The sequence below is a fragment of the Pinus tabuliformis genome, chromosome 8 (genome assembly GCF_031772625.1).
Source record: "Pinus tabuliformis cultivar Carrire ecotype Pingquan chromosome 8, CPIR1, whole genome shotgun sequence".
Taxonomy (NCBI): Eukaryota; Viridiplantae; Streptophyta; class Pinopsida; order Pinales; family Pinaceae; genus Pinus; species Pinus tabuliformis.
The window spans coordinates 1,182,120,408-1,182,264,586 of record NC_142294.1 but is presented as its reverse complement, the minus strand read 5'-3'; the positions used below and the strand labels follow the sequence as shown (position 1 = coordinate 1,182,264,586).

The 144,179-nt window shown below is 35.6% G+C and overlaps 2 protein-coding genes and 1 pseudogene across 2 annotated transcripts; all 3 read left to right on the top strand.

Moving 5' to 3' along the window:
• The first annotated feature begins 54,696 nt into the window (after window positions 1–54,696).
• LOC149239565 (putative carboxylesterase 2) lies at window positions 54,697–105,907 on the top strand (annotated as a pseudogene).
• A 4,595-nt stretch (window positions 105,908–110,502) lies between these two features.
• On the top strand, window positions 110,503–142,589 carry LOC149239564 (putative carboxylesterase 3). The gene is made up of 3 exons (XM_089369901.1): window positions 110,503–110,507; window positions 110,657–110,714; window positions 142,254–142,589. Exons 1-3 carry the CDS (start codon window positions 110,503–110,505, stop codon window positions 142,587–142,589), a joined length of 399 nt encoding a protein of 132 aa, XP_089226027.1.
• On the top strand, window positions 142,590–143,099 carry LOC149239563 (tuliposide A-converting enzyme 1, chloroplastic-like). Its single transcript, XM_089369900.1, has one exon. It carries the CDS (start codon window positions 142,590–142,592, stop codon window positions 143,097–143,099), a length of 510 nt encoding a protein of 169 aa, XP_089226026.1.
• The last annotated feature ends 1,080 nt before the right edge of the window (window positions 143,100–144,179 follow it).

Here is a 144,179-nt window from a genome sequence, read left to right as displayed (position 1 = left end):
GGAAGAAAGAGACGGATTGCAGCAGGTGGTTTTCACCCGCATTGGGTTTCCACCTTAAATCATGGTGTTCATATGTGCTTCTTATGTGTGATGATCTGTTATGTTTTACTGCATCTGTTTACTGTTAATATGGTTAATAATGTCCTAATGTAATTACTGAATATAAGTTAACTGAATCATAAGATTACTGCATGTACGCAAGTTGCATTTATCACAGTCACGTATATACGCGAATATACTGAACTGAAGCTGCGTATATAAATCTGAGTATGAAAAATGAAAGGTATCTGATTTGATAATACTGGTTCACCCCCCCTCTTAGTATTATTTCCAACAATTTTCCTATATCCACCCAACTATTGAGGGATTCCTAGATAAAATTAACCATCAACACCCCCAACCCTTAGGATTTTCATGAGACCACCTCACTCAAATCCTAAATATTTCAGAAATGCAAATATGAACCAGAAATGAATCCCATCAGACCATGGCTATCCAGAAATGGAAAGGAAATGCTAAAACGACTATCGAAACCTGGAAAGACCCATTCCAATGATAGCAACTAAACCAAATACACACATGCATATACCATGCATGTCAAAACCAGCTAGGAAATCATACATGCAACCTATTACCTGCAAGTATTCCAACTAAAGCCGCTTGATCCAACCTTTCCTTGCTTACTTTCCATCTCCTCTTGGTGCTCTTCTCCTCTCTGGAACCAATTCCAAAACTCAAATAACGAAAGGCTAACAAAAAAGCTGTGAACTGATCCTATTATGCCTTTTTATTATTGGTGCTTCTAATTTCTTAATTTTTCCTCTATTTTCCTTCAATTTCCTCCTCACAGAAAACCTATGACCTTTAACCTTCCTTTTCTCCTATTTTCCTTTATTTTCATAACTAAAATACCAATAATGTGTTTTTTTCATTTTCAATGCCTTTGTCAATTTCTTTGCCAGTTTCCCCTTAACCATAATAACAACAAGTGATGCCCACTATGATAATTTTCCCAAAATTCAACTTGGAATACGTGTCCCATGACCTTGGTCCTATTTTTCCTTTATTAACTTTATTACATGAACTTTTAACCCGAGGCTATCACAAACCCTTTGCCCTTTGGGAACATTACCCTCGATGTTCAATGACACCTACAACTAGAAAAACCAATGAAGAACCAAAACATACTACCCATGGAGCTTTATAACCCATCTTGTTGTAGTATTTACAATGAACAACTTGCTCAAAAGCAAAAACCATCATGAAAAACATGAAAGCATGAAAACCATACCACTTATTGGATCTTTATAACACAACTCATTGTGGTAATATCAACCATACATAAATATGTACATATACCAAAACTCCTTAGCCTCAACCAACAAAAAATGAAGGATATATAGATCTCATTTGATTAGCCATCTCCCATAGCTTCATCGGGCCCAAAGTGATTCCACTACACCTTAACTTGCTCAATTTCTCTATTCCCGAGAATGAGTTGTTTTTTATCCAATATACATTGAGTTTGCAGTTGGAATTCTCCTTCTAGCTCCACTTGCAATACAGACCAATTGATCACATTATCAACATCCTATATATATATATATAGTAAGCAATGAAACATGGTAAACACAATGGACTTTCAAATAAGAGGAAGTGCTAGTCTGTAGGCCACTAGTACAATCCTCTCAAGGATCTCGAAAGGATCGGAATAGTGACATACCAACCTAGCACATGATCGAGTCCTCAAGGAGCTCTTATTTGGCTTGATGCAGAAGTACACATGCTCTCCAACCTGGAACTCCTTAAATTACCTTTGCTGGTTTGCATAACTCTTGTGTTTTTCCTATGTTTCCTTTAGGTTCTGGTCGATAACCTACATCTCCTATTCCATTTATCACGACATGTCTAGTCCAATAAGTACCCTATTCACTGGATCACTCTAGCTGATGGGAGTATTACAACTTTGGCTATAAAGTGCCTCAAACAGAGTCATCCTTAGTGACTCTTAATAACTAATGTTGTAAGAAAAATCAACCAGTGGAAGATACTCCTCCCACTTCCAGTGCTAATGCATCACATACATCCTCAGAACATCCTCCAGGATCCTGTTGACCCACTCTATCTATCCATTTGTTTGTGGATGATAGGTTATGTTTAAGGCCAATTATGTACCAAAACCTACAAATAACTCCTTTGAAAACTTGGAAGTGAACTTAGCACCTCTGTCCTACAGAATCTTCTTTGAAACACCATGCACCCTCATTATCTCCCTAATGAAGACATCTGCTACATCACTAGCTACAAAAGTAGGTTTCACTCAAATGAAGTGAGCGACCTTTCACAATCTGTCAACAACAACCATAATATAATCATGTTGGCTAGATGTCCTCAACAAGCCTGTAATGAAATCCATTGAAATGACCTCCCATTTTCACTCTAGAATTGGAATCGGTTGTAGCAATCCACCTGGATTCTTAAACTTTTCTTTCACCTATTTAAAATATAAGCATATAGCCACAAATTGTTCCACTTCATTCTTTAAATTTGCACAATAGTAGAATTTTTTCACCGTTGTCAATTTCTTTTGATATCTTGGGTGACCTTAATATGGATTGACATGAAACTCCTTAAAGATAAGCCTCTTGCGGTCATTGTTGTTCGACACATAGATCATGTCCCTAAATCTAATCAAACCATCCAATATGAGATGATAATCCACATCTTGTCCACCTATACCCTGCTGTTGTAACCTGTGCCTAAGCTCCCTCTATTTGTCATCCTATTATCATGCCCATAAGATCTGATCCTATAAATTTGTCCCATAAGAACTCATAGCTATTATATGATTCATAGGCACATTTCACTAAGAGCATCACAACACTGTTTTCGTTCCCTTTAATGTACCTAATCTCGAAGTCAAACTCACTGATCGTGGCCAATTATTTAACTTTCATGGAATTCGAAATCAATTGATCAAATGTGTATCTCAATCCACTGTGATCACTCATAAAGATGAACTTCTTTCCAAGAACATTTTGTCTCTCCATCTTCATTGCATGGATGCTTGTTTCCAATTCAAGATCATGTGTCACATAGTTATGCTCATGCTCATTCAGTTTCCTTGTTCACAACATATCATCAATCCCTCCTACATAAGGACTCCACCAAGTCCTCTCTTCCAAGAATCTGTTCACACAAAAAATTATTTATATGGATCTACAATCTTTAACAATAGAGCATTTGTCAACAACTGCTTCAACTTCTCAAAACATGCTACACATTCTTTTGTCCATTCAAATTTATCTCCTTTCCTCTATAAGGATGTAATAGGATATGCAATCCTTGAGAAGTTCCTGATGAACCTCCTATAATAACCCGCTAATCCCATGAATGATCTAAACTCATCCACACTTCTAGGAGTTTCCCATTCCATGATAGATTTTATCTTTTTTGGATCTACTACTATGCCTTACTTGGAAACCACATGCCCCAAGTAATGTACCTTTGTCTGAAAGAAACTTCATTTGCTAATCTTGGCATACAACTAATTCTCTCTTAGCAATCTTAATACTGCTTCTAAATAATCAACATGCTCTTCCTCATTCTTAGAATATATCAATATATCATCAATGAATACAATAACAAAATTGTGGAGATAAGGAGGCAACACACTATTCATCAAGCACAGAAAAGTAGATAGAGCATTAGTAAAACCAAAAGGAACTAAAATAAATTCATAATACCCATACCTAGTCAAGAAAGCAGTTTTGTAGATGTCCTCTTCTTTAATGCATCTTGATGGTATCGTGATCTCAAATCAATCTTTGATAACGATGCTTCTCCCATTAACCGGTCAAACAAATCATCAATCCTTGGTAATGGATACTTGTTCTTGATGGTTACCTTATTCAACTTCATGTAGTTAATACGCAACCTGAGAGAACCATCCTTCTTCTTCACAAACAACACAGGTTCCCCCCAAGGAAATACACTTGGCCTAATGTACCCCTTGTCAAGAATTTCCTTCAATTGCAACTTTAATTCCACTAATTCTAGAGTAGTCATCCTGTAAGGTGCCTTTGATGCTTGTGTTTCCCCCGGTACAAACTCAATTGAAAAGTCCACTTCCCTATGAGGAGGAAACCTTGGAATCTCTGCTAGAAACACATTCTGAAACTGCTATAATACTAGGTACTTCTTGAATATTTCTGCATCCTCAACATCCTTACCCTTGTCATTGGAAATATGGACTGCAAATAGTGCACATCCCTTTCTATGACTGCACTTGGCTTGCATAACTATAATCATCCTCATTGATGTAGGCTTCTTCTTTCCCTACAAGACTCTCTTTTTCTCTTTATCATGAAACCCTCAATAGCCTTTTCATAGCAATATACTTTGGTTCTATGGAGGTTACAACCAATCCATACCCAAAATCATACTATATGATACCAATAGAAGCACATTTTAGATGGGTTGATGTAGGCATACCATCCAGCTCAAATTGACAAGCTCTTACCTAGAGATGAACTCTCTTCTTAGTATTTATAACCAATTGCACCAACCAAGACTCTACATGCACTTATTTTCTCAAGCCGCACTTATTCACCAAGTTAGGATTAACATAACTATAATTAGATATAGGGTCAATCAAAATAGAAACAACTTGACAATAGAGCTTACCTTCCATCTCAATAATGGATTCCTGGTGATTTGCCTAATTTTTGACCACAACTGCATAAATACAAGGAATGTTATGGCCCACATCCCCAACCATCTGTGGCACCCTAGGTCTATAGATCTGAGGAATTCCACCCTAATACAATGGATAATAATTCTTGCAATGATCTTTTCCACATATCCAACACTACAATGGTCCTCTAGCATCACCTTTATTTCGTTACTCTCCAAGCTATGACCCATGTCCCTTTTAAACTACATTATACTTCTTGTAAGGAAAAAAATTGATTTATCACATGCATCATGAGGTATTCTTTGCCTCAGTGGCCACTTCCCTTCAACTTTCTCATTCCCCTTCAAATCATGCTTAGGCTTGGTTTTATGCTTTGACTGCTCATAGCAATGCTTCAGTTTTCTCACGGGTTCCTCCAATGACCATTGTCCATTAGACTCAATTTGATCTATATACGATACTGGAAACCCACTATATGAATGAATCAAAATCCTTTAAATTTAAAAAGAGGTACATGTAAATATTTTGGAGGGAAAAGTAAAAAAAAACAACTTTTTTTAATTGTATTTTTGGCTTATCTCCGTATAGGTTTACTCAAATTTAAAGTGTAGACACTCATTGGATACATAATTAAATTATGCATCCAATGAGTACCCATTATTTATATTTTTTGAAAGATACACATAGATAAAAATTGCAGATACATTAAAAAACGTGTTAAACATGTTTTTTTTAATGTATTTGCAATTTTTACCAATGTGGGTCTTCTAAAAAGTATGCATAATGGTTACTCGTTGGATGAAGAATTTAATTCTGCATTCAACAAGTCTCTACACTTTAAATCTAAGTAAAACACAAGGATATAATAAAAAATACAGTAAAAAAGTAGTTTTCCTTTTTCCCCTCCAAATTCATAACTATTTTTTTATTATTCTTCCCCACGAGGCCACTTTTAGGCTAAAAGTTTCTCTAATGTGAATTCCCATTTCCACTCTGGAATGGGTAGTGGATGGAGTAGGCCAGCAAGGTGTTGGTGTTCAGATTTAACTTGCTGACATTCTAAACATTTAGATAAATACTTGCAATATATTTTCTCGTTCTTCGCCATAAGTAATCATTTTTATTGCAGATAACAAATTTTGATATCCCGGGTGGGAAACATAAAGGCTTATGTGAAATTCATCCAGAATCAATTCTCTAACTAAAATATGGTTGGGGACATATACTCTCCCCTTAAAATTTAGCAGATGATCCTCATTAATACTATATTCAAATTGTTTGTGAGAATTGTTAATATGATGGGATTGCAGACATAAAAACTTATATTCTAGATCTTTTTGGGAAGCCTCGTTAATATGTTCCAAGGATTTAAATTCTATTTGGTGGTAGTGAAGTTCATACACACAATATACCATTTGACTTAATGCATCTACTACACAGTTTTCCTTCCCCTTTAGATTCTTACTATTGACTTTGAATTCACTAAGAAATGCATTCCATCTTGCTTGATGGGCATTCAAGTTAGGTTGCTTAAAATAACTTGTTACCCTATTATGGTCTGTCACGAGTAAAAACCTTTTTCCCAATAGATAGTGTCTCCATACTTTCACTGCATGGATTACAATAGTTAAGTCCATTTCATAAGCACAAGATCTCTGCTTATGTTCCTTTAGCTTCCAAGACTCGTATGCTATCACTTTTCCAGCATGCATTAGCTCTCATGCTAACCCTTCTTGACAGGATTCTGTGCATAAAACAAATTCCTTGTTTGGGTCAGCAATTTTTAACATGGTAGGAGTGGTTAATAATTGCTTAAGCTGCTCAAAACTTCGTTGGTAGTTAGTTTTCCACTTGAAATCCCTTCCTTTATTTTGTAGAGAAGTAATCAGGTAAGAAATTCGAGGAAACCCCTCAATAAAACGACCACAATACCCTTCCAATCCCATGACGGATCATCTATCTACTAAATTTTATGGTACATGACATTCCATAATGGTTCTGATCTTTTGAAAGTTAACAATTATATCTTCAGTTGAAATGACATGTCCCAAGTATTAGATTTGGTCCTTGTAAAAATCATACTTGCTAAATTTAACATACAGCTGATGTTCCCATAAAGCTTGCATCACTATACCCATATGTTCTTTATATTCCTCTATATTTCTAGAATAAACCAAGATATCATCTATGAATATCAAGACAAATTCATCTAGGAACGGGTGAAAAATAACATGCATTAAAATCATTAATGTTGCTAGCGTGTTGGTCAATCCAAATGGCAAGACCACAAACTTGTAATGTCCTCCTCTTTTACTCTAATTTGATGATAACCTGATCACAAATCGATCTTAGAGAAGCCCGTAACACCTTTGACACGATTAAATAAACTGTCAATTCAAGGCAATGGGTACTTGTTCTTGACAATTAATTTTTTAAGTTGCCTATAATCAATGCAAAATCTCAAAGTTCCATCCTTTTTCCTTACAAACAATATTGGATCTCCCCAGGGTGACACACTTATGCAGATGTACCATTTGTCGAGAAGTTATTGTAACTACATCTTGAGCTATGTTAGCTCAAGTATATTCATACATTATGGGTATTTTGACATTGGGACTATTCGAGGGACCAACCGCATTGTAAATTCAATGTCCTACTTTGGGGTTAGTCCAGGTATGTTCTCAGGAAACACATCAACAAAGTCTTAGATTATTGGTATGTTTTCAATGGAAGTTGTCTTATACTTAGTATCAGAACACCCAACTTCAAAAACATATGTTTCATAGAACTTCCTAACACATTTACCTAACTGAGAGGAAATAATGGAACATAATTTTATTGGCTTCTTGACCCCATGTATTTCTTTCCTATAGCCATCTTAAACAAGGTAGCTAATATACTTTTCTTTCCATTTCACTAAGTACCAATGCCCTTCTAACCAGCCCATTCCAATCAACATTTCATAATATGCTAGTGGCAATATATTCAAATTAAGTTTAATCTAGATTGTTTTAAATTTATAAATTTGTAAATGACATTTTTCCACTACCTTAGGGTTGACATAACTTAAACTTATTCCCTGTTGAACTAAAATAGATATACTTTGGTTGAATAACTTACCTTCCAACTCTACCATTGTAAGTTGGTAATCCACTTGATGATCTTCCAAGGCAATATTGATTATGAGTATGCTCATCGCTACCTCACCGACCATAGAAGCTTGCTGAACATTAGTAGTCTACTCTATTCTTGCATGATGGGGGGAATTTTTATAGTAATGAGGTTCCCAACAACCACAACACTGTAAAGGTGGCTTTTGCGATGGACCAGAATCTAGCTTGCTTGATAACTCTATTTGTTTGGGTTCATTTTTCCATTTAATTTTCTGTTGGGTTTTCCCAAACTGTCTATTCGGTTGAATTTTTTGTGCATTATTTAAACTTGTAGTATTTATGTTTCTAGCATTTTGAAAGCTTTTTCTACCCTTTCTTATGTGACAATCCTTTACCACTATCCCCCTTTTGTCTGATTAGCTGATACCAAATTCGAGACTTACAAATTACCTCATCCATTGTCTTGGGGTTATCAAATTCTAAGCTTTCCTTCATATATATAGATAGACTACTAAGAAAGCATTGAACTTTAGCTTTTACCTCATGAATGTACAAGAAATATCTTAACAAGGATGTAAACTTGTTCACAAATTCGTCCATTATAAGATGACCCAACTTTAAATTGTGAAACTCCTTTACTTTTTTGTCATAAAACCATTCTGTCAAATTTTTTTTTTAAATGCTTCATGATTTTCCTTGTACCAAATTTTCCAAGGTCATTGAGGTATGTCTATACATTATTTGAGTGTTATAATGAAATATGATTAATGAATAGGGTTCGAGGTTCCATACTCGTTAAAACCATATATATATATATATATATATATATATATATATATATATATATATATATATATATATATATATATATATATATATATATATATATATATATATATATATATATATATATATATATATATATATATATATATATATATATATCTATATATATATATATATATATATATATATATATATATATATATATATATATATATATAGATATATATCTATATATATATCTATATCTATATATATATATATATATATATATATATATATATATATATATATATATATATATATATTATCTACAATATGGTTGTTATTAATTTTTGGACACCTAATCCTTTATGGGTTGGTGTGGAATGTGAACAACCACTCGAGTTTAAGAGACCTTGGAATATGGAATCCAATGGTCACTCCAGTATACTATAAATGTATATCATGTCAATAATATATGCAACTTAATGTTTATCATTCATATGCTGCCTTTGCCATGTATGCGTCTAACATTGTATCAAAGGGCAATGGAATTTTCAAATTCTATTAGCTATGCATCCTTTCCATAATTTATCTGCCATTTCTCTATTTATAGAAATATTCTAATGTTTCTTGGCTGCACTTAGGCACTCTAGTAGAAAATTTCATTACTCTTTTTGAATGTGTATACATTGAGTGTTAGTTGGAATGTTGAAAATTATGCATTGAGACTATTAGTGCTGACTGTTGAGATAAATAATATGGGTTGCAATTATGCGTTATTTCTATCCATGCACTGGAGCTGGACCTGTTAAGGAGTTGGTAGAGAGACCTGTGTTTGTGGAGGAGATTCAAAATAGAGCCACATCTGAGGAGCCAGATTTTCTATACCATTTGCGTTTCCAGATGGTTATGATTTGAATATACTTATCCAGTCTGTCATTGCTGATTTCACAGTCAACTCCCCTCATACGCACCAAAATTTTTAACCCATACCACATTGCCATGCCTCTTGCATCAGGTGATATTTTGTCTTCTACGTGTTTTATCCTTTGAATGATACACTTGCATAATGCTCTTCCTTCTAGAGGACAATGCACAATTGGGAGAGGGACCTATGTAGATGAGAATTGTTATCATGTAGAGGGCAGAGAGCATAGAATAGCACACTTCGAATACCAAGCTTGCGTATGGTAAGGTGTCGGAATAAGTCCAATGATTAATTTCTTTTCTTTAAAGTTCTTTTAACCCTCAGCAAAACCTTGCATGCTGGGATTTTGAGACATAGAACACATGACATACTCTCATGCGTCATATTTTTGGTTTTTATATTTGTAAATGGAATTTGTAGAGCTCTGTCACTGAGATTAAATTTTGATTATGTCAAGAAATTTGCAGGTATTGTTATATTATTAGGTATATGATGCACGAATATTATCTTACCTATTTTAGCAAAGTTTGAGCTAATTTTAGTTAATATTCTGTTTAAATTTTGTTCCATTTCAACATTCAACTAATTTCCAAAATTTTCCAAAAATACATTTACCAAGATATCCTGTATCATTATCGACAACATTGGCATCGATGAAGGTTCTAAACCAATTGCATACATAAAAATTGTGTATTGATCTGAGCATCTTACTCCCCGACTGAGCAAAAATATTTCAACTTGCTTACTTTTTGTGATCTTGGAAGTGTGGTAACACATAGCATGGAGTTACGAATAGTTAGACAGTCTTCACCTCAATTGAAATTTTATTCCAAAGCACGATAAAGCAACATTGATAGATATGAAGGAAGAAACATAGGAGGAATGTGGTTGAACATAGAGTGTCACTTAAACTGTAGAGAAGTGTTATTTTACTCGAATTGGGATTTGGTGCACCTTCCCTTCACTACAAGCCATCATCTTCCCGGCATGGAGAAACTCTAAATAATTGATTGTTGATGTCATTTTTCATTGTCCATATTTAATCTCTAGTGGTCTCTGTTCACTATCCATGGTACATGCAGGTTCGTTGATATTGACTATACATATACATATATATATCTATATATATATATATATATATATATATATATATATATATATATATATATATATATATATATATATATATATATATATATATATATATATATATATATCTTCAAAAGTTTTGGTTGATGCTGGTTATTATAGCTCCTTGATGAGTGACACATATTCTTATGGGTTGATGATCTATACTTTTGGAGCATTTATTTTTTATGTAAGATTTCATTTTGAGAGAAGCTTCCTAATGTTCATATTCCAATAGCCATTACAGCAGTATTTTGCCCACACATTGCTAGATTTGATGAATTTTTAGAGTTATCAAACACTCTAATGTTATCTACTGCTCATAACATGGTCCAAATCAATAAGGAAACTCTCTCCAATATTCGAACGTGTTTACAAAATGCAAAAGAAAACATTTATTTTTTGCAGCTTGAATCTCAACTGTAGCAGGAAGAATTACAATAGTGGAGTCATCATTTTGAACATATTTCTATTCATAACATTGAAGCAAACTTACATAAATAACAAGTCAATAATGTTATAATCAATTCAGATCCAGTTCCTAATGAAGCAACAAAGTTACATGCAGATGCAGAAATTGAGTCTGCACTTCCCAAGTTGATCATTAGACCTTGGGAAACTCTTGTCCATAACAAGTACAAAACTGGTCTTGGATATGATAAGGATGTGTCCTTTCATATTCCATATTACTCAAATCCCATCAAATTTTAGAGTGTTGGGTTTCTTCATGGAAGTTCACCTTCAGTTGTTATATATTCTTCTCCTTTCCACAACAACAACAACAAAATGTTAAATGCCAACATTGTTACCGAGTTGGCCATATGAAAGATCACTATTTTTATCTTCATCCATGTGATCACTGTCATAAATCCACTCTTCAAACAGATGCTTAAAAAACAAGCCTCTTGCAAGGACAAAGATTCATTCTGGATGGATCACTTCTTCGCAATGGGTTTCAACAGTCAAGAAGGTATTTCACTCATACAACAAGATTTGTTTTTGAATATTGAAAAGTCTTGTAGTTGAGATCTCTTCATCTTCTCACCTTGTGTCTGACATGGGGGGAGGTGATGGTCATCCACAAGCTTCAAAGCCACATCAAGCAACCTAAGATACCATATTCAGAGTTGTAGCTAGAGACAAATATGCCCCTAAGCATGCCTTCAGTTAATGATCGACCTTAAATCATCACAGCTTCAGACATCCTTTTTTAGGTTTAGGTTCCCCCTTTTTATGTGGGGTGAGACCTCCCTTTCAAGGTTGAAGGTTTCCCTCTTCAAAAAATGACGAGCACTTCCTCTAGCAAAAGACCTTAGTTGCATGCCAAATTTGGAAGAGTTCCAGGAACTGCACTAAGCATTCCAATGTTGGTGGTGATCCTTAAACCACCCCCTTTGTACCAACATTTCAAAGAGAACATTCACCTTAGAGCTTCCATGCATTTTTGCACATTTTGTATTACAGCTCTCTTCTTGAACTCATACATAACTCTTCGGATTAAGGAGGGGAATGTTGGACACCTAATCTGCTATGGGTCGGTGTGGAATGTGAGCAACCACTGAAGTCCAAGAGAACTTAAAATATGGAATCCAATGGTCACTCCAATGTACTATAGATGTATATTATGTCAATAATATATGAAACTCAATGTTTACCATTCATATTCTGCCTCTACCATGTATGTGTTTAACATTAATATTATACATTAATGTTGTATCTAGAGCTAATGTATTTATCCCATTCCATGGTGCAACGAGGCGACACCAATTTCCCAACAATTTAGATAACTCAGCTTACACCTATGAAGCGAGAGTGGTTTGTTGGGTGAGCTCTGTTGCAACCTTTGTAGGTTGGCTACCCTTAGACTCTAATTTGGTAATCAATTATGTTTGAGAGTTTTTCCATTTATTCTATTAGCCTCTTGTCCCTAGCGGAATCCTGACATTCAACAATAAAATTTGCAGGGTTTATATCCAACAAATCAACATGGCTCCTAAATTTTCCACTCAGAATTGCTAGGGTTTGTAGGTAAAGGGTAATACACTGGAGTTTGGAGTATGAATATGTTAATTGAAACTTCGCACAATCTGATTCTATGGTTCACCATTATTTTGTTCTCAGGGTAACAAAAAATGGTCGAGCGACACATTTTCTTCAAGTAAGATGGAACGATTCCATTCCTTTTAAATGTTCTGTTATCATAGTCCTTATTCAATAACTTCTTACAGTAATAGTGTTGCATGTAGTTCTCCTGCACAAGTAATGTTTCCAACATGCTAGCAGACTCATGGTGTTTATTTTCTGGGCTCTTCACATGGTGTTTTCTTAGCATAGCATTCTAATGCAATATTTCTCATACAAGTGTAACAATTCAACTTCTCCTCCTTACATAAAGTCTCTGCTGGAGTTATAATGTAATTGTTCTAAAACCCCAAATCTTGAAACAACGGCCGAGTTTTAGGCTAAGGAAAAAGAAAGACACATATTATTATTTGAAGCGATGAACATCTCTCTTCTTAATACTATGTTCTAGATTGTAACTTTGTGAGGCTCAAAATGCGTGAGAAGGATTTATATTTATTTTCTTCAGCATGTATAGTGATTGTAGTATTATTTCTACTTAAGTTTTTTCTGATATACATACTTATATGCCACATAAATGTAGTTATTTTCCTTGTGTTGGTCCCTTGTAAATGGACAGAACTGTGTTCCTTAGGGTTTATTGCCAGATTTAAAACTTGTTATGGTTTACATTAGGTTCTTTGCATGGTTTACAGTGTTTATGAAATTACTCATTGATCTAGAAATTAGATGATGTATTGTAAAATTCTTTCATGACTTTTGAATATATAGGAGTTTACAATAATTTAACCTATAATTAGTTTAGGCAGTTAGTAGTGCTTTCCTAGTTTGGTTCTAGTTCAAGATTATCCTCAAGTGGTTGTCTCAGTTTGGCCTTGCCCATGGAATAACCTTACAGGGAACCCCCGACCAATGTTCCTTGTTCTTTGATACTACAGTTGTGGACTCTCTCTAAGTGTGATAGTCACTAATTAACTTTATTTACTACAAAATCTATTACCCCACATTCATTCTGATAGTTATATGGTTTTTAGCTACTGGTTCATCATTACATAGGTACTAAATCATGTAATATTTTATTTTCCCATTACATTCCTATTATTGTTCTTTGAAAGAATTTCTATGTATATATTATCATAAGCAGCAATATGATAGTTTCCACACTTGTACTTGACTCTGTTATCAGAGAGGCATAGTCATGCCTTAACTCATAGAGTCACAATGTTTATGCACAGTTTGTAACTTCTAATCATAAAATGCATTTACATTTATATTTTCTTTTTGTTTCACACAACATATTAACCTTTCAATCATAAGCACATTTATATTATTGTAGCCATACCGATTCTATTTTTATAAAGGGAAAAAAATTCAATAATATAAGTATACACAGAATTGTTGATACTTCAACTAACATTCTAGTACAAATACTTATCTGCTAAATTAGGCAGACTAGTAATTCACATGGTAACCACATCACCAAACTTTGAGAAATATATTTACATCATTTTCTTTCCCTTGAGCATCTTTGTACCATAACATTTCTTTATTAGTAACCTTATAGGGTTAGTTCTCAGGAAACAAAACCCCACTAGGTCCAACCTAGAACTTGCGTTAGTCTTGAGGCTTCCATTGGCTCTTTTTCCAACTGTAACACATCCATCTATCAACATTAATTATATATGTAAAAAAATCTAACTTAAACCACCCCAAAATTACATTTATATGTTAAACGACGCATAATCAATTATTAACTATCATGTATGACTTATATAGAACCTTGCTAAATGCCATTAGCAAATTTATTAAAATACAAGGGTTTGGACTTTAGATGATATGTATTAATTGTATGATGATTCTTATGGCGGGATTTGGTTGTACGTGGCATTGATTTTACAATCTTTACATCCTTGTGTATGAAACAAACGGGTACACTATTGGCCTATGCACTAATTGTTTACAGGCCATAGCATCGAATCCTGCTCAAGAAACACATGTGTATTTAGTGCTTTGGCTCTCTCGCTCCTGGTGGCTACCTGAAGGTGATCCATCTGTCCTTATCCAACCAAACTCTCGGGATCAGGCTCCTCCATCAATGTTTCACCATGGTCTGTTGCATCGAACCATACTCAGGTTATCGATCCTTCATCTCTCAGCAATGTGGTTTCAATCTGCCTTTGTTTCACTCTAGAATTCTCGAGGGGTTATGGCTCTGCTCTGCCTTATGGTGTTTGTCTTTGCCTACAATCTAGGTTCACTAGTCTATTCAAACTACGTTCTGGCATCTTGGAATACCCCGATGAACCCGAAACCCCATCAACACTTTAGAACTCGTTCTACAGAGGAAGGGTCTGCAATATTCTCTCTGAAGGTAAGCTTCCATGACCCATTTTCCACATAGTTTACTTTTTTCATGGTTTAGTGTGTTTATTACATTTTATATTCTCTTTTACATGTTCTAACACAAATTCTCTACATGGTGTAAGGTCTGGTTCCTGATATGGAAGATTCAGCATGGCACTATGGTAAACCCTCCTTTTGACTTCATTGTCCACAACTAGTTCTGGGTATTACGATTCCCTGCAATTCCTTCTAGGGTAGGGTTTTTATGGTCAAGCCAACAAGTCTAAAATACAATGATGAAAGTTTTAGATGGGTCTTTCGAGACAGTTGGAGTCATGGCTCCTCTGACAGTTTGTTTTGTGTTTCTCTCTAGAAGTTTTGCTTGAGGCCCCTTTAAAAAAATGAGGCTTATGGTTTCAGCTGAATGTTGAAGGTTTTTAGCAAGAAGTTTCAGGCCGCCATTCCTGACATTATATTGACAGTTGGAACATTTAAAATGTATGACTAGAGTTTTAATGAGATGAGGGTTTCATAGTTTAATTGCCAATTTTCACTTGTTTTCCTAGTTTTATTGAAGCACGGAGTTTGGAATGTGAGCGTTACCCTTCCTCGATTTATTCAGAATGTTTGGTTTACACTTTGTTCAATACAGAGTTATAATGCGGCTCAAAAATGTACAATTTGTGTTGCATTGAATTAGTCCTAGCTCTGCAAAATCTTAGTTTATTTTGACTTAAAAGAAAATGCTTTAGAGGTTTCTTTAGAACCTTGATATGCTACGATATTTGTTATCTCGCTAAGACTGTAATCTTCTTTTTTATTGAAAAATTCCAAAAGTCGATTCTTCGATCTTGCATAATTTAATTCGTGAGCTCTGTTATACTCTTGATTTTTGTCATGGCTATTCAAAATTAAATTTTATATTCATGCATCAACTAGGGTTTTAACGCATGTAAAGGTTTATGGTATAGAATCGTGAACAATTTAGTATCTGCTGATCTTTAAGTATACCTGTTTATTTTATCTATCATTTTTTGAAGTTATTTCGGTTAATAGATGACTTTAAATTCTTTTCCTGAATTAGATAAGATACAATATAGGGAATTTTACCCTATTTAATATTGTAATAGTCATGTTTATAGGAAATTATTATCTTTTCCAAAATTTCTTATCCTTCTAATTTCTTTGCTAAATCTCCTAATATTCTTAATATAGTTTCTTTCTGTGAATGTAATCAGTCTTTTTCCCTCAATTTCCTATTATTATCTTGAAGGATTATTTCAAAATAAAATACAAAAAACTCTAATGACATACTTCAAGAAATAGGAAACATTTCCTATAATTCTTACATAGTAATTTATAAATATATCTCTAAAAATTTAGCCAATCCCTAGCTAATGTTCTTATAGATTCATTGAATAACTTACACAAGCAATTCTTTACTTATCTATTTACGTTGTCTAGGACTGAGTTTGGTAAAAGTTTTGCACTTTAATTTTCCTCCCTGCCATGAGATTACTACTCTGGTAAATCTCCCCCCTATGCTACTCCTAATTTTAGGAGTTCTCTCTCCTCGAAGACTTTGATGTTTACCAGCTATTTGGGCTTAACCAGACATAACCATTATAGACTACTTGACCTTTCAACATAGTCCCCCTTTTCTTCTTCTAATCTCAGATCCCCATACTCTTGATCATTTTTGTAAAAATACTCTAGGCTTTAGTTTTGGAACAGATAACTATCTCCATAACTAATTACCTAGTAAAACAGTGTTTGCCCATAATTGCAAAATTTGTTCTTCCATAACTAAATTCTAAAATAGTTTATAATTCAAACAAATAATAACACTCTACTTGGTTATGGTAAATAAAATAAATATTTACATTAATGTGAGACATTACATCTCCCCCCCCCAAAAAAATGGAACATCATCTCGATGTTCTCTTCCTACAAATAGACCCAAGAAGTTTTCTCTCATGACCTATTCATCTTCCCAGGTGGCCTCTTCTAGCCCATAGCACTTCCACTACACTTTAACCTGGGTGATAACTCATTTCCAGAGCATTACTTCTCTCTGATCTAGTATAACGAGAGGTTTGACCAATAACTCGCCTTCAAGTTCGACCCGAACATAGCAACAAAAATTGTTAAGTCATTAACTAGTCATTTAACACATTTGTAAAGAATATCTATATATATACCTTACCTATATATCTTGCCATTCCATTATGTGTTTAATGTCATACACATACTTCTTGAGTAGAGAAACATGAAGGACATTGTGTACATGAATATGACTAGGTAAGGCAAGTTGATAAGCCACCGGTCAAATTTGAGCCAGGATTTGAAACGGTTCGAAATATCAGGGTGCTAGTTTAGCACACCTGACCCATTGTAAGGTGCTTTTCTTGGCTCATACTCGAATGTAAACATGATCTCCTACTTGGAATTCTCGTAAAATCCTCTTCTGATTGGCAAAGTTCTTTTGCCGGTCTTGAGAAACCTTTAAATTAATCTGTACCTTTTTCACCATTTCCTCCATTTCTTCCAACATGTTCGGCCCTAATAACAGCTTGTCCTCTAGTCCAATCCAACTTAAAGGTGTCCTGCACTTGCGTCCATGTAAAATCTCAAAGGGACACATCTGAAGGGACGCATGGTACCCATTGTTATATGGAAAATCCACTAGGTGTAAATAATCTTCCCATTTTTTGGGTTGTTGCATTACATACATTCGCAGCATGTCTTCAACAACTTGATTCACTCTTTTAGTATGCTTGTCCATTTTTGGATGGTAAGATATACTGAAGTGTAGTTGTGTGCCCAATCCTTCAAAGAGGGCTTTCCAAAATGCTAATGTAAATTTTATATCTCGGTCTGAAATAATCATCTTACGGATTCCGTGCAATTTAAAAATGGTCTGCATAAAAATATTAGAAATTTGGACTACTCTATAAGTTGATTGAATAGGTATGAAATGAGCAGATTTTCTCAATTTTTCCACCACCACCATGATGGAGTCATTTTTCTTCCTCAATTTAGGCATCATGGTAATAAAGTCAATAGATATGGTTTCCCATTTCCATTTTGGCATAGGTAGAGGGTGAAGTAACCCTGCTCGATGTTGGTGCTCAGCTTTCACTTGTTGGCATTCCAAGCATTTGGCTAATCATTTTGCCACTTCCTTCTTCATACAATGCCAGAAAAATTCCTTCTACGGGGTAGAAATCATTTTCTGATACCCGGGATGGCCTGCATAAGGGATCTTATGGTAATAATCAAGAATGAGATTTTTAAGATGTTGATGGTTAGGCACATATATCGTTTTCTTAAAAATCAACAATTTTTTTGCGTTTGTTTCATAACCCAATTGTTGTTCATTGCTGTTAGGAATTTTTTCTTGCTACCATAAATGTTTATATGCTGAATCTTGCATGGATGATTCTTGAATCTACTTAAAAAAGGTAGTTTGCAATTCACCTAAAGAAATTTCATATAAACAATTTACCTTCTAGCTTAAAGCATCTGCCACCCAGTTTTATTTTCTTTTTAAATGTTTAATTTCAAAATCGAATTCACTTAGGAAATCTACCCAATGAGCTTGCCTGGCATTTAAAGTTGGTTATTTGAAATAATTAATCAGACTATGGTGGTCAGTCATCAACAAAAATTTCTTACCTAATAGGTAGTGCTGCCACATTTTTAAGGCATGAATGACCATAGTTAGCTCCAAGTCACATGCTAAGTACTTTTTTTCATACTCCTTAAGCTTCCTAGATTTGTAGGCAACCACTCTACCCTCTTGCATTAATATGCCACCGATTTGTTCCTTAGTGGCATCTGTACAAACCACGTATTCTTTGTTGGGATCAACAATACTCAGAATAGGTCCTGTGGTAAGAAGTTGCTTGAGCTGATCAATGCTCCTTTGACAATCGGGGGTCCATTTGAAAACTTTTCTTTTCTTTTGTAGAGAGGTGATAAGATATGCTACACGGGAGAAACCCTCCAAAAATATTCAATAGTATCCTGCTAAGCCCATAAATGATCTTATGTCGACAATATCCTTTTGTATTGGTCATTCCATAATGGCTCTTATCTTTTTCGGATCTATGACAATTCTGTCCTTGGTGATGACATGTCCTAAGTATTGGATTTGCTCCTTAAAGAAATCACATATATTGTACTTGGCGTACAATTGGTGTTCTCGTAGGACTTGCAGAACAATACGGAGATGTTCCTTAAGTTATTCCACATTCCGAGAATATATTAGTATGTCATCAATAAAGATTAATACAAATTTATCTAAGAACTGATCAAATATGTTGTTCATGAGACACACGAAAGTTGGTGGGGTGTTAGTTAGTCCAAATGATAATACCACGAAGTCATAATGTCCATAACATGTCCTGAAAGTAGTTTCTGCAATATTTACCTCTTTTATTTTGATCTAATGATACCTAGAGCGCAGATCAATCTTTGAGAATATGGTTGCACCTTTCATTTGGTCAAATAGATCATCTATCTAGGGAATGGGTTATTTTCTTTTAATGGTTAGCTTGTTTAACTGGCGGTAATCCATGCACATTCGCAAGGTTCTGTCCTTCTTTTTAACAAATAAGGCCGGAGCTCCCCAAGGAGACACATTGGGATGTATATACTTGTTATGAATAAACTCTTTGAGTTGCATCTTTAATTCTTTTTTTTCCAAGGAAAAAATCGAACTTTTTATTAAAAATAAAAAGTTACAAGCATATGCAAAAAGCATTCATTTTAGCTGTGTGGGTAAAAATCACACAGCCTGCAATATACAGCACTGCCTAAAGGCATGTAAAAGAGAGCTGCTCCATTTTCCGGAATGCAGCCTAGATAAAAACCCTGCTGACCTAAGTCTTCCTGCCCTTCTTCTTCTCCACTTTTCGCCAACCATCCGTGTTGGGAGGGGAGTCAAGAACGGCTAGCTGGTTTTCCATCGTACACATTGGTTGTTCCTTATCTGAATCTGATCCTTCAGGGCTGTGACTTCGTTTATTACCACCTGCTTCCTTCTGGGTCTCTTGTTCCTTTCCCTCATCTGTCTCCTTATCCTTATTATCCTGATCCTTTTCGTTTGCTGAATTTTGTTCTTCTTTTTTTGTTGTTGCTGTCTTCTTATATACGGCATCTATGTTCTGCCATCCTTTCTGCTTCCTTTGCTGTTGTTTACTCTTATTTTGATTTGGACATGCATTGTACAGATGTCCAGTTTGTTGACATCCCCGGCATCTAAAGGCAGTATTCTCATAGTCGAGGGATTGTTTCCACTGTGTATTATTGAAATTCAGAATGATGCTCTCAGGTAGTCCTCGGCTGAGATCTACCTCAACGCATATTCTGGCAAAAGTAAATATTCCTTTCAGATATCGATCTCTATCTAACTTTAATGTTCTCCCCAGGGTATTTCCAATTGCTATTAGCACCTTTGCATGCCAAAAATGCAAAGGGAGATTGTGCAGCCTAACCCATACTGGCATCCTTGATACCACCATGGTGTTGGCATCGAAATCAGAAAACCAAGGTACAATGAAAAGTCCAGCACTGCCCCAGAACCATGGCCCTTGGTTGAGAACTATTTCCCGTTCTTCTTCTGTCTCAAAGCATACTATAAAAAACCCTTTTGGGTATAGGTAGATTTGGCAATTTTTTGTCCAAGTCGAATAGATCCATTGATACAGTGCATCAGTTTTAGGCCAAAAACCATTAAATCTACAAATAACTGCTTTTTTCTGTAAATCTGAATGTATTTCTTTTACCTCTGGTATTTCGATGGAGATAGATGGGATCTCTGGTAGCTGATCTACAATATACTGCCCCAGAGGTTCGTTGACAGCTATGGGACTTTTTCCTTTGCCTTTCACTGCTTCCTTAAAAGACCCTTTGTTTTGTGAGCTAGTTCCAGCGTTTTCGGCTCCACCTCTTATTCTCATATTGAGAATGATTGTGGAGCCTGGCTTGATGTTGTATTCTTGCATGGTTCTGCGTTCCTGTAGCGATCTGCCCTCATTTAACAGGTGTTGTTCCTTACCCGGGTAGCCAGTCTGATCAGCGATCTTGTTCTTCAGATCTGAGACCCTGTCGCCGTCATAAATCCAGATCATGCTTGTGGTTCCTTTTGGCGTTTTAACAAAGATTTGGTATCCAGATCTGGCAGTCTGGGATGACTCTGTTCTGGGCATATTTGGCCCCTGAATATAGGCTTGATCGAGGTCGATCTGGTGCCTCAGATCATTCTGTGGTCGGATATGGCCTAGATCGTATGGATCTGAACCAAACCTATTCTGATTGAGCCTCCCTTCAGAAGCTGATTGCCAGATCGGCCGTTGGATGCCGTCCCTCGTTGGGGCCAAGGGAGGCATATGATCTGAACTCGCGCTGAGGCTCATCTTTTGATTATTTGCCAGATCCGCTAGATAAGGACCAGATCTGTTGACATGGAGAGCGAGGGAGAGCGGATCCGTTTCATGCCACCTCGAAGAACCAAAAAAGGACAGAGAAATTGCCATTCGGCTCTGTTTCCCATTTCCGCCATCAAAACAAAACAACCAGGGTAGATCACCCTTTAAAGAGGGCGAAACAATCTGTTGCTGTGTGTGATTCGAAAGATTTAAAGCATAAAACCCCTGACAACGAAGAGGGGTGTCCAGATTCGCCCTGAGGAAAACGATACATGTCGAAAAGGGGAAGAAACAATCAAAAACCTGATTGCTATGGTTCAAAACCTGTTTCATCCTTCCGTCAAGGGCCCCAAGCCACGTCTTGAATTTATCTTGCAGCGTAATGTGGCTCGCAGGCAGTCCCCAATCCGTCCCTGCATCATCCGTAACTGCGACGGCGGCAATAAACCCTGCAGAAACCCTATACGCACGAAGTCCTGCCATCCTCTCCCTCCGTTGCATCTTTAATTCTGTTAGCTCGGGTATACTCATTCAATATGGTGCCTAGGAAACTGGAGTAGCTTCCAAAATTAGTTGAATAGTAAAATCTATATCTATTTTAGGGGGTAGGCCCGTTATTTCTTCAGGAAACACATATGGAAATATTTTGTATCACATGTATGTTCTCTAGTGATATAGGCTTATCTTCAGAGTCAACATACCCTACTTGTATGGCATAAACTTGACAACCTTTTCTGATGCATTTGGCTAATTGAGAGGCTATTATTGGCCTTAGTTGTAGAGGTTTATGAACACCTTGCATTTCCTGTCTCTCTCCTACTTCATCTCGATATCTAATAGATTTTTTTTACAATTTATTAAGGGCCAGTGATTTTATAACCAGTCCATACCTATCAGAATATTGTATGACCCTAGGGGTAACATATTTAAATTAGTTATGATAGGTTGACCATCTAATTTCAAGGGGCAGTTGTTTACTTTAGACAAAACTCTTATTTTTTCCTCTATCGCTAGCTATACTAATCATGGGTTTTTAAATTTAACAACTTCTAATTTACATCATTCCACTACTCTGGGACTAATGTAGCTTAATGTAGCCCTGGGATCTATTAAAATAGAGCAACTCTGGTAAAATATAGTACCTTCAAATTCAACCATAGCTGGCTGAAACTCTTCCTGATGATCTTCAAGAGCTGCATTGATCTTAGTGATGCTTCTTGCTACTTCTCTCACAGTGGATGCCTCCTGAATTTGTGAGATCTGGTCTGCTCCCCTACGTTGAGGGTAGTTTTTGACATAATGCGAGCCTCTGCGTCCCCAACAATGTACAAGTGGTCTATTGATTAATTATGTTTCATTTATGTCGATTTTTTCATTTGTCCTAGCTTCACCTGATACCTTAAATCTGGGCTTATTCACATTCTGATTACCTTGACCTTTATATACTCCCTTGTTTTCAGTGCTCTTATTTCCCTTATGGCTAGAAATTAATTTATTTCCATTCTTTTCTGCCTACATTTTACTCATATCTCCCTTTGGTTTTTTTTTTTCTGATAACAAATTTGTGCTTTCCAAATGACTCCATCCATGCTTTTTGGATTGTCAAATTCTAGCCATTCTTTCAGGAACAATGGAATACTGCTGACAAAGCATTGTACCTTAGCTTTTTCTTCATGGATATAAGGAACATATCACAATAATGATGTAAATTTTGTTATAAATTCATCCTTGGTCATTTGGCCTAGGTGGAGGTCATGGAACTCTTATTCTTTTTCATCATAAAACCTCTCGGTCAAATATTTCTCTTCAAAGAATTTCTGGAATTTCTCCCAAGTTATGTTTTGTTCATTGATCCCACGGACTATATTTACTTCCTCCCACCACAACGTAGCTTTCCCTTGAAGCAGGAAAATGGATAAACGGGCCTTCAAATTGTAGTCATACTCGTATAGCTGGAAATACTTGTTCATATTAATTAACCATCAATGAGAGGAGCCTTGATTTCATGAAACTCCCCTTGGAGTTCAATATTTTGTTTCTTCTGCATCTTGTGATTAAACACGTTTCTTGATTCTTCCTCTTGGTTTTCTTCTCCTCCTTCTATTTCCATATTTTCGGTTCGGAACTCCTGTCCCCCAATCATGTGGTCATGCTTCTTGAGCTCCAAAACTACCTTTACCTTAGCAACTTTTCTCATCCTTCCTTCTTTGTTTTCCATGAAAAATGCATCCTTATCATCAAAAACCATTATACATTGCCTCAAGGAGTATATTTTAGTGATTTACATGTTATATTGTTATGTTTGCTGCTTGAATAAGTTTTTATCTTTTAGCTACGGAACACAGCTACATTCTACAGCTAATCAGCTATTCCGCAGTTACTTTCATGCTTTTGCAGATTCCAGGTGTCAAGAGGGGAAAATGACTATATCGGTAGCTTGGAAAACATCATGGCATGGATTGCATCCTATTCATCTTGCCTAGATCGACAAGGAAGACTCCATTCAAAGGGAAATCAAACATAGAAACCGAAGGCAAACAGGACTTTGTTCTATAGACGTTTCTCAGTGATGGGATCCGAAGCAGTTTCTTGAGGCCACAGACTTCATCTGCCACGTGTGCAAACTAAATCCAATAGCCATTACCATAGATTTATGTTTCCAAGCAACCAAGGAGCAGAATTTCGCATACTTGCTTGCCTACGTGTTTTGTTGTAACTTATTTTTCTCCTTAAAATAGTTGTATAATTTCTCTATAAATACCTGTGTGAAGAACACAGAGCAAGTTCGATTTTTCTCATGTGTTAGTTTTGGATTTTCGCTCTGTAGTTTCAAGACCTCATTCTCTATTTTTAATATAGAGATTGTGTTTCATGGATACCTGAAAGCGTTGTTGGAGTGTTGATTAAGTGCATATAACCCGAGACCTTTACAGAGGGCCCTTGCACTGGTTAAGGTTACATTTTATTTTTGTCTTGTCTTTCATAGTTAAACTGTAAATTAACTATGTTTTTCCATGATGTTTATAACCATTTTCTAACTCGGTTTGTAATGCAGTTTTTGTCATCTTCTTACTAACTCAGAATAGTTTTATTTCAACGCAGAATAGTTCTTTTGTTTCACTACTTTCTAGTTTTTTTATCAGTATCTTGAAGTTAATTTCAGTAGTGTAGAGTAATTTATTTCATTTTCTATTCATTATTCTTTAGATTTTGAATTAAACTGATCAATGCCATTTTATTGTTAGTTTAGTAACTCATGTTGTAAGTGAATGTTTCTAAAAGCCCTTTCAGTTGACGGTTTGTCTTAAAACTAAGTCATGAAACATTTCATTTATGAATGAGTCTTTCTCTGCATTTTTATGTTTACTTTCTCTTAGAACAATAAAATATGGAATCCCTCAAAATGTTATCACAAGGAGGTTGTTCTCCCAAAATTGTGTAGTAGAGTGACAAAGCACTTCATTTAGATTTTATAGTACACTAGTTGCAATTTCATTTCCAGTCTTAGTTTTTTTTCCATTTAGAACAATGAAGTAGGGAATTTCTCAAAATGTTATCTCAAGGAGGTTGTTCTCCCAAAATTTTGTAGCAGAGTGACAAAACACTTCATTTAGCTTTTATAGTAGACTAATTACAATTTCATTTCCAGTCTTAGTATTTTTTTCCATTTAGAACAATTAAGTATGGAATTTATCAAAATGTTATCACAAGGAGGTTGTTCTTCCAAAATTGTGTAGCAAAGTGACAAAGCACTTCATTTAGTTTTTTTATAGTAGAATAGTTGCAATTTAATTTTCAGTTTTTCGTTAAGTTTTGATTCTGCAATAGATTACATAGTAGTTGTAATCTCATTTTCATTATTTCATTTTAGTTTTGTTTTCATCATAGATAGCTGCAATCTCATTTTCAGTTTTAATATCTCATTTAAGATTTGGTTTTGTAACTGGTAGTTGCAATTTCACTCTTGAGTCCTTTTAGTTCATGATTGGGAATCAATAATAAATAGAAAGAATAGAAACTCTGTTTTTCTTTTCTTGATTAAAAGCTTTACTTCCAAATCTGACTTTAAGCACTCTTAGTCTTCATTTCATTTCTTTAGCAAAAGTAAAAACATTTTACATAATTAGGGATTAAAGTATTAAAAACCCCAAAACAACTTAAAACTAAAAAGCACTAAAGTAGGAAGGACCATCTAGCACATATAGTGCACTAAACTTCATCAGTTTATGATGCCTGCATTGATAATTTATGTAGAGCTATTTAGGACAGTAAATTGACGAAACATTTTGGTGTTGTTACCAGGGAAGTGTAACTAGGTAGCCTTATCTCTTACATTCATAAAAAAAACAACAAACAAAACAATGACATGCATAGAGAAAGAGATTCTAGGGGTAGATTTATAGCTAGGCGCATAAGTTCAATTCCCACAACTCCACCTACTCCACCAAGAGTTAGAAAGGACACACCTCAATCCCAGACTCATACTCCCAGCCATACGATTCCTAGAATTCAAGGGGTAGAAACTCAATCAGAATATTCTCCTACAACATCCACCAAAACAGTCCTAGGAGAGAAGACCTTTTTCACCTCCACAAGGGAGCCTATTGTAGTTGAAGAAATACGAATACCAAGTGAGGAAGAAAAAGTAGGAACTCCCTCTCATAGTCCATTGGTAGAAGAACCAGAGAAAGAGGGAATAACCTTACAGGTTGAGCCCTATACTGACTTTGAAGAAACAATAATGGAAAAAGAAGAAAAAGATGGAGAATTGGAGGAGGGGATAGAGGGAGAGGTAGAGGAAACAATGGAGGAGGTAGAGGTAATAATGGAGGAGACAGAGGAAATAGGCAAGTAGACAACTCATTTGGATTCCCTATAGTGGATGAGGAAACACATACCATAATAAAAACATCTCACCATCTATCCACCCAAACTTTTATGGGTTGAGAAGTGAGGATCCTGAAACATTTTTCTTTGAGTTTGAAGTCTTGTGCATAACATATGACTATCTATAATACTCTCAAAACTCAAATTGTTCCTTTCAACACTAAAAGGGGCTGCTTTGAAATGGTTTATGGGGTTAGTCACTCAACCCATTAGAACTTGGAATGACATGAAATAGGCATTTTTTGATAGATACTTGGATTATTGTATGCCTACCAATCATAAAGATGAGGTTTTCAAAATGATGCAAAAAGAAGATGAAAACTTAGAGGATTTTCTTGAGAGATTCAACTATAATTTGAAAAGAGAAAAAATGAACAATCTAGATGAAGAAACATTGAAAGCACTTTTATTAAACGCCATTAGAGATGAATGAATAGATATCCTTAACATGATGGGGAAGGGAGATATCTCTCAACTTCCATTCATCTCTATGTATTCATCTCTCAAGAGGGAAATCTAAAACCAAGAAAGGGTCGAGAGATCCTTCTCTTGTTAGAGCAAACAAATCTGTAACTAGATCTATAAGTAGGGCAGAAATTGGCAATATGCTTGATGAGTTTAAAACTGACATTTTAGGGAGCCTTAATGAGCAACTAGACACCCTTAAAATTCAAAACAAGCAGAAAACAGAGGCTGATGCTTTAGCCATCTTTTGTCCAAAATGAAGAAAGAAACATGCTCTAAGGGAATACCCTTTAGATGCAAAAATTGTAGAAACTTGTATGATTTGTTTAGAAAGTCTTGAAACTAAGGGTTGTCCCTAAATCCTAGGTCTTAAGGTTGTCTTCCAAGAGGAAACAGTCCCAAATCGTGCAGAACCTCTTTGTTTTGTTGCAAGAATACCTTGGCAGGGGCCACAAAATCAAGGATTTAACAATCCAATGTATCTTCAGCCCCCACCAAACTCGAATTCTTGGCAGCAACCTTGGCCTCAACCTCAATCTCAGTATCAATCTCAACTATGAGCACAATGGGTACAAAATCCTTATGGGAGATTTTCTCAATATTATCAATATCTCCATATTATCATAGTTATCCTACCCCACAATCAACAGCAAAATCAGCAACCACAACTTCAAAATCAGAACCCTTAACTTTCATTACCATTTCCACAACAACCTGCACAAAAAAGTCAAAATCCTCAACTCTTACTTCCATTTCAACACAAACCAAATCAGCTACCTGCTCAACCATTGCCAAACCCCAATAATAAAAAAACTCAGAATGCTTACATGGTAGAAGGACAACAATTTCCAACTTACATGATTACTCCTCGGGATCTTAATGATGTTCAACTTAGATCTGGTAGGATAATAGAAAAGGAAAAAACTTCTATAATCATTCAAGAACAAGATAACTCTAAGGAAGACTCTCTAAAAGTCAATAAAAGTTTTGAGGGAACATCCCTCCAAAACCAAAACATTGAAAAAGAAAAACAAAAAGAATCAATAAACACAACTCCTGTCATTGAGCAACCGGTATTTGCTTCTACACCTCCTTTTCTTGGGAGATTACAAATTGATAAAGGGGTAGAAAAACAGATCTTGTTCCCTAATTATGACTTTCTAGATGAATTGAAGAATGTTTGTATCAAAATTCCTTTGTTACAAGCCATTAGAGAAATTTCTATTCTAGTTAAGACAATAAAGGAGTTGAACATTAAAGGACCAGAAAGGAAACCAACAGAAACAAAAAGAATTCACCTAGTAGGAAAGATAGCAGACATCATGATGGGAAAGATTGCCATGTAGAAATATGTGGATCCAGGAAGTCCAATTGTCAAGAAACATATAAATGGAATTGAAATTCCAAACACATTGATTGGCTTAGGGGCAACAATAAACATTATGAGTAGGCAAACTATGGAGCAGCTTAAACTTCCTAATCTTCTTTACACACCTACCTTTCTACAACTTGCAGATAGATTAGTAATCAAACCAGATGGTGTGCTAGAAAAAATATTAGTATCCTTATATTCTTCGGAATATCCTATTGATTTCATGATTTTAACTCCCAAGAATAATTTAGGAGGACATCCAACCATATTAGGAAGACCTTGACTGGCCACAATTGATGCTTTTATTATTTGTAGATCTGGTGACACGTATATTTCTGATGGAAATTCAACAAAGAAATTTACTTTTTATCCTCCAGCAAAAGCAATCATAGAAATAGATGACAAGGAATGGATTGATGAAGAAGATGATATTCAAACTCTCTTTACTATGTCAAAAATTAGTGAAGATAGTCAAATTTTGAACACATTGGAAAATTTTGAAACATCTTCAGAATATGATCATGCACAATTCTAGGAAAAATCTAATGTTGAATACTTTTCATCTAGGCAGATGTCTCTGTATTCTATTGAAGAGTTTGGTAGCTCTACAATTGAAATTTTTCCAGGTAGGAAATTGAACATAAACAAAATCTTGGAAAAACTACAACAAGAAGAGCTAACCAAAATATTACAAAAACATTCTACTGCATTTGCATGGGAATACATCGACATGAAAGGTATTGATCCTAAGACTTGTATCCATCATATCTATATTGAGGAAAACAGTAGACCAATCAAACAACCTCAAAGAAGAATGAATCCAAATCTTAGGGAAATTGTGAAAGAAGAGCTCCAAAAATTACTCAATATAAACTTCATTTACCCAATTTCAGATAGCCAATGGGTTTTCCTTTGGTAATTGTGCCTAAAAATAATGGTAAATGAAGGGTGTGCATTGATTACTGAGAATTAACTAAAGCAATCTTGAAATATGACTTTCCTTTGCCCTTTATAGATCAGGTATTAGATATATTAGTAAGTAAGAAGTATTTCTCATTGTTGGATGGTTTTAGTGATTATAATCAAATTCAGGTAGCACCTAAGGATTAGGATAAAACCACATTTACTTGTCCATGGGGAACTTTTGCCTACCGAGTACTTCCTTTTGGGTTATGTAATGTAGCAGCAACATTCCAAAGAGTAGTACTAGGAATTTTTTCTGATCTAATACATGATTGTGTAGAGGTATATATGGATGATTTTACCGTCTATGGTAATAGATTTGAAGAAGCTTTGGAAAATTTGGAGAAAGTCCTTAAAATATGTAAAGAAACAAGCCTTTCACTAAGCCATGAAAAATGCTTTATGATGTTTACAGAATGTATTGTTTTAGGACATCACATTTTAGGAGATGGGATTAAAGTTGACAAATCTAAAGTTGAAGTCATCTCTAAGTTATCAATTCCAAATTGTGAAAGGCATGTTAGAATTTTTCTATGATTTATAGGATACTATAGAAGATTTATAGAAAACTTCACTAAAATAGCATCTCCACTATTAAAATTTCTTACAAAAGATTATGAATTCAAATGGAATAATGATTTCAAACTAGCATTTGAACCCTTGAAAGAAAAAATATCTGGAGCACCTATCTTGAGAGGACCAAATTGGAAACTTCCTTTCCATATTTCTACAGATGCTTTAGATACAGCTCTAGGAGCTGTATTGGGAAAAAAAGATTTGATTCCTTATGCCATTTACTATACAAGTAAAAATTTGACTCCCACTAAGTTGAATTATGTTATGACTGAAAAAGAATTCTTAGTTGTTGTTCATGCAATTAACAAGTTTAGACACTATATAATAGGCTATGAAACCTTTGTTCATACAAATCACTCTGTAATTAGATATTTGATGAATAAACCAATTACTGATGGAAGAGTTACAAGATAGATTTTACTTTTGCAAGTATTCAACATTACTGTGCTAGATAGACCTCGAAAACAAAACACAGTTGTCGATTTCTTGTCTAGGATTTAGAATATCAAAGAAGACTCTCCAATTGAAGATAAGTTTCCTGATGAATATCTCTTTGCAGTAACTACTCAAACTCCCTGGTTTGCAGATGTTGCTAATTTCTTGGTTACAAGGAAGTTACCTTCACATTTGTTTCCTAGAGAAAAAATAAAGATTATTCAAGAAAGTGCAAAATATTCATGGATCACTAACAAATTGTACAAAACAGGGCCAAATCTTATGATCAGAAGGTGTGTCAGGGAAGATGAAATGCCTGATATTCTCCAAGAATGCCATGATGAGCTGTGTGGTGGACACTTGGCTGACAAGAAGATAGGCTATAAAATCCTTTCTTTAGGATATTATTGTTCATCCATCTTCAAAGATGCTAAAGAATATGTTAGAAGGTACCACAGTTTCCAAAGGGTGGGGAAGCCTGCTCCCTCAAATGAAATGGCATTACAACCTCAGGTACTTATCAAACGCTTTGAAAAATGGGCTTTAGACTTTATTGGACTAATTAATCCTCTATCCAAGTGTTAGGTAAACTTGACTCGGGATAGAGTCAAAGTTGGCCATGTTAAACAATGATGGTATTGGGGCACATGGTATTGTGCACCCATAGTATTATGCCCGTGGTATTATACGTAATGGAGATTATAAAAGGCTAAAAGGACTTCATTGTAATGTAGGCCTAGAAGTGAGCAGTGAAGGCTCACTTGGTCGGATTGGCCAGGGATTTGGCCAATGCTAATGAGATATCATTAGGTTAGGTTTTTCCCGGATTTTGGGTTTTCCCATATAAACATGTGTGTTTATAGTTGTTGCTGGTTACTTTTTATATTTGTTCCTCTTAGTAATTCTCCGTAATTAATTTGTGTTCTCGAGTAAATTTCTTAACAATTGGTATCGAAGCCAAATATTGGCTTCAAAGGGACGCTTTTATTGCCAAGGGTTTTATTAGCCTAGTCAATGAAAAAAATTTGATTCGCTACACTCATGGAGGTATGAATCTGGAGATTTGAGGTAGCATGGTTATGAGACTGCTATGATACTAGTGGTCGAATTGCAATGCAGTTCTCACATAGCATTAGAGAAATCAATGTTGATCTGGGCACAGATCAAATCTAGGTGCAAGTGGTTGGAGAGCGGATCCATAATGTGGCAGGCACAAGTTGCATAGATTTAAGATCCCATAAAGGGTTTCAAGGCCATGGTTATATGAAATCGATGATGCATGCGGTAAATATGAAGGACGAGTGCAGCGGAACGGTGTCGATATGGACGTGAACGTGTAAAATTGAGGGTTATGTCATTGTTTTCAGATTTGTGACATGTTTGAAGTGATGGCAATGACAGCTACAAGGCATTAGCATTTCAGATTGCAGTGCAAGTTATTCCCTAATCAGCGTCATTACTGATGTTGAAGAACGTTGACGAGATTTAAAGCCTGTGGTGTAATGTTGTTGGCCTGTTGTTAGAAGTCGTTGCCAGGTGGGCAATGATTGAAGAAAGAACCATGGCTGAGGTGTCGACAAAAGAGGACCTCGAGGGGCAGAAAGCTGAAGGAAGGAGGGATGAAGCAGTGCCGGTCGATGTGGTCGCCTAAGATGATAATTCAATGAGGGGAGAAACGGAGAGCGTGATGACTGCGGATTTGGGATTCTCTACTTTTGATGGAGATCCAGGGCATCTGGGAATAGGCAGTCATTGGAAACTTATGGTAGTAGTTTGGTATCGCCGGAGCAGAATCAAAGATTTCTTTCGAGCAGTGCTTCTCCTGAGGGTTTAAATGCTGAAATAGAAATGGTGGTGACTGAGAATCATGACGAAAGAACCCCCTCTAAGATTTTTGATTCGAAGAAAAACATGGGCATGTCGAGCAATGGGATCGTGGCCAAAACTAGATCTGTGGACTTCAGGAGCACCAATTTTTCCAGGGATGATGATGATAAAATGAGCATTGATAGCAGGAGGAAAAAGACTCCAACAAAGGCCATGGTGGTAGGCCATGGCTGGGCAATGCTAATCATTTATTATTCATGGCAACCCAGGAGTTGATTACATAGCTTCCACTGAAAGTTTGCAGTGGTGGTGATTACAAAGTGCAGCGGGAGTCCATGGATGCCCAGCAGAAGGTGAATGCGTGGTAAATCACATGAATGATGACACCAAAAATGTTGACATGTTTCAAAGGATGAAGGCCTGAAATTGATGCGATGGAGCTATGATATCACAAAGCTTATGGTAATAAGGCACAAATAAGGGCTGATCTATTGTGTGCTTGGAATTTGTTAATAAATTTGATTTCAGGAGACTGCAGGAGACAACAAGTGAAGATACCACTACGGATGGCATAATATGGTCACATGATTGATGAGTTCCGCTTGTGGTGAGCTGTAGAGCGAGAACTTAAAAGCTGACTAGGGTATCGTTGGAGAATATGTGAGAGAAGATGGGTCAGAATAGCAATAACAATAAACAAAAATAAAATAAAGTTTAATGAAGTCAAAATTATTTCATGTAAATGGGCATACTACTATAAGACCTGGTAAGGCATGTGTACCCCGGGGTAATCACCAGTAAAGTTTGGGCTAGAACTAGGTGATAGGGGGATGTCAGGTTAATAATACCCCAGGTAAAAACTTTAGCAGGGGTAAGGACTAGAGTGAGAGGGGTTGTCTCACTTAGCAATTTTTCTTGGAGTTAGTCAGGGAACCCCAAGTCAAGTTTAAGGGGGGAATTGTTAGGTAAACTTGACTCGAGATAGAGTCAAATTTGACCGTGTTAAACAGTGATGGTTTTGAGGATATGGTATTATGCATCCATAGTATTATGCCCGTGGTATTATATGTAATGGAGCTTATAAAAGGCTGGAAGGACTTCATTGTAATGTAGGCCTAGAGGTGAGCAGTGAAGGCTCACTTGGTCGAATTGGCCAAGGTTTTGGTTAATGCTAATGAGATATCATTAGGTTGGGTTTTTCCCTGGATTTTGGGCTTTCCCAGATAAACATGTGTGTTTATGATTGTTGCTAGTTATTTTTTATATTTGTTCCTCTTAGTAATTCTCCGTAATTAAATTGTGTTCTCGGGTAAATTTCTTAACACCAAGATGAAAAGGTATATATTTGTATGCACTGATTATGTCACCAAATGGGTAGAGGCCAAAGCATTACTTTTTGCTAATGAAAAATCTGTAATTATTTTTCCTTTTAAGAATATTTTTACTTGCTTTGTTGTTGCAAGAAAAATTTTGACAGATCAGGGATCTCAATTCACATCCAACATGATGGAGAGGATTATGGAGGAGCACACGATCAAGCATAGGAAATCCACTCCCTATCATCCACAAGCAAATGGTCATGTGGATGTACAAATAAACTGATTGAAGGAATCCTCACCAACACTGTGCATCTACATAAAAGAGATTGGGCAGAAAGGCTTCCTAAAGCCTTATGGCCCTATAGAACTACATGGAGGAACACAACTGGACATACACCCTATGAACTTGCTTATGGGAAGCAAGTCCTATTCCCTATAGAGTTCCAAGTCAAAAATTTCAAGATGGCAGTTCAATTGGGGATGGATTTATCAAAAGCTCAAAGAAATATACTGGAACAATTAAATGAACTTGATGAAATCAAACAAGAAGTTGTTCAAAGGACTGGTCTAATCCAACAATAGAGGGCTAAATGGCATGACAAATACATCAAGGATAAGGAGTTTCAAGAGGGAGATTGGGCATTGTTATTTGATTCAAAGTTTAAATATTTTCAAGGGAAGTTTCAAACTCATTGGCTTGGGCCATATGAGATTGAAAAAGTTTTCAGTAATAGAGCAGTAAGGATTAGAACAATATATGAAAGTCAAACTCCTTTCTTTGTGAATGGTTATAGATTGAAAATTTATCAAAAACTAATCTCAAAGGAGGAGTTCATCAAGATCTTTCAGAACAATTTTGAAATGAAGTTGGTGAAGAAGAATCCTTCTTCTCCACCAACTTAGTCTTTGTTTTTCCTATCTAAAATAATAATAATAATAATAATTGTATAAGGTTGAAAACCAATCACTAATTGGCATGCTTATACAGAAAATACAGGGTGAAAATCAGAAGACCCTAACACCCTATATTTTCCATTTCTTTTCTAAAAAAAATGGTGACTCATTATGCATTCTGCAAAATTCATTTTTTTATCTCATTTCACTCTGTTTTACTTTTGCAAGTTTCACTTCACTCCATTACCATATTCCACCAATAAATTTTTTCCTCTCCAGGATTTCTTCCATCTCCATTATTAATTTATCATCTTGTCATATTTTGACACATACAACCATTTCCATTCCATTCATTCACAAGCCATATTTTGTTCTCTAATTTAGATTCTACAACTGTTTCCACATTCTGTAGCTATTCCCATTCCGTAGCTAATCCTGTTCTACTGCCAATCTAATTCTGCAGCAACAGTTTGGTTATCAGTCCAAGCACAAAGAGGCGAGTGCATAATAAAATCTCATATGCAGGCAATTGAGGAGAGAACAACTTTGAAGACCAATCACATCTAAGCACCTGTGGAAGCAAACAACAAGATATTAGCAAGCAGAAGGTAAGGTTCCAAAGGTAAAAACAAAAACTGATTCGAAAGGCAATACAAAAACATAAGTTTTTATAACTCATATAATCACATGACTCCTTGATTTATCATTATGTGATTTGACTGCAATGATGATTCCACCACACCTTTCGTCTTCAATGCCAAACGGTCTAATGATGTAATCTTCGTTTTAAACTCAAATGACTTGTACTTAACTAGACTTCTACAACACACCTATTAAATGGTTAGAATAACAACATGACCTATTTGAATACGAATCTTCAAAACATTGAATGTTCATTTATTGCACCAATTGTTTCTCTTATACTTCCGCAACCTTTTTGTGCATACAATCACTCTGTTTTCATATATTTTGTGCATACAAACACTATGTTACCTTGTGCACATAGTCACTCTGTTTCCACACATTTTATGCATGCAACTACTCTGTTCTCGTATATCCTGTATGTACAGTCGTTTTATCTCATACTCATAGCCATTTTGCTTCAATATATTCTATCATTTTGTCTCCATATCCATAGTTATTTTTGTTTCTATATACCAGATGCTTCATTGTCGTATACACAGTCCTCTTTACATAGTCACTGCATTTCTCAAACAGTGAAGGGAATTTTGAAGAATAGCCAAGAACAGAGGTGATGGGGCTCATCGTTAGAACTAAACCCATAGGGTTGAAGTACATGGAGGGCTATCTGCGGCTGAAAGGAATGTTACAGAAGGCTGGTTGGTTGAATTTCATCGAAAAATTCAACAGTTACAATAAAGAAATCACCAAATCCTTTGCCCGGTCATTTGATGGAATGGATGTAGAAATATGTGACATTAAACTTGCAATTACCGAGTCCTTTATAGCTGAAGCAACTGAACTACCAAGGTTAGGAGAGAGGTGGTTTAAGAACAAAGAGTTTCATGATGAATCCTAGAAGGTCATTCTCAAAAATCTAGGTATGGACACTTCAGTTTTTAGAAAAGTGATTCCAATCTTTGCACTTAAAAACAAATGGAGTAGCATGTTATTAATTTTGTAAAAGTTTATTACATGCGAAGGGAGGTTTGGTTCCATGTATGTAGATCATATACAACTGTTAATGAATTTTCTAGAAGATGGAACCCTCAATCTACCCTTTTTCATGTTGAATAGTTTTAGAAGAATGGAAACTAATGTTCAGAAGAATGTTGGGTCCATAGAAACCACTCTATATCACCATGGACTAGTTTAGTTGAATTTAATTTGAGAAGTGTAGGGGACACACGGGAGGACTTTTTGGTAAGAAACTTCTTCCAAGATGCTTCAGAATTGCCTGAAGGAAGTCCTATAAAAATAAGTAGGACAAGGAAGACCAGTATCACCATTCAAAACACCCCTGAAACTTCAGCACAGAAAAATAATGAAGAAGAGCCAATCTCTGAAACATTAACAGATACCAGAAAGCAGACAAAGCAGAGGAGAAAAATGAAAGAAAAGATTGAGGAAATCCACAAGGATATTCTTGAACCTCCATCACCTAAGGAGGATGAACAACTACTTTCTGAGAGACTTATCAAAATCAGAGAACAAATCAAGAAAGGTAAGGAGAAAGGAAAGAGGAAACAAGTTATAGAAGAAGAGATCATAGGCTCCCAAAACTTGAGGAGGAGTTCTAGGCTCAGGGGCAAAGTGAAGAAAATGAAATCAAAAGAAACTCAATTTATAGATTTAGAGGGAGGAACTCCAACTCAGTCCCTTGACAATATTCCATATGAGCAAAGCTCACAGAACTCTCCACAAAACTTTGAGAGTAGACCAAGAAGAGCCTCTCTAGGAATTGCTCCAATCCAACATAAAATTTATGACTACATAGAGTCATTGGAGAAAAAGAGTACATCAGTAGACCCAGGGACTTCAGCTAATCTCGAGAAGCGTGCCACATCACAAGAAACATTAACTAGCTCACTTAAACATGAGATCTATGAGCTAGAAGTTCTAAATAGGCACATCCAAAGAGAAAATGAAGCCTTAAAAGAACAAAAAAAAGTTGGATAAGATTATCCATGATAACACTATGCTTCACTTGGGTTTATGGCACAAGAAGAATCGAAAACTAAAATGGAAGAAGAAGAAGCTAAACAGGGCACTCATTAACCTCAAGTACAGATTTCTCATGAGGAAGCCAAGAATGGTAGTTGGTGCAAAGAAAAGAAAGAAGAGATTGGATTTTTTGGCTGAAGTCTTAGAACAAATGCAGTAGGAGGAGGGAGTTCACAATTTTTATTGCATGGGACATGCAATAGTCTTGCAGTGGGGGTACGTTGACCTCCAAATATGCCTCTCCCTTATCAACTTTTCTCATCCATCCTTCTTTGTTTTTCCAAGAAAAATGCATCCTTATCATTAAAAACCATTATAAATTTCCTCCAGGAGTATATTTCAGTGATTTACATGTTATACTGTTATGTTTTCTATTTGAATAAGTTTTCGTCTTTTAGCTATGGAACACAGCCACATTCTGCAGCTAATCGGCTGTTCTGCAGCTACTTTCACAGTTTTGTAGGTTCCAGGTATCAAGAGGGGAAAATGACTACATGGGTAGCTTGGAAAACATCAGGGCATGGATCGTATCCTATTCATATGGCCTAGATCAACAAGGAAGACTCTGGTCAAAGGGAAGTCAAACATAGAAACCTAAGGCAAACAACACTCTGTTCTGTACACGTTTCTCAGTGATGGGATTCGAAGCAGTTTTCTGAGGCCATGAAATTCATCTGCCACATGTGCAAACTAAATACAAAAGCCATTACCATAGCTTTATGTTTCCAAGCAAACAAGGACAAGAATTTCGCATACTTGCCTGCCTATGTGTTTCCTTGTAGCTTATTTTTCTCCTTAAAACAATTGTATAATTTCTCTACAAATACCTGTGTGAAGAACACAAAACAAGTTAGATTTCACTCATGTGTTAAGTTCAGATTTCTTCTTTGTAGTTTGAAGAACCCATTCTCTATTTCTAATATAAAGATTGTGTTTCATGGATACCTAAAAGCGTTGTTAGAGTGTTGATTAAGTGCATATAACCCGAGACCTTTGCAAAGGGCCCCTGCGTTAGTTAAGGTTACATTTTATTTTTGTCTTGTCTTTCATAGTTAAACTGTAAATTCACTGTGTTTTTCCATGATGTTTATAACCATTTTCTAACTTGGTTTGTAATGCATTTTTTGTCATCTTCTTACTAACTCAGAATAGTTTTATTTCAGCACAGAATAGTTCTTTTGTTTCACTACTTTCTAGTTTTTTTATCAGTAGCTTTAATTTAAGTTCAGTAACGTAGAGTACTTTATTTCATTTTCTATTCATTAGTCTTTAGATTTTGAATTAAACTGATCAATGCCATTTTATTGTTAGTTTAATAACTCATGTTGTAAGTGAATGTTTCTAAAAGCCCTTTCAGTTGATGGTTCATCTTAAAACTAAGTGGTGAAACATTTCATTTATGAATGAGTCTTTCTCTGCATTTTTATGTTTACTTTCTCTTAGAACAGTGAATTTTGGAATCCCTCAAAATGTTATCACAAGGAGGTTGTTCTTCCAAAATTGTGTAGCAGACTAACAAAGCACTTCATTTAGTTTTTATAGTAGACTAGTTGCAATTTCACTTCCAGTCTTAGTTTTTTTTCCATTTAGAACAATAAATTATGGAATTTCTCAGAATGTTATCACTAGAAGCTTCTTCTCCCAAAATTGTGTAGCAGAGTGACAAAGAACTTTATTTAACTTTTATAGTAGACTAGTTGCAATTTCATATCCAGTCTTAGTTTTTTTTTTCCATTTAGAACAATGTGTTATCACTCAGGTTGTCCCTTGGCTCCTTAAGGGATACGGCCGAGGTAACCACAAACCAATCTTTGGGCTGCTGGTCCTAGCCTACCAGCAGTCAGAGATGGATCTCTCTTTAGGATTTAGATTTGTTGATAATGATTTTAGGATAGCTATAGGGTTGAAAGGGTTTTGTTTGTGTTTTGGTGGGAAGGTGGAAAGGGGAAGCTTTCAAGTAGAGAGGCAATGCATAGTGAGTTAAGTTTCAAACCATTGGGCATGGAGAAATGGAGTATGACTGCTGGTGTGTTTTCTTGGTCACAAGAGGAATAAGGAGCAAGGTAGCTACATCAGAAAACAACATTCAAGCTAAATGGAGATGGATTGAATGCTAAGGAATGAGAGGCAACATAGAATCTCTCAATCAGGTTAGTAGAGGGAAAATGAACAAGCCCTATCTAGGAGCAACTAAGAATTCCTAGATAACAGTCACTCATAGGTGATTTAGGGCCAATATGAGCCATAAGGAATCCATATTTATTCCTAAATCAAAGAAGAAAACATTAAGAAACCATAGAAACTAAGCATAGAGTGCAATTATGCAAATTCTAAACTAGACTTTCGTTTTGTCACTAGAGCATATATGAAATTGAAATAACAGAGGGAAGAAACACTTATTGATTCATGTTGCAGCACAAGAATTCCATCATTCACTCATTACAACCATTAACAGTACATCAACAGTCCATTCTCCAAGCTTTCAGCAGTCTTTGATTAAAGAAAACATATCAAGTTTACAGAGCGAGTCTCTCTTGGAACGCGTTACCCAACTGACGAACAACCAACCCTTAAACAATGAACTCGGGTGGTTTATATAGAACAAGACATCAAGAATATTTATTACATCTGACCTAAAACAGGTCTGCAGAAAAAGTTTCTTTTAACCTGAACTTTTACTGGAATTAAATGCAAGAAAATATCTACTGAGCCGCACCGGAAGCAGCCGCAAAATGAGTTAATATGTCTTCCTTTTCCGGCTCGGTGCAATGCTTCTGCAGTAATTGTGCTTTGGCTTTGATCCACTGATCTTATGTGACTTTGATGTGCATTTGCTGAGATTTGAAAGCCTTTAAATGGCTTTTAATGTTTTATTGACTTTGCTGGGGGGCTCTTTAATGCTGAATCTGTTTCGAGCCGCTGAAAAATCCTTACTGATTGTTATAGATATTTTTGGTCCCTACAACCCCAAGCATAAATATCCATAAACTGAGGTCTCCTAAGTCCCTAAAAGTGTTGTTCCAACCCCTAAAGGAACAAGGTCAACTGATTACAGCTTCTCCCAGAAGTTCTCCATGAAAAACTGCTCAGAATGGGTCAAATTAGGATTAGTGCACCTACTCCATGGTTAAGGTGCGTTGCAGCCCACCTAAATACACTGTGCGGGTGCGTTGCAATGCAAAAATTCCTTCCAGGGGGTGCGCTGATCGAGAAGAGACAAATGGCAGTGACATTTTGCAAGGTGGAAAAGGATGGAATCTTCCATAACTTTCTCCTGTGACACTTGCCTCTCTGAATTCGACAAAGGATGAGTAAGAGATGCTCAATCTCCAAGTGGAAGCAAGGACTATTAGTGGGGGGACACTAATCAAAAACACAAAGCTGACTCATACCCCTTCCAAGATATCTATATATGGATCCCTCATCCCAGAGATCTAGAGGTTGGAATTTTGCATCTTGCAAGGAATTGTTGTTAGTTTCTTGAGGTGATATCAGTATATGTTGGGTGATCTAAGCTTTGTATGAGGTGAAAAGAGGGCTTTTCTAGTCAAGAGGATGATGCTGGGTCAGAACAGCTGGTTGTAACTCCCTTGACTCTTCTTTAATTATCAATAAAGCAATTCTTGTTTTCTTCCATATTCTTGTGTAATACATGATTTATGCATTTGTATGGTTAATCTGTATCTGACCCTAGATTATTTATGATAGTAGATCCATGTTCTTGCATAGTTTGGTGTTGCTGTGATCTTGCAAGTACTCTGGGAAGCTGAGTGTACAAGAGAGAAACCAACGAAATACTGAAAGAAGGGAGAAGAATCGAGCAAGGAGTCAAGCGAAAGACAAAGGTTGGCCTCCTCATTCTTCTTTCATCTACTTATTATAAAAGAAACCAAAGTAGACTTTCTTCTGTTGTTTCTAAGGCAGCTACCACACCTTAGTGGGATAGAGTAGTTATGAATAGACACTTTTCCCTGTAACAAAATGGCGACTCCACTGGGGAGCGAATAGATTGTTTGTTCATTTGCATTTGTTTGCTTTATAAACACACAGATGGAGCCTAAAGCTTAGCCAGCTAGCCTTCGAACTGCATTCGTTTTACGAATGCAAAGTAGATCAACGCTGCTTCAGTCAATCTCCAGGTTTGTTTATAACTTGAACATTTGATCTACAAGCTCTCTACTTGTCCTTTGTGGTAGCCTTAGTAACCTCATTTAGATCTACCCCTGATTATCAAGTTACTGATCATCATTTTCATGGCCAAAAACCCTGAACTGAACTGCAAATTGTGACCTGGAGCCTGTTCAAAGTCTCGTCTCTGGACCAGCGCACTCTCTGTACTGAGAATCTGCATTTCAGCGCACTTCCCGAGTGAGGAACCTGCACTGCAATCCAGATTCCTTGTGTTACAGGTGCGTTGATCAGGTTGGGCTTTGCCACTGAATGTTGATTTCTGGATTCATTCTTTTCAGTTCTATTCTTGAATTTTGCTACCTATGATCAGTAGTCCTCTGTTTGAAACCCTTTTCCTTGCTGATATTCCACCTCTAATGTGCAAAGAACTGTCAGTGTTTTAAGTGTATTTTTAGTCACTTTCAGTTCTCTTTTTGCAAAAAAGTAACATAATCGAGCTGTCGTCATTTGATTTGAAAGTGTCGTAACTGTCGTTTTCAGCCATAGACAGTAATCCTCCTGTTTGGTAGTCGATTATATGATTTACTGTTGCATATGATTTGAATTGGTGTAATTTTTAAAGTTTTGAAAAGCAATATTTCCTTTCAAAATCGTTGAGTGTCTCTTTACCCTCGCTTCTTTTTGAAAAGAAAGTTGTTAAATTACAGTCGCTTTAAAAGTAATTCAAATTTGCACATTAAACTTTCTTTTTATCATCTACATATTAAGAAAGTCGAAAAACAAATACATGCATGTGCATTTGCATTTAGACAGTCTGATTGGTTTGATTTAGGAAAAGTGCATCTAGTGTGTGCTCTTTACTCTTTGTTGAAAGAAATCTGTTTATCTTTCCTTAGTAGCTAGGATTTTCATGGCATAAAAGAAGATAAAAAGTTTGTTTATCATCTTATACTGCATTTTAGGAATTACATCTATACATCATGCGATGAACCCAAAAGGCAAATTTCATAAACAAGATCAACTCTAAAATAAATTGAATGAATCTAACAACGCTTTGGAACCTAACGCAACATCTAGAGGTCTAGGATAGAGACGTGTTCCAGCGTCATAAAATGTGGTAAATATCGCTTTCACTGTTGGTTGGGTGATTCCTCCACTTTGAGATGACAAGTGCCAATACGGACTTGTGCTCCCATGTACCGTCGAGTATATTTTGGGAGACCACTATAGGCTTTATCCTTTATCCATAGGAAGCCATGTCTGCCGCCTTATTGATCGCAATGCACCGAACACAGCATTCGGGAAGATTGACTGCCGTACCGTAAAACGTATTCTGCAGTTTTGCGATTGGTTTGGTAAACCCTCTACCTAGATCTCCAGAGCAATCCCTTTCATTCCTTTTCAGACTCTTCAACAAAAAAGGTCCATCTAAGCACTTGTCACTTCAGGCTCATTAAAAATTGAAGGAGACTAGAGTCATCTTTTGTTTTTTCTCGACTCTTTAAAATTGAAAAAACAAGCTGTGTCAAAGCGTCCTAAAATTTATTTTAAACGGAATAATCATCACATTTCCAACATTGATCTTAGGTTGAGAAAATGGAGTCCACCAACCAAGGATTCCCCCTTGGAGGGAATCCTAGTCCGTTCTCCTCTTGGAGAGATATTGGTGCACCTCACATGGCCACATTGTCACTTCCAGGGTTGACAATAGGCTTGCTGGTATGGCTCTTCTCAACCTCTGTTGTTATGAACACTGCAATTCCTGAACAGTCAAGTCAGCATCTAAACGATCCAAGAGTTGCCCCCCAAACCTCCACTTCATCCGATTCTTCCTCTCTTCCTTCCTCTTCACTTGATAAGGCTGACAGAGCCAAAAATCAGGTACCTGAGAAGAAAAAGAAAAAGAAGAAGAAGGAGCCAAAAATGAGAGGGGGCAACAAATCGTTATCTAGCAAAAATCCACACACTGCACCGACCAGGCCTAAATCACCATGTGTCATTTGCAAAGGGGACCATTATCATAGACATTGTCCCTCCATCCCTCAGATCCTAAGGGACTGGTCCCCTCGTTTGCACAATCCGGTGTCGTCAACCTCTGGAACTCATGTTGAAAGCACATTGTCAACTAGTGAAAGTGAAGTCCACGGACAACAAGGAAAGTATAGATTTCCTTGTAAACTGTGTGAAGGCAATCATGCCGTCCACCATTGTCCCTTCTTAGATGAGGCAAAAAGAGTTCTGGAAGATCGTTCGGTTTCACCTATACGACTTCCACCTGGATATAAAAAACTCTCGCCAAGTCCACCACTAGTCGAGAATCCGGTTGGCCCTCTTAAGTGGTCGGCCGAAGCATCTATCATCGAAGATGAACCATCTGAATCCACACCAGACGAAAGTCAAAAGGTCGAGACGGCAGTTGACCCGGTCTTGCCTTCAGAGGTTCCATCTTCGGATGATACCGTCACCGAAGAGAACGAGGATAGCACCGTCCAAATTCTTTTCGTGAACACAGACTCTGATGATCAAGGGAACAACTTACCCATTCCTTTACCGCAGGAAGGAAGTTCATCAGAGTCATATCCGGCCATCTATTCGGTCCCACCTCCAAGCAACCTGGTTGTTTCCTTCGACTGGAATCAACTAGGCAGACCCCGTTTACCGGCTAGTATACCATTTCGAATTATTGTTCAAATATATAAAATGGTTATGGCCGGTACCATCATTGATGAAGGGGCTTCTGTGAGTATCCTTTCCTCGACTGCTTGGAAAGCGCTTGGTTCAGCAACACTTTTTCCTGAAATGAGAAATTTGACAGGCTTTGATAAAGGAACCAGTCGACCTTTAGGAATTCTTCCCAATGTGCCCATAACATTGAAAAGGAAGACCGTTCAAATGAACGTGATGGTAGTCCAAGGTCCCTTAGATTATAATCTACTCCTTGGGCGAGACTATATTTATTGCATGGGAGCAATTGTCTCCTCACTCTTTAGAGTAATGTGTTTTCCGCATGAAGGAAGAGTGGTCAAGCTCGTAGACCAGCTTTCATTCCCCGGCTCACACATAGCAAATAGTCATACACCATTCCTAAATGGTCTTTTCACGCAAGGAATGTCTCAGCACCCAGTCCGTCAACCCGATGAGCATGAGTAATTCGGGGGCGTGACTGAAACCCAGGGGGCATGCACCCTGGTCTGCTTCGGCAGGAAAACTTCGGAGATAGGATAAGTTTCCACGGGAGATATATGACTAGTCTGACACTCCCCTCTGTGATTGGAAACGGGGGTCGGACTGGAACAAGATTCTCTTGTCAAAGTTATGTGAGTGAGTGAGCACCACCACCCACCTTTGTTTACTTCGGTAGGCATTGCTGAAGAAATGTTTCATTTACAACGTGAATAAAGCAATCTTTGGTAACCTGTAAGAGGTAGGCCTCTCTCGTTAAAACAAATGTTTTGACGGACTTAAGAAGGGGTAATCTTGAAACTCTATTTTATACCTGGGGAAATGCAAACCTTTTGGCATGCAAGCGAAGAGCGACCATTTATTTTTTAAATTTTTAGGTCCTCCCTTTAAACCCGTAGGATTGGCCATTTCTTAACTTGCATAAAGAAAGAATGCAGGTCAAAAATCAAGAAAATTGCCATTTTTATATGAGACATTCCTATTATACGACTGGATTTATCGAGCAGTTTTAACGCGGACTTCATGCTCATTAAAAAATAAACATAAGCAATGAGCACATGTTCCTCCAGAGTTTAAGCTCAATAAAAAATGAACCAATTTCCGGTAAATAACCATTGTGAATTTAAGATTTCAGCCTTTTAAAGCCTTGGGCGTGTTTGCACCATAACCTCCACTTTTCAATTGGCCGATCATTCACCTCCATTTGATTGTTTACCCATTTTGAGGAACAACTACGAAGAGTGATCATTTTAGCCATCCTTGTAACACTGCCGTGATTGGAAAATTCCAAGCCTTACCTGGAATCAGCTGCTACCCATTTCATCACTCGTTCCTCAAAAGACGAGTCTTCTTTAAGCTCTTTCCAACTGACTCGGAAAATATGAAAAGATTGCCAAGCTATTGGCCTCTCCAGTTCGTTAAAGCGACCAGAAGTGCTATCCCTCCTTTAGATTTTAATATTTTTGGATTTGAGGGATCATTACGCAAAAAGATCGAGCGCTTGTTTTGTTCAGCTCGTTAAAAGGATCGAAAATCCATCCCTTCTGTATTGTTTTATACTTTTTCGGACTTAAGGGATTAGATGATGAAAGAGGAATATTGGATTTTCCTTTACGTACCCTTTCAGACTTTCTAAAATTGAAAAGGACTGAGTTATCTTTGTCGTTAAACTCGTTAAAAAACATAATAGCGACAAACTTGTTTGTGGCAGGCAAGAATGAGTTTCACTATCGCTAAGCTCGGTAAAACAAAGCGATGGGTTTGCCCGAAGGGTAAACTATAGAACAAGCATATGTTATCCTCCTCAAGCTTGATAAAAATAAAGAGGTACTGGTCAGGAATGACTGGGGAAAAATGGGGAAGAAAACTTGAAGAAACTTTGTTGGTAGTGAGTCGCTCTTGAACATGACACTTTCACTCCGTATCCATGTCGGGTTGGGTTGTTCCATTCATCGGTCACATCACCATGGTCACATCACACCATCCACATTTTGGGGTTAATGCTACCAATCCATCATGTCAGTGTCGCCGATATGTTCAAGAGAAGTCATTCAGAGAATTCGCCCAGATCCACCCACCACAATACATCTATACTCCATTCTTTCATGACCGCCATCCTGAACCTTATATCATCAGACAGATTTCACCTCCATAAAAATCATTTGCTCTGTTCTGTGTCATTGATGTGGGACTCATTAAGGCCCTCCTATGACAGATCACTTCTTGTCGACATCAGCTCATTATCCAAGAAGTCGATCTAGGAATACCCCCTTCAGTACTTTGAAGCTTGCATGCCTTAATGGCAAGTTTCTCACTTCCGGCGAAAGGTTTACATCAATGACCTTCAACCGAAAGATTTTGCGTGGTGTTCGACACCAAGTCCTTTATTCACACCACGTAGATTGTACTGCAGTACCTTGAGGGTCATCATCATTATCGGTGATTCCTCTCGCGCCTGTTAACAGCTTACATTATTGGCTGGTAATCAGGCGATGTCTTTCCGTGTTCGACTCCAAAACATTTTTCACATGGATCGACTTGTACTTTGAGTGAAGATCGGACGAGATTGAAGACCCGGATCTAGTTTCATCCATCCGGGCTGCGATATATATTCAAGAAAATAAAAACCATCAAATGTACAGCATTACGGCATAGATAATCATCCAATCAAAAGGATGATGGCTCTACCAGAATCATCAGTCTATTTTCAGACAATTGTCTGTCCTATGTACATGAGAATGAATTTATAAAGCTGAGCATGGGAATGCCCGTGTCAGCTAGATCATGAAAATATTATGAAGATAATGTATTGTGTTGTATCTTATTACAGGTCTCCTCTTGGCTCGAAAGAACTCCGGATCCTCATTATAAAGCATTTCACCCGACATTTTAAGAAAAATTAATGACCTCATGCTTTAGGGGGCAACTGTTATAGATATTTTTGGGCCCTCCCACCCCAAGCATAAATATCCATAAACTGAGGGCTCCTAAGTCCCTAAAAGTGTTGTTCCAACCCCTAAAGGAACAAGGTCAACTGATTACAGCTTATCCCAGAAGTTCTCCATGAAAAACTGCTCAGAATGGGTCAAATTAGGATCAGCGCACCTACTCCATGGTCAAGGTGCGTTGCAGCCCACCTAAATACACTGTTGGGGTGCATTTCAATACAAAAGTCCCTTCTAGGGGGTGTGCTGATCGGGAAGAGACAAATGGCAGTGACATTTTGCAAGGGGGAAAAGGATGGAATCTTCCATAACTTTCTCCTGTGACACTTGCCTCTCTGAATTTGACCAAGGATGAGTAAGAGATGCTCAATCTCCAAGTGGAAGCAAGGACTATCAGTGAGGGGACACTAATCAAAAACACAAAGCTGACTCATACCCCTTCCAAGATATCTATATATGGATCCCTCATCCCAGAGATCCAGAGGTTGGGATTTTGCATCTTGCAAGGAATTGTTGTTAGTTTCTTGAGGTGATATCAGTATATGTTGGGTGATCTAAGCTTTGTATGAGGTCAAAAGAGGGCTTTTCTAGTCAAGAGGATGATGCTGGGTCGGAACAGCTGGTTGTAACTCCCTTGACTCTTCTTTAATTATCAATAAAGCTATTCTTGTTTTCTTCCATATTCTTGTGTAATACATGATTTATGCATTTGTATGGTTAATCTGTATTTGACCCTAGATTATTTATGATAGTAGATCCATGTTCTTGCATAGTTTGGTGTTGTTGTGATCTTGCAGGTACTCTGGGAAGCTGAGTGTACAAGAGAGCAAGCAGTGAAAGACTGTAAGAAGGGAGAAGAATCGAGCAAGGAGTCAAGCGAAAGACAAAGGTTGGCCTCCTCATTCTTCTTTCATCTACATATTATAAAAGAAACCAAAGTAGACTTTCTTCTGTTGTTTCTAAGGCAGCTACCACACCTTAGTGGGATAGAGCAGTTCTGAATAAAGACTTTTCCCTGTAACACTGATACTCTTTTCTGCATCCTGATACTCTTTGACACTGGTTTTGGCTTTATCTGCTTCTCCTGGTACTCAAAACTGTTAAATGGCTGCCTTCTGGCTTATCTTGGGCGAAACGACTGCTGCAAACATGCACTGGGCAGGGGATTTCCATTTTGGCCCCTTTTCCTTAGCGATGCGCTAATCGCGCATCAAAAACTGCCTCAGAAACTGATTCCGGGCTTCCTAAGTCACGATTTCGCCTTTCACGCCATTTTTACGGTGACGTCAGCAGGTGGGACCCAGTACGGCGGGTGACGTGGCAGGGTGACGTCACGTTGACTTGAGGGTACGGAGGGTGGTTTCTAGTTTATGTCACACCACCTTTGTGCAGAAGGCGGTTTAGGAGGAGGGACTCCACCACAGTCGAGAGGGTGACGGGTGGCGGGAGTACGACGGGAAAACTGCCCATCTCTCGGACACTAACCATCGGCAGGTACGGAGGGGGAAAAGACCCACGCATTGTTGATCTCGAGCGCGGAGGATCGGACAGCTGGCAGAACAGGTAAGGCAGTGGAGGGATAAGGGACAGGGCCCGCGCGTTTTTTGAATTATTTATTCATATGGCGGGGAAAAACTTTGGAAAAGTGGGTTTTGGTTAATATGCGAGCGGAGTAAAATATATTTACATGCGAGACCTTAGGATAGGGGTGGAACATGGGTACTAAAGGGTTAGGGTTAGGGGAAAAGGTTGTTAGTTTGATCAGATGCCAGACTAACTCCAGTTAGGGCACGGATGGGCTAATAACAGCCCCATATGGAATGTTATTCCCCGGACATAGGAAAATATAGCTATAGTGCTAGGGAGGGGTTATTATTTATTTTTGGGATTTTATATATTTTTTGCATAATAGGGGATAGGGAAATGATATTAGGGAGCTAATAAATAGAGTTAGGACTTAATATGAAAATGACCAGAAAGCGCTAAGCTTAAATATCTTAGGCTATAGGGAAGAAATGAGACCAGTAGAGGAAGTATGAACATTTCTTGAGTAAAGCAGATCTTTACCAAGGCAATTTGATGTGAAGATGATGAGACTGAGAGGTATCAAGTAGATCTTGACCTCTTTAGGGGAAGTTAGTGAGTGATTTGGGAAATGAGAGGAAGGGGGAATTAGACATGCCTCGCTTGATCTGAACCAGCTGAAAAAGTGCCTCAAAACTGTGATCTGAATAAATATAACACTTGAAAACATGAACTGGATCACACAACTTAATTCTGCAACCACAAAAGTACCTACCCAGCCTACTTACCTAGCATTTTTTCTTCTTTTTGGTTTGGGTACACTTGAACTAGAAAACCCAGCTTTTCAACTTTTCTTCTTTTTTCTGTTCTCCTATCTATATCTACACTTATTTCACCCAGGGGCTCAGATTAAGCTGTTGAGCACCCTTGCTTCTCTACCTATCTACAAATTTTCCAAGATTAAGCTGTTTGGACAGATAATGATTCTCTATATTCTACAACAGGAAATTGAAACCTAGGGAGGCCAAGATTAAGCTGTTTGGCCTTCCCTTTAATTGAAACTCTTCAAAAATGGATAACTGATCAAAATTGGTATACAGCAGTGGCACTTAGTCTAGCACACTCTCATGAATATTCCTTTGGTCATCTTGTAGCAAATATGGAGCATTGCAGCATGCAAAGAATGACATATTTGGCATGTAAAACTGTCAATCATGAAAAATGAACACCTGTTGCAACAGGAGGCTAATAGTGGCTCCACTTGGGGATGGCCTCTCCTTGTGAAAAGCCAAGAATAGCAGGTCAGACTGCCTTGATCTTTTATTGTTGCTGTAGACTGGAACTTCTTCTACAAAAATGATTTGAAACCTCTGAAACCTGAAACAACATTCTCAAAATTGAATTTTTACACAACAGCAGCACCGCCTGCTTTCTTCTGCGTGCTCTATCATCAAATTTACTTCTACATGAGAGCCTGTTTTTTGAAATAAACACAAAAGCGGGGAACAAAACTGGATACAAAACTGGAGCAATCGGATTGCTTATTTAGTCATAAAAACAAAACTGGTGATATATACAATCATTTATATACAAGTATACACAGGTATGTTACTTCTCAAAAAACTGGATCAAGGTAATGCTTTAACATTCGGCCATTTACAGGGCCTTCTTCAGCTGCGCTGCCATCTGTAGACTTGAGAAAATATGTGTTATTGCCTTGCACAACGCTGATAACAAATGGACCTTTTCACAGAAAGTCAAATTTTGCATGTTTTCCCTTGTCCTCTCTTCGTGAATCCCACCTTAGAACTTTGTTGCCAAGGCAAAAATCTTTAGCTTTGGCTCTCTTCTCAAACATCCTTTAGAGCTTCTCCTGCAAGATTTGGGCTCTGTCATACACTTGCTCTTTGGCCTGCTGAAGATGGATGGTCTGGTTGATTCTTCGTTGAATGTCATTTGGTTCAGCCTGAATTTCCTATAACAGCTTGATAGTAGGAATCCCCAAGGGTGAAGGAAATATGGCCTCCATGCCATATACTAGCTCATAAGGGCTCATACCAATGGATCTCTTGGTGGAAAGTCTGTCTGCCCACAAGGCATTTGTGAGCCTTTTATGCCAGTTCTTTTTGTTTTCTTCCAACATTTTCTTTATGATGTTGATGAGACTTTTGTTGGATGATTCGGCCAAGCCATTGCCTTGAGGGTAATAGGCTGTAGAGTGGCCCAAGGTGATGTGAAATTTATGACAGAGATTGATCATCTTCTTTGATTTGAAAGCAGCGGCGTTGTCAGTGATGATTTTCTCAGGGCAGCCAAATCTAGAAAGGATATCGGACTCAAGGAATTGGATGATGGTGGAGTCATTGGCTTGCCTACATGGGATGGCTTCAATCCACTTGGTGAAATAGTCTATGGCTGTTAGAATCCACTTATGCTGGCCTGACGAAGAGGGGTGGATTTCTCCAATGAAGTCAAGACCCCATTGTTGAAAAGGATTTTCAGTTGAGATGGGATTAAGGGGCAAAGGCAAAAGCTTTCTTTTTCCTTCAAAGATTTGGCAATTGTGGCATGAGGTGGAAAACTTCTTGACATCTGTAAATGTTACAGGGATTAGTGTCTATATAGAACTGCTCTATCCCACTAAGGTATGGTAGCTGCCTTAGAAACAACAGAAGAAAGTCTACTTTGATTCCTTTTATAATAGGTAGATAGAAGAAGAATAAGGAGGCCAACCTTTGTCTTTCGCTTGACTCCTTGTTTGATTCTTCCTCCTTCTCACAGCCTTTCGATGCTTGTCCTTTCATATGCCCAGCTTCAAGGAATACCTGCGGGATCACAACAACACAAGACTATGTAAGAACATGGATCTACTAATATAAATAATCTAGGGTCAGTATAGATTAACCATACAAATGCATAAACATGGATTACACAAAGATATGGAAGGAAACAAGAATAGCTTTATTGATAATCAAAGTGAAGTCAAGAGAGTTACAACCAGCTGTTCCGACCCAGCATCATCCTCTTGACAAGAAAAGTTCTCTTTTCACCTCATACAAAAGCTTAGATCACCCAACATGCACTGATATCACCTCAAGAAACTAACATAAATTCCTTACAATATGCCCAATTCCAACCTCTGGATCTCTTGGATGAGGGATCCATATATAGCCATCTTGTCAGGCGTATGAGTCAGCTCTGTGTTTTTTATTAGTGTCCTCCCACTAATAGTCCTTGCTTCCACTTAGAGATTGAGCATCTCTTACTCATCCTTGGTCGAATTCAGAGAGGCAAGTGTCACAGGAGAGAGTTATGGAAGATTCCATGCCTTTCCACCTTGCAAGATGACACTGCCATTTGTCTCTTTCCCACTAAGCGCACCCCATAGAAGGGTTCCCTACACTTAAGCGCACCCCCACAGTGTATTTAGGTGGGCTTAAGCGCACCTTGACCATGGAGCAAGTGCTCTGATCTTAAATTGACCCATTCTAAGCAGTTTTTTATGGAGAACTTCTTGGAGGAGCTGTAATCATTTGACCTTGTTCCTTTAGGGGTTGAAACAACACTTTTAGGGACTTAGGAGCCCTCAGTTTATGGATATTTATTGTTTGGGGTTGTAGGGCCCAAAAATATCTATAACAGTTTCCCCGTAAAGCATGAGGTCGTTATTTTTTCTTTTTTTAAAAGTCGGGTGAAATGCTTTATAATGAGGATCCGGAGTTCTTTCGAGCCAAGAGGAGACCTGTAATAAGATACAACACAATACATTATCTTCATAACATTTTCATGATCTAGCTGAGGTGGGCATTCCCATGCTCAGCTTTATAAATTCATTCTCATGTACATAGGATAGATAATTGTCTGAAAATAGACTGATGATTCTGGTAGAGCCATCATCCTTTTGTTTGGATGATTATCTGTGCTGTAATGCTGTACATTTGATGTTTTTATTTTCCTGAATATATATCGCAACCCGGATGGATGAAACTAGATCCGGGGTCTTCAATCTCTTCCGATCTTCACTCAAAGTACAAGTCGATCCATGTGAAAAATGTTTTGGAGTTGAACATGGAAAGACATCGCCTGATTACCAGCCAATAATGTAAGCTGTTAACAGGCGCGAGAGGAATCACTGATAATGATGATGACCCTCAAGGTACTGCAGTACAATCTACGTGGTGTGAATAAATGACTTGGCGTCGAACACCACGCAAAATATTTTGGTTGAAGGCCAATGGTGTAAACCTTTCGCCGGAAGTGAGAAACTTGCCATTAAGGCATGCAAGTCCCAAAGTACTGAAGGGGTTATTCCTAGATCGACTTCTTGGATAATGAGCTGATGTCGACAAGAAGTGATCCATCATAGGAGGGCCTTAATGAATCCCACATCAATGACATGGAAAGGAGCAAATGATTTTCATGGAGGTGAAAACTGTCTGATGATATAAGGTTCAGGATGGTGGTCATGAAAGGATGGAGTATAGATGTATTGTGGTGGGTGGACTCGGTGAATTCTCTTAATGACTTCTCTTGAACATATCGGCGACACTTGACACAATGGATTGGTAGCATTAACCCCAAATGTGGATGGTGTGAATGACCATGGTGATGTGACCGGTGAATGGAACAAACCAACCCGACATGGACGCGGAGTGAAAGTGTCATGTTCAAGAGCGACTTGCTACCAACAAAGTTTCTTCAAGTTTTCTTCCCAATTTTTCCCCAGTCATTGTTGACTAGTACCTCTTTATTTTTATCAAGCTTGAGGAGGATAACATATGCTTGTTCTATAATTTGCCCTTCGGGCAAACCCATCGCTTTGTTTTACCGAGCTTAGCGATAGTGAAACTTGTTCTTGCCTGCCACAGACAAGTTTGTCGCTATTATGTTTTTTAACGAGTTTAACGACAAAGATAACTCAGTCCTTTTCAATTTTAGAGAGTCTGAAAAGGTACGTAAAGGAAACTCCAATATTCCTTTTTCGTCATCTAATCACTTAAGTCCGAAAAAGTATAAAACAATATAGAAAGGATGGATTTTCAATCCTTTTAACGAGCCGAACAAAAAAAGCGCTCGATCTTTTTGTGTAATGATCCCTCAAGTCCAAAAAGATTAAAATCTAAAGGAGGGATAGCACTTCCGGTCACTTTAATGAGTTGGAGAGGCCAATAGCTCGGCAATCTTTTCATATTTTCCGAGTCAGCTGAAAAGAGCTTAAAGAAGACTCGTCTTTTGAGGAACGAGTGATGAAATGGGTAGCAGCTGATTCCAGGTAAGGCTTGGAATTTTCCAATCACGACAGTGTTACAAGGATGGCTAAAATGATCACTCTTCGCAGCTGTTCCTCAAAATGGGTAAACAATCAAATGGAGGTGAATGATCGGCCAATTTGAAAAGTGGAGGTGGTGGTGCAAACATGCCCAAGGCTTTAAAAGGCTGAAATCTTACATTCACAAGGTTATTTACCGGAAATTGGTTCATTTTTTATCGATGAGCTTGAACTCTGGGGGAACATGTGCTCATTGCTTATATTTATTTTTTAACGAGCATGAAGTCCACATCAAAACTGCTCGATACAATGGTCGTTTTTTATTTTACCATAAAGTAGCTTTGTTCTTTCAAAGGATCATACTGCATGCTTAACCGCTTCACCAGATTAGTTAGAAATGAAAAATATATGAAAATGAACTAGGACACTAATATCTTACTCGAAATATGTACAAGCAATTTAAAAGTGTTCTCTTACCTCTCATTTTACCATTTTCATTTGAACTTTGGTCTGTTGGAGCTTTGGAGGTGCTTTCCCTCTCAATTTTCATCAGCTGATTCCGGGAGATCCTGTGGACGATTTTCGGCGTCGTTTGGACCAGGTAGGAGCTATCCCTTAGCTCTTTCATTTCATCCTTCCTATTTTCCATTTTGTGCTTGATTTCCTGCTTTTCTGAGCCCCTGGGGTTTGAGAAAAGCGTTCTGGCTCCAGCGCACCCTTCCTGTATCGAAAGGTGAGCTGGAAGTTGGCCAGTATACTATCAAATTGACCTTAAACGCACCCAGAACACTGTCAGAGGTGTGCTGGGTGCACAGAAGAATCTTTTTTGCACAGCTTTTCATGGGAAATTTTTGCCTGTTTCTCTCCAAATTGAAACCTAACTCCTCTCTTGTTTGTTTTCAGAGATTCATCGGAGCAAGATGACTATCACATGGCAAGAATGTGAGCATGAAGAGGAAGATCTAATTGCTTTACATGATCCGGTCACTGTGAATGCATTGCGGAACTGTGGCCTACTGAAGTTCTTCCGTATCTCTAGCATGAGACAACAGATCAACTTGCTGCAGTATCTTCTTGACGCTTGAGATCCTACCAACCAGGTGTTCCAGATTAGGGGAAAATCTATCGCCTTAACTGTGGAGGACATCTACTTTTTGACCGGTTTATTGAGGCGGGGTGCCCCCATCTCCTTATCCGGTTCAGCCCATGGGGGTGATTCCGTGAGAGACTATGTTCGCCGGTACTGTAGGGACAGATCTCAGCCGGGTAAAGACGACAAGATCATCATCCAATGTCACTGACAGGCCCCTGAGGACCATTCTGTTTACCATTGGTAGGATGGCTGGTAGTGCGTCAGTTCATGCGGCCAACCGATCCTATATGCAGTACGCCCTGGAGTGTCTTGAACCGAAAGTGTTCAACTGGTGCGATGCAGTACTTTCTGTGATTAAAGAACAGCTGACCAAGGTGAAAAGTGGTCGGTTGAAGAACTTTGGATGTGGTTCTATTTTGGTCGCTTTTTCCTTGGAGAGGATACCCATGATGCAGCCGCAGTACATTGCTCTCAGTTTACCTCCACCGACCGAACCACAGATGCAGAGATGGGTTGACCACATGTCTCGACATGCCGGTCAATATCTGATTTCTTTTTCTGATACATTCTTCGGGTGGTTTGATCGTCAGGAGATGTTTTATTCTGAGTATCCATACGCTGGTATGGATTTTCGGGGTGATCTAGATTTAGTACTGCCTACTGGTGAACAGTGGGGTGCCATTGGTAACTTCTTTGACCATTTCCTATTTATTGTTCTGCTTTTATAATGTTCTTGTGCTTTATTCTATCAATACTTGATTAAAACTCGTGTGCTCTTGCAGATTTTGGTCCCGTTCGGCCAGTAGTGTGCCCGAGAGTACCAGCTGCCGCACCAGGAGGAGAGGCAGCCGGAAGAGCTATTCTTCGCGACCTTAATGTGGCCGAGACTCTTTCAGCATTGCAGGATCAAATCGAGGGTCTCACTCTTGGAATTCCCGACGTGAGGACCGACGAACTCCCTTTGATGTTGTAGCGACATACTACCAGTGTGCCGCGTCGATGGACTCGGCTTCTATGCATGATTGCGTAGGCAGTGACTTGTTATCATGAGCATCATTAGACTAGGGTGCCCCCTAGCATTTTGAGTTTTGGGTCATTTGACCAATTTTGTCTTGGTTACAGAACATTATATGTGAACCATAAACAGATGTATATATATATTTTTGATTTTCGGAGTTTTATTTTGGTTAAGTGTTATTGTTCCATATGCAAATATTGATGAAATGCTTCTTTTACAAATGTTGTAGATGTCTATCTAATACATAATTTGCCAATGAGTCAGTTAATGTATTTAAGTTTCTGGAAATATGTTGATATTGAATAAAATCAAATTGCCTTTCCAAAATCTTAACTCTTAGGAACATGCAATAGATAGCTGGGTTCCGGACAGAGTATATACCAGTAAGTTGTAGTATGACGAGTTGTGAGTCTAGCCTGACAGTCAGTCGGCGTATGCCATGCATGATGGCATTAGAGAGAAGTTCTATCAACGCGCTATACTCAGCGATGTTATTTGTTGATCGACCAATACATACCCCTCTGAAACTCACCAACTCGCCGCTTGGATCAAAAATGGCCCAGGCCGCAGAAGATAGGTTCCGCGAACTACGACTTGCTTCGTCAGTGTACCCAACCCATGATTCCAATGGATTTGACATCTGTAACAAATGTAAAAGTGGATTACTTGACCAAAACCAAAACTTTAGTAAAAACAAAAATAAACAAAAGCAGGTAGGTTACTATACTGAATCATGCATAGTAACGCTTAAGATACAACCCGTTGCGAGGTTGTGCCAGCGGAATCCCATCATAATCCATTAACTTGTAGGCGCCTTTTGCTAACACTCGTTTAACAATATATGGGCCTATCTATAAAGACTCGAATTTTCCTGCTCCCAATTTATCGGACGCTTGGTCATACAGCAAGACCAGATCTCCTTCTGAGAAGACACGGGGTTTGACATTTTTGTCGAACTGTGCTTTGACTTGTTTCTTATGAGCTTCGTTAACCAATGCAGCGTCACGACGGGTTTCATTCAATCGGATTAATTCCAAGAAACGAGCCTCTTCATCTGAAGTTCCGGGAGAAGATCGATTGCGAGTTTGAGGGACGAGATTTCACATTGAATTGGTAAGATTGCTTTCAGGCCATACACCAATTTGAAAGGTGTGAACCTGGTTGCGTTTCTTACTGATGTTCGGTATGCCCACAAAGCTGAGTACAGGATTAGGTGCCAACTTCTTTTGTGAGTTCCAATCATCCTTTGCAGCATGCACTTCAGGACTTTGTTGATCGCTTCAACTTGTCCATTGGCTTGCGGATAATATGGAGAAGAGCTGTCGTGTGACAACCCCAATTTGGCAGCTAATTCGATCATCATGTGATTGCGAAAATGCGATCCATGATCTGTGACTATGGCCTGTGGTACGCCCAATTGGGCGACTACATGATTGAAAAAGAAAAGGGCAGTTGTTTCACCAGTGTTATTTAATGTAGGCATCGCCTCAGGCCATTTGGTAAAATAGTCGACTGCGACTATTATATACCCATGCCCCCCAGTCGAGGTGGGGTTACATGTCATGAAATCGATGCCCCATTTGGCGAAAGGCCCAAAAACAACTATCGGCTGTAGTAATGAAGGTGGTTTTCTTGTTTTGCTATCGAAAATTTAACAGTTATGGCAACTTCTGACCGCTGTTATGCAATCTTTAAACATTGTTGGCCAGAAGTATCCTGTTTGCAAATTTTTCTGTGTTGTTGCGTAACCTGATTGATGTCCACCGCATGCGCCTAAATGGCACTCATTCAGGACTTTTTTGCCTCCTCATGGGTGAGGCATCTCCTTAGAACTATATCGATACCGCGACGGTAAAGCGTATTACTGACGATCATGTAGCCTTTGGATTGGTATCTGATACGTTTTTTTTTTCAGATCTGGAGGTATTAGGCCTATATTTTTAGGTTTGGAGATAGATTAATATATCTCCATACCACGGATTGCTTGAAGATATCAGAAACAAAGATTCATCCACGATTTTATCTTCTGATGTGTCATCGTTGGATAATGATGGGAGATCGCATAATAACTCTACGAAGACAAGGGATTTCTTTGATTTGGATTTTACAAATTCTAGATCAAACTCTTGTAGAATTGCTATCCATTTTGAATATTTTCCCCCCAGCAACTGTCGCGACAATATGTAAGTCATGGGGTTGCAATCTGACAGAATGGTAGTTTTTCGAAAGAGGACGTAATGTCGAAACCTCTGTATCGCTTGAACTGCTGCTAATGCAAGCTTTTCAACATAAGAGTATTTTCTTTCTGTATCATTTAAGTTTCTACTTAAATAATATATAGGATGTTCAATTCCGTTGTCCTCTTGAACTGAAACCATGGCTATGGTTGTATCCGCTGCAGCTAGATACAGGTTATAGTCTTTTTGATAGTCTGGTGCATACATTAATGATGCGTTTATCAGAGCTTCTTTCAAAACATCAAAGGAAGCTTGCGCAACCTGATCCCATTCAAAGGGCACCTCCTTTTTCAATAAGCATAATTTGGTATGAACCTCCTCAGAAAGTTTGCTTTCCCTTGTAGTTTCTGTATCTGAAGCACGTTTGAAGGTGGAGGAAAATTTATTATTGCCTGAACCTTACAAGGGTCGAGACGAATCCCGTCCTTCGAGACTACAAAGCCGAGAAAACGACCAGAACTAACACAAAACACGCATTTGTGTGGATTGAGTCGTATTTTGTAGTGTCGGCAACGCAGAAATATTGCTCTTAAATGTTGCGGATGACCGGTCCGCTTTCGCGAATGAGCCGAAAGGTCGTCAAGATATGGTTGAATGATGTTTTTGATGTCATGGAAGGCATAATTCATTGCCCTTTGAAATGTTGCCCCCGCGTTCTTTAAACCAAAGGGTAATTTTCGATATGCGAATGTGCCCCACGGACAGATGAATGCAGTCTTTGACTGGTCCTATGGGCGGATATTGATTTGATTATACCCGGAGAATCCATCCATAAATGAAAAGATTTCACATCCGGCGCATTCATCAATTATCTGGTCGATAAAAGGTGTAGGATAGTTGTCTTTTGGACAAGCTTGATTTACATCTCTGTAATCGATGCACACTCTTATTGTTCCTTGTTTCTTCATAACAGGAACAATGTTCGATACCCAATCGGTTAGGGGAACTGGATAAATGAAACCAACGTGTAGAAGTTTTTCAACTTCAGATTTAATGGCAGCGGCTTTCTTGGGGTGCACCTGCCAGGGCTGTTGTCGTACTGGTTTGACATCCAGATACATCTTTATCTCATGTTCAACGATACTTGAGTCAATGCCTGGCATTTCATCATATGACCAAGCAAAGACATCTCTAAATTTGCGAAAAAGAGCGTTATATATTTCCAGCTCTGAAGGAGAACAACCTTTGCCAACATAAATATTCTCTACAACATTTGTTTTGGCTGAGATATTGATGGCAGTTGTCTCTTCAATACTGGACAAGTTTCGCTCGGAATCCACCGTGTTTACAGTATTTGATAGAAAATCAAAAACTGAAGGATGATATAGGTCATTTGGAGTATCTTCTTCATAATCAAGAAGAAGGGAACGATGGTGGTAATCTTTCCATGGACCCCCTTCAATTTCCATCGATTGAAGGATTCCTTCATCGGTGTTATACACTTTTGACCAAGGATCTAAAGGGGTTCCATATCGTCCAGACCTATCTACCCAAACGCTCGACGAGCGTTGATTTGTGTTTGCCTTCCATGCTAGAAACATTGATTGCTATAATACTTCTATTGGGCTTGGAGGCAACACCATTGTATGACCCATGTTTATATCGATTTCTGAAAACTTCGGAATGGAAGAAATCATATTGCAAGTTCCTACGGACGCGACTTCTGCCAGATTGATTGGAGGCGGGAGGGTGAAAGTACCCATTAACACAGGGTCTTTTAGCAGGCCTACTCCGATATTTTGAAGCGAATTATTGCTTCCATGGATCATTGGAATGCTTCCCGTAACTTGGGAACCGTTCAGAAGGAAAGTTTGTTGATCGATGATTGTCACAGTTCCTTGATAAGGAAATGCAATCTTCCTAAAGTAGGTCGATACAACGGCAGCCATAGCATATATCCATGGCCTCCCTAGTAGGATGTTGTAATCGAGGTTTCCGTCGATCACTTCAACATCTATTTCTACTGTTTTTCCTCCTAGTTCAACTTGCAAGTTACTTAGAATACCATACGGGGTATATGTTCGTCCATCAAATGCTTTTAGTGTCGTCGATGATCTCGACAAGGTTGGAGATCCTAAAGTTTTCCAGCAACTCATCGACATGATACATGTAGATGCCCCCTCATCAATAATTGTTCGATGAACAGTCTTGTTGAGGGCTTTCACTTGTATAAGGAAAGCTAGTTGAGCTGGTAACTGTGGATTGTATCCTTCATGGTTAAAAGATACAATATTGGAATCCTTTGGGTCTACCCCACCTATGGCTAATAATAAAGCTTGCTTTTGGGATGGGCAATTTTGTAGTACCTCAAGAGTCGACATTGCGGATGGCGATTGGGCCAAATCTTCCACTATATTATAATGTTGTGCAACTCTTGCACGAGGATTAAATGTCGATTTGTGTACTACTCCCTTAGGCAGTCTTATTGTCAGCTCTGGAATTATGGGTGGCACAACTTCTGTCGAAGTTGTTGTCGAACTACTCGGTTGATCTCTATCCTTGTTGTTCGACATCTGTGGATTTCCATAATCTTTGTTCCTTGTCGATATTAAAGCATCATTTTGATGTTTCGAAATCAACAACATCAGTACTTGGGACGGGGAAGAATTTTCATTAGCAACCAGATTTGTTCCTGGATTTGGGAACAAATCAGTTAGCACTGCAGAAGTCTTTTGAATCCTTAAATAATTTTTTAACTTCAGCTCTGAGCAGACAATTTTGTGTCCAATGATCCTCATCGCATATAAAACATGGATTTTTTGGTTTCCCCCTTCCAGGTTGGTTTGCAGAAGATTTTTCAGGTGATGATGATCCCTGTTTTTTCTTCTTCCCTTTGTAGTTCTTCTTGCCCCCTGGTTGCTTGGTTTCTTTGCCTTTGTCTGATGAGACGACATTAACTTCCAAGGCAAGAAGTTCATCTGCATTTTGACTTGAATTCTTACGAGCCTTTTTTGATGTGGCCTTTGTCGATTTCGCGTCTGTTATGCCAATCACACCGTTGCCAGCATGAGAGTCATTGTTTGATTTAGGTGGCGGAGGAAAAGAGAATTCTGGTCTAGGTGCATCAGGTATTTTATCATAGAGCATGCCAGACTGAGTATAAATCAAGTCCAGATACTGTGCACGAGAAATAACTTGCTCTTCTATGATGACCCCCCCTTTTGCTACATCTTCTGTAATAGAAGGTAACAAAGACTTAATAAACCATTCAGCTAAAAGCTGATTAGGAACATATGTTTTTACCATTCTGCGACGACGTCGCCACTCATGAATATGATCAGATATGTGAGTAGCGGTCGTTTGCTTGAAGTTGGTAAGGAGTTCTGTTCCTGTCTCGTACCTGATTGGTAACTGAAAATGGGTTAAAAAGGTCGTTGCTAGGGTACTGAAGTTGTCAAACGAAGCTTTGGGCAATTCGATATACCATTTTGCTGCTAGACCAGTTAGAGTCCTCTGGAAAAGGCGAAGCCTAATTGAATCATCGTTTAAAGTGTTCGATGAACACCATAGATGAAAAGTCATCACGTGATTCGATGGATCTTCACCCAGATTTCCATTAAATTTAGGAATATCTGATGGAAGCTTATGTGGAATCGTGGGCCACCAAGGGGCATAAGCGATTGGATCGTTTGCTAACCGGTTTAGATCTGGTAACTCTAAAGTTGCCACGAATGGTAACTGTTGATTTAGGTTAGGCGAAGCATACCCAGGATAAGATGGAATCGCCTGAGCCGTTGGTCTTTGCATACTGACATAATGCATTTGATGCTGATAACTCTGGTAAGTTTGGTGGCATAATCCTTATAAAATGATTGGTTTTGACCGTTTTGAATATACGGTTGCCCACTATTTGCAAAGATTTGTTTCTCAGATCCTTGGTATACTTGTTGGAATTGCGGTTGTTGGTATTGCACCAGCCATGGTTGTGATACCATGTGCTGTTGCCCGATGCTGACCGTTTGACCAAGATGAGGGGTAACTGTACCCAATTGGGCCTGTGTCATTCCACTAGTTGGCGATTGTGGTTGAGTTGCAGGGTTAAACGGTTGTTGCAACATAACCTAAGATACTTGAGGTTGGCATACAACAGGCAGCATTTGTACTTGCGATACTGTCACAATAGCTAGTGTAGTTGGAATGTTTGACATAAGTAAACATTGTTGCATCGAATATACAATGCTTGGTCGTTGAGGTAGTGTCGGTACCCAACCACTAGACATAATTCCGTTATAACCTAGATCTTGTTGCGAACTCCCGTATGGTTGTCCTCCCGCAGAAGACAATGTAAAGGCATACTGCCCCCCTTACGGTGGTAGCCCAGTACTCAAAGGAATAATTTTCCCTTGAGGCGCGGACTGCCCAAATTGATCCCTTGAAAAATCAATCTGTTGAGATCCAACATAAGAGTTTCCTGATACTATCCCAGATGAACAAACAGGAACAGACCATACTGCCGACACGGCCCTTGGTTGGGCTTCCTCTAGTGACTGAGAGCTAGTCGGAACAGATGGTATGTCGGCGAACATCGTTGGAGTGACAGCGGGAAGTTCGGTCGTCGCTATATTGGATGATACAGTCCTAGATGTTGACGATTGTTCAGACATTTCTAGTCTATCCAAAAGATTACCTAGAGATTCTACAGGAGCTTCCGATAGTGGTGGTCTAATTTCTGACGAAGAATGATACAGAGTGATCCTGACCCCAAATTGCGATGGAGTACTGGATGGAAGATCCTCTACTATCTCTTCTATAGCAATCAAACCAGGCGGAAGAGGTAGACCGTCAGGTCCATAAAATATTTCTGGTGCCGAAGAAGGTATGGAATCTGCAACGACAGATGTTCGGGGAACAACACTCTCCGAAACTGGTTCAGTGACACAAGTGTTTACCCTCAAACTAGGATCAGGGGTACTATCCTTCTATGGTTGCTGAACTTCTTTTGTAAAGGCAGGGATAACAGAAATGTTTGGAGTAACCGGAATCTCTGATGTGGTCAGAACACTTGTTCTAACTTTACCAGGAGATTTGGAACCTGCTAAACGAGTTCGTTTTGTCCGCAATAGTTTCAATTCTAGGGACAAAGACGGTTGAATCGTCAGCCTCCGTGAACGACGGGGTTTCAATTAACTTTCTTCCACGATTGCGGATTACTCGATCAACTAACAATAAAAGGGGAAGTATATTTCCGAATTAAATAAATTTTAGACGCTTTGACACAACTTATTTTTTCAATTTTAAAGAGTTGAGAAAAAACAAAAGATGACACTAGTCTCCTTCGATTTTTAATGAGCCTGAAGTGACAAGTGCTCAGATGGACCTTTTCTGTTAAGGAGTCTGAAAAGGAACGAAAGGGACTGCTCTGGAGATCTAGGTAGAGGGTGTACTAGACCAATCGCAAAATTGCAGAATACGTTTTACGGTACGACAGTCAATTTTCCCAAATGATGTGTTCGGTGCATTGCGATCGATAAGGTGGCAGACACGGCTTCCTATGGATAAAGGATAAAGCCTATAGGGGTCTCCCAAAATATACTCGACGGTACATGGGAGCACAAGTCCGTATTGGCACTTGTCGTCTCAAAGTGGAGGAATCACCCAACCAACAGTGAAAGTGATAGTTACCACGTTTAACGACGCCGGAACACGTCTCTATCCTAGACCTCTAGATGTTGCATTAGGTTCCAAAGCGTTGTTAGATTCATTCAATTTATTTTAGAGTTGATCTTGTTTATGAAATTTGCCTTTTGGGGTTCACCTTGTGATGTATAGATGTAATTCCTAAAATGCAGTTTAAGATGATAAACAAACTTTTTATCTTCTTTTATGCCATGAAAATCCTAGCTACTAAGGAAAGATAAACAAATTTCTTTCAACAAAGAGCAAAGAGCACACACTAAATGCACTTTTCCTAAATCAAGCCAATCAGACTGTCTAAATGCAAATGCACATGCATGTATTTGTTTTTTGACTTTCTTAATATATGGATGATAAAAAGAAAGCTTAATGTGCAAATTCGAATTACTTTTTAAAGCGATAGCGATTTAACAACTTCCTTTTCAAAGACAAGTGAGGGTAGAAAGACACTCAACGATTTTCGAAAGGAAAAATAGCTTTTCGACACTTTAAAAATTACACCAATTCAAATCACATGCAACAGTAAATCATATAATCGACTACCAAACAGGAGGCTTGTTGTCTATGGCTGAAAACGACAGTTACGACACTTTCCAATCAAATGACGACAGCTCGATTATGTTACTTTTTGCAAAAGAGAAACTGAAAATGATAAAAATACACTTAAAACATTAGCAGTTCTTCGCACATGAGAGGTTGGAATATCAACAAGGAAAAGGGTTTCAAAATAGAGGGTTACTAATCTCAGGCTGCAAAATTCAAGAATAGAACTGAAAGAAGTGAATCTGGAGACCAATATTCAGTGGCAAAGGCTCAATCTGATCAGCGCACCTGTAACACAGGGAATCTGCATTCCAGCGCAGGTTCACCACTCGGGAAGTGCGCTTAAGTGCAGGTTCACGGTACAGAGGGTGCGCTGGTCCAGAGATGAGACTTTGAACAGGCTCCGGGTCACAATTTGCAATTCAGTTCAGGGTTTTTGGCCATAAACAAGATGATCAGTAAACTTGATAATCAGGGGTAGATCTAAATGAGGCTACTAAGGCTACCACAAAGAACAAGTAGAGAGTTTGTAGATTGAATGTTCAAATTATAAACAACCCGGAGATTGACTGAAGCAGCTTTGATCTACTTTGCATTTGTAAAATGAATGCAGTTCGAAGGCTAGATGGCTGATCTTCAGGCTCCGTCTATGTGTTTATAAAGTAAACAATTACAAATGAACAAACAACCTATTCGCTCCCCAGCGGAGTCGCCATTTTGTTACAGGGATTAGTGTCTATATAGAACTGCTCTATCCCACTAAGGTATGGTAGCTGCCTTAGAAACAACAGAAGAAAGTCTACTTTGATTCCTTTTATAATAGGTAGATAGAAGAAGAATAAGGAGGCCAACCTTTGTCTTTCGCTTGACTCCTTGTTTGATTCTTCCTCCTTCTCATAGCCTTTCGATGCTTGTCCTTTCGTATGCCCAGCTTCAAGGAATACCTGCGGGATCACAACAACACAAGACTATGCAAGAACATGGATCTACTAATATAAATAATCTAGGGTCAGTATAGATTAACCATACAAATGCATAAACATGGATTACACAAAGAGATGGAAGGAAACAAGAATAGCTTTATTGATAATCAAAGTGAAGTCAAGAGAGTTACAGCCAGCTGTTCTGACCCAACATCATCCTCTTGACAAGAAAAGTTCTCTTTTCACCTCACACAAAAGCTTAGATCACCCAACATGCACTGATATCACCTCAAGAAACTAACAGCAATTCCTTACAATATGCCCAATTCCAACCTCTGGATCTCTTGGATGAGGGATCCATATATAGCCATCTTGTCAGGGATATGAGTCATCTCTTTGTTTTCGATTAGTGTCCTCCCACTGATAGTCCTTGCTTCCACTTGGAGATTGAGCATCTCTTACTCATCCTTGGTCGAATTCAGAGAGGCAAGTGTCACAGGAGAGAGTTATGGAAGATTCCATGCCTTTCCACCTTGCAAGATGACACTGCCATTTGCAAAAAGGTTTCACTGATCTATGGAGTCGCCAGCTCCTATTCATTGTCCAGTTGGTTAATGTCTAAGGCCTGAAAATTTGTTTCAGACATGAGTTTGGCTAAACCCTGTCCCTTTATCAGCTTGGTGGGTTTTATTTCTATGTCGTATTCAAGAATGCTGGCAGTCCACTTGCCTCTCTTGCCTTCAAGTCCCTCTTGAGTTAATATGTCTTTCACAACAGAGTTTGGGACATAGGCAATCACATGGGAGTATAGAATATAAACTCTGAAGTCTTTAATGGCCTTAACCAGGGCATAGGCCTGTTTTTCCATGATTTGGTATTTCAAGGGTGCATCTCTTAGGGCTCAGCTGAAAAAAGCAATTACTTTTTCGTTTCCTTGATCATCTTTTTGCAAAAGAATAACAGCTATGGTGTGCTCAGATGCAAACAAAAAAATGATAGAATCTTTGTCAAATTGTGGACTAGTGAGGACAGGCGTTTGAGTCAAGGCAGTCTTGATACTCTCAAAAGCTTGCTTGGTTTCAAGAGACCATTTTACCTTGGCATCCTTTTTTAACATGTTGCTTGACATTCTTATTAGTTCAGCAAGATTTGGGATAAATCTCCTTAGGAAATTGATCTTTCCAAAGAATGCTTACAACTCTTTAATGTTTCTTGGATAGGGTATTGGAGAATGGCTTGGATCCTTTCAGGATCAATTCTGATCCCATCTTTTGAGATAATATGGCCAAGTAATTTGGCTTCTTCAAGGCCAAAGAGAGACTTCTTGGGATTCAAGGAAATGCCATATTTCCTACATGTCATGAATATTTTCCTAAGGTGCTTGAGGTGATCTTGATCAGATTTGAAGAAAGGGGTGAGGTCATCAAGGTAAACAACTAGAAAATCATGGATTTCCTTGGCAAATGCAATGTCCATGGCCCTTTGAAAGGTTGCGCCAGCGTTTTTCAGGCCGAATGGAATTTTAACATACTTAAATGTTCCCCAGGGTGTAGTAAAGGTTGTCTTGTCTTGGTCATCTGGGTGAACAAGTATTTGATTGAAACCTGAAAAACCATCTAGCAAAGAAATTCTAGATGACCCCACTACTCTTTGCAGAATGTGGTCCATTTTTGGCAATGGGTAGTGGTCTTTATGGAGACTTGGTTTAAATTTCTTAGGTCCACACATAGTCTAATTTCACCTGTCTTCTTTCTTGCGGGGACAAGATTGGATACCCATTCAGAAAATCTAATGGGAGCTATGATACCCGCTTCAAACATATTCTTTACCTCCTTCTCAATCAGGGGAAGAAGCATTGGGTTAATTCTTCTAAGTTTCTGCTTGAAGGGCTTTTGATTTGGTTTTAAGGGAATGGTATGTTGAATTACTAAGATGTCATAGGACTTCGAGTCCTCATAACTCCAAGAAAACACATCTTGGAATTCTTTGAACAGATCGACATATTTGGGCTTTTGATCAGGTGGTAGATTTTTGGACAATTTGATCATTTTGGGCTTCTCTGTTGTCCCTATGTTGTGTTCTTCTATGGCAGCATTTAAAGGTTCCATTTTAGGCTTTTTAGGGACGTCATTAGCATCAAACATATCCTCTAAGGGAGTTAAGCCAGCAAGGAGAAAGTTATCCTTTAGATTAATGATCTCGTCTTTTGTTTTGGTTATTTCTTCCAAATGTTCTTGTTTCAACTGTTCTATGCTTGCATTGTCAAAAATGGTTGGGTGAAGGATTTGTTTTGCTGTTGTAGCTGTTACAGCATGCTGATTTTCATTTGTTTGCTGTAGGGGATCATCCATGGCATCCATGTCAATGTTTATATTTGAAAACTCACCCTCAAGAGTGAGAAAATTGTTAATCTGGGCATCATTTTCGAACACCTGCCAATCTTTAACATTGTTTGGGACAGTAGGCCTGTGTTTTATCTCAGCAGTGAAATGGTGATTTGGCTCGAAGGGAAGCTTGCATGTACTAGCAAAAGTGGCTAGGCTGTGTGCATGAATGTTATGATCTCTCGAAATCTTGGCAAGATTGGATTCAGTGAATGCATTAAGTATATTAGTGGCAGCAGTCCTATAGGCCCTCATTCTATTGTCATTAGTGACAAAGTTACCTTTCATTTGTTGTATGACTAAATCAGAGTCACCTAGGATGGACACTTTTGTAGCCCCTAGAACTTTGAGCAGTTTGAGGCCTAGAAGGAGAGCCTCGTACTCTGCCATGTTGTTGGTGCATCTGAAATTTAGTCTGTAGGCATGGCCTTCTGCATGATTGTTATGAGAATTATGAATCCATACACCTGCCCCTGCTCCTAATTTATTAACAGAACCATCAAACTCTAAATACCATGTGATTTCTTGCTTGGGATTTGTATTAAGAGTTTCAGTCATTTTAGGATTGGGCAGATTTGAATATTCTATTTGGGGAAGTTTTTCTTGCATGTTGGTTTCATTGGCTATTGTGACAGTTTCTAGGGTTTCGGAAACCGATTCCTCATTTATGCATGTTTCTTGTGTTAAAGCCAAAGGCTTGTCATCAGTTGGAGGACTTGTTTCATCATTAAACAAAATAAAAGAATCCATATCAGTATGGATTGAGTAGATGGGGAAGTTTTGGGGCTTTTCCTCACTACTTACCACATACTTCATAAGTGTTTCTCTATACAGTCTCTTTGGTTTCCTAAAGACTGAAATAGTGGCATAAGAGAGGTCTAGTTGGAGAGATCCTTGGAGTTTTGCTCCCCATGATCTTGACAGGAGCATGCCATACTTTGTTGGAATGTCAGCAACTACTACATCCATTAGGATTGTCTTGTTAGGAAATTGGACTAAAGACACACAAGGGTCTTTGATTGAGCCTAAACACTTGACCTGACTTGAATCAAAGGAGAATAGATCTTTGTAGGGTCTTGTTATGTCAAGGTTTATATTTTCCATTACAGCTTTGGGCATAAGGTTGTGTGAGGCACCAGAATCAAACATAGCATTATGCAAAATTTTGTCGTGTATGTGCAAACTGACATAAAAAGGTAGAACAGATCCATATGTTGATTTTCCATTAACCTCTGGCCCGAACCACAGCTCAGGGGTATCATCTAAAACATTTACACTGTCTTTGACCTTTGGCATTTGAAGTGATCTTTGAATTTGCTGCCTATAAACGTCATGCTTGGCCAGTTCTAAGAGGGGGATGGATATCTTAAGTTTGCCAATCTCTGCTTCTAAGTTAAATGGTTTCTCTAGTGAAATCTTTGTGTTAGCAGTAGTAGATTTCTCTTTTTCAAGTGTATTTTCTGTGTTTTCCTTTTGATTATCAGCATTTTGGTGAATAACAGTTTGTGGTATTTCTGTTTTGGGAAGGTCTTTAGGAGTACTGTTCAGATTTTCTTCTAAGGATAAAGGAGGTAGAGGCTGATCAATAGAAGGCTGCATGACTGTTATGTCCTCTACAGTCACTTGATGCGGATTTGGGACGGTTATATCAGCTGGTTCTGTTACAATAGCCTTGCCTTTAATCTTGTTGGGCTGTTTATTCTCTTTTGGTTTGCTAGATGCAGGGATATCAATGGTTCTAGTTCTCAAATTATATTGTTTGTGGACCTCATATACAGCGGAATCATATCCTTGCTTAAAATCAAAAGACTCTCCGGACTTAGTCTGAAATTGACTTATCTCATGGTCATCTTGGTCTTCTTGAGTTAGGAAAATTTGTTGCTCACCCTTCAAATCTATTGAGTTCATGTGAGTGTCCTCTGTTGGCTCACTACATGTGGATGCTTCTGTGTAGTTCTCTTAAAAAGGAGGCCTAATATCATGGTCGGGACTAGCCCTTCCAATGTTTGGGTTTTGATTCTTCCTGAAATTTGGGCTTCTTGTGGTATTTGGCTTCTGTCCTTCCCAGGATGATTTCCTCTCAACACTCTATACTCTGTCTCCCAGCCTGTGCATGCCATTGATAATAGCGTCCAACTTTTGTTCTAAGGTTGAGGGTTCTTCCTTGAAGGTGGTTCTTCTCTCATTTCTAGCTCTGTTTCTTTTGGCAATTAAATTTGCCTCCACAGTGACAGCCAAATTTTGCATCTCAGCAAGGCTGTTAGGGGCCCTTTCCTTTAACTGGTAGGCCATGTTTGGGTCAAATCCATTAGGGAATTTATACAAGGCAAGGTCAGGTGGAGATCTTAAGTTCTATGGTATTGCATTATAGACATTATTGAATCTTGCACAATAACCCAAAACAGTCTCTTGAGGGCCTCTTTTAATTGTATCATATTCAGCTAGTATATGCAAGGGGTCTTTCTTTTTCTCCCATCTATTGATAAACGACTAGTACAAGGCTTCTGGGCCTGCTATGGAATTAGCTTAGAGTGCTCTAAACCAAGTTCTGACATCACCTGTCAAACTTTGGACAAAAATTTTCATTCTGACACTATGATCATCAATCTCATAGCTTTCAAAGTAATCCTTCATTTTCTTTGTATGCTGAAGGGTTGTGCAGGCACTGGTGCCATCAAAATAGGTTATTTTAGTCTAGTAATCCTGAGGCATAGCCCCAGGATTAGCAGGCAATTGCAAAGGTGCATATCTGTTAGCCATATTTGTAGGGATAAGTGGAAAAATAGGGATAACTGGAACAGTAGTGGTAGCTTGTGGAGTGAATGAAGGTGTGGAAACGATGCTTGGAGAAGTGGATGATGAACTAGGGGAAGTAGGGTTTGAATGAAACAAAACTTTGACAGGGGTTGGAACACAACTAGGCTGAATTGTTTCAGGACTAGAAGCAATACAGTTTTATTGTTTTTGTTTGCTAAGGCTTCTAGAGATTAAGTTGGGATTTTCAAAAACAACTGGAGGATGTGGGTCTGGATTTGACCTTGTATAACGTGGATTCTTCTTGGGAGCTAGCTTCTAGCTTGCTTTTTAGGGAATAGAAAGAAACTTTTGAAAGGTCAGATTCTTCCTCAGTTGAGTTTTATACCTGATTTGTGAGATTAACTGAGGATGTCCCCAGCTGAGTCGCCATTATGTTATCACTCAGGTTGTCCCTTGGCTCCTTAAGGGATACAGCCGAGGTAACCACAGACCAATCTTTGGGCTGCTGGTCCTAGCCTACCGGCAGCCAGAGAGGGCTCTCTCTTTAGGATTTAGCTTTGTTTATGATGATTTTAGGCTAGCTATAGGTTTGAAAGGGCTTTTTTGTGTTTTGGTGGGAAGGTGGAAAGGGAAAGCTTTCAAGTAGAGAGGCAATGCATAGTGAGGTAAGTTTCAAACCATTGGGCATGGAGTCATGGAGTAGGACTGCTGGTGCATTTTCTTGGTCACAAGAGGAATAAGGAGCAAGGTAGCTGCATCAGAAAACAACATTCAAGCTAAATGGAGATGGATTGAATGCTAAGGAATGAGAGGCAACAGAGAATCTCTCAATCAGGTTAGCAGAGGGAAAATGAACGAGCCCTATCTAGGAGCAGCTAAGAATTCCTAGATAACAGTCACTCATAGGTGAATTAGGGCAAATATGAGCCATAAGGAATCCATATTTATGCCTAAATCAAAGAAGAAAACATTAAGAAACCACAGAAACTGAGCATAGAGTGCAATTATGCAAATTCTAAACCAGACTTTCGTTCTGTGACTTGAGCATATATGAAATTGAAATAACAGAGGGAAGAAACACTTATTGATTCATGTGGCAGCACAAGAATTCCATCATTCACTCATTACAACCATTAACAATACATCAACAGTCCATTCTCCAAGCTTTCAACAATCTTTGATTAAAGAAAACATATCAGATACAGAGCGAGTCTCTCTTGGAGTGCGTTACCCAACTGACCAACAACCAACCCTTAAACAATGAACTCGGGTGGTTTATATAGAACAAGACATCAAAAATATTTATTACATCTGACCTAAAACAGGTCCACGGAAAAAGTTTCTTTTAACCTAAACTTGTACTGGAATTAAATGCAAGAAAATATCTACTGAGCTGCGCCGGAAGCAGCCGCAAAATGAGTTAATATGTCTTCCTTTGGTGGCTTGGTGCAATGCTTCTGCAATAACTGTGCTTTGGGCTTTGATCCACTGATCTCATGTGACTTTGATGTGCATTAACTGAGATTTGAAAGCCTTTAAATGGATTTTAATGTTTTATTGACTTTGTTGGGGGGCTCTTTAATGCTGAATCTGCTTCGAGCCGCTGAAAAAATCCTTACTGATACTCTTTGCCGCATCCTGATACTCTTTGACACTGGTTTTGGCTTTATCTGCTTCTCCTGGTACTCAAAACTGCTAAATGGTCGCCTTTTGGCTTATCATGGGCGAAACGACTGCTGCAAACCTGCACTGGATAGGGGATTTCCATTTTGGCCCTTTTTCCTTAGCGATGCGCTAATCGCGCATCAAAAACTGCCTCAGAAACTGATTCCGGGCTTCCTAAGTCGCGATTTCGCCTTTCGCGCCATTTTTGCGGTGACATCAGCATGACGTCAGTAGGTGGGACCCAGTACGGCGGGTGATGTGGCAGGGTGACGTCACGCTAACTTGAGGGTACGAAGGGTGGTTTCCGGTTTATGTCGCACCACCTTTTTGCAGAAGGCAGTTTAGGAGGAGGGGACTCGGCCACAGCCAAGAGGGTGACACGTGGTGGGAGTACGACGGGAAAACCGCCCATCTCCTAGACGTTAACCATTGACAGGTACGGAGGGGGAAAAGACCCGCCCACCATTGATCTTGGGCGCGGAGGATCGGACAACTGGCGGAACAGGTAAGGCGGTGGAGGGATAAGGGACGGGGCCCGCTTGTTTTTTGAATTAATTTATTCATACAGCGGGGAAAAACTTTGGAAAAGTTGGTTTTGGTTAATATGCGAGCGGAGTAAAATATATTTACATGCGAGACCTTAGGATAGGGGTGGAACATGGGTACTGAAGGGTTAGGGTTAGGGGAAAAGGTTGTTAGTTTGACTAGATGTCAGACTAACTCTAGTTAGGACACGGATGAGCTAATAACAGCCCCAGAGGGAATGTTATTCCCCGGACTTAGGAAAATATGGCTATAGTGCCAGGGAGGGGTTATTATTTATTTTTCGGATTTTATATATTTTTTGCATAATAGGGGATAGGGAAATGATCTTAGGGAGCTAATAAATAGAGTTAGGAGTTAATATGAAAATTACCAAAAAGCGCTAACTTAAATATCTTAGGCTATAGAGAAGAAATGAGACCAGTAGAGGAAGTATGAACATTTCTTGAGTAAAGCAGATCTTTACCAAGGCAGTTTGATGTGAAGATGATGAGACTGAGAGGTATCAAGCAAATCTTGACCTCTTTAGGGGAAGTTAGTGAGTGACTTGGGGAACGAGAGGAAGGGGGAATTAGACATGCCTCGCTTGATCTGAACTAGCTAAAAAAGTGCCTCAAGACTATGATATGAACAAATATAACACTTGAAAACATGAACTGGATCACACAACTTAATTCTGCAACCACAAAAGTACATACCCAGCCTACTTACCTGGCATTTTTTCTTCTTTTTGGTTTGGGTGCACTTGAACTAGCAAACCCAGCTTTCCAACTTTTTTTCTTTTTTCTGTTCTCCTATCTATATCTACACTTATTTCACCCAGGGGCTCAGATTAAGCTGTTGAGCACCCTCGCTTCTCTACCTATCTACAAATCTGCCAAGATTAAGCTGTTTGGATAGATAATGATTCTCTATATTCTACAACAGGAAATTGAAACCTGGGGAGGCCAAGATTAAGCTGTTTGGCCTTCCCTTTAACTGAAACTCTTCAAAAATGGATAACTGATCAAAATTGGTATATAGCAGTGGCACTTAGACTAGCACACTCTCATGAATATGCCTCTGGTCATCTTGTAGCAAATATGGAGCATTGTAGCATGCAAAGAATGACATATTTGGCATGTAAAACTATCAATCATGAAAAATGAACACCTATTGCAATAGGAGGCTAACACAATGAAGTATGGAATTTCTCAAAATGTTATCACAAGGAGGTTGTTCTCCCAAAATTGTGTAGCAAAGGAACAAAGCACTTCATTTATTTCTTTTATAGTAGAATAGTTGCAATTTCATTTTTACTTTTTCGTTAAGTTTTGATTCTACAATATATTAGACAATAGTTGTAATCTCATTTTCAATATTTCATTTTAGTTTTGTTTTCATCATAGATATATGTAATCTCATTTTTAGTTTTAATATCTCATTTAAGCTTTGGTTGTGTAATTGGTAGTTGCAATTTCACTCTTGAGTCCTTTTAGTTCATGATTCAGAATCAATAATAAATATCTAGAATAGAAACTCTATTTTTCTTTTCTTCATTAAAATCTTTACTTCCAAATCTAACTTTAAGCACTCTTAGTCTTCATTTCATTTCTTTATAAGAAGTAAATACATTGTACATCATTAGGGATTAAAGGATTAAAAACCCCAAAACAACTTAAAACTCAAAAACACTAAAGTAGGAAGGGCCATCTAGCACACATAGTGCACTACACTACATTAATTTACGATACCTGGATTGATAATTTATGTAGAAAATTTTAGGACACTAAATTGACCAAAAAGTCCTCCAGAATGGGGGCTAGTCGCAGATGGTTCTATCTATCCAACAATCTTTTTAGGATCTTTTATTATTCCTGCATCAATCTTTCATTGTCTGCCCGGAGTCGGGCCATCTCACCTTTTATTTCTTGGACAGTTGCGCAGAGGTCTGCATTAGGATTTTGTGTATCATCGCCAGCTGCACCCAAACCTCGAGATTGCCTCCCTGAAACGATGTTGGCCATGTTCCCAATATGGAACCGTGTGGTAGATTTCTAGGTCGCCTCATGCTAACTATTTGTTGTCTCCTACGTGCACAACACAATTTTGTTATTCCTTATTCTAAAGGCCTCAGTTTTGGAACCTGAATGCTCTGATACCATATGTAACACATCCATCTATCAAAATTATATATATATATATATATATATATATATATATATATATATATATATATATATATATATATATATATATATACTTAAACCACCCAAAAATTACATTTATAAGTTAGACGAGGCATAATCAATTATTAACTATCATGTATGACTTATATACAACCTTGCTAAATGCCATTACCAAATTTATTAAAATACAATGGTTTGGACTTTAGATACTATGTATTATTTGTATGATGATGATTGCGGTGGGATTTGGTTGTACACGGCATTTACTTTAAAATATTTACATCCCTATGTATTAAACAAATGGGTACACTGTTGTCCTATGTGCTAATTGTTTATAGGCCATAGCCTCGAATCCCACTTAGGAAATGCATGTGTATTTAGTGTTCTCGATGTCCCAGTCCTGGTGGCTGCCTGAAGGTGATCCATCTGTCCTTATCCAACCTAACCCTTGGGATTAGGCTCCTCCATCGACAATTCACCATGGCCCACTGGATCAAACGGTCCATAGGTTATCGATCCTTCATTTATCAGCACTATGGTTTCAATGTGCCATTGTTTCACTCTAGAATTCTCGAGGGTTTATGGCTTTGCTCTGTCCTGCAACATTTGTCTTCGCCTGCAATCTGAGTTCACTGGTCTATTCGCACTGTGTTCTGGCATCTTGGCATACTTTAGTGAACCCGAGATTGCTTCAACACACTGGAACTCGTTTTGTGGAGGCAACTTCTACAATATTCCCTCTAAAGGTAAGCTTTCAAGTCCTCTTTTCCACATATTCGACCTTATTTATCAGGGTTTAGCACATTTACTATAGCTTCTATTCTCTTTTGCATGTTCTAATAAAAATTCTTTGCAAGGTGTAAGGTCTGGTTCTTGGGATGAAAGATTCATCTCGGCACTGTGGAAAACCCTCCTTTTCACTTCATCATCCGCAACCAGTTCAAGGTATTACGATTCTCTGCAATTCTTTCTAGGGTAGGATTTTGATGGTTAGGCCACCAAGTCTAAAATAAAGTGATGAAAGTTTTAGATGGGTCTTTTGAGACCACTAGAGTTATGGCTCCTTTGATAGTTTGTTTTGTGTTTCTTTCCAGAAGTCTTGCTTTAGTCCCATTTAAGAAAAAGAGGCCTACATCGTCAGCTGAATGTTGAAGGTTTTTAGCAAGGAGTTTCAGGCCGCCATTCCTGGTATTACATCGACACTTTGAACATTTAAAATGTTTTACTGGAGTTTTACTGAGATGAGGGTTTCATAGTTTAATTGTTGAGTTTCGGTTATTTTCCCAGTTTTATTCAAATGCAGAGTTTGGAATCTGAGGGTTATCCATCCTCAATTTCTTTAGAATGTTTGGTTTACACTTTGTTCGATACAAAGTTATAATGTGGCATAGAAATGTATAATTTGTTTTGCACTGAATTAGTCCTAGCTTGGTAAAATCTCAATTTATTTTGACTTAAAATAAAAATCTTTAGTGGTTTCTTTAGAAGCTCAATATGCTACGATATTTGTTATCTGTCTAAGACTGTAATCTTCTTTTTTATTGAAAATTTCCAGAATTCGATGCTTGCATATTGCATAATTGAATTCGTGAGTTCTTTTATACTCTTGATTATCGAAGTGGCTATTCAAAATTAAATTGTATATTTGTGCATCAACTAGGGTTTTAATGCATGTAAAGATTTATGGTATAGAATCGTGAGCAGTTTAGTTTCTGTTGATCTTTAAGTATACCTATTTATTTTATCTATCATTGTTTGAAGCTCTTTCGGTTGATATATGACTTTAAATGCTTTTCTTGAATTAGATAAGGTAAAATAGAGGGAAATTTACCCTATCTGATATTGTAATAGTCCTGTTTACAGGAAATGCTTATCTTTTCCTAATTTGCTTATCCTTCTAATTGATTTGCTAAATATCCTAATATTCTTAATATAGTTTTTTCTATGAATGTAATAATGGTTTCTCCCTCAATTTCCTATTATTCTCTTGAAGAATTTCAAAATAAAATATGAACAACCCTAATGACATACTTCAAGAAATAGGAAACATTGTGTATAATTCTTACACAGTAATTTACAAATATATCTCTAAGAATTTTGCCAATCCCTAGCTAATGTTCTTAGATTTAGTGAATAACTTATACAAGCAATTCTTTAGTTATCTTGTTATGCTATCCATGACTGAGTCTGTATAATATTTTCACTTTAATATTCCTCCCTATTGTGAGATTACCTACTCTAGTAAATCTCCCCCCGTGCTACTCCTAATTTCAGGAGTTCTCTCTCTCCTTGGAGAATTTAATGTTTACCATCTATCTAGTCTTAACGAGACATAGCCATTATGGACTTCCTGACCTTTTAGCATAGTCCTCCTTTTCTCCTTCTGATCTCATATCCCTATCCTCTTGATCATTTTAGTAAAAATGCTCTAGTATTTGGTTTTGGAATAGATAACTGTCTCCATAACTAATTACCTAGTAAAACAGTATTTACCCATAACTACAAAAATTATTCTACAATAACTAAATTCCAAAATAGTTTATAATTCAAACAAATAGTAACAGTCTATTTGGTTGCAGTAAATAAAATAAATATTTACATTAATGAGGGATATTACACCAACTCAAGAATACCTCAGGGAAATGACCTGCCTCACACTCACAACATCCCATGTTAGCTTTTGAATCCAATTCATTTCTCGTGATGCCTCTAACTTCCTCTCTCGGTTGCCTTCCTTGGCTCTCATCTTTTGAGATCATCTTTTATATCAAAGGATAGAAGGGTAAGTGATTTGTAACTATATGGTAAAATATTTTCCATTTAAAGTTCCTCTCTCAGTTGCCTTGGCTCTCATCTTTTGAGATCATGTTTTATCTCAAAGGATAGAAAGGTAATTGATTTGTAACTATCTGGTAAAAGAGTTTCTATTTAAATTCCCCCCAGCGAATTCCAAAATTTTCCCTAATTATTTATCTGTCTTTAGGATAACACAACAATACACTTTAATTAATCAAACCATGACACTTTAATTCATCTAAATTCCTGTTAGGATTCCACTAGGCCATGCCCATTAGTTCTTAAGTCTTAAGTAATAAAAGTAAATGCAAGTAATTCACAATATTTATAATCTTTGGGTAACTGCAATTAATTCAAAATATTTACAATCATTGGAAGAGCATTACATCAGGAATGTTACATAATCTAACTCCAAACTTAAGTAAATTATATCTAACTTCCATTATACCATAATAATTTAAATAATAAAGAATAGTTTTCCTCTTGCATGGCCCTCAATCAAACTATTTCTAATCAAAATATGTCTTCTTGTTTCATGGTCAATTAAACTATGTATACATGCATTCCATGTTCATAGCCAAGTGTTTTGTGTTATCACTTTAGGTTCAAATAAATTATTATAATCTTGTTAAATTAAGTTGTGATTTAATTATCTTAATGAAGGCTTTTGTACTAGTACATTCTCCAACATGAAACAAAATTACATGTCTTCTATATGCCTCTATAAAATATGGTGCTATATCATAAATACCAAAAAAATAGTATGTCGGATCTATGTTATCAAAATGTACATCTCAAAATACTACCACAACATATATGCATCTAATAGAAAATCAACAAATACAAAAAAAAATAACTTTAAGAGATATTTAACTATAAGTGATTTGAAACTATATGGTAAAAGCGTTTTCCTAACTATATGGTGACTTTAATATTGATTGACATGAAACTCCCTAAATATAAGCTTCTTGCACTCACTGTTGTTCGACACATAGATCGTGTCCCTAAATATGATCAAACCATCTATTTGAGATGACAGTCTACATATTGTTCACCTCTACCCTACTACTGTAACATGTGCCTAAGCTCCCTCTACCTGTCATCCTATTGTCCTACCTATAAGATCTGGTCCTATAAATTTGTCCCATAATAACTCATATATATTATATGATTCACCTGAACTTTTCTGCTAAGAGCATTTGCAACCTTGTTTTCCTTCCCTTTAATGTACCTAATGTCGAAGTCAAAGTCACTGATTGTAGCCAACCATCTAACTTTCATGGAATTTAGACTCAATTGATCAAATGAGTATCTCAATTCAATGTGATCACTCATCAAGATGAACATATTTCCAAGAAGATATTGTCTCCACATCTTCAAGGCATGGATGCTTGTTTCCAACTCAAGATCATGCGTCACATAGTTTTTCTCATGCTCATTTAGTTTCCCTGATTCATAACATATCACATGTCCCTCCTACATAAGGACTCCACCAAGTGCTCTCTTGCAAGAATTTGTAAACACAACAAATTATTTATATGCATCTACACTCTTTAACAATAGAGCATTTGTCAACAACTGTTTCAACTTCTCAAAACTTACTACAAATTCTTTTTTCCATTCAAATTTATTTCCTTTCCTCTGCAAAGATGTAATAGGATATGCAATCCATGAGAAGTTCGTAATGAACCTCCTATAATAACCCACTAATACCATGAATTATCTAACCTCATCCACACTTCTAGGAGTTTCCCATTCCACGATAGCTCTTATCTTTTTTCGGATTTACTACTATGCCTTCCTTGGAAACCACATGCCCCAAGTCATGTACCTTTTTCTGAAAGAAACCTCACTTACTAATATTGGCATACAGCTGGTTCTCTCTTAGAAACCTTAATATTGCTTCTAAATGTTCAACATGCTCTTCCTCATTCTTAGAATATATCAATATATCATCAATGAATACAATAACAAAATTGTCCAGATAAGGATGCAACAAACTATTCATCAAGCACATAAAAGTGGCTAAAGCATTAATCAAACAAAAAGGAACTAAAATAAATTCATAATGCCCATACCTAGTCCAGAAAGCAGTCTTGTAGATGTCCTCTTCTTTAATGCATACTTGATGGTATCATGATCTCAAATCAATCTTTGATAACACTTCTTCTTCCTTCAACCGGTCAATCAAATCATCAATCCTTGGTAATGGATACTTGTTCTTGATGGTTACCTTGTTCAACTACATGTATTTAATACATAACCTGAGAGAACCATCTTTCTTCTTCACAAACGAAACTAGCTCCCCCCAAAGGAAATACACTCGGCCTAGTGTACCCCTTTTCAAGCATTTCCTTCAACTAAAACTTTAATTCCACTAACTCTAGAGTACTCATCCTGTAAGGTGTCTTCAATGCTTCTGTTGCCCCTTGTACCAATCAGTAGAAAAATCCACTTCCCTATGAGGAGGAAACTCTGAAATCTCTGCTGGAAACACATCCTAAAACTGCTATAATATTGGGTACCTCTTGAATATTTCTGCATCCTCAACATACATGCCCTTGTCACTGGAAATATGGACTGCAAATAGTACACATCCCTTTCTACAATTGTACTTGGCTCGCATAACTGTAGTCATCGTCACTGATGTACGCTTATTCTTTCCCTATAAGATTCTCTTTTTCCCATTATCATCCAAGCACTCAATAGCCTTGTCATAACAATCTACTTTGTTTTTGCGGAGGTACAACCAATCCATACCCAAAATCATACTATATGAAACCAATGGAGGCACATTTAGATGGGTTGACGTAGGCATACCATCCAACTAAAATTCACAAGTTCTTACCTAGTGATGAACTCTCTTCTTAGTATTTATAGCCAACTGCACCAACCGAGAGTCTACATGCACTTATTTTCTCAAGGCACACTTATCCACCAGGTCAAGATTAACATAACTATAATTAGATCTAGGGTCAATCAAAATAGAATCAACTTGACAATAGAGCTTACCTTCCATCTCAATAATGTATTCCTGGTAATTTTCCTACTTGTTATCCACAACTGCATAAACATGAGGAATGTTATGGCCCACATCCCCAACCGTCTGCACCACCATAGAACTATAGATTTGGGGACTTCCACCCTATCACAATGGACAATCCTTCTTGCAATGATATTTGCAACATATCCAACACTGCAATGGTCCTCTACCATCACCTCTATTCTACTGTTGTCCAAGCTATGACCCATGTCCCTTTTCAACTACATCAAACTTTTTGTAAGGAACACCATTTATTTCTCACCTGCATCATGAGGTATTCTTCACTTTAGTGGCCACTTCCCTTCAAATTTCTCATTCCCCTTCAATTAATGCACAGGCTTAGTTCTAGCTTTGACTACTCATAACAATGCTTCAGTTTCCTGATGAGTTCCTCCAGTGACCGTGGTCCATCAGACTCAATCCAGTCCCTATATGATACTTGAAACCAACTAACGAACCTTTGAATCAATCAAAATATATACCAATCAAAATCTTTTAGATTTAAAAAGAGGTACATGTAAATATTTTGGAGGGAAAAGAAAAAAACAACTTTTTTTTAATTCTATTTTTGGATTATCTCCTTATATGTTTACTCAAATTTAAAGTGTATACACTCATTGGAAGCAAAATTAAATTTTGCATCCAACGAGTGCCCATGATGTATATTTTTTAGAATATCCATATTGATAAAAATTGCACATACATTAAAAAACGTGTTGAACATGTTTTTTTTAATGTATTTACAATTCCTATCAATGTGGGTCTTCTCAAAAGTATGCATAATGGGTACTCATTGCATGCAGAATTTAATTCTGCATTCAATAAGTCTCTACACTTTAAATTTGAGTAAAAACATAAGGAGATAATAAAAAAATACAATAAAAAATTAGTTTTCTTTTTTCCCATCCAAATTCATAACTATTATTTTATTATTTTAACTATTATTTTGTTATTTTTCCTCAGGAGGCCACTTTTAGGCTAAAATTTCCTCTAATGTGACTTCCCATTTCCACTCTAGAATGGGTAGTGGATGCAATAGGCCAGCAAGGTGTTGGTGTTCAAATTTAACTTGCTGACATTCTAAACATTTTGCTAAATACTATGCAATATATTTTCTCATTCCTTGCCACAAGTAATTATTTTTATTGCAGATAGAAAATTTTGATAACTGAGATGGGAAACATAAGGACTTATGTGAAATTCATCCAGAATTAGTTGTCTAATTAAAATCTGGTTGGGCACATATACTCTCCCCTTAAAATTTAGTAGATGATCCTCATTAATACTATATTCAAATTGTTTTCGAGAGTTGTTAATCTGATGGGAATGTTGCCACAAAAACTTATATTCTAGGTTCTTTTGGGCAGCCTCTTTAATATGCTCAAAGAATTTAAACTCTATTTGGTGGTAGTGAAGTTTATATACACAATGCACCCTCTGACTTAATGTGTCTGCTACATGATTTTTCTTCCCATTTAGATGCTTAATATTGAATTTGAATTCGCTAAGAAATGCAATCCGTCTTGATTGATGGGCATTCAAGTTAGGCTGCTTAAAATAACTCGTTAGACTATTATGGTCCGTCATCAGTAAAAACCTTTCTCCAAATAGAAAGTGTCTCCATACTTGCATTGCATGGACTACAATAGTTAACTCCAATTCATAAGAAAAAGATCTCTGCTCATGTTCCTTCAACTTCCAAGACTTGTATGCTATCACTTTTCTGTCATGCATTAGCACTCACCCTAACCCTTCTTGATAGGATTCTCTGCAAAAAACAAATTCCTTGTTTGGGTCAGCAATTTTTAACATGGTGGTAGTGGTTAATAACTACTTTCGTTGCTCAAAACTTCATTGGCAGTCAATTTTCCACTTGAAAGCCCTTCCTTTGTTCTACAGAGAAGTAATAAGGTAAGAAATTCAGGAAAACCCCTCAATAAAATGACCATAGTAACCTTCCAGACCCATGAAGGATCATATATCTACTACATTTTATGGTACATAAAATTTCGTAATGGTCCTGATCTTTTCTGGGTCAATGGTTATACCTTCAGTTGAAATGACATATCCCAAGTATTAGATTTGGTCTTTATAAAAATTTCACTTGCTAAATTTACCATACAACGAATGTTCCCATAAAGTTTGTAGCACTATACCCATATTGTTCTTTATATTCCTCTAGATTTCTAGAATAAACCAAGATATCATCTATGAATATCAAGATAAATTTATCGAGGAATGGGTGAAAAATAACATGCATTAAACTCATGAATGTTTCTAGCACATTGCTCAATCCAAATGGCAAGACCATAAAATCATAATGTCCATAACAAGTTCTAAATGTTGTCTTACAAATGTCCTCCACTTTTACTCTAATTTAATGGTAACTCAATCACAAATCGATCTTAGAGAAGACCATGGCACCTTTGACATGATCAAATAAACTGTCAATTCAAGGCAATGGGTACTTGTTCTTGATAGTTAATTTTTTAAGTTTCCTATAATCAATTCGAAGTCTCAAAGTTCCATCCTTTTTCCTTACAATCAGTAATGGATATCCCTAGGATGACACACTTATGCGGATATACCCTTTACCGAGAAGTTCTTGTAACTACATCTTGAGCTATGTTAGCTCAGGTATATTCATACATTATGGGGATTTTGACACTGGGACTGTTCCAGGAACCAACTGTATTGTAAATTCAATGTCTCACTTTGGGGACAGTCCAGGTATGTTCTTAGGAAACACATCATCAAAGTCTTGGATTACTGTATGTTTTCTATGGAATTTGTCTTATACTTAGTATTAGAATACCCAATTTGAAAAACATATATTACATATAACTTCCTAACACATTTACCTAACTAAGAGGAAATAATGGAACATAGTTTTATTGGCTTCTTGATCCCCTAGATTTCTTTCCTAGAGCCATCTTAAACAAGGTAGCTAATATGCCTTTCTTTGCAATTCACTAAGTACTAATGCCCTTCTAAATAGTCCATTCCAATCAACATTTGATAATATCCTAGTGGCATTATATTCAAATTAACTTTAATTTGTCATCTTCTTATTTCAATTGAACAATCAGGTACCTTAACGATCAATTTTCTCTTGGCTTTGATAGCTAATTTTACCATCTAGGTGTTTTAAATTTATAAATTTGTAAATGACATTTTTGCACTACCATAGGGCTTGCATAACTTAAACTTACTCCTGGATGTACTAAAATAAACATACTCTAGTTGAATAACTTACCTTCCAGCTCTACCATGGTAGGCTAGTAATCCACTTGATGAACTTCCGAGGAAATATTTATTATAAGTATGCTTATCGCTACCTCACCGACCGTAGAAGCTTCCTGAAAATTAGCAGTCTGCGTTAGTCTTCCATGATGGGGGGAATTTTTCTAGTATTGAGTTTCCCAACAACCCTAACATTGTAAAGTTGGTTTTTGCAATGGACCAGAATCTAGCTTGCTTGATACCTCTGTTTTTTTGGGTTCGTTTTTCCATTTATTTTTCTATTTATTTTTCCCAAATTGTCTATTTGGTTGAATTTTTTGTGCATTATTTAAACTTGTAGTATTTATGTTTCTAGTTCTTTGAAAGTTTCTTCTACCCTTTCTTATGCGACGAGCCTTTATCACTATCCCCCTTTTGTCTGATTTGTTGATAGCAATTCAAGACTTACAAATTGCCTCATCCATTTTCTTGGGCTTATCAAATTCTAATCTTTCCTTCATATATATAGATAGACTACTAATAAAGCATTGAACTTTAGGTTTTTCCTCATGAATGTACAATAATATCTTAACAAGGATGTAAACTTGGTCACAAATTCATCCATTATAAGGTGTCCTAGCTTTACGTCATGAAACTCCTTTACTTTGTTGTCATAAAACCATTCTGTCACATATTTATTTTTAAAATGCTTCCTGATTTTCCTTGTACCAAATTTTCCAAGGTCATATAGGTATGTCTATATGTTATTTGAGTGTTTTAATGAAATATAATTAATTAGTAGGGTTCAGGGTTTGATACTCATTCAAGCCATATATATATATATTCTCTACTGTTTGGTTGTTATTAATTGTTGTACACCTAATCCTCTATGGGTTGGTGTGGAATGTGAACAGTGACTGAAGTCCAAAAGACATTAGAATATAGAATCCAACATTCTCTCCAGTGTACTATAAGTGTATATGACGTCAATAATATATGCAACTCAATGTTTATCAGCCATATTCTACCTCCTCCATGTATGCGTCTAACATGGTATCATAGGGTAGGGGAATTTTCAGATTCTGTTAGCTCTGTATCCTTTCCAGAATTTGTCTGCCATTTCTCTATTTATAGAAATATTATAATTTTGCTCTACTGCACTTGGCACTCTAGCAAACTGTTTCATTACTTATGCATTGAGGTTGTTAGTGTTGAGCATTAAGCTAAAGAATATGGTTTGTAGGTCTGCATTGTTTCTCTCTGTGCATTAGAGCCAGACATGTTAACAAGTTGGGAGAGATACTCATGTTTGTGGAGGAGGTGCTAAATAGAGCCATTTCTGAGAAGCCACATTTTCTATACCATTTGGGTTTCCAGATGGTTATGATTTGAATATACCCATCTAGTCTGTCATCGCTAATTTCCCAGTCAACTCCCCTCATACACACTAATAGTTTTAACCCATATCACACTGTCATCCCTCCAACTTCTAGTGATATGTTGTCTTCTACCTATATTCTCGTTCATGTTTTATCTCAAAGGATGGAAAGGTAACTGATTTGTAACTGTTTGGTAAAAGAGTTTCTATTTAAAGTTCCCTGAGTGGATTCTAAGATTTTCCCTAGTTATTTATTTTTTGTTAGGATAACACAACATTACACTTTAATTAATCAAAAAACTGCACTTTAATTAATCTAAATTCCTGTTAAGCTTCCACTAGGCTATGCCCATCAGTTCTTAAGTCTTAAGTAATAAAAGTAAATGCAAGTAATTTACAATATTTACAATCATTGGAGGAGCATTACATCAGGAGTGTTACATCCTCTAGGTCCAAACAGAAATAAATTATATCTAACTTCCATTATACCATAATAATTTAAAAAATAAAAAATAGTTTTCCTCTTGCTTGGCCCTCAACTAAACTATTTCTAATCAAAATATGTCTTCTTTCTTCATGATCAATTAAACTATATATAAATGCATTCTATGTTTATAACCAAATGTTTTTTGTTATCACTTTAGCGTCAAATAAATTATTATAATCTCATTAAATTAAGTTGTGATTTAATTATCTTAATGAAGGCTTTTGTACCAGTACATTGTCGGTATGAAACAAAAATACATGTCTTCTATATGCCTCTATCTAGTATGGTGCTATATCATAAATACCAACAAAAATAGTATGTCCCAATGATGTTACCAAAATGTACATCTCAAAATACTATCACAACATATATGCATATAAGAGCAAATAAAAAAATACAAAAAAAAAAAACTTTATGAGATATTTAGAGATCTACCTTCTAAATCATCACATAAATCATTTAAATTATTTAGACATTTCTAATAGCTAATATGATTCATCCTCAGAATGATTATATATATATATATATATATATATATATATACCTTTTACATTTTGTTATTTGAAAATTTAATGATATTTTTATTAAATTGTAATTTTTAATTATATAAATTATACTTTTGAATATATAAATAAATTTGAAATTTGAAATAATCAAAATACATATTACATCATTTAAATTTACAATTTTCAAAAAACCTATAAAATTGCGAAAAAAAAATCCTTAAATATTAAAACAAACAAATCAATTAAAAAGATAAATTATACTACACATACAATTATATTATACTTTATAAATAATATAAATTATATCTATCTTGCACCCACTATAATAGTTATATAATAATAAAATCAAAGAAATTGAAAAATTAAATGAGACTAAACCTACAACAATTATATTATAATTTATTAATAATGTAATTAATGTAATAAAAAAGTATTTTTCTTTTTCCCCCTCCAAATTCATAACTATTATTTTATTATTTTTTCTTAAGATGCCACTTTTAGGCTAAAAGTTTCTCTAATGTGACTTCCCATTTCCACTCTGCAATGGGTAGTGGATAGAGTAGGCGAGCAAGGTGTTGGTGTTCAGATTTAACTTGTTGACATTCTAAACATTTTTCTAAATAATTTGCAGTATATTTTTTCATTCCTAGCCATAAGTAATCATTTTTATTGCAGATAACAAATTTTGATAATCAAGGTGGGAAACATAAGGACTTATGTGAAATTCATCCAGAATCAGTTGTCTAACTAAAATCTGGTTGGGGACATATACTCTCCCCTTAAAATTTAGCAGATGATCCTAATTAATACTATATTCAAATTGTTTTCCAGAGTTGTTAATGTGATGGGATTGCTGCCACAAAAAATTATATTCTAGATCTCTTTGGGCAGCCTCTTTAATATGTTCCAAGAATTTAAATTCTATTTGGTGGTAGTGAAGTTCATGCACACAATTTTCCTTCCCCTTTAGATGATTAATATTGAATTTGAATTCTCTAATAAATGCATTCCGTCTTGCTTGAGGACATTCAAGTTAGCATGCTTAAAATAACTTGTTAGACCATTATGGTTTGTCATCAGTAAAAACCTTTTGCCCAATAGATATTGTCTCCATACTTTCATTGCATGGACTACAATAGTTAATTCCAATTAATAAGCAAAAGATCTCTGCTCATGTTCCTTCATCTTCTAGGACTTGTATTCTATCACTTTTCCATCATGCATTAGCATTGGCAATCATTTTTCCACATGAAATCACTTCCTTTCATTTACAGATAAGTAATCGGGTAAGAAACTTGGGAAGCCCCCTTAATAAAACGACCATAGTACGCTTCTAGACCCATGAAGGATCATATAACTGCTACATTTTATGGTACATGGCATTCCATATTGGTTTTGATATTTTCAGGGTCAATGGTTATACCTTCAGTTCAAATGACATGTCCCAAGTATCATATTTGGTCCTTATAGAAATCGCACTTGCTAAATTTAACATACAATTGATGTTCCCATCAAACTTGCAGCACTATACCCATATGTTCTTTATATTCCTCTAGATTTATATAATAAACCAAGATATCATCTATGAATATCAAGACAAATTTATCTAGGAATGGGTGAAAAATAACATGCATTAAACTCATGAATGTTTCTAGCATGTTGGCCAATCCAAATGACAAGACAACAAATTTGTAATGTCCATAACAAGTTCTAAATGTTACTTACAAATGTCCTCCTCTTTTACTCTAATTTGATGGTAACCCAATCAAAAATCGATCTTAGAGAAAACCGTAGCACCTTTGACATGATAAAAAAAACCGTCAATTCAAGGCAGTGGGTACTTGTTCTTGACAGTTAACTTTTTAAGTTACCTATAATCAATGCAAAGTCTCAAAGGTCCATCCTTTTTCCTTACAAATAGTACTAGATGTCCCCAAGGTGACATGCTTATGCGGATGTACCCTTTGTCAAGAATTTCTTGTAACTACATCTTGAGCTATGTTAGCTCAGGTATATTCATACATTATGGGGATTTTGACACTGGGAATGCTCAAGGGACCAACAATTGTAAAGTCAATGTTCCATTTTGGGGGCATTCTAGGTATGTTCTCAGGAAACACATCAGCAAAGTCTTGGATTACTGGAATGTTTCCTATGGAAGTTGTCATATACTTAGTATTAGAATACCCAACCTAAAAAACATATATTGCATAGAACTTCCTAACACATTTACCTAACTGAGAGGAAATAATGGAACATAATTTTATTGGTTTCTTCACCCCATGGATTTCTTTCCTAGAGCCATCTTAAAAAAGGTAGCTAATATACTTTTCTTTGCAAAGTACCAATGCCCTTCTAACCAGTCCATACCGACCATAGAAGCTTCTTGAACATTAGTAGTATGCTCTAGTCTTGTATGATGGGGAAAATATTAACAGTAATGAGGTTCCGAACAACCCCAACACTGTAAAGGTAGTTTTTGTGATGGACCAGAATCTAGCTTGCTTGATACATCTGCTTGTTTGGGTTTCTTTTTCCATTTAATTTTCTGTTGGTTTTTCCCAAACTTTCTATTTGGTTGAATATTTTGTGCATTATTTAAACTTGTAGTATTTATGTTTCTAATGTTTTGAAAGTTTTTTCTACCGTTTCTTATGTGATGAGCCTTTACCACTATCCCCCGTTTGTCTGATTTACTGATAGAAAATTCGAGACATACAAATTGCCTCATCCATTGTCTTGGGGTTATCAAATTCTAAGCTTTCCTTCATATATATGTATAGATAGACTACTAAAAAAGCATTGGACTTTAGCTTTTTCCTCACGAATGTAAAAGAAATATCTTAACAAGGATGTAAACTTCTTTACAAATTCGTCCATTATAAGATGTCCCTGATTTAAATCATGAAACTCCTTTTTTTTGTTGTCATAAAACCATTCTATCAAATATTTATTTTTAGAATGCTTCATGATTTTCCTTGTACCAAATTTTCCAAGGTCATAGAGGTATGTCTTTACGTTATTTGAGTGTTTTAACAAAATATAATTAATGAATAGGGTTCAGGGTTCCATACTCATTCCAACCATATATATATTCTCTACAATATGGTTGTTATTAATTATTGGACACCTAATCCTCTATGGGTTGGGGTGGAATGTGAACAGCCATCGAAGTCCAAGAGAGCTTCGAATATGGAACCCAATGGTCACTCCAATGTACTATACATGTATATCATGTCAATAATATATGCAACTCAATGTTTACCATTCATATTTTGCCTCCGCCATGTATGCTTCTAACATGGTATCAGAGGGCAGGGGAATTTCCATATTCTGTTAGCTCTGCATCCTTTCTAGAATTTGTCTGCCATTTCTCTAGTTATAGAAATATTCCAATGTTGCTCTGCTGCACCTCGGCGCTCTAGAAGACTGTTTCATTACTCTTTGTGAATGTGTATACATTGAGTGTTAGTTGGAACCTTGAAAATTATTCATTCAGACTGTTAGTTCTAACTGCCGAGTTAAAGAATATGGGTTGTAAGTCTGCATTGTTTCTCCATGCATTAGAGCCAGACTTGTTAAGAAGTTGGGAGAGAGATCCGCATTTGTGGAGGAGGTGCTAAATAGAGCTACGTCTAAGGATCCACATTTTCTATACCATTTTCATTTCCAGATGGTTATGATTTGAATATACTGGTCGAGTCTGCCACCGTTGATTTCACAGTAAACTCCCCTCATACGCACCAACAATTTTAACCCATGCTACATTACCACCCCTCCTGCATCTATTGATATTTTATCTTCTACATGTATTCTCCTTTGACTGGTGTGCTTCCATAACACTCTTCCTTTTGCTTATATACCCCTTGGCTACTCTTTACCTCGGTGCTTGTTTTGGAGGACAGTGCACAGTTTGGGGAGGGGCCTGTGTAGGTGAGAAGTGTTATAACGCAGAGGGTACAAAGCATTTAATACCAAACTTCGAATACCCAACTTGTGTATGGTAAGGTGTTGGAATAAGTCCAATGTTTAATTTCTTTGCTTTAGAGGTATTTTAACCCTCATCGAAACCTTGCATGCTGGGATTTTGAGGCATAGAAAATATGACGTACTCTTATGCTTCATATTTTTTATTTTATATTTGTAAATTGAATTTGTAGGGCTCTGTCACTAAGATTAAATTTTGACTATATCAAGAACTATGCTGGTTTTGTTAGGTTATTTGGTATATGATGCATGAATATTGTCTTCCCTATTTCAACAAAGTTTGAGCTACATTTAGTTAATATTTTGGTTAAATTTTGTGCCATGTTGACATTCAACTAATTTCTAGAATTTTCAAAAAAGACATTTACCAAGCTATCTTGTGTCATTAGCGATGACATTGGCATCGATGAAGGTTTTAGGACAATTGCATACATAAAAATTGTGTATTGATATGAGCATTTTACTCTGTGACTGTGCGAAAATGTTTCAACTTGCTTACTTTTGGTGATATTGGAAGTGTGGTAACACATAGCATAGAGTTAGACAGAGTTAGTCAGTCTTCACTTCAGCTGAATTTTTCCTCCAAAGCATGACAAAGAAACATTGGTAGATATGAAGGAAGAAACAAAGGAGGAAGGTGGTTGAATATAGAATGTCACTTAAACTGTAGAGAAGTTTTATTTTACTGGAATTGGGATTTGGTGCACCTTCCCTTCACTACGAGCCATCGTCCTATTGGCATGGAGCGACTCTAAAGAATCAATTGTTGATGTCATTGTTTGTTGTCCATATGTAATCTCCAGCAGTCTCTGTTGACTATCCATGGTACATGCGGGTTGGTTGATGTTGACTATATATATATATATATATATATATATATATATATATATAAGTTTTGTTTTGGTTGATGCTGGTTATTAGAGCTCCTTGTTGAATGACACATATTCTTATGGGTTAGTGATATATACTTTTGGAGCATTTATCTGTTTTTGTAAGATTTCATTTTCGGAGAAGCTTCCTTATGCTCGTATTCCAATAGCCATTGCAGCAGTATTTCACCCGCACATGGCTAGATTTAATGAATTTTTAGAGTTAGTAAACACTCTAATGTTATCTACTACTCATAATGTTATCTACTACTCATAACATAGTCCAAATCAATAAGGAAACTCTCTCTAATATTCAAACCTGTTTACAAAATGCAAAAGAAAACGTTGATTTTTTGCAGCTTGAATCTCAACTGCAGCAAGAAGAATTACAACATTGTAGTCATCATTCTAAAGATGTTTCTATTCAAAACATTGAAACAAACTCACATAAACAACAATTAAATAATGTTACATTTCATTCAGATCCAGTGCCCAATGAAGCAGCAAAGATACATATAGATGCAGAAGTCCAATATCCACTTCCCCAGTCGATCATCAGACCTTGGGAAAATCTTGTCCATAACAAGTACAAAATTGGTCTTGGATATGACAAATATGTGTCATTCATATTCCAGATTACTCAAATCCCATCAAATTTTAGACTGTTGGGTTTCTTCACGGCAGTTCACCTTCAGTTGTTCTAGATTATGCTCCTCTTCCGCAACAACAACAACACAATGTTAAATGCCAACACTGTGACTACGTTGGCCATATAAAATATCACTATTTTGATCTTCATCCATCTGAGCACTATCATAAAACCACTCATTCTTCAAATAGATGCTTAAAAAACAAGCCTCCTGCAAGAGAAAAGATTCATCTTGGATGGGTCACTTCTTGCAATGGGCTTGAATAGTCAAGAATATATTTCGCTCATACAACATTTGTTGTCGAAGATTGAAAAGTCTTGCAATTGATATCTCTTCATCTTCTCACCTTCTATCTGACACAGGGGGAGTGATGGTCATCCACAAGCTTCAAAACCACATTAAGCAACCTACCATACATGATTCAGAGTTGTAGCCATAGACAAAGATGCCCCTGAGCATGCCTTCAATTGATGATCGACCTTAAACCATCACAAATTGAGACCTCCCTTTTTAGGTTGAGGTTCTCCCTTTTTATGTGGGGTGAGACCTCCCTTTCAAGGTTGAAGGTTTCCATGTTCAAAACATGAGGAGTACTTCCTCTAGTAAAAGGCCTTAGCTTCATGCTCGATTTGGAAGAGTTTCAGGCATAAGCATTCCAATGTTGGTGGTCATTCTTAAACCCACCCCCTTATACCAACATTTTAGAGAGAACATTCAACTTAGCATTGCCATGCATTTTTGCACATTTTGTATTACAGCTATCTTCTTGGACTTGTACATGCCCCTTCGGATTAAGGGGGGAATTGTTGGATACCTAATCCTCTATGGGTTGGTGTGGAAAGTGAACAACCACTGGAGTCCAAGAGAACTTGGAATATGGAATCCAACGGTCACTCCAATGTACTCTAAATGTATATCATGTCAATAATATATGCAACTCAATGTTTATCATTCATATTCTTCCTCCGCCATCTATGTGTTTAGCATTAATATGATACATTAATGTTTTATCTAGGGCTAATGTCTTTATCCCATTCCAAGGTGCAACAAGGGGGCGTCAGTTTCCCAAAACTTCGGATAACTTAATGAACTTTCTCGAAGTACCATTAGCTTACGCTTGTGAAGCGAGAGTGGTTTGTTGGGTGGGCTATGTTGCAACCCTTCTACGTTGGCTACCCTTCTCTCATTTGGTAATCGGTTATGTCTGAGAGTTTTTCCTTTTATTCTATCAGCCCGTTCTCCCTAGCAGAATCTTAACATTCGACAGTAAACTTTAATTTGTTTTTAATGCACGGTTGGATTTCATATTTAAAAAAAAAAAAAAAATTCTATATAGAGATATTTTTCGCCGAAAAATCTCTCTATATATTGATATGGATCACAGAAACCTAAACTCTATTATTAAAAAAATTCCTCTTTCAATTTTTTAATGAGATTATTTATATAGTTGAAATATGCTTATTAGTTTATTGATTATCCATAGCACACAAACAAAGAGATTAATAACAAAGCTTCAAAACTTTCTAAATATCAATAAGGAAATTTTTAACATCACTAAAATCTATGACAAGTCAATTAATAAAAATAATTAACCAGATTAAGCGATTTTTATAAAATTCTTCGAGAAGATAAGTTCAACCATGATTTGGTAATTATTAAAGTTATAAATTTCACTACAGGTTCCAAGTTATTAGTTCATTTAAATTTTACCGTGAGTGGATTGGTAGATGTAATTTGGCCTAGGCAATGGATATGCTTTAAATTTGTTTTTTCACACACATTAAATATTCCGCAGAGTATTTATTTAACATTAGTGCAGTGGAAATGAATTGACACAATTAACATATTTTTCTTTTTAAATTTGGTTTTTATGCACAGTTGGATTTTATAAAATTTGAAATTTTGTATTTTTTTTTTATCTGATTTCTTCGTGAGGTTGTTTATATGGTTTAAATATCTTTATTATGGAATTAATATTATTTTTATCAATTTATCATTTCATTAATTTTGGGAACCTTGCTTAAATATGTATTTTCTTATAGTTAGCTTGGAATATCATACTTTTTTAGCCTTAGAGTTCATGAACACTAAGCAAGAAGGCATTGGACCATCTTATCACTCTCCTTGTGTTGCCTTCTCAATATTCTCAATTTTTTTATTTATGTTATTACAAATTCTTTGTTAAGTTCACCTCTTTTGTGCATTAGTATATTTTTCTTTTTGGATTATATCCTATAAAGTATTGTTTATTGGCTATTTTTGGTTTTGGTTTTAAATTTTAATTTTTGGATTATGTCTTATAAATATTGTTTATGGTATTTTGGGTTTTGGTTTTAAATGGGGTTTTTTTAAATGTTTCACACTTGTCAAGATATGTTGTTTTTCATTCTCTTACATAAATTTATTGAGACCATTAAATATAATTAGTACAACAATATTAGAAATATTAATGTGGTTGATATAGCCAACATTTTATAAATATAACAAAAAACTATTGCAACGTGAAGAATGCCATACCAAGTAACCATTTATAAAAAAGTTATGGGTCAACTTTAACTTGAGAAGAAAAAATAATTACACATTTTATTCTAAAATGAACCATTTTGGTAAATAAAATTTGCTTATATATTAATTTCCACATCTAATTACTATATGAACTTATTAGAATTGGAATAAACTCAAGTCCCTAGGAAATTGGTGGGCAGGGAAATTTAATTTGAGAAAAAATGAAAGGAATTACACGTCTTGTTTACATCATAGTAATTATACATCTTATTCTAAAATGGACCATTTTTCTAAATAAAATTTTCTTATGGTGGGCAGGGAAATTTAATTTGAGAAAAAAGGAAAATAATTACACATATTGTTTACATCTTAATAATTACACATCTTATTCTAAAATGGATCATTTTGCTAAATAATTTTTTCTTATATATTAATTTCCACATCCAATTATAATATGAACTTATTAGAATTGGAATGTGCATGGAGCCATGTGGCACGAATCTAATTTAATTTGAGAGAAAAATAAAGAATTACACATCTTGTTTACATCATGTTTCACCACATCTTGCTTCTCAGCATCATGAGAGTAATGAGAGTAAGTTCGAGAATTGGCGATATCTTGTATGTTCTCATTATAAATTTCCAACATTGATTCCTACATTTTAAAATTCCATCCCTGGGAGCCAAGAGTTTGACTAAAATTAAATATTTGTTTGAATATGGTATAAGGTCCTTATGATGAGCCTCTCATACCGACCAAGCATAGGCATGGTATATGTTTTCTCAAACCCCATCTGTAGCAAATTATATCTTCCTTCTTTTTCGTTTCACTAGGTTAAGTAATATGAATGTCATATTTGGTTGTTATTGTAACATATTACAACCCCATATGTAGAAAATTATATCTTCATTCAATTTTTTTTATATCTTAGTTTCCAGGTTTTTATTCATTTATTTATGCTAATTTTCTTCTGCTACTTATACTTTATTTTCTCTTATTCATTCGCTTATTCATTATATCTCTAAGTAACTAGGATGTTGGTTCTGAATGTTTGTGAGTCAAACTTTCAATCTTCAAAATTTCGACATGTAATATCATGTGCATAATATGGATTGATGTATGTCAAAATAATAGGCAAAATTTTAAGTTTCCAAATTATGTTAACTACCATGCTCATAAGATGGATTGATGCAGGTCAAAGTAATAGGCAATGACGATGTTGGTTTTGAAAAGCTCGTTTGTCAAAATTTGTAATAGGAAACAAGGATGTTGGTTTTTAAAAGTTAAATCAAAATTTAAAGCTTCCAAAGTTCGTTAGCCAAAATTTATAATAGGAAACAAGGATGTTGGTTTTCAAAAGTTCAGTGAAAATTTAAAGTTTTCAAATTACGTTAACTACCATGCTCATTGATATAAGAATGTTGGTTCTGCAGTCTTCTGTTTTTTCATTTTATTTTATTAAAGTAAATCTAATAAGATCATGACATGGATGGATTGATGCATGTCAAAGTAATAGGAAACAAGGATGTTGATTTTGAGAAGTTCGTTAGTCAAAATTATAAGTTTCCAAATTACGTTAACTAACATGCTCATTGATATAAGAATGGTGGTTATAGTAAATATAATAAGATCAAGACATTGATAAAATGTACAAGGAAATTTCTTTATGAGCTTTTTGGCATCTAGACCTAGTAATTACAACATTGAACAAGTTTTTATTTGTTTTTTTTAAATGGTCCACACATTGTACATCTTGTCTAAACCGTGGATTATATGATATGTTTTGTCATAAACATCTTTGATAAGTATCTCAAACATGAATTTTAATGGAAGAAACATGTTTACTCAATAAGCCCTTGGAAAATAGCCCATCTAGGTATATCATGCCTAACATAATAATTCACAAGAACTTTGTTTAATTCTACTCTTGAATATTAGTGCGAAACCTTCATTTCACATACAAATAAGATGACTGGTTGGCCTTCACATTGGCAATGTCTTCATTCTTAATCATGAGAGACACCTTAATACTAGTGTGAGAGAGTGCCTTTAGGATTTTTGGATTAGTACCATGTGTTATATTACTGCATTCACTTTATATCCGAATTCCTTTAGTAAAGTCTTACTGATAGTGCATACTACAAATTATATATGTGGACTATTGTATGTGTAAGTATATACTATAAACTAGAAAGTGTATATATGTGCACAGCAATATTCTATGCAGTTACAAACATGCATTAGATAGTGATGATGAGATAGTGTTAAAGGATCTATTAGATGAAGTCATCCCTTCCATCTTGAAAAATAAACAAAAAAAAATTATACTAAGTGCCAAAAGGTGAGGGTAACATAATCTTACATTTTACCACTAAATAGTAAGAGGGTAACATAATCTTCCATTTTACCATTAAAAAGTAAGATAACATCGGATTCTATTCCATCATAATAACTAAACATGAAGCAAAAAACATATCAAATATTTGCAAGGCATTACCCTTTTCAATCGTATTGCTTACAAAAATCATGCACAAAAATGCTAAGAAAATACCACTTTCCCCACTTAGACTAACATAACGAACTAGATACATGGTGATTTCACCCCATCAATATATTTCATGGATCTCTTGACCACCATAGTAGATATTTATTGCTAGAACACTTCACTTTATATCTCTATTTATGATAAACTCTTGGGATTTGATAAATCATAGATAAAGTGTGTACCGGGTATTGTTCTACCAACAAGAGATTCTTTGGTGTTTTATTATTCTGGTCATCGCACTTAGCAGAATGATTACAATGGCCATGAAATAGATGGGTAAGATGAAGTGTTCTGGCCTCTTGACTTTGGGGAATGATTGTGGACAATGAGATCAACAATACACTGGTAAAAGATCTTACTCCCAACTTACTCCCAAAGCTTGACAGCATGCAATTGGCAATGTTTGGCATAGTGGAACCCTTGTAGATTTTCCCCGCATCTACATCTTCAACCCCAGGTCAATACTTCTAAGGTTCAATCCATGATTGTCCTTTAGAGTTGTGGTTGGTTCTCAAATTTTCTCATTTCTAAAATTAATTGTTGTACTATTACACAAATTTAGTCAATGAAACTGACATGCGTAAAGTGACACTAGGAGGAGAAGCCATATATTTTGGTGGATGTGATGTTGAAACTTATCCGATAATAGGGTAATATTATGTTATTATTTATATTTGTTTTTAACAAAATCATGTTTGTATGTATATTTTTAATATAAAATTCAATGGGAGGAGAAGCCATATCTTTTAGTGGATGTGATGTTGAAACTTATCACATAATAAGGTAACATATAATAAAGTAAGATTATGTTATTATTTATGTTTGTTTTTAACAAAAACATGTTTGTATCTTTTTAATACAAAATTCAAATATAATTAAGTTGTTAGATGTGGTTTATTTTGGAATAAGTGTTTTAGATTATAATTAAATTATAAAAAATAGTTAGTTGTATTTTATAGTTAGTCATAATAAAATAATGGTTACCTTAGTCTGTTCATGTAGGTTGGATGGCAACTTCTTCATCTAGCCATTTCCTTCATCAATAATAAAAGCTATTACAAGTCAATTAATAAAAATAATTAACCAAATTAAATGCTTTTTATAAATAGATGGCAACTTCATCATTTAGCCATTTCCTTGAGATGGCAAGTCAATTAATAAAAATAATTAACCAAATTAAATGCTTTTTATAAAATTCTTCCAGAAGATACGTTCAACCATGATTTGGCAGTTATTAAAGTTATAAATTTCACTATAGTTTCAAGTTATTAATTCATTTAAATTTTACTTGAAGTGGATTGGTAGATGTAATTTGGCCTAGGCAATTGATATGCTTTAATTTTTTTCTTTCATAAACATTAAATCTGATATGCTTTAATTTTTTTCTTTCATAAACATTAAATCTTCCTCAGAGGATTTATTTAACAGTATTGCAGTGAAAATGGATCGACACAATTATCATATTTTCCTTTTTAATTTATTTAACAGTAGTGCAGTGAAAATGAATGGACACAATTAACATATTTTCCTTTTTAATTTTTTTTCTATTCACGGCTGGATTTCATGTTTTAAATTTTGAAATTTTGTATTTTTTTTCCCTAATCATCTTATTGAGGTTTTTTATATAGTTTATATATGTTTATGAAATTAATATTATTTTTATCAATATATAATTTCATTAATTTTGGGAACTTTTACTAAATATGTATTTTGTTATAGTTATTCTGGAATATCATACTTTTTTAGCCTTAGAATTCATAAACACTAAGCAAAAAGACATTGGGCCATCTTGTCACTCTCCTTGTGCTGCTTTCTCAATATTATCCAATTTGTTATTTATGATATTACAAATTCTTTGTTAAGTTCACCTCTTTTGTGCATTATCATATCCTTCTTTTTGGATTATATCCTATAAAGTATTGTTTATTGGCTATTTTTGGTTTTGGTTTAAATTTTAATTGGATTATGTCTTATAAATACTCTTTATGGCCTATTTTGGGTTTTGGTTTTAAATGGGTGTTTTTTTCAAATGTTTCACACTTGTCAAGATATGTTGCTTTTCATTTTCTTACTTAAATGTATTGAGACTATTAAATATAATTAGTACAGCAACATTAGAAATATTAATGTGGTTGATATAGCCAACATTTTATAAATATAACAAAAAAACTATTGCAACTTGAAGAATGCCTTATCAATGTACATATAGTCAACATTTTATAAATATAACAATATATATATATATATATATATTGCAACGTGAAGAATGTTGTACCAAGTAACCATGTATAAAAAAGTTATGGGTCAACTTTAACTTGAGAAGAAAAAATAATTGCACATCTTATTATAAAATGGACCATTTTCCACATCTAATTAAAATATGAACTTATTAGAATTGGAACAATCTCAAATCCCTAGGAAATTGGTGGGCGGGGAAATATAATTTGAGAAAAAAAAAGAAAAGAATTATACATCTTGTTTACATCATGTGCAAGGAGCCATGTAGCATGAACCTATTTTAATTTGAGAGAAAAAAAAAAGAATTACACATCTTGTTTCACCAAATCTTGCTTCTTAGCATCATGAGAGTAGGTTTGAGAATTAGCAATATCTTGTATGTTCTCCTTATAAATTTCCAGCATTAATTTCTACATTTTAAAATTCCATCCATGGGTGCGAAGAGTTTGACTAGAACTAATTTTTTTTTTTAATATGGTATAAGGCCCTTATGATGAGCCTCGCTAGACCGACCAAGCATAGGCATAGTATAAGTTTTCTTAGACCCTATCCGTAGTAAATTATATTTGCTTTTTTTTTGTTTCACTAGGTTAAGTAATTTGCATTTCATATTTGGTTGTTACTGCAACATATTATAACCCCGTTTTTTTTTATATATCTTAGTTTTGAGGTTCTTATTGATTTATTTTTGCTACTTATATTTTATTTTCTCTTATTCATTATATCTCTAAGTAATTAGGATGTTGGTTCTCAAATGTTTATTAGTCAAACTTTCAATCTTCAAAATTTGGACATGTAATATCATGTGCATAAGATGAACTGATGCATGTCAAAGTAATAGGCAACAAGGATGTTGGTTTTGAAAAGTTTGTTAGTTAAAATTTTAAATTTCGAAATTATGTTAACTACCATGCCCATAAGATGGATTGATGCATGTCAAAGTAATAGGCAACAAGGATGTTGGTTTTGAAAAGTTTGCTAGTCAAAATTTGTAATAGGAAACAAGGTTGTTGGTTTTGAAAAGTTCAGTCAAAATTTTAAGTTTCCAAATTACGTCAATTATTACAACCCCATCTGTAGCAACTTATATCTTCATTCACTTTTTTTATATCTTAGTTTCCATGTTCTTATTCATTTATTTCTCCTAATTTTCTTCTGCTACTTATATTTTATTTTCTTTTATTCATTCGCTTATTCATTATATCTCTAAGTTACTAGGATGTCGGTTCTAAGATGTTTATTACTCCAACATGCAATCTTCAAACTTCTACATGTAATATCATGTGCATAAGATGGATTGATGCATGTCAAAGTAATAGGCAACAAGGATGTTGGTTTCAAAAAGTTAGTTAGTCAAAATTTTAAGTTTCCAAATTATGTTGACCATCATGCTCATAACATGGATTGATGCATGTCAAATTAATAGGCAACAAGGATGTTGGGTTTGAAAAGTTCGTTAGTCAAAATTTGTAATAGGAAACAAGGATGTTGGTTTTCAAAAGTTCAGTCAAAATTTTAAGTTTCCAAATAATGTTAACTGCCATGCTTATTGATATAAGAATGTTGGTTCTGCAATCTTTTGTTTTTTCATTTTATTTTATTAGAGTAAATCTAATAAGATTATGACATTGATGGATTGATGCATGTCAAAGTAATAGGCATCAAGGATGTTGATTTTGAGAAGTTCATTAGTCAAAATTTTAAGGTTCCAAATTATGTTAACTAACATGCTCATTGATATAATAATGTTGGTTGTAGTAAATCTAATAAGATGGTGACATTGATAAAATGTACGAGGCAATTTCTTTATGAGCTTTTTGGCATCTAGACCTAGTAAGTACAACTTTTAACAAGTTTATTTTGTTTTTTTTAAATAGTCCACACATTGAAGATCTTGTCTAGATGATGGATTATATCATCTATTTTGTCATAAACATCTTTGATAAGGTATCCCAAACATGAATTCTAATGGAAGAAACAAATTTACTCAATAAGCCCTTGGAAAATAACCAATCTAGGTATATCATGCCTAGCATAAGAGTTCAGAAAAACTTTTATTAATTCTACTCCTGAATATTAGTGCGAAACCTTCATTTTACATACAAATAAAATGAATGGTTAGCCTTCACATTGGCAATGTCTTCATTCTTAAGAATGAGAGAGACCTTAATACCAGAGTTAGAGAGTTCCTTTAGGATTTCTGGATTAGTACCATGATGGGTCATATTACTGCATTCACTTTATATCCCAATTCCTTTAGTAAAGTCTTATTGATAGTGCATACTACAAATTATATATGTGGAATATTGTATGTGTAAGTATATACTATAAACTATAATGTGTATATATGTGCACAACAATATGCTATGCAGTTACAAACATACATTAGATAGTGATGATGAGATAGTGGTAGAGGTTCTATTAGATGAAGTCATCCCTTCTGTGTTAAAAAGTAAACAAAAAGAAATATACTAAGTGCTAAAAGGTGAGGGTAACATAATCTTACATTTTACGATTAAATAGTAAGAGGGTAACATAATCTTCCATTTTACCATTAAAAGTTAAGATAACATTAGCTTAAAGTAAGATAACGTTGGCTTATATTCCATCATAATAACTAAACATGAAGCAAAAAAGTTATCAAATATTTGCGAGGCATTTAGCCCTTTCAATCTTATTGGTTACAAAAATCATGCACAAAAATGCTAATAAAATACCACTTTCCCAACTTAGACTAACATAACTAACTACATACATGGTGATTTCACCCCATCAATATATTTCATGGATCTTTTGACCACCATAGTAGATATTTATTGCTAGAACACTTCACTTTATATCTCTATTTATGATAAACCCTTGGGATTTGATAAATCATAGATAAGGTGTGTACTGGGTATTATTGTACCAATAGGAGATTCTTTGGTGTTTTATTATTCTGGTCATCGCACTCAGCGAAATGATTACAATGGCCATGAAATAGATGGGAAAGAGGAAGTGTTCTAGCCTCTTGACTTTTTGGAATGACTGTGGACAATGAGATCAACGATAGATTGGTAAAAGATCTTACTCCCAAAGCTCGACCGCATGCAATTGTCAATGTTTGGCATAGTGGAACCCTTGTAGATTTTCCCCACATTTGCATCTTCAACCCCAGGTCAGTACGTCTAAGGTTTAGTCCATGATTTTTCATTAGAGATGTGGTTGGTTCTCAAATTTTCTCATTTCTAAAATTAATTGTTGTAGTGTTACACAAATTTAGTCAATGAAAATGACGTGTAATTGTTCCTTAGAGTTGTGTTTGGTCCTCAAATTTTCTCATTTCTAAAATTAATTGTTGTAGTGTTACACAAATTTAGTCAATGAAACTGACATGGGTAAAGTGACACTGGGAGGAGAAGCCATATATTTTAGTGGATGTGATGTTGAAACTTATCCTATAATAAGGTAAGATTATGTTATTATTTAGATTTATTTTTAACAAAATCATGTTTGTATGTATATTTTTAATATAAAATTCAATGGGAGGAGAAGCTATATATTTTAGTGGATGTGATGTTGAAACTTATCAGATAATAATGTAACATATAATAAGGTAAGATTATGTTATTATCTATGTTTGCTTTTAACAAAAAAATGTTTATATCTGTTTTTTAATACAAAATTCAAATATAATTAAGTTGATAGATGTGGTTTATTTTGGAATAAGGGTTTTAGGTTATAATTAAATTATAAAAATAGTTAGTTTTGTTTTATAATTAGTCATAATAAAATAATGGTTTCCTTACCCTGTTCATGTAGGTTGGATGGCATCTTCATCATCTCGCCATTTCCTTGATCAATCTGTGTTGGAGGGTGAACACTTGTGAATCTTAGAAGCATCTTTTACCATAGTTTTGAATGTGGGGTACAAACCCCCAGGATTTGAAAATGTTTGTACTCTTAGGGTTAAGTTGAAATGTATAAGATTTTTCTTCCATCACCTACATTACTATTTCCTATGTTGTTTCCTTACTTCCCTACTTCTTAGGAGCCACCTTACGGCGTTGTGATTGCAACATGTGGTGTAGTTCCTAATAACTACTATGGTTCATCATCAAAATGATTTTATATATATATACATACATACATATACATTTTGTTATCTAAAATTTAATGATATTTTTATTAAATTGTAATTTTAATTATATAAATTTACTTTTAAATATTTAAATAAATTTTTTAGAGAAACTTTGGGGTTCCGAAGACTTTTACCAAAACAATATAATTTACCACGCAAAGTCTTAGCAATCAAACTACATCTCACTCGACACCTCACTGCATAGTCATACATTGATTATGATGGGAAATATTTTCTAAAACAATATAATTAAAAAGCTTGCTACGGTTATATTTTTTAAGTAAGTTTTGTAATATAAGTTAATATAAGTTTTGTATGGTGTATTATATATTTAATGGGTTTGATAGTTAAAAGTATGTGTTTTTATCTAAAAAGTAACATGTTCAAAATTAAAGGAGATAGACTATATATGTTTTCCTAAATTTATTAGTCAAATCACTACAGAGAAAAAGGTTTATTGTCCCATAAAATTAGATAATAATAATAATATTATTAAACATATTCATTTATATTGTTAAATTAATTAATAATTTGGTGTAATTATATATGACTACTATTTACGTAATTTCAAAGTTTTTTCAAATTATACTAAATTTTTAATTAGCTTGGTCAAACTTATTAACTTTAATATATTTTGAAGATAAACAAATGATATTTGATTTTGACATATAATTTGATGAGTTGTATTTAAGAAAGACCTTATACATAATAATACAGGATTGAAGCCACTTTTAAATAAGAACTTGAGAGAACATTTCAACAAATAATAATATGCCAGCATGGATTTTGAAGAAATTCATAATCTTCTCACAGGCTAACACCTAAAAGGCACATACATAGTTGTTTTTAGGTTTAAGTGTGAATTTATTGAGAGCATCATAGCCTTAATAACTACATGTTTGAGATTCCTAGTTGTATTTAGATTTAAGTGTAAATTTATTGAGAGCATCATAGCATTAGTAAGGATACATTTGAGATTCCCATATTCAACCACAAAATATATTTGTTTTCTAATCAAACTAATAAATAGACCCATTTTATCTATCACAAATATGTTAACGCTAAATAAACTACATAAAACTCTCAAAATCAAACAAAAAACAATTATTTCATTTATTCAAAGAAAAAAACTTAATATTTTTTTATAGAATACCAATAGCTAATACATATTATATAGACATGTATGAATCTCAACCTTTAAACTTTAAAATTAAATGTTTATTTGTTATGCTTAAATATGTACAATATAAAATTACATAGTAAGTAAAAACAAAAATACACTTTCTTTTTATAATACACTATAAATATTCTAGCCTTATTTTTAGATCTCATCTCAAAATTTTAGCATTGGGGATGTTAAATAGTGCAATACTTATGTTTAACTATAAGTAATCAAAACGCTTAATTTTTTTTTACTTGTTTATGTTAAAATGTTAAAATTATTTATTTATTTATTTATACCAAAATCACTAATTTTAAGTAATTCATTAAATCGAAGTGTGAAAACTTAATAACCGTCGTACAAATTTTACAAGGATTACTCTTTAACGATTAAATAAGAAAATTACAAATAAATACCATCAAATTTAATCCCCTAACTGCAACCGATAGAAATAAACTTTCCGTAATTTATGGTGATACCACAGCGCATTGGACAGTGACCGGCGGACCGTAGTGGAAACTAGTGATGAAAGTTTGCACCAAATTACGTCACATTACACAAGTGTAGTGCCCGGTAAGGCCTCATAATCATTTCATGAAAGTAAGGTCCAAAACATTTCCCTGTTTATGATACGATATTAATGGAACATTAAGGGTCGTTATTAAACTGAAATGTATGTTTGGGAATTATCAGGGTGTCCGGTTTAAAGCCTCTGGCGTTTGTAATTATATTCTTATCTGCTTTCCTCCCCTCGGCTTTGCGATTGATAGCAGCACTACCAACGACATACCTATGGAGGAATCATCTTGTTCTTTATCTATCTTAGCTGAGGCTCCCGGTCATCTGAGGATATACGAAGACGGGACGGTTGAACACTTGCTCGACGAGGGTACCGTTCCCCCTTCTCCGCAGCTCGGTAATGAATCCAAGGGAGGAGTGTCATCTAAGGACGTGGTCATCGATCCTGAAACAGGTGTCTTCGTTCGACTCTTCCTTCCTCCGTTCGAAGTGACTAATGGAAAACAGAACGTTACGGTACTTGTGTACATTTACGGAGGGGCTTTCTCTATTGGATCGGCTGCCTCGCCGCTTTATCACAACTATGTCAATGAAGTCGCTACAGAAGCCAAGGTGATATGCCTATCAGTGGAGTACAGGAAAGCGCCAGAGCGTCGACTCCCTGCTGCTTATGACGATTGTTTTGGCGTTCTTGCAGTAGCGCTGGATGGGGTGTCCGTGGATCCGTGGCTCGCTTCACATAAGCAGTAGCGCTGGATGGGGTGTCCGTGGATCCGTGGCTCGCTTCACACGTAGATTTTAGGAAGGTGTTCGTGGCAGGTGACAATGCCGGAGGCAACATCGTGCATCAGTTGGGAATCCTTGCGAGTGGAGGGAAATGGGATGGCCTGTGTTTCCAAGGGGCCATTCTGGTTCACCCCGGCTTTCATGGGGAAGAACTAGTTGGCCGCGAAGTTAGGCCAGAGGCGAAGGCGGAGGGTTTTAAGGAGTTGTCGGATGCACTATGGAGCATCGTCCTCCCTGCAGGAGTGGATAAAGACCACCCATTTTCTAACCCAGTTGGACCCCGTTCTCCTGATCTGTCCACTCTGGTGTATGAACGAATGGTTGTATTCGTGGCAGAGAAGGATCTGCTCAGAGATCGTGCTGTTCTGTACTATGAAGGTTTAAAAAAGGCAGGCAAAGACGCTGATCTGGTTATTACGGAAGGCGAAGGCCACGTGTTCGATCTCTTCAATCCCAAATCTGAGAATGCGTATCTCATGTTGAAATGCATTTCGGACTTCATGCATTCCTTTTCCTCCCCTTCCTCCTCTGATGACTGTAAGAACCCTACCCAGAGTCTTTCTTTGTTAATATGAAGGCGAATATCTGTGATTGTTTAGCATATACAGTTTCGTTGCGGAAACAGAAAGGCTACAGGGTAATAACTGCACTATGGAGCCAATATTGAAGAAAGTGGACCGTCTTAAAAACATAAGAGGCTACAGGGTAATAGCTTTAGCAAAAGTGTCATTACGCAGATATTGAAATCGATTGTTTCTGTTTCTGATGACGGCCATGTAGATCATAATTTGTTGTAATTTGTTGTCTTTTACCCGGAGCAACAATAATTTATTTGTAATTTGTTATTCTTACAAGTTGAAAGATCAATGTTAATTCATTTGTCTAGAGAAATTACACAAAATAGAAAAATAAAGAGATGCATTCATATATTTATTTTGATCATAAAAAAAAAACTGTAAAAAAAGAATTGATTTTTTTTGAAGTAAACAGTCTAAAAACCACAAATACATTATTGATCCATGAGAGATGTTAAAAATAATAAACTTCAGATATATTGAGCTGAGAGATATTAAAAACAATTCAAAAAATAATACATTCACATTATAATCAATTAATTATCGAAATTTAAGTTTACAAATTCTTTTTATATACTGGTATGGTGAAGAAGGTACAAATACAAAAGCTGAAGTTATCGCTATGGGGATTATTGTATAATGCCAGAATTTGGAACAGATAGCCATTTATGGAGAAGCAAGGGTAATCATTGAATGGTCTTTGTTCCCTAATCTGGTAAATTGGATGCTTCGCATTGAGAATTTGAAGAAATCCTTTTATAACATCTCCTTTATGCGAGCTATCAAAATATAAGTATTCCTAAAATATTCCATCACAGCTTCCTCCACAATGGCGGGGATCTATTCCAATGCGCTGATGTTTTTCCAGCTACTGGTGGGGAAGTAATTTTCAGAACTTTAGTTTTGTTATATTTGTCTTTTGATAGCATATGAAGTATAATTGCCTACATGGAGTTCATTTTAATGTATTAGGGAAGACAGGATATACTTTCCAGCTAATTAGGGAGGACAAAAATGGTAGAATATGTTGAAGGATATAATATTTTAGTTTCAGTATAAGGCATATGATAGTGGTATTGGTTGAATATGTACAGTTTTTTTTAATAGTAATATGAATATTACGTTTTTGTTGAAGATGTTAAAAATAATTAAAAGATTAATAGGTTTTGGATGTTTTAAGTTTAACAATGATTTAAAAAATATGTGAAAAGAGATTTGAACTTATTAATGAGATTTTTATTTGTTTGATTTTAGATTTTTGTGATCCACATTGATTTTGATGAATTCTTTCAGATTAATCACATCATGAGCTTTTGGTCGTTTCTAACCATCAAATATAGTTCATCATCCCGACAAAGGTGAAAAAATCAGTCAATCAAAATGTTTAAATAACAAGGATGCATTTGTTCCAGAGTTAGCCATTAGAAAAGAGTTGTTATGAATTAAGCCTTTAAAAATTGGTTGAATAAATGTATTATTATTTTGTTATGTTTTATTTTAATTTATTAATATTTTAATTAAAATAATATGAATTAGTTTGGTTAATTTAATAATACAATAATAATTGAATATTTGTGATTATAGAATCAAAAATAAATTTAATATGGTTATTACTAAAAAAGAATAATATTTAACAATTATATTTAAATATTATTATATTCAAATATTGGGTAATATTTTAATAGGGAGATCAAAGAGGATATAAATTGCAATATAAAAATAAAAATAATCTTATTAATTATTATATTTATTGAAAAAGAATTATGAAAAGAGAGCGGGGATCCAACTTCTACTTAACTTCCAACCATCATCTCTGTTAAGATTAATAGCATTTTTCAATTTCAATGGCTTCTCGAAGCTTCCTATGATGGAAGTGATCAATCTTTGTGATAACTCGACAATTCTCGATGCAAACATGGTGATTGGATTTCACTGCATGTTCAGCTAAAATCGAGGAATGAAAGTGGTTGTGCTTAATCTATGCTGCATGTTCTTGGATTCTCTGGTTAATGGAGCGCCCAGTTTCCCCAATGTAGGGAATCCCACAGGAACATGGGATGGAGTAGACACCTTTCATGTCTTTAGGGTTTACGGGTCTTTGACAGATGTAAGAGAAGTTCTAATGGTATTAAGGGGTTTGAAGGTAGCATAAACTTTGTTCTTTTTTAGGATATGGGAAATCTTATCAGTGGTCCCTTGAATAAAAGGAAGTTGAATGTTAGAGATTGTATCATCACGAGAAGGTTTAATCCTTGATTCTTTACTAGCCCTTAGAAAAGCTTTTAGGCCTTGTTGCATGCTATAGCCATTATTTTCAAAAACTTTCAACAAATGAGATTTTTCCTCTTCTAAGTGATTCTCATCATAAATTCTTAGAGCATGGGTTGCAAGGGTGTTGAGAACCCCGAGTTTTTGTGCTGGAAAATGATGAGAACTGGCATGAAGATATTGTTCAGTGTGCGTTTTTTTATGAAAAACCCTATGAGAGACAGTACCATCATCCATTCTCGAGAGGAGAATATCAAGAAAAGGAAGACATCCATCTACCTCGATTTCCATCGTGAATTTGATGGAGTCAGATTGGGAATTAAGATGGTTGAGAAACAAATTTAATTTTTCACGACCATGGGGCCACACGATACTAGTATTGTCAGCAAACCTCTTCCATCACTTGGGGCAGAGTGGAGCAGAGGCTAAAGCTTTGCTCTTAAAATCTTCCATGAACAAGTTGGCAACTATATGGAAAAGAGGAGAATCCATTGCAACCCCACAATTTTGTTCATAGAACTCACCCTAGAAGCTGACAAATGTAGAGGTAAGGCATAGTCCAACCAATTTGGTTGTGTTCTCATCAGTAACACGATTAATGACATCGATGGCTTCTTGAATAGGGATATTAGTATGAAGGGAAACAACGTCAAAGCTTACTAACAGATCCCTAGGCTCTAGCTTTATATCTTTTAACTCTTTAACAAAGGAAGTAGAGTCTTTAACAAAGGAGTTGGTGTGACCAACAAGAGGTTTGAGTTTTTGAGCTAGGAATTTAGCAAGAAGATAAGTGGGCCCACCTATCATGTTAACACTAGGTCTCAAGGGGATCCCATCTTTATGAATCTTCAGAAGGTCATAAATTCTGGGGGTGAGAAGGTTGCTTTCAGTAAGCTTTTGCTAAGATGATTAAGGGCATTATTAGATTTTATGTAAAAAGAAACTTCTTTAGAAACTTTCTTAATAGGATCCTTGTTAAGCTTAATGTAACTACCATTGTTATAGATATGGTCATTCATTTTGTTAACATAATCAACTTTATCTAAAATAACAATTGCCTCACATTTATCCACTTTTAGGACAACAATGTCAGGGTTATCACTTAGGGCTTTTAGGGCAAGAAACTCATTTTTGTTAATGTTGCTTTTAGGAGGCATTGTTTTCCTAAGCACAATAGCATAGTGTTGCCTAATAAACTCCTTAACATTATTAGGCAGGCCTCTAATTCCATATTCAATATTACAATTAATGTCCTCAAATGGAATCTTCTTAGGAGTAAGGGTGAAATTCAGCCCTTTATTCAAGAGGCAAAAAACAAATAAATCCAAAATTACATTAGAAAGGTTAATAACATTTTTAAAAATGCTCTGTAAAGAATTATTATTATTATTATTAAAAAGAATATTATTATAAGAGTTGCAAACTTTGCTTCTAGTATTGTTTTTTATTAGAGAAATTATTTTTATGAATATTATTTCCAATATTATAATGTTCATTTATGATATCATTTCTTTTAAAATAAAACTGAGTATTGTCGTTATCAAGAATGTTTTTAATAAATGAATTTTGAATCATTTTACTATTATCACCCTAATGAATGTTTTTAATTTTTAAAATAATGTCATCATCAAAACTTTTTTTCTCCCTATTTAAGATATCATTAACATCAAAGTTGATATGTGAATTATTAAAGTTGAAATTAGAGTTATTAATGGGGAAATGAGAAATGACTTCAGGGAATGGTTGAATAGGAATGGGAGATACGGACAAGGAACGATGGGTGAATGGGAGTGAAGACGATCGAATAGAAGAGACTGAGACGTCAATGGAAGTGTTGACTAGAAAATGGGAAGAGGAGGAAACGATGAGGGGCTTGTAGGAAAGAGTTGAGCTCTTATTTTGATAACAACCAGGTTTCAATAAGACAAGGGAAGCAATGAAATTAGCAATAAAGTTACCGAAGAATCACAGTCAACAGATTGAGAGATGCCATTCTCATGAAGCGCAGAAGAACCGTGAACACTGGATTCACTACTGATAAATGACATCTCTTCCCTGTTGACAGATTCTCGAAGGAAAATTCCCGATCTCCCACCAGAAGAATACAAATTGAAGGATTCACATCCATGATGCTGATTACAATTAGAACTCCTACCAGATAACCTAACAGCTGAAGATGCGACAAATCGTTGGATAGAGGGCTTCTGGCTGCTAACCCAAGATTTAAGAGCGGCGATTTGGTCTCCGTTAATTTGGCTCATTGATAACCAGACGCTGATAAATTACTAGAGACAAGAGAAGAATCACCTTGTAGTCTCATAAATTTCGCAGCTTGCTTTTTCTTTGAAATCTCCTCTAAATGCAGAGCCTTTGAAGCGCTGCAACCATCAATCACACCCCATAGATTGCCAGAAATGCCGTTAGCTAAATCCAAGTGAAGGGATAATAACCTTCGCTATAAAAAATCCAGATCCTTCCTCACCTTGTAGATCTCAGATCGAAGTAAAGATAAACTCGCTTTGAGAAATATATGCTTATTTTTGGACTTGTTAAGTTTGTGTTTAATAGGTGTTTAATAGGCGCGAAAAGCGGAATCACAGATGCATCCCTACAGCGTTTTAGAAAAGTAAGATCTGATTTTTTCTTTGAAACCTACCAGCTCGTTCAAATTGATGAACTTTTTCAGCCATTTCTCTTGATTTTGATGAATTCTTTCTAATTAATCACATCATGAATTATTTCAGAATAATCACATCATGATTATTAAACTTTTATAATTTATATAAAAATTTAATAATCACAAAATTATATTTTATTAATGATTTCTTTTCAATTTTATATATAAAAAATTAATGGCACACGCATATTTCCATTATAATTTATAATTTTTTTAATGGTTAGTGTTATTTTAAGTTAATTTTTTAATTTCTATGTCACAAAATTAAAAAAATATGTTTTTATTTGTTTGTAACTCATCACTTGGGAAACGAGACAAAAGAAATAATTATTGTTTATCAACAAATGTCCAAAAATAATAGCAGAAGAAAAAGAAGAAATATAGCCTATGGGATAAGAGTTTTAAAGTAGAAACATCAAACTAAATAGGATAAGAGTTTTTCTTGTAGTGGGAAAATTATCTAGAATATGAAAACCAATAAAAAATATGACAAAAATGGAGCAAAAAAAGATAGTCATTCAAGATGTGGGAAAACCAACCAAATGAGAAAGTTCCATACTAGCACAAGTTCTAAACATTTAATTGATATAAAAAAATAAAATAAACTTGTGGGTCATGAAGATAATGAAGTGTCCGAATAAATGGAATGATCTGCAATGTGGTCCCGCTGTGAGGCCTAGGGCTAAGCCCATTTCTATTAATTATAATGTATAAATAGTGGTAACATTCCATTGCCATTAGGTTAGGCACATTCTACATTCATTTAAAGAATATTTTTTTTATGTAAGGTGAATTTTATTGACCAATTAGAAATGATATACATCATGTACAATCACTCCTCTTTTTCTAGTACAATGTGCCATATATTGATAAGAATATCACTAAGATGTATGCGACTAAGAATAGCAAAGGAGACATAGCGGAACAAAAGAAACAATTGCAAATGTGAATCACCCAAATTTGGGTAGGTCCTCAAAGCATCCTTTCTTTCCTTTCTTTTTTGAAACCTTCACCCAACCTTCCAAAGGTGGGCTTATCAAAGTGATCTAGAGATTATTATTGTGCATTGAAGGCGAATCCTTGTTAGAGTACAAAGAAGTAGACTCATGAGCTCACTTCAATGCACCCGAATGAGCATTATTATGAACTATCTCTATTCATGTCGAGGGAGCATGGTCCATAATAGGATCCTCAAGAGACTTTTGAGGAGTCGAATTTTGAGCCTCCTTGTCCATGCATTTCATCATCAGATCCTTCCTCATCCTTGTTTGAATGAGAGGAGGTCTCGTCCTCCATAAGAGGTTGATTGTAGGGCTTCCAAAGTTTTGCTCTGGAATTTTAAATGTTCCACTTCTAGTAATATTTGAACAAAGAGAAAGAAATTTGTAAATGGCCTGTTTGATGACAAAAGTGCTAGCAAAAAGAAATATTCTCATATTCCAATGCCTAGCTCTAATGGAAATCAAAATTTAAAATTAATTTTGTTTGGCATCCCTTTACTGATGTCAATTTCAACACATATTTTTTCATAAGTGTAGATGCAAAACTTCCCACGAGAATTATCGGTTGCAATGAAATGACCTGTGGAGTTTACAATATCATCAAAAATTGAGTGTTTCCACAAGTGAGTAGGTGGATTAAGAAGATAGGTCGATATTGGTAGCTTGCAAATGACTACTATAGAAGGGTCAAAATATCGAAGCCAAGGGGTTAGGAACAATCCAGCATTGCCCCATATTAGAAACCCATTAAATAAAACTTTATGGTAGTCTTCTAATTCTACAAATGCCACAATGAAGAAGCCTTTGGAGAACAAATTAACTTTACAACTCTTGGTCCATGAAGAATGGATCCATTGGTAAAGATTGGAGTAGGACCATAAACCATTAAATAGACATATGAGGGTTGATTATGCATAGAGCTAATGGAGTTTCTTGAGAGCAAGGTGTGATATTTCTAAGAAGGAAATTTATTTAGATTTTTCAACCAAGAACAGAATAGGAGCCACCTGAGAATATGATTCCTTTATGGAGGGTTAAGCATGTACAACATTTTCATAGGGAAAAACCCAAGGGGGGGGATGAATTTCTCACAACACCTCTTCGTAAGTGAAGGGCCATAAAATCAGTGGCATCTTTACAAACATTATAGATTGAAAGAAGGAAAGGATCATCTCGATGCTTACCTTTGAAAAGTTTGCATTACATGACGTAAGGCATACCCACCTAGAGCTTTAGGGAAAACTTGAGGTCCTATAACAAATCAGTGGAGTAGGACCCAAAGAGAATTTTAACAACTTTCCGTAAATAAATGTGTGAAACTAAGGGCCGAGGGCCTATAGGGCTTATAACACCATCACCATGACAACCCGCAAGACCCTTATCTTCTTTAGAAAATGGTTCGATGAGATTAGCCTCTATACCACAAGCTCAGTGTCCAATGACATATAAGTTGTTCCCATGGTTACTCTCATCATCCCTTAAACAAAAATCCCTCTTCATAAGGCTATGATACCAATGCAGGGATCGATACTGATCTACCATCCCATAATGAGGATGGTGGCAGTCTGGTTGTAGGCAGGAGTGTTAAACTACTAAAATGCAAGGTTATCTCTTCTATTTTTGGTTGCAGGTTGAGCTGGTCTAATGGGTTCTCTCTCATCCACTTCTTAATACTATCATCCCTATTTCTCCAAAACAAATGCAGTAACACGCAAAATACACTATTCGGTGTTATTCCATAAGAAATGGAATAACACTATCGCACTTCATTATCGACAGTCACAATACACCGATAACCTTTTGAGCTTCGCTAAGTTATCCGACTCCTCTAAAATCGCGGAGCACCGCTAAACCTCCATTAGTTCGGACCCGATAGAAATATAACCAATAGCTTATTAAAATTTTAAGTCTGCCTTCTAAAACCCGTTGCGCTTTTCCACCATTGATCTCTTCAAGATCCAACGATTACAATACTCCCCAACCTTGAACCTGCTCCTCTTTTGTCAATCGTTGATCTTGCTCCGTCAGATCTAATGTTTAAATGCATATCGGCCAACAAACCTGTGCACTACAAATCCACTCAAAAAGGTGGTTTCTCTAGTTCTCCTCTTCGCTACGTGGCACATTCTATTGGAATCGGAGCCCAAACGGTGAATATCGCTTACAACCTTTCTTGCACCCAATAACCACTTGGGTTTCTTCAAACCACTTCGTTAACTATTGGTTGATTTTCGCGTTGAACATCATTGATCTGCCTCAGTCTCTGTCTATGGTTTTCCCTCTACAAATCTCAACCTTTCACTTGATATACTCAGAATTTACGATAAACTTAGTTTAAAAGGAAAAACACGGAATTTAACACAATCGACACAATTTTAACCAATTTCACAAAACACCATTTAAACTTGGAAATTCACAGAGATTTCAAAGCAGATTATCCTTCGAGATTTGATAGTGAATTTATCATTCACATACATAGAACTAAATCTTCCAAATCTACTGAATTTTCTCCAAGGAAGCCAAATTTCTTCAACAGTCAAAATCCCTTTACAATAGCATGAAAATTACATAAGTACTCATTCACCCTAACAACCAGATCCTAATTCAAAGGATAAAATTTATTAATCCTATTTGTTCTACAAGGCATTCTCCTCGAGAATCTCCACTACAGCTAACTAATTGAAACTTATTACATCATGATCAAATCCTATATCCTAGCTCTATGCTTAACTGGAAAACATGGAAATTGATGGAAAAGGACCCCATTCCTTTGCTTGTAGATTTTTTTGTATTTTTTGGAATAATTCTTTGAATTTGTCTTCAAGACTTATGCTCCTGCATCAGACTCCTGAGGACAAAATTCTTCATCGGATCATGTCCATGAGCTCTTCTACAGAACTGCCCAATTTCTCTAGCATGTTTTCCGTTACCCAAGTAGCTTTAGCAATAGCTTGATCCTTCCATTTGACCAAATACTAAAAGTACTCCTGTCCTCCAGTTTTCTTGAACACTTTATTGTCCAAAATCCTTTCTGGCTGTAATTCCTTTGCTGCAGGTAACTGTTTTACCCATTCAATTTCTTGTGTCTCTTGGTCTTCTTCTATATCTTTTGCAAATTCACCTTCATACTTATATAGATCAGCAACATTGAAAATTGAAAATATTCCAACATCAGGGGGTAATTCAATTTCATATGCATTTGCAGAAAATTTTCTTAATACTCTGCATGGTCCAATTTTCTTGAACTTCAATTTTTTACATTCCCTCTTTGGAAATATTTCCTTCCTTAGGTGTGTTAAAACCAAATCTCCAACTTCAAAGTTCACTTCTCTTATTTTCATGTCTACTCTGTTTTTGTACTTGATGTTGATATCCTGTAGCTGTTGTTTCACATGTTCATGTATTTCTTGTATTGCTAAAGCAAAATCTTCTCCCTCTGCACCTTTCATCTCATCTTTTCCCAAGTTTCTTAACTCAGATACTCCTCTTGGATGCATTCCATAAACCATGTGGAATTGACTCTGTCCTATACTCCTATTAGGTGAGTCATTATATGCATATTTAGCTTGTGCCAACACTTGATCCCACTGCTTTGGATTTTCTGCAGTAAGACTCCTTAAAAGATTACCCAAACTCCTATTCACAGCTTCAGTCTATCCATCAGTCTGTGGATGATAGGTAGAACTGAAGCTCAGTTTAGTTCCCAAATTCTTCCATAGTGTCCTTCAGAAATGTCCAACAAATTTGGAATCCTTGTTTGAGATAATACTCTTAGGTAACCCATGCAATCTTACAATCTCCTTGAAAACCAAATTTGCAATGTGAGTAGCATCACTGGTTTTATAACATGGAATAAAATGTTCCATTTTTGAAAATCTGTCCACTACAACAAAAATTGAATCATTTCCTCTTTGAGTCTTTGCTAAGCCCAAAACAAAATCCATACTACCATATCCCAAGGCCTATCTGGAGTTCGTAATGGAACATACAAACCTATGTTTTGGCTTCTTCCCTTTGCATATTGACAGACTTTACAAGTTTTCACATACTTTTCCACTTCAAATCTCATTTTCGGCCAAAAATAAAATATGTTCAACTGTTCATAAGTCTTATCTATACCAAAATGTCTTGCAAGTCCACCACTATGTTTCTCTTTGATTAAGTTCTCCCTCATAGAAAAATTTGGTATGCATAGCTGGTTTCTCTTAAATAACAATCCATCTTGTAAGAAATAATCCAACCATTTATTCCTATCTATCAAAATAGGATCCTTACAAGCTTCCAATGCCTCTTTAAAATATAAATCTGTCTCATACAATTCTTTAAGAAAATCAAAACCCAATAATTGAAGTTGACTCTCTAGAAATAATGTATTTCTCCTACTTAAAGCATCTACAACTTTGTTTGATTGGCCATTTATGTGCTTCAAGACAAAATGGAAACCTTGAAGATACTCTACCCATTTGGCATGTTTCTAGTTAAGCTTTGGTAGCTGCATAATATACTACAATGCATGGTTATCTGAATAAAGTATGAACACTTTTGACATTAGATAATGTCTCCACTTATTCAATGATTGCACAACTGCATAAAACTCTTTATCATAAGAAGAATACTTCTTCTTTGAATCATTTAGCATTTCACTAAAATAAACTATAGGTATTTCTTCCTGACTTTAAACACCTCTAATAGCTTCTCCATTGGAATCACATTTCACTTGGAAAGGTTTACTAAAATCAGGTAAAACCAAAATAAGTTTTTCAGTGATTTTCTTCTTCAACAACTGAAAATTCTTTTCTTTTTCAGCAGTCCATCTAAATCGTTGTTTATCCACCTTTATAGTCTCAATAATAGGAGCATTGATCTTACTAAAATTCTTTATGAATTTCCTATAAAAACTAGCAAGACCATGAAAACTCCTTACCTTAAAGATACTTTTAGCTGAAGGCCACTCCATGATTTCCTTGATCTTTTCTGCATCCATCTTCAATCCTTCAGCAGAAACAACAAAACCCAAATACACTAATTCCTCTTTCATGAATGAACATTTCTTCAAATTCAGCAATAATTTCTCTTACTGCAACCTTTGTAAGACATAATTTAGATGTCTCATGTGTTCCTCCTTAGACCTACTGTAAATTAATATATTGTCCAGATATACTATTACAAATTTACCAGTAAACTCTTTAAGAAATTCATTCATGAGTCTCATAAACATACTTGGTGCATTTGACAACCCAAAAAGAATTACTCTCCATTCATACAATCCTTCATTTGTCTTAAAGGCAGTTTTCCACTCATCCCCTTCTCTTATCCTTATCTGATGATACCCACTCTTAAAATCTAGTTTTGTAAAATACTTTGCTCCACTCAAAAAATCCATCAAATCTTCAATTCTAGGTAAAGGAAATTTGTACCTGATTGTGATTTTATTAATGGATCTTGAATCAGTATACATTCTCTAGCCTCCATCTTTCTTTGGACTCAACACTATTGGTACTGCACAAGGACTCAAACTCTCTCTGATCAGTCCTTTGTCAAGCAGTTCTTGAACCTGCTTTCTAACCTCTTCATTTTCTATGGGAGTCATTCTATAATATGCTTTGTTTGGTACATTTGCTCCAGGAATCAAATCTATATGATGGGTAATTCTTCTAATGGGTGGTAACTCATTAGGAAAATCATCAACAATGATATCACGATAGTTGTCCAACATTTCTTGAATTTCAATGGGTAAATCAGAAACTTTAGTAGAAGTCATTATTACCTTGGGCTTGCAAATTACAACAAAATTTACCTCATTCTCTTCAATCTGCTGTAAGTATTACTTTCCTCCTAGCAATAGAGTTTTTGAATCAGTATTCTTTCCTCATGCATCCTCTTCTCCCATAGGTAGCAATGTATGATTGATACCATCTTTACCAAACTTGTAGGTGTTTCTTTTCCCATCATGCATAGCTCCTTTGTCATATTGCCAAGGTCTTCCAAGAAATATGTGACACACATCCATGGGCATCACATCACATACAATTTTATCCTTATATTTTCCCAACTGCAACTCCACTTCAAACTGTTCATTCACTAACAACTGATGTCCCTTTTGTAACCAAGACATCGTGTAATGTGTTGGATGCCTCATTGTCTTCAGCTTCAATTTCTCCACCACTTCTATAGAGACCAAATTATTAGTACTACCACTATCAATAATCATTTGACAGCATTTCCCTTGAACCTTATACACTGTTATGAACAAAGTCTTTCTTTGTGATGGTTCAACTATCTCCTTTGCTAGTTTGAGAAAAAACTTTATTAACTACCAAAGATTCTCCTCTCTGGTACATTTTCTTCTTCTATCATTACTGTTGCTTCTTCCTCAACTTGACCAACAATTTCATTCCTCTGACTTGTTCCTGCATTCCCTGAGCATTCAAAAGCTCTGTGTCCTAGTTTGTTACATCTGTAACATCTTACTTCTCTTCCTCTACCTCTACCTCCTCTTCCTCTAGAAAAACTATCTCTACCACCTGCATCACCTCTTGTGGTTACTTGCTGGTTTGAGCTACTGCTAGTTCCATCTTTAGGTGTTGTAGATCTTCCTCTACCACCTTGACTTCCTTTTCCTTTGAAAGTACCTCTTCCTCTGGCAGACTGCTTCCTTATGAGCTTTTCTTCAGCTTTCAGTACCATCTAATAAGCTTCTTCTAATGTTTTAGGAGACAATATAATTATCTCATCTTGAAGGTCCATCCTAAGACCATTCACATATATAGCCACCTTCTCATCTGAATCCTAAGTTTGTCCAGCTCTTATACTTACCTTATAGAATTCCTTTGTATATTATCTCACTGTCATAGACCTCTGTCTAAGATTCTGCATCTGTTTGAACAAGGTTTGCTGATAATTACTTGGTAGAAACTTACCTCTTAGCTTTGCTACCATCCTATTCCAATTTCTGATTGGTTGCTTGTTAAGACTTTTTCTTTATGCCTGCACTCCATCCCACCAAAGTGTTGCATGTCCTTTTAGCTTGGTGACAACAAACTTTACTTTCTTCTCATCTTTTGTTTCTTCATAATCAAATAATTTCTCCATGCCATTAATCCAGTCTACCAATTCTTTTGGATTCAATCCTCCCGCATATATTGAAACCTCAGTTTTTGGCCTAGCTGTGGATTTCACCACTGATTGGAGGAACCTCGTCTCAAGAGTAACTACTATAGTTTCCTCCTCTCCTTTAGTTTCAACCTCAGGCTCGCTAACATCTCCATCATCTATATTTCTCCCTGTTTTTAATGCTTCTAATCTTGCCTTCATCTGATGCATAGCTTCCATCACCTCAGCATTTGCAACTGGTCGTCCTCTTCTACCATGTCCTTGTCCTCTTCCAACTCTAAAAGCCATACTGGACTTCCTTCTCTTGCTTCTGCGATTCAATTCAGTGTCAACAGGTTGCTCTGATACCACTAATGGTGGCGGTCTGGTTGCAGGCAGGAGTGTTAAACTACTAAACTGCGAGGTTATCTCTTCTATATTTGGTTGCGGGTTGAGCTGGTCCAGTGGGTTCTCTATCATTCACTTCTTAACACTATCAGCCCTATTTCTCCAAAAGAAATGTGTTGACACGCAAAATACACTGTCTAGGGTTATTCCATGAGAAATGGAATAACACTATTACACGTAGCTATCGATAGTCACAATACACCGATTAACCTTTTAAGCTTCGCTAAGTTAGCCAACTCCTCTAAAACCACAGAGCATCGCTAAACCTCCATTAACTAGACCTGACAGAAATATAACTCATAGATTATTAAATTTTAAGTCTGCCTTCTAAAACCCATCACGCTTTTCCACCATTGATCGCTTCAAGATCCAATGATTACTATACTCCCCGACCTCGAACCTGCTCCTCTTTTGTCAACCATTGAACTTGCTCCATCAGATCTAATGGTTTAAACGCATATCGGCCAGTAGACCTACACACTCCAAATCCACCCGAAAAGGTGGTTTCTCTCGTTCTCCTCTCCCCTACGTGGCACGTTCTGTATGGAATCGAATCCCAAAAGATGAATACTGCTTACGGCCTTTCTTGCGCCCGATAACCACTTAGGTTTCTTCAAACCAATTTGTTAACTGTTGGTTGATTTCTGCATCGAACACTGTTGATCTGCCTCGGACTCTGTCTGTGGTTTTCCCTCTACAAATCTCAACCTTTCGCTTGATATACTCAGAATTTATGATAAACTCAGTTTAAAAGGGAAAACATAGAATTTAACACAATCGACACAGTTTTAACCAATTTCACAAAACACCATTTAAACTTGAAAATTCACAATAAAACAGAGATTTCTAAGGATATTATCCTTCGGGATTTGACAGAGAATTTATCATTCACATACACAGATCTAAATCTTCCAAATCTATTGAATTCGCTCCAAGGAAGCCAAATTTCTTCAACAGCCAAAATCCCTTTACAATAATGTGAAAGTTACATAAGTACTGGTTCATCCTAACAACCAGATCCAAATTCAAAGGCTAAAATTTATTAATCCTATCTGTTCCGTGAGGCATTCTCCTCAAGAATCTCTACTACAACTAACTAACTAAAACTTATTACATCATGATCAAATCCTATATCCTAGCTCTATGCTTAACTAGAAAAACATGGAAATTGATGGCCAAAGGACCCCACTCCTTTGCTTGTAGATTTCTTTGTATTTTTTGGAATAATTCTTTGAATTTTCCTTCAAGCCTTATGCTCCTGCAACAGGGGATGATATCACATATGTTTGTGCTTTGGGTAAGGATAATGCTAGTATTTTCATCTAGGAATGTCCACCATTACTATCCAATGGTTAAGACTCTCTATTGTCACATGCCGATTGGTTTAAGTTGGGCTACATATTTTTTCCAAACCTTTTGCATCTTCCTGGCTGCCACTATGATTTGACTCCAGTGCTTTTCCTTTATGTGATGTGGATCAATGTTTTTTCACTTATCAATTTAAAGAGTAATTATAATAATATTATTTTTTTATTGAAAAATAAGTTTTACATACACATTATAGAAAAAGAGAAGAAAATGAAGGATATATATAAATAATTCATATCTGCTTGTAAAGAGAAACTAAAACAATTATAAAATAATAAGGACTTGAATATAAAATTTTAGCTTGGAATCCCTAATCAACAATACTCTTTGTCTAGGATTTACATATGTATCTCATCATGCCATCATTTTGAATAAACTTTTGGAGAACTAACATCATTATCAAAACATATTTGCGACAAAGTTTCCAAAGAGTGTTATTGGCTACCCAACTGACTCCCCTCTCATTTTCAAAATGATATGGGCCCCACTTTTTATTTATTTGTTTGCTTTTGATTTTTGTAATCAGTTTTATATTGAAATTTTTACAATGGTTTCAAGTACATATTTCCATATGGATTGTGATATGGCTTCCATCTCGTTTCATATTTAGCATTTTTATTCAAAGAAATGGAGAATTTATCTTAAGCATTATTGACTATGATTATTTATCATCTTTTTTGTTACAATAACAAGTTAACTTATGTGTTTTGAGTCAGTTCATGAGGTCATAAATTTATTTAACCTAGTCAACATGTTCTCACTAAAGTCTTCAATATGTTACCTATATATACTCTCATTTTAATTTTTGGCTTACATTTTGTGCAAGCAATAACTGTTTTTTCTTTTGAATTATATAAGTCAATGGATTATATGAAATTTATGGGTCTCAAACCCTATCCTAATAATGGTTTATTTGTTTTAGAAAAAATTTATTTACATGTGTATGAAATGTGTCATTCTAAACCTGATGGTATTGACATTTGGATATCGTGAGTTTTATAGATATATGGGTATATTTGTTTTGGAAAATGTGATATTCTTTCATTTGAAATGTTGTCATTTCATGACCTTGTCATATCATTGGTCATTACCAAACCCTTTGATCAATATTTTGCCATGTTGTTATGGTTTGATTTTCATTGTATTTAATATCAAACCTCTAGTTCTATGTGAAACTTAATACTGGTATCGAAAAATTCTTATTTTTTATATGGTGAAATGATGGTTGACACATTCAATGAGATTTTCTTTGATTTTAACATCTATCATTTCTAGTGACATGGAACCATACATCCGACTTGTAAACTCTCACTTTTCGAAATTGTTCACCTCATTGACAATTAACATAATTCAAATAGTCCCAGCCATAACTCCTATGGTGGTGAGTATTGTTGATTAGTACCTTTGTACCATGTGTGCCAATCAGCTAATACATCACGTAGGGTTTTTTTCCACATCCAACGAATGTTATTCCTATGTATGGGCTTTACATGTCATTCCACAGGATGTTAGGGTTTTCAAAACTTAATCCTGCTCATTCCACCTCCTATTCACACCCAACCCAAACTAAAATTGCACCAAAACTATAGCCATGGCACCTGTGAATAGAATTGAGCTAGTTAAAGCTTATATCATTGAGACATACGATGAATATTTTGAATTGTTTCAATAGGTTAGATGGTGGAAATTTATTTATCTCTTTCATGGTTTTAGTGAGGGAGTAGTTAGAGCTTTTACCTCTATGTTTGATCCTAAGAGGGAGAAAGTTGGTGACCTAGAGATTCTTGTGGATGTTAGTTTCATTACCAAAGTAACTGATATTTCCACCATGGGGGGAAAATGGTAAAAAAAGCTACCCTATGCATGAGATACCTTTGAAGAAGTCTCTAGCCAGCAAGGATTGCACATAAGATGTCAAATATTTGCAAGTTTCTTTCCTAAAACCTAAGTGGAAATATTTGGTGTTTTTCCTACATCATTATATAACATGTGAGGGGTGCTACAAGCTAGTGTATATTTATCATATATGTCTCCTCATGGTGTTTTTGGTGTATAAACTTAATCTTCGATATTATTTGTATAAAATCCTAGAAAAAATGGCCAAAGCTTATTAGACCCAACATAAGAACCTTGAGAGATCCTTATTCCACAATGACCTTATTTGTATTTTGGTTGAGAGAATCATCTAACAAAAAAGAACAATCCGTGGGATACATCTCTCCTTTGAAATAGCTATCAGGAACGCCAAAGTGTTGAGTACCTAGGTCTTATATCTAGGGTTTCGTCTAGTCCAACACTAGCCAAATCAACTTTGTTTGATCCTGATATTAAGGATTATCTCAATGAGTCTTTCCATGCAGAGAAATTGGATTATTTTGACAATAATGGGGTTGTAAATCCTTAAATTACATCTCTTCATGTCACCAAGAGAATGGCTAAGAATGTTGAATTCCATCATGTGGAATTGAAACTAGAATTTAGGGAAAAAGAGGAGTTAAAACCCTTTGACTATAGCCCTCGATTTAAACCTGAAAAATGAGAAGAGGTCAGGCGTTCTGTGTATAATTCTCAGTGAAGATTAAACAAGCTGAAAGAAAGATATCAAGGGTTCAACATAATAGGCGAAAGAGTATCCATAAAAAGGAGGATTTCATCGATCCTAAAGTGCCATCCAAGCCTTCACCAAAGAAGAATAAACCTCAGACTAAAGATAACTCAGGTTTTGTGGAAAATGATGAATATGTGTGTGATGGCAAGAATCCTGTAGAAAAGACTCCTCAGAGAAATCCTAGATCTGATCCATCCTTACTTGACATGTACTAGCACCATCAATTTCTCATTACAATACCTCACCTAGAGCATCATATTAACCAATTGTTATACGAAAACAACCAACTAAAATCCCTAAACCAATCAAGAAAAAAATAGAAATCTATAGAAAATGAAGTCAAAATATAGCTAGGAGATAGTCATATAATCATTAAGTCGTTGAATTTCAAGGTTGTCAACTCTCTAGATTTGAATCACACTTGATAAAGACTTTATATTATCTATATTTTAGGGGATTTCTAAGATATGTTTTTATTTTGATTTCAATAACTAAATTTAAAATGGACACTACAAATATTGATTCTGTAACATCATTTGTTTTATTATCATTGTAAGTCGTTAATTCTATTTTATTTATTTTCTGATAGGTTATTCTTATGATGATATTAGTTTCAATGGAGCGGATAATGTGAATTCCTTTTAGCTATGTGATGATGAATGGTTAGTCCTTCTATGTTTATTTCTTTCAAGTAGATCGGACATGACCATCAGGTCAAAAACAATATATTGTAATTTTGTTAAAAAAAATATTGTAGATTTATCTTGAAATCTAGTTAGGCTCTCGGGCCTATATAAAAATATTTAATTTTGACCGGTAATTAGGAGAGAAAAGTGAAGAGAAATGTTGGAAAGTATACAATGATTTGAAAAAAATTTAAGTTTTTCTATAAGTCTATTGATTTGGTTTGGTTCAATCAAGCATTTCTTGTACTAGCCTTATTTTCCATACTTATTTTTCGATTCTCTCCTTGATTCCTAGTAATTTCACTTTTGAGAATTTTAAAGATAGCATACTTTCATTTCAATGATTTTGATACAGAAATAAATAGTAATTTTCATTGCATTTCTTTTCATTCCTATTAATTCAATTTATGTTTGTTTGTATTTGATAATTACCATCCTTCAATGGATTGTGTCCTAAGGGTGATAATAGTTATAAACATTCCTCTTATTTGTGTTTATGTGAATTGTCTACAAGAATTTAGATTACTGAGAGAAGTTATTTTCTTTATATGAATTGAACTAATAACAATGTTGTAGTAGTTTCTAGTATGTTATTTTATTTCGTTGTTTGTTTATTAAACTATTTCATAAACGAATAATTGGAACAAAATTCTACTCATAGAAATAGTTATAGTCATTTCTCTAGTATACCTTAGCCAAGAAATAGTAGTTAGAATGCATTAGTTAGTTCTCTGCATATATCAACTATTCTTGATGTGAATTATTAAAACAAACATTGTTTGATCTGCACTGTCTTAAAAGATAAGAAGCTTACATTTTCATAGTTATTTGTCTTTTATTTATTCACATGAAGGATTATTGTTAATTTTAATTTATAATTGCTTATATAAATTAAAATTAGATAGCATTTCATAATATTTTTGCAGAAATACATATGGTTTATTCTTTAAACCAATTACATTAAATTCTAGTCTTTTATATGTTGTATTATAATTCTTGTACCATTTGTACATAATTTATTGTATTTTAACTCCTAATGCTAATCTGATTTCTGTATCATATTTTATTAATTATTAGTTAATAGTTTTAGGTATATTAATAATAGTTTAGGTTAGTGTGTATATCACATTAGCTAACCTTTTAGGTTTCCCCCTGATTCTCTTCTTTGTTAGAGGAAGGATCCAAAGGCCAATGAAGCCTTAAAACCCATTGGAAGTGACCATCCCAAACATCTTTGGCTATTCAAAGAGCCTCAGTATGTGTCACATCCCCTTTGTTGACTAAGGTATTAAATCCCACATCAACAAAATGACACTATGCAGAGGGCACGCTCGACTCTAAATGGAAGATACAAATTATTAGGTCTTCTATTGTCATCAAAAGTCACTCAAGGATTTTTACAAATTTATATATTGTTAATTAATACTTCAATACACATAAAAATAATTGTCACTAAAAAATAATACTTTTAAGAACTCGATAAAAAACACACATTTTACATATAGATTTCATTAAAAAAATACGTATTTTGTGGCTTTCTCGCTAGAAATGACATGTTAAATAAATTAATTTTATGAAAAATTTGAATAAAAAAAGTTGGAAAAATAACAAATTTTACGAAATTTTTATGAATTTTATATCCAAAAATAATAACATTTGAATTTATTTTTTTTTTCCGAAAAGCAGACTCACATACAATTAACAAAAAAAAATGTTAAAAAATTAATAAAAACGTACAATTAAAAAAGACAATATAATTAAAAAAAAGGTAAATTAAAATAAAAATTAATAAAAAAAAATTAAAACATAAAACATAAAACAAAAATAAAAAATACAATAAAAAAAAAACATTAAAAGAAATAAAATAAATAAAACAAAAGAAAGTTTAAAAGGAAAATATTAAAAAATAATAAAACATTAAAAATAATAAAATATAGAAAAAAAGGTAAAGGAAAATTTATATTTAAAAATAAATAAATGAAAAATAAAAAGAATCAAGGATGACCCATTTTCACTCCTTTGGCATTGCACGCCTACTAATTCGGCCCTTCGGCCCTTCGATGCCAAGTTGGCGGAGGGCTGATTCTACGCTAACTAGGCGCCGAAGCCCATTGATTTTACGTTTTTTGTTTTTTTTGTTTTTTTTTTTTTTTTTTTAAGATTTATTTTTTATTTTTTCGTAATGTTTAATATATATATATATATGTTTTTTTTGTTTTTTAATTAAGAAATGTTTTAATGGTTTATTTTTAATTTTAAAATTTCTTTTGTCATTTTCTTTTTAATGTTATTTTGGTTAAATTCATTTTATTGTTCTTTTAATATATTTTTTAAATTTTAATTATCCAAATTGTATTTATTTATTTGTTTTTTAGCGTTAATTTTTTTTAAATTATGTTTTCATTTTTCATTTATATTATATATATATATATATATATATATATATATAATTTAATTATCCAATTTTTGTTTATTTATTTGTTTTTTAGTGTTAATTTTTTTTTAAATTATGTTTTTATTTTTCATTTATATATATATATATATTTTTATTTTTTATCTTTTATGAATTAATTTTTTTTTTTACATCTTTTGTGTGTGATTATATATATATATGTTTGATTTCTTTTTTTCTTGCTCATTTTTTATTTTTTATTAATGTTTTAATATATTTTTTATTTACTTGTTATTAGTTTTTTAAACTTTTTTTTTAAATCTTTTTCAATCATTCAATTTTTGTTTTGTTTTGTAAAAAGTATCTGGTAAAAGATAATGCTAATTATAAGTGGACAAACCAAGAAAAATAGGATTTTGGTACTATATAACTAGTCATCTCTCGGGCTCCTACTCTGATGAACCTATATTTCTCTAGAGATTTCATACTCTATACCTTTACTTCTAATTCCTATCCTTACATAGAATACAAAGCGAGATGGTGAAATTCATAATGTATTTATGAGCTCTGCCTTTAGGGGAGCTAAGCTAAATTAACCAACAGTAGATAAACAAGTGCTTCATTTCTTTAAGGTAGTAACGCATTTCAAGTCATATCTACCAAAATATAAAACCAAGGTAATCGTTCCCTATCCAACAGTAAGAAGCTTACTAGTCCAAAAGGAATTAGGAGAAGAAAGGCCCACTCGATGATAACCCTCCAAGAGTATGACTTAGAGATAAAACTTGCAGATAGTGAAAGGTCAAGGTATTTGTAAACTGGCCATTGCGTCTGTTAATCTTCCCAACTAGGATCCTTGGCCTCATAATGAAATATATTTGATCAAAAATGAATTTTATGTGTGCTAGATGATCCTAATTCTCAATATTATGATATTAGGTTTTATTTGTTGATTGGTTCAACATCGCCCCATCTGGGAGCTAAAAGGAGAAGATTGTTAAGGCTCAAATACACTCCCTATTAGCTCACCAATAATGTTCTATTTTGTAAAAATTTTGATGGATTATTGCTTTGTTGTCTAGAATAAGGTGATTCTCAGAAAGTACTCCATGAATTCCATTTTGGTCTCGCCAGTGTTCATTTTGGCAGAGACACCACTACTCAAAAAAAGGTATTGAGGGTTGGATATTATTGACCTACCTTATTTATAGATGCCCATGCCCTAGTTCGAAGATGTGAGACCTGCCAAAAGACTTTTGGTAGGATTAAAAAAACATCCTTTCTGCTTCAACCTATTACTGTTGAAGCTTTGTTTCAACAATGGGGCTTAGATTTTGTTGGTACCATGAATCCTACTTCATCTTAACAACATAAATATATCATAACAACCACAAATTAATTTATGAGATAGGTGGAGGCATCCCCTCTATGAGTGGTTAATGCATAGCAAGTACTAGCATTTTTAGATTCTAATATTTCCACTCGTTTTGGAGCTTAGGATTCATTAGTGTTTGATAATGTGTCATATTTTGTCTCTCACAAGTTAGATGCTTATAACTTATATAAAGGGATTAAAATTAAGTACATATAAAAATACTACCCTAAAGGGAATGGTCTTGTTGAGTCCCTAAACAAAAACTTGATAAAAATCCTTAAAAGAACGATTTCAGAGAATCACAAAAACTAGCATATTGCCCAGTTTAATACATTATGGGCTGATTGAGTAACCCCCAAAGATGGAATAAAGAATTATCACATTTCCTTATTTATGGAAGAGAAGCAATTTTACCTACTAATGTTTCCTTACCTTCTCTGTAACTATCTCAATAAGTATAGGAAGTGAAATCCTCTACGATGCAAAAGATGATCATTTCCTTGGTTATATTGGACGAAGAAAGAGAATGGTTTAAACACAAATAGCATCAACATCAACAAATTATGAAACGTTGGTTTGACGACAGATGTTCTTCTGATAGAGATATTTACGTAGGAAACCTAGTGCTTAAATGGGACAAGGCACACAAGGACAAAGTGGATAATTCCAAGTTTTATAGTTTATGGCTAGGGCCCTTCATACTTACAGAAAATATTGGCCCCAATACATTTCATCTGCAAACTCTGGAAGATTAGTCTGAACCCATTTTAGTTAATGGAAGCTTCTGAAGAAGTATTTTTCATTAATCCCTTCGAGGGTCTGTTTTTTTTGTAAATATGTTTTTTTTAGTTTGCTTCCATTTTTGTTTTCAAAATGTTTTTCTTTTTCTATTGTTGCTTGTGCGATAAATCTGACATCCTGAAAATGAAATAATTTTCTCTGAAATACTTTTTTTCAGGAAATTTTCTAAAACACAAGCGTTGATGTTTCAAACTCTCATATCCACTTGCTTCAAGTATAAACTAATAAAATTAATGGTTTATGTTCAAAGTATTTGGTTATCACCAAAGAAATGAATATGAATTAAATATTAAGAGAACTTATCACACAACCAACATAATTAAAATGAAGAGTGTGATTAGTGTAAGGTTAGTGACCTTTCTTTTTTTACGTCATCCTATCTCTTAAGTATACTTGAGATTTGCTTCCCTATTTACTAGAAAATCTCAAATGAGATTAACTGCAATCGCTCATGGTATTGGATTCTCTTTGTTCTGTCTTCTTAGGGTAAAAATGCTAAGGTAAAATGGGTTTAAGATATGTCCTTGGTAAGGTTATAGACATTTGCTGGCATTAGTGGCTCCATCTATGACATATGGGATTCCAAATCAATATTTGAATAAGTTTATGAAAAAATAATTCATAAAAATGTCAGTCCATGACTTTAAGGGGCTTCTTAGTCTACTTCCCAAGTAGAAAACAACTAGAAAGCTTAAATATGAATCTATAAGTAGTATGTTGGGATCCAAGCATCTAATTTTGGTTAAAAGGCACTCGTGTCAGTTATGGACACTTGCTAGCAGCAAGGGAAATGCATGTGGTATGAAAGTTGCAATTACACAACATCCCTGGTCAGTTATTCCATTTTCTCAACTTGTTGGTCAGCGGTTCTCTAAAAGTCTATATGGATTTTATATGAAGTTTCTATTTACTGTTATAATATCTACATAAGTTTCTTTGAAAAAATTAATATTAATTGTATTCAAGCAAAACTAAAGCAAGCAATGTTGGTATTGTTAAGCATGCATTTTTCATATAACATCTGATCTTTATTCCCACTACTTAACTCATTTGAAAATAGAGATATCTAGCTCATCCAACGAGTCACAAATTGTAGGATACCTAACCGACTCCCCTCTCATTTTAAAAATGATATGGGCCCCTCGTTTGATTTATTTGTTTTCTTTAAATTTTCATAATTGACTTTCCACTAAAATTTTGATAATGGTTTTAAGTACAGGTTTTGATCTAGATTGTGATATGGATTTCCCCTCATTTCATATTAAGCATTTTTCTTCAGAGAAATGGAAAAAATATCTTAAGCCTTATTGCTACAGTTATTGATCTATTTTTTTCTTGTTATATAAGGTTGTGTATCCCTTTTGTTGAAATAAGAACTTGACCTATGTGGTTTGAGTCACTTCATGGGGTCATAAATTTATTTAACCTAGTCAACATGTTCTCATTAAAGTCTTTAATATGTTACATATAGATACCCTCATTTTTATTTTTGGCTTATATTCCATGCAAGATATAATTGTTATTTGTTTCACATTATACAGGTCAATGGGTTATATGAACTTTTTCGATCTCAAACCCTATCACAAAAATGATTTGTTTGTTTTTGTAAGGTTTATTTACCTCTGTGAAATGTGTCATTTTAAATTTGATGGTATTGAAATTTGGATTTCATTAGTTTTATTGATATACGGGTATATTTGTTTTGGAAAGGGTTACATACCTACATTTGAAACATTATCATTTCATGACCTTTTCATACCATTGATCATTACCAAACACTTTAATTGATATTTCAAACTATCACTATGGCTTGATTTTCATTGTATTTAATAGAAAACCTTTGGTTCTATCAAAATTTGACACTGGTATGGAGGAATTCTGACTAATTTTTTGGTGAAATGATGGTTGGTAGTTTCAATGAGATTTTCTTTGATTTTAACATTATCATTTTTTGTGACATGACACCATACATTTGACCTATAAACTCTGGTTTTGGACAGTTCTTCACCTCAGTCCCCATTATCATAATTTGAATAGTCCCAGTCATAACTCCTCTAGTGGTGATTATTGTCGATTACTAACTTAGTACCATGTGTTCCAGTTGCCTAATGTTGAAATATGTAACTAGGTTCAATCTTCATAATGACTTATGTCATCATGTTTTTATATATTCGATGCAAAAAATAAAAGTAAATTTGATATGGTTTTCTTGATGCATGGGTTTCATGCTCAAGAGGAATTTATTTTATAGGTCAATATCGAATTAAGAGCTTCTAGGGTTTATGAGTCATTTTCATGTATGAATGAGCCATTTGGGCATGTTACATATTGCAAGAAAATTATTTGTCTAAATACTGTCAAGGAAACCCCTCCAAGACCAAATATACTAGAAACAAGTCAAGTCGGTCTATATGCATTATCAAGTTGGCCTGTGAGTGAATTCGATCTATTTTGGAGCCCAACAACCCTTATATAAAGGATAATTTGACCTCTCTCAAAGGGACTCACTCAAGCATCACAAAAGTTCAATCTAGAAACAAGGACGAGACTAATACCCATTAAATGGGGAAGAAGGAAGAGTGAAGATTGCTTGATCTGTTTTAGGGGAAAATTCCTTCACACATGTGAATATTAAGGCATCTATTTATAGCAAGGACCAAAAACTATAGTCGCTCTAAGAGGATCAAATTTGGGTAACAAAGAATTCATATTGCAAGTCGAATTGTTGAAGAGGAAGTAACTTACCAAGCGAAGAAGAAAAGAGGAAAATTTGTCCATATTCTCACTCACACGCATGGCCTAAGGCTTATGTACTAAGGCCAAGTTACAGTCAAGAAGTTGCAGGTTCGAGAAAGAGGTCGAAGGAGCAACTATTGTCATTAGAAATTGAGTTTGACTAAAGTCGACTTTGTGAAAGGAAAGCACATCAAGGAGAAGGCTTTGACTTAGGAGAAGCTGTTGTCATTAGGAAGCGAGTTTGACTAAAGTTGAATTTGTGAAAGGGAAGCACATCAAGGAGAAGAATTTGACTTGGTCTTGGAGGGGATCTTGGTCAAGTGTCTAGGTCATGGAATTTGCCAATTGAAGATTCTATAAGAAGAAGAATTCTTGTGGGTTTTCCTCTCAAGTTGGAGAGGTTTTGGGTGTGGTGATAACCTACATACTATGTCGTATTGTATCATTTTTATATATGTTTTGGTAACTGGTTGATGATAGAAAACATCAATAATAATAAGTACAAGAAGAAGCTAAATAAGTGAAATTAAAAACACATCACAAGCACTTATCAAGAAGAGAAACCACCATTCGCTGCCCCTAGATTTATCAACACCTAATGCATCAAATAGGGTTTTGTTTCCACCTCCAATGCATTTTATTCCTCTATATGGGCTTTTCATGCCATTTCATAGGTTACTAGTGTTAGAAGACTTCCATCCTGCTTATTACAGCTCCTGTTCATGTCGAACCCTAACTGAAACTACACTAGAATTGTAGCCATGCTACCTATGATCAGAATTGAGTCAGTCAGAGTTGATATCATTATGAAATATAATGAATATTTGGAATTGTTTCAACAAGTTCAATGGTGGAAATTTATTCATCTCTTTTAGGGTTTTAGTGGAGTAATTAGAGCCTTTTCTTTTAACTTTTATGGTAAGAAGGAAAAAGTTGGCGACTTTGAGATTCTCGTGGTTGTTAGTTTCATTGTTGGAGCAACCCATCTTCCCATAGAGAGGGAAAAAGGGTCAAAAATCAACCCTATGCATGAAATACCTTGGAATACATTTATATTCAACAAGGATTACACATATGATGTCAAAGGTATGTTGGTTTCTTTCCTAAAGCCTAAGTCATGATAACTGTTGTTTTTCTTGCACCATTATATAAAACGTTACGGGCAGTATGGACTAGTGTATATTTATCACATGCATCTCCTCATGGCTTTCTTTGGGTATAAACATAATGGTCCATATTATTTGTATAAAATCCTGGTCAAAATGGCCAAGGCTTATCAGGCCCAACATAAGAACCTTGACATATCCTTATTCCCCAATGAAATTATTTATATTTGGTTAAGAATAATCTAATAAAAAATGACAATGTGTGGGATACATTCCTCCTTTGAAATGGGTAAAAAAAAACCAAAGTGCTAACCACCTAGGTGTTGTGCTATACAGCAACCCCCCATTTCATAAAAATTTTACTTACAAAACTTTGATATGAAATGGGTCCCTTTTAGATGAAATTGGTATTAACTTATCATTATTCAAAAACGTCTTAATAGAAATAAATAACATTATTAACCTTTTTGATAAATCACTTAATCAAATGGACAATCCTTTATTATTGCGATAAAGCGATCGCAAAATCGCATATCGCAATAACAAAAGGCGCATAACATATGGCCCATTGGTTTTCCCCGACGCAACAATGCATAAGTGGCTATCGGATATCGAAAAGCCGTGTGATCATAGCTAAAGGCCCCTCTTCTCCCCGATGCAATATCGCTATCGGCAATCGGGGATGTATCACGCATACATTATAAACCCTCACTTAAAGCCTCCCGATGCGAATGAGCGATACCACTATCAGCAATCAGAGATTTCTAAAAGCACACCAATATAGCAAATTAAGCATTCTCCTGATCGCCGATTGCGATAAAACTAAGCGCGGATTTCAAAAAAGGATTGATAAGGCCAGGATTTATTATGGTTAATTAGTATTAAAGGCCTTTCTCTTCCCAATAAGTGATCCAATTATGCTCAAACCGCCGAAACATCAAAGCCACGCTTAAACGACTTACTCGGCCAATAAATGATATATGGAGCATTTAAGGGATTGACAGGTTTAAACGGCCATTTAATGAAACAGTAAGGCTAAAATCTCTTCAGAGATTGTATTCGCGTCCACCTTAAGTTAATCCCCTGCTATGCATTGATGAATATATATTGTTTATATTTGGTTTGCACCACCAATTCTCCATATTACGTTCATCTTCTCTTTTGTGCAGAGTTCCTCTGAAGCAGCAAATTCGGGCCAAATGGGGAAGAATTCTAAGAAAACTGGAACAGCTTCCGCCTCGATAGTCACATGACAACACATTGCCGACCCAGGACCAAGTAAAAAGGGACTGATTTCGGACACTACATGTCTAGGACTTGGTAAATCTACTTGGCTAAGCATCTATAACTTGATTGAAGCCGAAGAACCTGGGATAGCAGCAGTGCAAGCCACAACAGACTCAACCCGGAAGTCTGATGCTACTCTTAAGGATCTAGCAGATTCTTACCTTCATCGGATAGTAGCCTGAGAACAGATTCTCCCATACATAGATGTGGTAAAATGGGCGATTGAAGAAATCCTGATCACAAATAGAACATTTTGTACCATGGACGGGAGAGTGTTCGGCTCCTTTCAACCTGATGATTTGAGGCAAATGGTATTGTACTAGAGAAGAAGTACAACAAAGCATTTCTGGAGAAATTCAGAAATGAGAATGGTATTGAGTCAGAACCCATACAGGATTGGAGGAAAAACCTGGCCAAACACAAGCATGAGTCTTCGGGTAAGTACTCTACCGATTCTTTGTGTTCTCCTTATTGTCATGACACAGTAATGATGTGTAGGCTTTGGGGATTACATGATTCCTCAAGCTTCACTATAGAGATGGTACCTTTGATAGAGGCAGCATGCAACAGTGATATAATGGATTGGGGAAATATACTGTCTGATAAATTAGCAACAGCGGTGCTTGAATTCAGAAACAAATCCCGCTTTATTGAAAGGTTTATCCCCCCATTCTACTATAGTGCCTACATTTTAGATACCCTATGTTTTAATTCTGAATTTCCTGTGTTGGGGTGGAGATGGACTCTGCAAGACCCCATGCCCATTCATATATACCACCAGAAGTTATGGAAACCTCATCATAAACATCATATATATCAAATTTGCAATGGATTCATGTTACCCATCCACTATGCCATTTTTGACAAACCTGCTCCCAAGATTTCCTCACTAGCAGAAATTGATTTGACAGCCATAGGGAGATGGTTCAGAGAAGAAAAATTCACTTATGTGAGAATTTTTGGCAGCCATGCCAAACCTCATGTCCTCCCTTTGTACATACCAGACAAACTGTTAGCACGAGAGATAGCATATCAAATTACATCCGAAGGAGTTACACAGACTCTTAGGAATAAAAAGAAGCAAGTTTGGCCTCCTTTTCCTCTAAGATGTGGTGTTTACGCTCTGCATGACTATAAACATGCAGAGAAAGAAGCCGATAAAATTAATGAACTTAATCTCGCCACCCTACCTAACAGGCGATTTGATCCCAATAAAATCACCTATAATGCACTTGAACAGGCCAAGCTCACCAAATTTGAACATAAAGAAGATGAGTTTGATGACCTATTCTCTTCAGCTGAGTCGCTATTACAGGTTCAATCACTAGACAGAATGAGATATCATGATGACGAGTTAGTTGAATTTAACAGACTTAGAGAACAGAGGTTGCAAACTCTGCCTCTAGATCTGTTAGCAACGACTCCAATGACACAGTCAAGTGAGTCTGAACAACAACCTCTTGCTACATCAGAAATTGTTGGGGAAACCCAAACAAAAGAGCAGACGAAGAACAGGAACAACAGAGGAAAGAACAAGAAGAAATGCAGAGGAAAGAACAGGAAAAGGAGAGAAAAGAGCAAGAGCAGAGCAGCATGGACATGAATGTAGATGCCCATATTGACCCGAAATTTCTCTAGGAATGGCAGCAGTTCGACTCAATCATAAGCAACCTTGAGAGCTCAAAGGAAGCTGACACATCAAAAGCGGCAGACACACAGGATGTAACATCAACAGAAGTTCCAAGTGGAACCAGTGGCCTACCCCCTTCAACAGGAATAGAGATAATTCCCAAGGGTCCTTCCGATCAAATCATTTTGCAAGTGGAGGATATACCTCCACTGGATGTCTTTTAAAGTCCAAAGCACAAGGCTGTAGTAAAACGACAACGAAAAAGGAGAAGGATTGATCAACCTTCCCCATTCCCTAAACAAACAGTGACTGGCAGTGTGGTTTGGAAGGAGGAATTTGATCCTTCTGATGACTTAACAAAATTGTCCCAATATGCTGGAGCCTATTCGGCAACCACCATAGATAAGGCATCAGAAGTAAGCAATCTATTAAAAGAGAAGGACCAGGCGATCTCTTTACTACAAGCGCAACTATCAGAAGCACAACTAAAGGCAAAACAAGCAGGACAGCAATTGCTCACACAACAGCAAATAAATAATCAGTTGAATGAGCAATTGGTTAAGGAGAAACAAAGAATTGATTCAAGCGCAATCCAAAAGCAGAAAGAGCTGTCGGAAGAATTGGCGAAATTGAAAGCTCTAAATGAACAAATGGTCAAATCAAAAGATGAGCAAATTGCTCAATTATCAGGCCAAATAGAAAAGACCAAGAACCTTCCACAGCTAGCCGAGTTCAGAACAAAAGCGTTAACAATTAACAAAGCATTGGTAATACAAATCAAACTACTATGTCAAAAAATTGTTCAAGTAGAACCCCTATGTGACATAGTATCATCCATAATTGATAAATCAGTTGATGCTAGAACAGATTTCGAGCAGACCGAGGAAACCTTGACCGATTTCCTTGAGTGGCAAGATACTAATGAGGGGAAGGCAGCTAATCTGCCAAAAATCTTAGAATCCCACAAAGAGATTCTATTTATGGAATGGCAATCCCAATTAATGAAGGCAGAGAGAGAAGTTTCCAAGTGCAAGTTAACAACAACTAATTTGGTTGAATTGATTAATGATACTCTCTACTTGTCTAACATGATATCTCAATGTACTCCAGGTAAATTACCATCAGCTAAAACATTGGAGCAGTCATGTTATCCAGAGCTAGAAAAGAATGGGAGATTAATTGATGGTATTAATAGTTTAACTTGGGACACCTATTGGTTGTTCCTAGTAAAACCATATAGCCAGAGAGCTGCCCTCAAGTGCATGACAGATGCAATCGGGTGTATTATTTCCGATATACAAGATGCCACCTATGCTGCTCAACTCAATTCTCGTCTCAACCAACCTCCAGAAGTGGAACCAATGCTTGCAATATGCCAACTCAGATCGAAGGGCAAACAACCAGAATGATGAATCATGCTACTAACTGCCAGATTGCCATGAAGAAGATATTTATGATTAAGTGTACCAATTTAGTAGCATTTTAATTTTGTAGTTTGTTAATTTAATTTAGTATTTATAGACCCTTTCATGTATTTAGAAAGGGTCGTAAGTTTTTGTACATGACTTAAAACCTGAAGTTGCACTATTGTACTTCAGGCATATTTTTTATAAAGACTGGGCTAATTTTTCTTATTTTGATAACGAAGCTTTTATGTGGATGTGAACTACTGCCTTTATTTGACAGTGTTTCCAAGTCGGAAGAAGAATTTCAAATAGCGATTGATATTGGGAATGATTAGCAGCTCATATGGTACTATTATCTATGTCTGAGTTCATTCTTTTTATATGAATTGTTGTTTGATCGCTTTTGCTATTATCAGATATATGCATGTGTTTTTAACAGCATTCTTTATACTTTCCACTATTGGATGTTTACAGCATGCTTTTCTTTTGAACATACATGTATCGATAATATAAATGATAAGTGTAGCAATGTTGTGTTAATCACTTTGTTCAACTATTTGAATAAAGCTATCATTGAGTGAATAAATGTCTATGTTTATTAGATAGAGTCATCTATATGCCTGTCAATGAACAGAGACCATCGAGCGCTACACTTAAAAAGAATAGAAGCTCCCAGGATTAGTAGTAGTCTTTTATATTTTTATCATTAGACTAAGTTATTCACCTATTATCATTTATTTTAAAAAATCCATCATTCATCCGTTCCCCTTTTATTCATTATTGGGAAACTGGTCCCATTATATCCAGTTGGAGCCACCATCCCAAATGGAAAAGGAGCTGTATTAAGGTCTGGACCGGGTGGTTATCCCCCAATGTTCATACTACGATTTTCGGGGCATCAACACTAGGTCATCAAACTATTGTTTTGTCTAGTCCTCCACCATCCTACTCAATTTCGTTTGATCCTCATATTGAGGATGATCTCGATGAGTCTTTCCATGCAGAGAAAGAAGATTATTATAATGATAATGGGGTTGTAAATCCTGAAGTTACACTAATTCATGTTGCCGGGAGAATGGCTAAGAATGCCAAATTCTATCACGTGGAATTAAAATCAAAGTTTAGAGAAAAATATGAGTTAAAATCCTCCAACTGTAACCCTCGATTTAAGTCTGTAAAACGAGAAGAGGTTAGTTAGCCTGAGTATAATTCTCAGTGTAAAGTGAAGGTTAAACAAATTGAAAGAAGGGTATCAAATTCTTGACGTAATAGGTGGAAAAATATCCTTTTATAGGAGGTCTTCATCAATATGGAAGAAGCACTAGAGTGTTCACCAAAGAAGAGTAAACCTTAGGCTAAGGATAACTAAGGTTTTAGGGACAGTCATGAATATATGTGTGATGGAAATAGTCATTCAGAAAATACTCCTCACAGTAATACAAACTCTTATCCATCCCTACTCGACATGTAATGGAACCAACAACTTCTCCTTATAGTGCCTCGCCTCGAGCATCATTTTAACCAGTTGTTACACGAAAAAAACTAGCTAAAAGCCCTAAATAATTTATGGGAAAATAATAAAAAATATAGAAATCTATCGAAATTGAAACCAAAACACGGTAAGGAGATATTGATATAATCATTGAGCCTTCGAATGTCAAGGTTGTTATCTCCCCATATTCAAATCTTACCTAATAAAGACTATATATTATTTATATTTCAAGGGATTTATGAGGTAAGTTTTTGTTTTGATTTCATTGACTAAATTTAAAATGGTCACTACAAAATCTTGATCCCGAAGAAAACTTTGTTTTATTATCATTATAAGTTGTTGATTCTCTTTGCTTTATTCGCTGACAAGTTATTCTTGTGACTATATTGGTTTCAAAAAAGGGGTGATTGTGGATGCCTTTCAACTATGCAAGGATGAATTGTTAGTCCTTCTATGTTTATTTCTTTGAGGTAGTTAGGATATGACCAATAGGTCAAAAATAATATATTGTAGTATTGTAAAATATAGTTTAAATTGCAGATTTAGCTTCAAACCTAGTTTATCTCTTGGGCCTGCATAAAAAGAATTTAATTTTGAACAGGAAAGGGGAGAGAGAAATCAAGAGAAATGTTGGAAAATATGTAGTGACTATTGGAAAATTTTAAGTTTTTTATTAGTGTGCTAATTTGGTTTGATTCAATCAAGTATTGCTTACACTAGCCTTATTTTTCATAATTGCTTCTTTTTTATCGTCTTCTTGATTCTTAGTAAGTTTACTTCTATGAATTTTGAAGATAACATATTGTCATTTCACTGACTTGGATCCAGGAAAAGATAGTAAATTTCATTGTATTCTTTTCATTTGTATTAATACAATTTATGTTTATCATTATTTGATAATTACCATGCTTCAGTGGCCTGTGTCCTAAGGGTGATAACATATATAGACATTCCTCTTATTTGGGCTTCTGTGAATTTTCACCAGAAATTTAGATTACTAAGATATGTCATTTTCTTTATATGAATTGAAATAATACCTCTATTGTAGTAGTTTTAATTTTTTATTTTATTTTGTTGATGTTTTATTAAACTATTTCATAAACGTATAATTGGAAGAAAATTATATTCATAGAAATTATTACAGTCATATTTCTAGTATAGTTTGACCAAGAAATCGTAGTTAGAATGCAGTAGCTAGGTTTCTGCATATATCAATCATTCTTGATGTGAATTATTAAAGAAAACATTATTTTATCTGTGTTGGTTTAAATTATACGAAGCTTATTTTTTTGTAGTTATCTGTCTTTTATTTATTAGCGTGAAGGACTATTGTTAATTTTAATTTATACTTGAAAAATTAAATTAAATTTGGATTAAGTTTCATAATATTTTTGCAGAAATACATATATCTTACACTTTAAACTAGTTATGTTAAGTTCTAGTCTTTTATATGTTGTATTATAATTGCTATGCTATTTGTATAGAATTTATTGTATTTTAATTGTTGATGCTAGTCTGATTTCTCTATAATATTTTATTAATTATTAATTAATAGTTTTAGGTATATTATCAATAGCTTAGTTTTACTGTGTACATGATTTATCTATCATATCTATTAAGTATTACTTAATAGTTTTAGGCATATTAATGATAACTAATGTTTAGTGTGTGTATCACATTAGCTAACCTTCTAGGTTTCTCCCTGGTTCTCTTCTTCATTAGAGGACCGATCCCAAGCCCAACAAAGCCTTAAAACCCATCGAGAGTGACCATCCCGAACAACTTGGGCTATTTAAATATCCTCCATCTGGGTCACATCCCCTTTGTTCAAAAAGGTCTCAAAACCTACAATAACACGTATATAAAGCATATACTCTCAGATAATGCCAAATACTAGATATGGTGTCCATAATCATTAATCTAGAATCTCCCAACAAAACTATCCACCAATGTAAATAACCCTAAGGAATGTGAGCCAACTAAGATTGAACCTAAGCCCAACAAGATCTTGCAAAGGAATATTCCCATAAAACATAACTCATTATTTCTAATCCTTGGTAGGGGTGGACTCTCCATTAGTAGAGCCACTTTTTGTCAACCATGCTTTGGAGGGGAGACCTTGATAAGTCACCAACCACAAAAAGACTTGGATTTTACATGAGACTCTGATTGACCTCCAAAGGAAAATGTTCCTTTTACTAAACTTCATTGCTAAAAAGGAGGAGTATCAAAAATATAAGTTCCTCCTTGATTCTAACTTTATATTAGTATCTTGGAAAAATCCCAATGTGATCTACTGGATAATCTCTACCAACGCACCATATCATCCACCTTCCTTCAAACTACCCAAATACTCTTAAAGTTTATGGACCTAAAAATTTGAAAAGTATGAGGAGCATGAATGACGTCACATAGGCCAAACAGATACCTAATTTTTCCAACATGTTGGGTTGATAGTTATCTATGTCACGTCAACACCTACTAATGGGATGAATACTCCAAGCATCTAACCACCCATTTGGTAGTCAAAATTCTACCTTGAGTCAGCAGATCGACCAAAACAACGCCTTATTCATCCTTGGGCATGATGAAGACATCCTAGGGAATCATGGGAAGATCTTGATATATACCATATTTGGTCCATAGATAAGAACATATAATATTTTGTAGTTGGTCAAATGAAGTCTTCTAAGGAGCCAACTTGACACATAACAAGTATGATAGATTTGAAGAATTCTTCTCTCCATTGTTAGTTTACTAGAAAAAGGAAGATCCTTGTACTACCAAACATAAAGCTTAAGTTGCAATGTATTCAAACATCAATCCCACATAGAAATGCAGGAAAGGTAAACCACAAAAGGAAGGCCTTTAGACATATCACAATAACCCATCACTGAATAAAGCTCCAAGTAGTTGGAATACATGTAATAACATCATCAAAACCAACAATAGAAGATTCCATCTTATGGTCACTCATGATAGCCCCTAAAGCCTCACAAATATCAAAATAAATTCCTTGTTGATTGAAATTGGCACTTGATCAATAGAAATCGATAAGAAAGAGCCACTTACAAATTCATTTTAAACCATGTCTCATCCCCCTTAGGAAGGGAGATACATCTAAGTCAACCCTACAAAAGAGCCGCATCCAACGAATACAATAATCTTAATAATCCAACAAATTGGACATGTGATGTCTCAAAAATAGAGGCTCTTTAACAGTGAAGACTCAATGAACTAAGATAATATTTGATGTTAAAAAAAATTACATACAAAAATGATAAATATATTATAACTGTTAAAATTTATTTATTTGTTATTTTATCTAAAATAAGTAACTGATATATAAGACTACGCGAAAGAGGAATAGGAAAACGAAGTCTAAGATTCTTCAAGCCACAGTTTAGGCATACTGCGAAGGGACCCTAGAGCAACCGAAAAAATTGATCATAACTTGGGAGGTAAAGTTGAATTTGAAAGTTGAGCTTGAACTTCCAGCCATAGATTGGGGGGAGCTAATCATGGACACTCGGTACACTCGTGACCATCTCACCCTGTTTAGATAGTCCATCCATCTCTACCGGTTGATGAGATGCATAGTGGCCAAAGAAATGACTGCGACCACTAACGCAACAGGGAAAAGTGAGGATGAACTAGGCCTCTAAGACATTCAAAAAGAGCTCCAACTTATTCAACTTTAGTTGCAGAATCAGAACACTCACCTGGGCCACATTGAGTGGCATATCCCATATTTTCCGCAATTTGAATTTCTAGGATCAAGTGCCAAATATTCTGCTCTGTGGAATCATCAAATTATTAGTTGGTCGAAGTTATTCCTATTAATTTTAACTTAATTTTGGTTGTATATGTCCGGCAACATTTATGTTTTCAGTGTTATGCTTACTAGTTGGTTTCCAGACTATCAACATTATAAGGCTTGGTTAAATAGACTCAAACTATTCATGTTTTCTATGGGTTATAACGTGATTCAATAGCTAATAGACCTAGTTTCCCATTGGACAGGTTGAGGAGACCTGGTTTCCCACCAGCAGGTTGAGGCCACTGAATGAATTATATATTTGTGGCTCTTCCTTCCTCAGTTTGAAGTGACTGATGGAAAAAGGAAAGTTTCGGTACTTGTGTACATTCACAGAGGGGCTTTCTGTATCAGAACGACTACCTTGCCGCTTTATCACAACAATGTCAGTGAAGTGGCTATAGAGGCCAAGGTGATATGCCTATTGGTGCAGTACAAGAAAGTTCTCGAGCATCGCCTCCCTGTTGCTTATGACGATTGTTTTGGCATTATTGAATGGCTTGACCATCAAGTAGTAGTGCTGGATGCAGTGTACATGGATGCATGGCTTGCTTCACGCACAGATTTTAGGAAGGTGTTCATGGTAGGTGACAATGTCAGAGGCAACATCATGCATTAGATGGGAATCCTTGCGAGTGGAAGGAAATGGGCTAGCCTGTGTTTCCAAGGGGCCATTCTGGTTCACCTCGGCTTTCATGGGAAAGAACTAGTTGGCCACGAAGTTAGGCCACAGGTGGAGGCAGAGGGTTTTAAGGAGTTGTCGAATGCACTATGGAGCATCGTCCTCCCCCCAGGGCAGGATAAATACCACCCTTTTAGCAATCCAGTTGGACCCCATTCTCCTGATCTGTCGACTTTGGTGTATGAACAAATGGTTGTATTTGTGGTAGAGAAGGATCTTCTGACAGATTGTGATATTCTGTACTATGAAGGTTTAAAGAAGGAAGGAAAAGATGATGATCTGGTTATGACGGAAGGTGAAGGCCATGTGTTCCATCTCTTCAGTCCCAAATCTGAGAATTCATATCTCACATTGAAACGCATTTCAGACTTCATGCATTCCTTTTCCTCCCCCTCCTCCTCTGATGACTGTAAGAACCCTACCCAGAGTCTTTCTTTGTCAATTTGAAGGTGAATATCTATGATTGTTTAGCATATACAGTTTCATTGCAGAAACAGAAAGGCTACAGGGTAATAACCGCACTATGGAGCCAATATTGAAGAAAGTGGACAGCCTTAAAAACATAAGAGGCTACAGGGTAATAGCTTTAGCGAAAGTGTCATTACGCAAATATTGAAATTGATTGTTTTTGTTTCTGATGATTTTCTTTAATGCATTCTTATGACGACCATGTATATCATAATTTGTTGTAATTTGTCCATTCCAATGTGCTGATGTTTTTCCAGCTACTAGTGGGGAAGTAATTTTCAGAAGTTTAGTTTTGTTATATTTATCTTTTGATAATATATGACGTATAATTGCTTATATGGAACTCATTTTGATGTATTAGGGAAGACATGATATACTTTTAAGCAAATTAGTGACAACAAAAATGGTAGCATATGTTGAAGGATATAATATTTTAGCTTCAGTATAAGGCATATGATAGTGGTATTGGTTGAATATGTGCTGTTTTTTTTTTAATAGTAATATGAATATTATGTTTTTGTTGAAAAAAATCAATTACTTAGTTGTGAGATGTTAAAAATAATTAAAAAATGAATAGATTTCAGATGTTCTTAATCTAACAATGATTTTAAAAATATGTGAAAAGAGACTTGAACTTATTAATGAGATTTTTATTTGTTTTTATAATTTATCTAAAAGTTTAATAATCACAAAATTATAATTTATTAATTATATTTTATTAATGATTTTTTTTCAATTTTATATATAAAAAATTAATGGCCACAACAATATTTCCATTATAATTTATAATTTTTTTAATTGTTATTGTTATTTTAAGTTAAAAAATTTATTGCTATGTCACAAAATTACAAAATTATGTTTTTATTTGTTTGTAACTCATCACTCGGGAAACCAGACCAAAGAAATAATTATTGTTTATCAGTAAATGTCCAAAAAGATATGAAAGTAGAAACATCAAACTAAATAGGATAGGAGTTGTTATTGTAGTGGGAAAACTATCCAAGGAATATGAAAACCAATAAAAAAATATGACAAAAATGGAGCAAAAAAAAACATAGT

Excerpts from the sequence above, each read along its gene's own strand:
- LOC149239564 (XM_089369901.1), top strand. Across the intron at positions 110,715-142,253 it reads CCCTACAGCGTTTTAGAAAA|TTTGAAGTGACTGATGGAAA; the intron begins GTAAGATCTGAT and ends TTCCTTCCTCAG.
- LOC149239563 (XM_089369900.1), top strand. The coding sequence starts at position 142,590 with ATGGGAATCCTTGCGAGTGGAAGGAAATGGGCTAGCCTGTGTTTCCAA.